The following is a 104,268-nucleotide window of genomic DNA, read 5'->3' on the forward strand; positions in this document are numbered from 1 at the left end:
GATATATTTATGTCTCGTACATTGAACGTATTAAATGATTTTTAAAACTCACAATTTAAGCTATAAGAACGTTCTTATTTTAATTTCATTGAAGCTATTACACCTTTTTAATAGAACTTTCCAAAGAAGGCGTGAAGATTTATAAGTGCCGTTTGGCGCGAAATTATGATTAGTGACCAGCCTTTCACAATTTCAAGACAGATATACTGTTGCAGAAATATATACAAATAAATTTAGAAGAGTGGCCCCAATATAGTAAAGGTGAGAGCGTTGGAAATACTTGCTGGTAACCCTGGTTCAATACCATCTGTAGGATTTTTCAAATAACTTTTTCAGCTCGATTTTACAGGGTTTTTTTTTCCAGAATCGGACGGAAGACCTCTCGTTGCTCGCAACGAGATCGTTTCTAGTTTAGGTACTTATTTAATACCATTCTGGGAATTTCAAACTCTTTAAGTAATTTTAAGACTGTAAATGTACTGAAAATAATTGTGTGAAATATTCACCAAAGTCTTTAACAGCGTTTATAATATTAATGATAGGAAGATATCCAATGTCATCACTCTTGTAGCAATACCCAAAGTATTGAAGGAATGATTTTAACACGTAAATTATATGAAACGATGAAAAGGTCCAAGTCCTAAATCACATTTTTAAATTCCGTATTTTGGTTTTTATTCATATAGATGAGAATAAAGCAAACATGATGCTAAACATGTTTATTTTGATATTGGAGATTGTTAGACGTTGCAGCAAGGGGTGGCCAAGCATAAAGAGCGACCCCAAATTTCATCAAGCAGCGGGTGCTCTCTGCTTTGTCTGTCCGAATTTTCTTTAGCAGAGAGCAACAGTTCTGCAGCTATAGGTAATGTACGTTGAGTATGGCCTTAAGTACAATGGTCAGTAAATTAATCTTTATCTAGGAAGCGAATTTCAGCAAAAAAAAGCTAGTAAGCATTCAGCAAATGAGTAGACAGTTTTCTTGAATTTTTTTAGCAGTAATTTAGAATACCAAATTTTAAAAGGTAAAATGATTTATACTTTTTGCATATATTTTTTAAATTTACAAATTAAATGTGCAAATCAGTACATCTGATATCAAATAATTACGGGTAAAAATTTTCTGATTAAAAACAAGAAAAGTTCAAGGGGATTTAATTTCGAGATTGAGTAAAGATACATCATACTATAGTATAAGAAATTGTGCACCATGGGAGTCTTCTATACCACCGAAAACAACGAAAGTTAACCGTTATTGACGACAAATGTGATTTCATAGTAGTATGTCGCCATAAGGAACACTTAAAGTCATGTTGATATTATTTTTTTTTCTTTCACACATTATTATGTTTCAATTGTGTGATTTAATTATTTTTAAATGATAGTTTACAACACTAGTTAAATATTCTTTAAATATTCATTTTTTAAAGTCAAAGGCTGTTGTTTGCTAACTTTCATTTCTGAGTTTTTTCATTTTTTAAAATAAAGAATGTCAGCTTATGAATCAGATGTGTTCATTTAGGTTATATTGACAGACAGACTAAAACCCTGCTTGCCCCTCAGTTTTCAAAAGCAATTTGTGTTGCCTTACAATAAAAGGACATGATTTTTACAATTTCTATCATGTAATATAATAAAGATATATACAGACAAAATCAAATATTATAATTATTGAAAAGATTTGCAATTTTCTCTGAATGTCTTGGATAAGAATTTTTTATGCATATATATTACTTACCGTCAATTAGTAATAAATATTACAAAAATCAGTAGTCTATGCTTTAATTCTGTATTTCGTACATCACGTGATTTTTTATAACACTTTATTGAGTTAACCATTTTCATACTTTCTAACATCTGTCTTGGTATTTTCGTACTAAAAATGAACTACATGTACATATCTGAATGATCCTCGATGATGGATTTTAAGACAAAGAAACCTTGGGTGTAGTAAACATTACAAAATGTTATGAGGTAATCGAGACGGCAATCAATAGTAAATTACAATTAACGTGCTTGATGACTCTATGTAAAATGAAACTTGACAACATTTTAGAAATTTAAAATAAAATTATTTTATTCATCCTTTGAAGAACTATAAAATTTTCCGGTTATCTATTTTTTAAATAATGCATGTAATTGTAAGATAACTTAACATTGACTGATATCCAATATTTTTAAACATGATTCATGAAATTACAAGTAAGATGTTTCATAATGACTCTGTATTTAGGCGGTTAATGTTAATGAAAAACTTAGCTCTGTCAGGCAAAATCAATATATATGCAATGCTTAATGAGTATCTGTAAGCATTGTTCACAAAATACCCAGATCCGCCATGAAAAAAATGAAGCCTGACGTTTGAAATGCTTGGGCTAATTGCCGCTGACGAAATTTGTGTATATAGGTCTAGACATCCTTTTTTAAGGTTTGGAAATTTAGGCCATCCTAGTTTGTTAATTTTGTATTTCATTTAAGTGGTTTGTCAAGAGCAAGGATGTTCGTAACGCATCACAACGCAAAAATGTTATTTACTGATGTATATTTTTTTCTTCCTTCTTGATATACGTCACCTTTTATAGATTTGGTCTAAAGAGGTGATATTTCTGATAGGTAAGATTTCCCCCTTTTTCATGAGATAAATTATGCATCTTTTAAAAAAAAATTATTGCATGACAGAAATGATTATCATTTTGTTAATTTGTCTTTTTTTGTTGGATATTGTACTTGTATCTGTAACTTTATAAATGGAAAAAAAAAGAATGATAAAAAAGGACTTCAGGCGTTAATAGTTTCAATCTGAAACCATCCCGTAAGTAGACAAAAGAATAGAGAAAGTTTTTTAAAGGCAGATTGAAATCTTGTTTTATTCTTTCATTCATTGATTCAATGGCAGTCATATAGCTTAGCAGGAATTATGGACAGTGATAAAAGAGGTGAAGGAGATCTTTTGAACATTTTTTTAATAGAATGCCTCTGACATTAATACAGACATAGTGATGGACGATATCATTTCCATGAGAAGTAAAACTCCAGGTTATTTTATCTAAAATTTTAAATGGATGAAATAATGAAAATCTTGGGTTTTAAAAGTGTGCTAATCAGCAACAACCCTACTTAAATGAAGAGATTCGCAGCATTTTTTTTTTTCAAATCAGTCATGGATATATATTCGCATAATTTCAGTGCTTTATCAAAAGCAATTAGAAAAAAACCCCACAGTGGAATGTGTTACTATTGAGGAAGGTTAAATCTTGCTTTTTTCGTTCCTGAATTTGCTATTTTGTAGCAACGTATAATTTCCTTCATTTGTATTCCCTTATTGTTTTTTTCCTAACCTATTTTTTTTTCTGCAAATAATAAACCTTGATTTCACACTGCATGTTGTTTTTTTTAATGCTCTCCGATTTTGTTGTCACTTATGTCCTATAATATAGTATTGGACTGGGAGTTATTATTATCTGAGGGCTTAGACTGCAAAAACAAAGGAAGACGTCACAGCAATATTTTAAGTCAAATTATCAGACTGTTTTCGGCCATAACGAGCCTCAATCTGTCTGAGAATTATCCATTAAGAACAATATTCGACAAATATTGTTACATCACAGAATGTTAATATACAATAACATTGCATGTGGACATAAGTACTAGTATTGCCGATATTTCTATTTTTCAACCTTCACATATGATGTCAGATACTGGCATAAATAAATGATTTACCCATTGACATTAATTTTATTCGGTAGTAACCGATATTTGCCCCCTAAATCAAACTTCGACGGAAAAATATTTTATTATGTTCTTATACAGAAGGATATATACTGACTTCAAAGCACTGAATATTTTCATAAGCAATGACGTCATATGTTTGAAATGACACATGAAAATGATTTAATTTTAAGATTTCAATGATTTCTACAGAAAAATGTATATATTACGTCAATATTTTGAGTAAAAATCACCAAGCACAGGTCTGATCAGGGTCAATATTTTGATATAATGTGTAGAATGATAATATCAATGAAATATGTAAATATTGTTCCTGAAGAAACTTGCGCTCTATTATTTTTAAAGCTAAAATTGTTGAAATATTGTCCATTTTCTTCTCTTTCTGAAAAAATTATAAACAATCGGAATAGTTTGTGATGTCATAAAAACAAAAATTTTCAATAATCTACTTCGAAACTTTAATATGTTCTGTTAATCTATATTTCTCATACAATTTATAGAATTCAAAACAATACAAAATAGGAACAGAGCAAACATGGACACTTTAAACATCGGAGGTTGGATCAGGTGCCATGGAGGAGTGAGCATCCCCTGCCGACCGGTCACACCCGCCGTGCGCTCCTTGTCCTGATCGGGAAATTACCGGATAGTCGGTCGTCAGTTCAGTGTATAGATAATGGACTAACAATTAGTATGTAAAACATCAGTCAGCAATTGGCTCAATGATAAATTGTTTTGCTGACAAGGTCATTGTTTCGACCATAGAACTTACGAAATGATGACTATACACGAACCTGGTGATATTCTTGTTTCATTAACTTGTCAAGAATTTACCTCGTTTAAGAAATTGTTCATACGTAGAGCATGATCTCGTGAATCGAATCAATTGAGATATATATACTTCGTATACAGGTGCTGAATGTACATTGCTGCATAAATAAGAGAGGTTGACGATAGAAAAGTTAGTCATCACGTTTATCATAGAGATTGGTGTTACATTACAAATAACGCGTTTTTAAGTATATAAATATATAATTTTTTTCTGACTTTGTAGTCAGACTTGATCTATTTTTCTCTGTGTATTAGTATTAATATTATCTCTCTTTCTCTCTCTCTGTTTGTTACAGGCTAAGAAGTGCCTCAATAATATTATCTTTGTTAATAAACATGGATCATAAAGGAGATAATATATTCATTCCGTAAAAATCCAAATGTAAACGTAAATCATTAAAATAAACTTCCTCATCTAAGTTTCCTTTGCAAGAATTAGCCTATGATTTAAAACAATATTCGCGCGAGTTTAATGTTACAATTTACATTCATGTTTCTTAAACATTATTTATAATCAATCTAATTAATATTAAAATCAGACTTAACATGTACAATGGGTCGCAGGATATTACAAGGATAAGAAATATCCTCCTGAGATAAATAAATATAGGGAAAACTTTAAAGTTAACATTGACCTCGTCTTTCTGAAAATTATACCAATGATGTGTCAAATTAAAAACAAAAAGAATGAAGTGCAATGTCAGCTTAGAAATAACTGTACACATTCATTTACCTAAGAATTATAAGTACTGGAAGTGAAATAACTTTCCTAAAACTTGTATATGCTTTCATAGTCACATGGTTTTCATAATTGATGGAAGATGAATTGAATTTTGATATCAAAATATCTTAAGGTTTTCGTTTTCTAGTCGAAGTTAATCAATTATGTATAATGCTATGCACAAAAATGCAAGATAAAAAAGGACTTAACACAATATTATATGTAAGTAACTTTAAAAAATTGTTTGATTGTTGACAGGTAAAATTCAAAATCTCCAGAAGAAGATGAGTGGTGGAGGTTTTGTGATATTTTATGTATTTCACGTATGCTATGGATACAGTGAGTACATTTAATAGTGCACTGGTGCTGATCAATATCTTTTGAATATGACGTAATTGTGTTAACTAAAATATATAAAGCATATGTGAGCGTGTATAACTGAATGACTTTATAAACAATCAAATGTTATGGATAATACTTTGAGGACGTACAGACAAACAGACAGACAAAACTGGACAGAACAAAATACTTCGTTGAGGGGGTTAATAAAACGAATAATGATAATGAACGACCTTGTTGCATGGTGCATTATTTTTTTGATTATTTTTTTCAGCAAAGAAACAAATACAATACACGAATATTTCAAAAAGTTTTGGTCGTAATTTCCAGAATTTAACGAACATATGAACAATTTAAAGTTTTTACTTTTTCTTCTCATAATTTAGTTATTTTTTTTACTCATAGAGCAACTTGTCGTTAAGGGAACAACAGGGGTCAGCCAAAGCTCTACGTTTGACAATTATTGACCATATAAGGCAATAGATGGATATCCCAATCTTCTCTCAATCAGTAGTAGATCCTGTTCACATACGGGAATAGGAAAATCAGTAGTGTGGCTACAAATAGATCTTCGAAAAAAGTACAAAATAAAATATATAAAATTCTGGTACCGAAATGATCGTAAGTATTTTTATTGTATTTAGTAATCCGTAAATTTAGCATTACGGGAGATTTCATAACATTCTAAGAATAGATCTTCGAAAGGTGTATAGTATAAAATACATAAAATTCTGGTACAGAAATGCTCGTAAGTATACAGATTGTATTAAGTAATCATATAAAAATTAAGCATAACAGTAAATTTCATAACATTCAATGTATAGAGTTAGTGTTCTATGATGATTAAAGGTCAACCCATAATTCAATGCTGTAGTCGGTAACTTTTTTGTAATTAGAAAAACTGTGCCGTTCGAAGAATTACATAAATTTCAAATCTTATAAAAAGAGTCCAATGCGATAATGTTCAAAGATTGTAAGGCAACAATTCGATGCCAAAAATATGCAAAGTATGACCTTTTGAACGGTAAGGGCTAGGACTTTCATGCTTCACACATGTAATTCTTGTAAGTAGACGCTTCATTGGATACCAAGACTTTTGACCCTTTGACCTTGGAGTTTGACTAACTTTTAAAATACAACCTTGACCATAATTTTTGAAGGGATAGGACTAAGGCTTTCATACTTCACATATTAAAACCTTGTGACAATCCCTGTCACTTAATATCAATGACCCTTTGACCTTGACGTTTGACCAATTTTTGCACAAAAACTCCAAACTTTTACTCTGGCCCTGATTTTTTAAGCGGTACATATAAGGAATTTCTTTTAAATATCAATTTTTTGTGAGAAGACCTTTCATTTTAAATAATCAATTTTGACCTTTTGATCTTGACCTTGGAAATTTCCGTACCTACAAAAAAAAAAAACTTTAACCTTGGCCATAACTTTTGAACGGTAAGGGCCAGTACTTTCATTCTTCCCATAAATAATCATTGACACAAGACCTTTCTTCAGAAACCAACAACTTTGACTCTTTGATCTTGACCCCGAAGATTGTCCTACCTTTAAAACGTTAACCTTGGTCATAACCTTTAAACAAGTGGTGCTTGAGTTTTATATTTCACATTTGTATTTCTTGTAAAAAGGTCTTACTTTAAGTAACAACATATTTGATCTGAATTTGAGAAAAGTTAACAGTGTAACCTTCGCTAGGTTCCCATACGGATGCATCAGTGTTTCACAAACACATCTTGTTTCTTAGCTTACAATCGTTTTGCCCATACAAAGAAGTGCATGTCATATGGTGATTTCTTTGCATTTTATTTTAAACTCTTACACTTGTTAATATTTTTTCAGGTTTTAATGAGCTTGAAAACACTATAAGATTACATGGCTACTCTCTACAATATTATGGCAAAAACAATATATGGCAAGAATGTTTCCATGACACTTCTCCCAGAAACCAAGCAATTCCCATGCCTTCTACAGTGGAATGTCATCAAAAGACTCAATATATTATGTTTTATACAAATACACCAAGTCCTCAGGATGGACTGGAAGTCTACTTGGAAATATGTGAAATTGAAGTGTATGGTAATCAAACAAATTTCTTTCAGCAAGGAAAAAAGATAAGAAAACATAAAGTCTTACGAAAACTTTCCACTTTTTTCTGTAGATATACGAACACAATTCTGTATATGAAAGTATGTTTTTATATAATCAATATTGGACTTAAAGTAAGACAATGCACATAGCATTTATACTTGTGATTGAGGGTTTTTTTAGGTATAAAAACCTATTTCTTATTATGCACGTTTTTTAAAAAGGTTGTGATCTGAATCAGTATGGAGAAAACTACACAAACTGTGTTATCCGCTGTGTGAATTGTGACATTGTGGATGGATGTGTTAAGTGTCAGTCTGGGTTCACAGGCAAGAAGTGTGAGGACTGCGAACCAGGCTTTTCAGGACAAAATTGTGGTATTTTGTTCTTTTAATTTATTTAATTACTAAAGAAAAAATGATGGATCCAAAAGGCCGTATGCAAAAGTGAAATTTATTTTTAATTTAAATTTTACATTTCTTCACTTACTAGCATACACTTTAAGGTGTCGTCAAAGGTCAACATGTCAAAAAATTAATTTTTACAATAGAATATACTTATAGAATTTATTTATACAATTATGTGAGCTATTATGCTAAAGCATTCAAAGTTTATAAATATATCATTGATTAACATGGTCACATGATAAGCAATACTTAGAAAAAATAATTATCTAGACAAATTCTTATTTAATAATGCATATATTTTTAATAATTCTGATTAATATTATGCTTTTAGTGAAAAGCAAAATTGCAGAAACAATAAACATTTATCAATGAAGGACAATTTGGACTTGCATATCCTCTGGAAAGTTGTCTGAAAGCGAAAGTACGTTGCAAATGGTGGAGTTTTTAGTGACTTGTCTTAATACATGTTATGCTTTCAATAAAAGCCTTTCAGATACCATTCATGTCAAACTTGCCCATCATTGATAAACATATAGCATTACTGCAATGATGGTTTTCACAAAAAAGGACAGAATTGAGAAGATGCATTTTACGTAAAATCTGCAGATTTTTTTATCCAATTTTTCTAAAAAAAAAAACAATATAGTTTCTATCTAGTAATCAATGATACACTTATAAACTGTGAAAGCTTTAACTTGATATCTCATAATTTTGGAGCTATTGTAAAAATATATTTTTAGACAAATTGACCTTTGACGTAACCTTAAAAATAATTCAAACGAACCAGAGATTTTTCATGGATGTTAGAAGTTGTTCTGGCATGAAATTCTTAGACTGTGATTATGGATAATTAAATTAGATAGTTTGAATCAAGTGATTGCAATTTTAGTCCTCTCGTTTTTCCAGCTCTGGCTCCAAATTCCAAATGAATTTGTTACATTAACCATTTTTGTCCTAAAACTTTGCATTATGATGAGATCATACAGACGTAGATTTCTTTTTGTAATGTGATTTATTTTAATAATTTGTTTAGTTTGATCATGTCAATGCTTTATTTTAGCTTGTGAGAATGGAACGTATGGTTTGGAATGTCTAAACCAATGTAGTGGACAATGTTTAGGGAACAAAACATGTAATCATGTAAACGGAAGCTGTATTAGAGGTTGCAAAAAGGGATATGAAGGAAACCGGTGTTTTAATGGTATGTGTAAGCCAAAAGTGTTTCAATGTTGATTATGATCTACATGTATTTACAAAATTAAGATAAAGCATCTGAAAACGTATATCATAATTATAGTTTTAATCATAAAGTATTGACTTGATCCGAATTTTAAAAAAAAAAGCTTTTCGAATATTTTCTGCTTTTCTTAAACCGAATTTTAATTTTCAGTGCCCTGTCCTGCGGGATGGTATGGTTATAATTGTTCCAGGTCGTGCAGTGTAAATTGTCTGGATTCAGGAAACTGTGACAAACTTACCGGAAGCTGCCCTAGCGGATGTGTGTCTGGATACAGGGGAGATAATTGTTCACAACGTAAGATAAATCAAATGATTCTCAAATGAAATCTTATAGAAAATGAAATACGTTACATAGACCATTCTTGTCCTGAAACAATGTTATTTTTATACGGAAAATTCAAAGATTATAATTTTTGTAGCCTGTGAGGATGGAAAATATGGATTTAAATGCCTATGGCAATGTAGTGGAAATTGTCTGGGGAATGAAACATGTGATAATGTAAATGGTAATTGTACCGAAGGCTGCAAAAAGGGATATGAAGGAAACCGGTGTTTTAATGGTATGTGTAAGCAACAGACGTCTCTAATAACAGATCCAATAGAAGTTTATTGAATAAAAGTGTTAACGCACACAAATGTCATTCTTTTGTAAACATTTTCCCATACAGATATAAATTAAATGATGAAGGGGAATCATGTTGTCATTAACAGCTTGTAAAATTGGAACGTATGGAGAAAACTGTAAATACAACTGCAGCGGCCATTGTTCTTTAGATGAGCCATGTGACAAATTTAATGGCTCATGTCCAGCCGGATGTGACGTCGGATGGTCAGGATTTACATGAACCTGTGAAAAACGTAAAGCATGCATTGTTTTTCATCACTTTATTTTTATTTATTAGGTATTAAACTGATCCGCATAAAAAGCTTTTTTGAATATTTATTGCTTTTCTTAAACTGAATTTGAATTTTCAGAGCCCTGTCTGGCGGGATGGTATGGTTATAATTGTTCCCAGTCTTGTAGTGCTAACTGTCTAGATTCAGGAGACTGTGACAAAGTTACCGGAAGCTGCCCTAGCGGATGTGTGTCTGGATACAGGGGAAATAATTGTTTTCAACGTAAGGAATTCATGTGACCATACCAATGATGACACTAAAAATGAATTTGTTACATTAACCATTTTTGTCCTAAAACTTTGCATTATGATGAGATCATACAGACGTAGATTTCTTTTTGTAATGTGATTTATTTTAATAATTTGTTTAGTTTGATCATGACAATGCTTTATTCTAGCTTGTGAGAATGGAAAGTATGGTTTGGAATGTCTAAACCAATGTAGTGGACAATGTTTAGGGAACAAAACATGTAATCATGTAAACGGAAGCTGTATTAGAGGTTGCAAAAAGGGATATGAAGGAAACCGGTGTTTTAATGGTATGTGTAAGCCAAAAGCGTTTTTAATAAAAGGTTTAACAGAAGTTCATTTAAAAAAAATGTAAATGCACCAAACTATCTTTTGAATTCTCCATGGCTACCAATGCGCTCCGTTATTAGCACACCTGTTTTTGTATTCATAAGAAACAGAATTTTGTGCAAAATCTTATGCGTGAAAAGATGAAAAAGCTGGTTGTGGTCTTTAACTCAAAATATAGATATATCGACGACGTACTGTCAATTAACAATGGTAATTTCCATTCCTATGTTGATACGATATATCCTTGGGAGCTTGAGATAAAAGATACCACAAAGTCTGAAACATCTGTTCACACTTGGATATTTTATTTGAAAAGGCGTTAATGGTAACCTAACAACCAAGCTCTATGATAAACGTAATGACTTGAACTTTCTATGGTCAACTTATGCAGCAATATACTTTCATTAAATGCATACGGAGTTTATATATCTCAGTTGATTCGATACATAAGAGCATGCTCGACGAAGGAACTATTTCTAAAACCATGTAATGATTAAGAAGCAAGTTGATGAAACAAGAATATCAGCAGTCTCGTTTAAAGTCATGATTTTGAAGTTCTATGGTCGATACAATTACAGCAAATACAATTTCATTGAGTCAGATGCTGTCTGACGTTTTTTATACGAATTGTTAGTTCATTATTTATACACTGAACTGACGACGGTTTTTTCATGATTATGACAAGGAGCACACGGCGGATGTGACCAGTCAGCAGGGGATGCTCACTCCTCCATGGCACTTGATCCCACCTCTGATGTTTTGGAGGTCCGTGTTTGCTCCGCTCCTGTTTTGTGGACTTTTGATCTTGAATATTGTTCGTTATTTCCATATGTTTTATTTCATAACAAGAAATTGTAAACTTTATCAGATGTTCTAATTTTTGCCACCATCGTTATAAATGTCTACAATTTGTATCACCTCATATGACATTTCTGTTCAACTTAACTCATATATATATTTTTAAAATTTTTTTTACCTGCACCTTCCTGAAATGTGCTTTATTTTTATGTGTTAAAAAATGAAATGTGTTATCTGTCCTTGCATTGCATATAACATGTTCAACTGACGATAAAAATAAACAGCTAGCTAAGTGCAACAGGACAAAAACGACATTTAAGTTTGAATATGAAGGGCTTAAACGTATTTCCGTCGACTTAATACACTGTATCATAGAAGATGACTTAGACAACTATTGAATTGTTTGTAATTATAGGTGATATTCTACTGTTTTATTTTAGTGTTTTGTCGAGAGTAAGGATGTTCGTAACGCATAACTTAAAACTGTTATTTACTGATGGATGAATTTTTCTTCCTCCTAAAAATATTTCACTTGGCTTATACATGGTCTGAAGACGGATTGCTCTCTGTAAGGTATTTTTTCTTATTTAAAAAAGTTATTATACATTAAATGTGTGGATAAATGAGAGCATTAAAAAAAATCTGACTTTGTTCAGACTGACTTTGTCTTTCTCTCTGAATTTGTATGAATATTATCTCTCGCTCTCTCTCTCTCTCTCTCTCTCTGGTTTGATTACGAAATCCTTTGTTAAGAAAAAAAATGAAACCGCTCCTTAATAATATTCTCTTTGTTGATAAACATGGATAAAAAATAAGATAGTATATTCACTCCATAACAATCCAAATGTAAAAGTAAATCAATAAAAACAATCTTCCATATCTAAGTTTACTTTATAGGATACACTTCGTAAAAATGCCATGATTTAAATTACTATTAGCGTGAGTTTAATGTTACAATTTTCATATATCTTAAACATTATTTAAAATAGATGCATTTACAATCAGACTTCCTAGATCCGCGCCGTAAGCACTCTGCGTAAAAGTGTATACGGCACGGACCTAAAAAAAGCTGATTTTAATTTGATAGTACTTAAAACCAACCAAAGACAATTTTTCTAGTTTGATTCAATTTCTAGTTTACAAATATTTATATAAGGAATAACTGTCTCATGTTTGTTTCATGATGTGATCAATTGATTGGCTCACGGGATAATTTGCATAAACATAATTGATTGATTGATTGATCATCGTTAGGAATCGAAAAATCTGACAGTTATTCCTTATATTTACATGCACATGAATTCCTCCAATTCATGTGCTACAAGCCCTGCTTCTGTTGAGCTATTTGTCCCGCCCTGCACATGATTTTCTAAACTGCTCCTATTGATGAACCAGTACATTTATGTAGAAATAAAGTACATTAACTCTTTGTAATTTTATCTCGAAAAAGATATTGGAAATGTAAATATATAATAATGAATGTGAAAGTCAAGCAATTATATCTTTTGTATCTTTAAATCAATCAAGTTAATCGTTTCAGCTTTAGTTTTCTAAATGACGAATTTGATTAATATGAAGAACATATCCTTTTGCTAACCAGGCCTGGGGCCATAAAACATAGAAGTTGATATTGTCCTTATATCTGAAAATTATACCAATGATATGTCAAAAGATCTCTTAAATAAACATGAGGCCCATGGACCACATCGCTCACCTGAGTAATTTTAGTGATGCCGTTCTTTACCAGATTTCTTCCTTTGTTATACATATTGTGGCTTCCCATACACCCCCCCCATGTCACGATTTTTACAACTTAGAATCTACACTACCCCAGAATGCTTCCACATAAGTTGCAGCTTTTCTGGTCAAGTGGCTCTCGAGAAGAAATGTTTTTTAAAAAGTTTTTTTCTGATATATTTCTATGTAAAACTTGGATTCCCTATTGTGGCCCCGCCCAACCCGGGGGGTCATGATGTGAACATTTTAGAATCTATACTACCCAAGGATGCTTTCACATAAGCTTCAGCTTTTCTGACCCAGTGGTTCTTGAGAAGAAGATTTTAAAAGTGTTTTCGTATATATTTCTATGTTAAACTTGGATTCCTTATTGTGGCCCTGCCCAATCCCAAGGGTCATGATGTGAACAGTTTAGAATCTACGCTACTCCAGGATGCTTCCACGTAAGTTTCACCTTTTCTGACCCAGTGGTTCTTGAGAAGAAGATTTTAAAAGTTTTTTTCTATATATTTCTATGTAAAACTTGGATTCTTCTTTGCAGCCCGCCGAACCCTCCGGGGAGGGGGGGGGGGGGGGTCATGATGTGAACAATTTAGAATCTACACTACCCCAGGATGCTTCCACAAAAATTTCAGCTTTTCTGGCAATGTGGTTCTTAAGAGGAAGGTTTTTAAATTTTTTACCTATACATTTTTATGTAAAATTTAATTCCCTAATGTGGCCTTGCCGAAATCCCGGGGGTCATGATTTTAACAATTTTGAATTTACACTATCCCAGAATGCTTCCACATAAGTGAAAGCTTTTTTTAAACTGTGATTCTTGCGGAGAAGAGTTTTTAATGACCACGCCCTATTTTTGTCTCTTCTTGATTATTTCTCCTTTTGAGGGGTCTTGTTCCTTCATTTGAACAATTTAAACTACCCTATACCTATGAATGCTTTGTACCAAGTTTGGTTAAAATTGACCCCTTGGGTCTTGAGGAGAAGTCAAAAATGCGAAAAATTAAGAGACAGACGGACAGCTAGACAGCTAGACGGACAGATGGACGGACGGACGACGGACAAAATTTGATCAGAACAGTTCACTTGAGCCTTCGGCTCAGGCGAGCTAAAAACTGAAAAAAAAAATTGTAATGTCATTTTGGAAATGCTTGCACACATTCATTTAAGGAATGTTTTTAAGTTTTGTGTGAGTTATTGGTGTGTGAATCATACAGACTTGTCACGTAGCCATATTTCATGAATCGCGCTAGCGCTTCATGAAAACATATGCCTACGTGCAAGTCTGTGTGATTCACACACCAATAATTCACACTAAACTGAAAAACATTCCTTATATTTAGATTTTACATGTTTGGAAGCAACTAAAATATGCTAAATATTTGAATTTCTCGCTGCGCTATATCGTTGCATTTTTACTAACGTCGCTGCAGCCTCATTGTGAAGTCACGTTAACGCACGTTTCTCCATGTATATTTCTACGCGTGAGTATACACGAAAATGATTTTCAAATCAATTTCAAAGTTGGCTTACTAGAAAAACACAGCGAATGTAAATATTTACATGTACCTTAGAATACTAAATGCTGAAAGTGGAATAACTTTTGTGAAACTTGTAAATGCTTTCATAGTCACATATTTCTTTTTATAATTGATGGAAGACGAATTAAGGTTATCGTTATAAAGTCGAAAATAAACCGATTTTGTATTTTCTTATACACAAAAAATAAAGATAAAAAAGACTGAAAACAATATTATGTTTAGATAATTAAAAACAATATGCTTGATTGTTGACAGGTATAGTTCAAATTCGCAAGAAAAAGATGAATGGTCCAGGTTTAGTGATATTTTTTTGAACTTGCGTCAATCCATGTATGCTATGGATACAGTAAGTGCATTTAATTGTATTGGTGGTGGTAAATACCTTTTGAATATGATGTACTAATGTCAACGAAAATATATAAAGTATATGTCTGCGTTTGTGTAACTGGATGACTTTACAAACAATCAAATGTTTTGAGAACATAAAGACAAACAGACAGACAGACGGAACAAAAACGAAATACTTCTATTAGCGGGTTATAAAAATAAAAAATGATAAAGAACGACATTGTTCCATGGTGCATTATTTTGTGATTTTTTTAACAAAGGGTCAAATAAAGAAGACGGATATTTCAAAAGTTCTTGGTTGTAATTTTCAAAATTTTACGAACATAGAAACAATTTTAAAATTGTACTTTTTCTTCTCATAATTGAGTTTTTTTTTACGCCTAGGACAACTTATCGTTAAGGGAATAACAAGGGCCGCCCAAAGCTCTACGTTTGACAATCTTGGACCATACAATGCAATAGATGGATATCCCAGTCGTCTGTCAATGAGTAGTGGATCATGTTCACATACGGGAATAAGACAATCAGTAGCGTGGCTACAATTAGATCTTCGAAAAGAGTACAATATAAAATACATAAAATTCTGGTACCGAAATGATCGTAAGTATTCATATTGTATTTAGTAATATATTAATTTAGCATTACAGTAGATATCATAACATTCAAAGTATAGCGTATAGCATCGGTGTTCTAGTAGGATCAAATCTCAGCCCAGAATTCAAAAACTATGCCGTTCGAAGAATTAAATAAATTTGAAAAGTTCAATACAATTCTGTTGAAAGAATGTAATGTAACAATTAGACACCAAAAATGTCAATTTTTTCGAAGATTTAAGGTTAGAGGGATTGCTAAAGTGATTGGTAGTTAAAATGGTAAAAGCACAATTGCTATCACCATGTTTCAATATTCGTTATAGACGATTCGGGTGTTACAACGCACTTTGAAAAATTACGCACTTTGGAAAAAATTTTCAAAGTGCGATAAATTTGGGACCCACTCAACGCACTTTGAAAAAACAAATTTTTTTTCAAAGTGCGTTGATATCGACCATATTAACGCACTTTGAAAAAAAAAATGTGTATGGTTTGGTCAATATTCTTGAAAATCTTAGGGTTGATACATTATAATAATTGAACCTGTTGGATAACTTTTCGGTGATAAGGTCACGTCAGGATGTGAAAGTGAGCAATTTGGATTTTTCCATACTTTGAAAATTCTTTCTCTCTTAAATGTTTACTGTTCTTAAAATTTTTTTCCAGTTTGCATGCATTTAATGTAAACTAAAATTTATTTTCAACGTCACTCCAGTTATGCAAATACATATACTTAGTATTTGGGTGTAGCATTCGCATCAGTACCCGGAGGGGGGGGGTTAGTCACACAAATGTTTCGCAAAGATATACTTAATTTAGGAATTAAAAATTGGGGCTTACCTTGAGGGGGTGTTCCACTTTCAATTTGCTACCTAAGTAAAAAAAAGTTGGTCTGAGGGACCTTCTACCGTATAAGTAGAATTTTTAGCGAGGATTTAATTTTGGCATTATTAGCGAGGGTGCTGACATCGCTAAAATTGAATATCGCTAAAAATTAATTGCATATTATTTGTAATAGCTACTTAAGTTAGCATTTTTAAATCACTAAAATTACTTCTCGCTAAAAATAAAATACCACGTTTTAGGTATAAATCGCTAAAGTTGCGTCTCGCTAAAATTTCCACTTATACGGTATATACTCATCATCTCCTTGTTCTCGATGAGGGTTAATCAATACATGTAAATTAAAACGTTTTCAAAAAGATATAATTATTACAAATTGATTCTCTCAATTACTAAACTCTAAGTCTAGAAATTTTGCTTTATACATATTTTTTTTCAAAGTGCGTTAAATGTCTACATGGTGAAAATGTTGATGTACACTGTGAACACACTTTGAAAAATTTTTTCAAAGTGCAGTGAGTGTGTCCCAAATTAAAGGCACTTTGAAAATTTTTTTTCAAAGTGCGTTGATTTTGTCCCAATGTTAACGCACTTTGAAAAAATTTTTCGAAGTGCGTACTTTTTTTAAAGTGCGTTGCCACATTCGGGGGCATCAAAGTCTTGGTATGTCTATCTCTCTGTTTATTTTGTCTGCTTTTCAGAGAGTCTGACACATATTTTTGTATTTTGATATTTGTTGCAAAAGGACAATTTCTTTTTTTCTGAATTTCAATATAATTGTCAATCTAAGAGTAACATTTAAAAACAATTCTACATAAATTCGCTTTATAATACGTTTATATGAGAAATAGATTTTAAACCGATTGTTCATGAAACGCCTCAGTCTATATTTACTTACAAACCATAAATAAATATTTACAGAGTGTCCAAAGCAGGACAAGTAAAATTAATTGAAGATAAGATGAGTTATTGCAAGAACTAAGAAATTAAATAAATAAAATGATAATACTATGCAGAAGTTTACAGGTCTTATGTTTTTTCTTTAGCTTACAATTTCATTTTGCCCATATAAATGAAATGCATGTCATATGGTGATCTCTTTGCATGTTATTTTAAACTTGTTTCGGGGACGTTAATATCTTTCAGGTCTCGATGAACTTCAAAACACTATACGATTACATGGCTACTTTCTACAATATTATGGCAAAAACAATAGATGGGAAGAATGTTACCATGACACTTCTCCCATAAACCAAACCATTCCCATGCCTTCTATAGTGGAATGTCCTCAAAAGACTCGATATATAAAGTTTTATAAAAATACACCGAGTCCTGAGGATGGACTGGAGGTCTACTTGGAAATGTGTGAAATTGAAGTGTATGGTAATAAAACAAGTCTTCCAGCAAGGAAAGAAAGATAAAAATAAATAAATCTTACGAAAACGTTTTACTTTTTTCAGTAAAGTTCCGTTTGTGATTCTACGTATGAGAGCATTTAATATAATCGACATTGTACTTAAATCAAAACAATGCACATACACTTTAGCACCCATACTTGTGATTGAGAGTTTTTTTTAAGGTATAAAAACCTATTTCTTATTATGCACGTTTTTTTTTTAAAAAAGGTTGTGATGTTAATCAGTATGGAGAAAATTGCACCGAGTGTGTAAGCCGCTGTGTAAATTGTGATATTGTGGATGGATGTGTTAGGTGTCAGTCAGGGTTCGCAGGCAAGAGATGTGAAGACTGCGAACCAGGTTTTTCAGGACAAAATTGTGGTATGTTTTAATTTAATTTATTTATTTACTAAAGTAAAAATAATAAATCATCTAATAGCCGTATGCAAAAGCGAAATTTATTTTCGATTTAATTTTTACAATTCTTCACTTACTAGTATAAGCATGAAAAACAATTCAAACGAACCAGCGATTTTTCTTGAATGTTACATGTAGATGTTGTTCTGGCATGAAATCTTAGATTTTTCCTACGGGTTTTAAAATTAGATAATTTGAATCATGTGATTGCAATTCTAGTCCTTAGGTGTTTCAATGTTGATTATTATCTCTTTACAATGTTAAGATAAAGCATCTTAAAATGTTTATCATAATTTGTATTTTCATTCATAAAATATTATACTGATCCGCATAAAAAAAGCTTTTTTGAATATTTTCTACTTTTCTTAAATCGAATTTTAATTTACAGAGCCCTGTCTGGCGGGATGGTATGGTTATAAATGTTCCCAGTCGTGTAGTGTTCACTGTCTGAATTCAGAAGTTTGCGACAAAGTAACCGGAAGCTGCCCTAGCGGATGTGTGTCTGGATACAGGGGAGATAATTGTTCACAACGTAAGGAATTCATGTGACCATACAAATGATGACACTAAAAATGAATTTGTTACATTAACCATTTTTTGTCCTAAAACTTTGCATTAAGATGAGATCATACAGATGTAGATTTATTTTTGTAATGTGATTTATTTTTAATAATTTTTTTTTAGTGTGCTCATGCCAATGCTTTATTTTAGCTTGTGAGAATGGAACGTATGGTTTGGAATGTCTAAACCAATGTAGTGGACAATGTTTAGGGAACAAAACATGTCATCATATAAACGGAAGCTGCATTAGAGGTTGCAAAAAGGGATATGAAGGAAACCGGTGTTTTAATGGTATGTGTGAGCCAAAGGCGTTTTTAATAAAAGGTTTAACAGAAGTTAATTACCAAAAAAATGTAAGTGCACCAAACAGAATTCACATATGTACATGTACGTAATTCTTTAGCAAACCTATTTTTTCTATACTAATAGAAATGATAAGGGGCATCATGTTTTCATTAATAGCTTGCAAAACTGGAACCTATGGAGAAGACTGTAAATATAATTGCAGCGGCCATTGTTATTTAGATGAGCCATGTGATAGATTTAATGGCTCGTGTCCAGCCGGATGTGACGTTGGATGGTCAGGATCAACGTGTGAAAATGGTATATAATTCATTAAATTTTGATCAACAGATTTTCTTCTATATAAAGATATGTAAAGCGGGAAAAGAATGCAAGATAACCTACAACAACAACAACAACAACAAACATTTTGCTACACTTTTTTTCAAAGAGTTATTTTGAAAACATGTATCAACCTTGTTTAATTGTTCTTTTTTACCCGGAAATTCACTTTCAGAATGTTTGCAAGGAAAATATGGATTCAAGTGCAACAATACTTGTAACACATGTAAAGATATGATTTGTAATAATTTCAATGGATTTTGTTTTGATGGTTGTGCTGATGGCTGGACGGGGGAACTTTGCAATGAGGGTTAGTAATAAATATCTTTATAAGATTATTTTTCATTTAATGCTGATTGTCCAGTTACGTTTACGTGAAGCTTCACTTGGTTTACTACGAAAGCCCAGAAGGCTCATTCGAGATTCAAGTTTCGAAATACGAGATTCGAAATACGAGATTCGAAATTCGAGTTTCGAGATTCAAAATCCAGATTAACTAATCAAATACGGGTTCAACATTTGATTACTTCCCTTTATTATGTTTTATCTATCAATAAATCGTTTAATATATTTATAACAAATGAGTCATTTGATTAAATTACAATACAAGAAAGAGTGTTACAGAATATATATTAGAAGGAAAGTTAAGTAATCATTTGATTTTTGATCAGCAAGATATACTTCAATTTATAGTATGACTTCTTAAATATTAAATAGAATACATATATCAGGAATATATATATTTTTGCATTGTCTACTGTATATAAAGGGTTGCTGACATAATAATACAGTTATAAATAGTGTCTAAAGATTAACAAAATCCCCACCCTTACCGGCAACACCTGCCAATTTTTTCCGACACTGAAAATGTTACTTTAAAACTTTGAAAGGCAATGTAGCCTTGATAAATAAAAACCGCGCTCGTTTTCCTAATAGAGGGAATACATTAAAATAAAGTTTTCAATTACTTATGTTCATCTAAGGCTTTGATTTCTTGAACTAATTAACAATTATATATATACAATACAGATTGCAAATATGAATTAGAATAAATGCAGCATTCATTTTATCTGATATCAAACAGTAGATTAGTCTAAATTAGCTGCAGAACTATAGCGTTATGGTTTTATATTTTAGTCTCTGACCATAGCGTTATGGTCAAAGACTAAAATATACTCGGTTTTTATTTATCAAGGCTACAAGGATTTTGTTAATCTTTAGACACTATTTATAACTTTATTATTATGTCAACAATCCTTTATATATAGTAGACAATGCAAAAATATATATATTCCTGATTATGTATTCTATTTAATATTTAAGAAGTCATAATATAAATTGAAGTATATATTGCTGATCAAAAATCAAATGATTACTTAACTTACTTTCTAATATATATAACACTCTTTCTTGCATTGTAATTTATTCAAATGACTCATTTGTTATAAATATATTAAACGATTTATTGATAGATTAAACATAATAAAGGGGAGTAATCAATGTTGAACCCGCATTTGATTGGTTAATCTGGATTTTGAATCTCGAAACTCGAATTTCGAATCTCGTATTTCGAAACTCGAATCTCGAATGAGCCTTTTGATTGGTTAATCTGGATCTTGAATTTCGAATCTCGTATTTCGAAACTTGAATCTCGAATGAGCCTTCTGGGCTTTCGTAGTTTACAGCGTGTCCCGTTAGTTTCTTCGGTCCTGACTGTTCAAGACGATGCGGGAAATGTGTAAATGAAACCTGTCACCATGTGAACGGATTGTGTCCAAGCAACTGTAATGAAGATTGGAAAGGAAGTAAATGTTTACAAGGTAAATGCTACATCACTTTTCCAGAGTGTTGTCTGTCGTGCAGGGTTGTATGGTTGTACTATAGTCGTGTAGTATTAATTGTCTGTATTGAGAGAATTGTGAGAAAGTAAATGGAATTCACCTCAGTGGATGTGTGTCTTGATACAGAAATTATCTTAAATTAAGAAATAAGATTTCTGTTTTGGAAGTTCATGGGCTATAATTTGATATTGGTAACGTGTTCAAATCCCATGACACCCGAAGTGCGTTATATTAGACTTGACTACGTACATATACCAATTTAATAAAATTTCCGAATGAAACTAAAATAATTTTATCTTCATATACATTTTTATTTTGTTTTTCTTGAGCTTTCGTAAATTCGAAGCAAATGTCCTAAAAAACGATCAGACACCACAAAATATAGTTCCTTAAATTTTTTAATTGAAAATAAAACATAGAACAGCATCTATGACTTCCGTTTTTGGAAGTTCTTGGGCTATAACTTGATATTGGTAACGTGTTCAAATCCCATGACACCCGAAGTGCGTTATATTAGACTTGACTACGTACATATACCAATTTAATAAAATTTCCGAATGAAACTAAAATAATTTTATCTTCATATACATTTTTATTTTGTTTTTCTTGAGCTTTCGTAAATTCGAAGCAAATGTCCTAAAAAACGATCAGACACCACAAAATATAGTTCCTTAAATTTTTTAATTGAAAATAAAACATAGAACAGCATCTATGACACAAAATCAGATGCAAATATTTAGTTTCCAGGAATTTATATTCAAGATAATATAGGTGTGAAGAAGGTTTTTCGTAATTTAAATACATTCAATTGACGTGGCGTAGTTCACATGCATGCTTTAATATGCTTAGCGCAAATAGAGGTTTATAGGGAAAACTAAATGTTTGCAGTATTTTTATTGATGTAATTTTTTCAGCTTTTTCAGATCTCACAGAGAACAAAACAATGATACCTCTTATAGTTGGAGTTTCGGGGATAGTCATCATTTTGGGATGTTCCATACTGGTCGTTGTTTTTATATCATTCAGGTATTATTTTGGTTTCGTTTAATGCCTCGCTTGTTTACATTATTGTTAGAAAATATCAAGTTAAAATATAATTTCAAATTGTCTTTCCATATGAAATATCCAGGGGATGCTTACTCCTCTGTTGCACCTGTTCCTGATTTCTCGTCCATTTGCATGAATACATTCTAGTATAAATAATTTCAGTTTCATCCATATCTTTTTTTTCATATATAAACATTATTTCATTAAATGTTAAAGAAGAAAATCCCGGACGAAACAAGAATCTGTGTACGATTCCATTCAAATAAGCCAAATGAAAGGTAATATATTTATATTTATATATATTATGTCCTTTATTGTCTCCATATAAATGAAAAATAAAGACAGATTTTGTGACAGCATTTTAATTATTACCATATAAATATTTGAGACAAATACCTTGAATTTGTAGATCTGGAGCATAGAATTAATATTTCGGTCAACATTTTCGAACTTATTATTTTCATGGCTTTATTAAAGATAAAAACGTACTCTTCTTTGTAATAAAACAGAAAATCACATTGTTCATTATTTATCCTTTATTTCAGATCAAGAAAATCCTTACGCTGGCCTGAATACGAAATAATCTGACAAAAATATTTATCAAATATAAATATTTGCTTTTAACTTTCTTTTCAAATCCTTTGTACATTTTATTTCATTTTGAAAGCAACTAAATTGTATCCTACGTCATCTCGACGCAGTATATGACAGAAGATTTGCGATTTAGATTGTAATTCAAAGATGTACGTTAAGTATGATAATGTTAATGCTTCATGATGTATATTTTTTTTAAATATCTGCTTACATCTTAAAAGAAGTAAATAATACAATAAGCAATAAGGGATGACTATGCGTTGTTTACTGGTTAAACAAACCTTTTTACCAATAAAAAATTCGAAAGATAGACTTAAATTACTGATGTTACTCTTGATTAATAGTTATAGTCAGAAGTCAGAAATAATATCACTTAAAATATGAAAACAAAATCAGGACTTTTTTGTACTCAAACAAAAAAAAAAAAAAAAAAAAAAAAGAAAAAAAAATACATGAAAAGCATTTTTGAAGAAATAATGCACTATTACATGTAATTAACTTGCACAGCTGTTATTTCTTTACCGTTTGTTTTTGAACAGCCAAAAAAAAAAATTAAATATTGTACCTATATATTCTTTTTCAAGATATTTAGGTAGTCCATTAAACTTCAATAAAATTTTAAACTCTTTAAGTAACTTTAAGACTTGATTATATATATAAAAAAAAACGTGGGCACGCCTAACTTTTTTCAACTTTCTTTTAATAAGATTTTCTTTGTCTGAATAGAAAAGTGTTGAGAAAATCTTATGTACTGAAAATAATACACTGTAGTGTGGAATTTTCAACAAAGAAGGGAAAATATTTAAAAGTTACAATAGCATTTATAATGTTAATGATAGGAAGATACTGAATGTCAGCACTCTTGTAGCAATGTCCAAAAGAATGAATGATTTTACAACGTAAGCTATATGAATGGATGAAATGGTCCATGTCCTGAAACGCGTTTTTAAATTCTATATGTTGTATTTTTCATAGAGAGGAAAATAAAACAAACATGATTTTACACGTTTTTTTTTGTTTATATTGGCGATTGTTGGTCGTGGCATAAGTAAAAGCAGCAAACTAAGGGTTGCCAAGCATTGAGAGCAACCCCAAATTGCTACAAGCGACAGCAGGATTGTATTTATTTCTTAATCTCAAATAAGTGAATGTTCCAATTTCTTCATGTATACGTTTAACAAATCTCAATATCCCATGAAAAAAAAACTGAGATAATAGACTGAGGTCAATTTTTTTTTAATTATCTGTGTGTTCATTGATCTTTAATACATTTCACCCAACAGACTGATCGATTGTACGTTTAAAGTCCTTCTCATATGGAGAAGCCACCTTTTGCCGGTGAGGAGCTGCAAATTTCGTCTTATACACGGCACTTATGGTTATATGCACTGAACAGTTAGTGATCATTTTCGTACCAGCACCTACTGTGACACGGAACCTTGGTTTATACGGTGTTATCCGAAGAACCGGTCTTCACGTCCCACAGTCTGATTCGAACCAGCGAATAAAGGATCAACTTCTTACTTCGCAACTCTAGAGCAGACGCTGTAACTGCTGTGCCACGCGGGCGACTTTTCAGCCTAGAGAAAAATTTGATTTGCGTTTAGATCAGTAACAATTGTGTAACATTTTTTGACATATTTAGAAAACAAATTACTTTCAATAATTTTCAAGTTTCAATAAGTAAAATTGTAAATAAAAGAATATTTATCTAATAAACAAATTTAAGCAAAAAAAATAATAATAATAAAACGAAACAAAAAAAAAAAAAAAAAAACTAGTTAGCATGCACCAAATGAACAGACAATTTGCTTGAACTGTTTTCAACTAAATGTCAAAAGGTAAAATTAATAATTTACTTTTTGCATATATATTGTAAAACAATTTTACTGGGTCTAAATTTTCTAGTCCAAAGAAAAAATAATTCAAGGGGATTTAATATCGAGATCGAAAAGAGATACGTCGAACTATAGTATAAGAAAATGTACGGTTATGGGGGTCTTCTATACCAGCCAAGACAATTGTTAAGCTCAACAGTCAGATGATTCGTTACAAATTGGGAAATATATATCAAAGTTATCACACCTAATATCTTAAAAGCGATTGCATAGTTTTGTACCAGAGCATGAGATGCTTGCGAAAGACATTGATCTTAATTTGTTGTTTCAAAAATATATCTCAAATCTTATGTGTGATTTATTATTTTTAATTGGTATAAAACTTTTTTCTTTTTAAATAAGGGATTTCAACTCATGGTGTGTTCACTTAAGTTTTGTTGACGGACAGACAAATATTCTTCATGCCTCCCAGCCTTCAAAAACGGGGAAACTACTAGCATATCACTTAAATTTATACAGCTGAGTTGTTCACAATCTGGCAATTATGGTCACCTTAAGGGTCAGGTAGTTTATACCGGTCTGCAAAATTAATATTTTTCTAAATTAAGTAAAAAACAAGTTCATCAAATCTTAGATTTGAGAGTCTTATTCGCACCAACGACCCATTAATGTTATTTTTATTATGTTTTATAAAAATCTGGTCCTTACACGGAGATTCGTCAGGCTTAGAGATTGGTATTATGGTGGATTATGTTCTACTAATTTCTTTTTATCTTGAATTGTTAGAGTACAGGGTACTACTGTGTCACGCAGTTACATATATAACGATTTCGGGGATTTTTTTTTGAGTAAAAAGCATTCTGGAAGTGTTGCATTAGCATTACTTGTCCCCTACCGGATTCCCCTTTTCTCTTTATGATATCATTTTTAATACCCTGTTCATGAGAACGTGCCTGCAAAATGAGGACATTTCGGTAATTGCTTGTTTATCATGTCTTGGAAATTAATAAGTTAATCTGTCTTACAAAGAGAGACGTCTATAAATATCATTATACGTACATAAATACATGGTTCGGTGAAAACAGCTCATTTTACATGGTTAGATAACAATTATATTTTTAAAAAATCAAACTTGAGCCATGGTTTTCACTTAGTCAGAATGCCCCCATACACACTTTAGTACAGACATAAACAGAGGAAGTCAAATATGATACGCATTAAAAAGACTTGCTATTTTTCTATGAGTGTCTGCATACCAATGTTTTTTAATGTTTATATATATTTTATGCTTTTTAATGCTTATATATATTTTACCATCAATTAGGAGTTAATATTACAAAAATTAGTAGCCTGTGCTTTTATTTGTCAATCCCGAATTTCTTGTAACGCTTAAACGGCGTTATTACGTTAACCATTTTAATTTCATACTTTCTTATATCTATTATGGTATTTTCGTACCAAAAAAAACTACAAATATGAATTATCCTTAGTAATGGATTTGAAGATGAAGAAACTTTTTGGGTGTGGTTTACTTAACTTTTCAAAATGTTATAAAATGCTTGAGAAGGCAATCAGTTGTTCAATCATACAAATTACAATCGACGTGCTTGATCTGATTCTCTCTTTGTAAAACGAAACTTGACAATACTTTTTAAAATTTGAAATGAAGTGAAATTATTCAGCTTTTAAAGAAATATAAGAATTCGTTCTTTCCATTTATTTATTTTTTTATATAATGCATGTAACTGTAAGATAACGTCAACTGATATCCAATATTTTTCAACATAATTAATGAAATTACACGTAGGATGTTTCAGATTGACTAAATATTCGGCAGTTAATGTTAATGAAAAACTTAGCTCTGTCAGGTAAAACCAAATATATGCATGTTAAATGATTGATCGTAAACAATGATGTTCACGAAATACCAAGATCCGCCAGAAAAAAAAAATAAAGCCTGACCTTTGAAATGCTTGAGGTAATATCCGTTTACAACATTTGTGTATAAAGGTCTAGACATTCTTTGTTAAGGTTTGTAAATCTAGGCCATCCTAATTTGTTAATTTTGTATTTCATTTAAGTGGTTTGTCAAGAGCAAGGATGTTCGTAACGCATGACAACGCAAAAGGTTGTTTACCGATGTATAAATTTTTCTTCCTCATTGATATACTTCACCTTAAATAGACTTGGTCTTAAGACGTATTATTTCTTATAGGTAAGATTTTCCTTTTTTTTCGTAAGATAAATTATGCATGTTAAAAAGAATTATTGCATAACAGATACGATTATCATTTTGTTGAATTATCTTTTTCAGCTGGACATTGTACTTGTATCCTTAACTTTAATAATGAAAAAAGAATTAAAAAATATTGTTGCTGTTAAATCGTCAAAACGAATAAGCACACTCACAATGTAAAGAAAATACCTCGATCAATCATGACTTTTTCATTTTAAGAAGATATTTAAAGCTTTTTCCTAGTATATATTCCTATGTAAAACATTGATCGTCCCTTGTGGTACCCCCTCTTTCCGGGGGTCATGATTTAAACACACTTGAATAATTACTAAGTTATGATATTTCCCCATAAGTTTCATATTTCCTGGCACAGTGGTTCTTAAGAAGAAATGAAAACATGCAACCAAAGTATTATTCTCAATAAGGCCGTTTTGCGGTCTACAATGACTTCAAAATTTCAGATAGTATTTTCCTCCATTTCCCCCCATACAAGTTGCATGAATTAATTGGCTTATGTTCCAGTTTAAGGTAGCTCTAAACACTGCACACTTAGGAGCTCCACTTTAAGGGTAGTTTCATGCAGTTAGAGTGATCTGTACTGAGATGTAAGATTTTAAAAATTGTAATTTACAGTAAATTACACGATTTGATATACATTATAATATTTTCAGCACTATGTTAGACCAAGAATAAGTTATTGAATAATCATTATTTACTTTAACGTTCCCAATGTAAGTAAACAGCAGTGATTTCTGCTAACAAATAGTCAATTGTCTTTGAACATTTTTCCTGTGCAAATAGGGCAGGTACAATTACCCTATGTTAAAATTGAATGAAAAAATCTTAATATGCACACCTTTAAATCATATAATATATTTTTCAAAGTAAAAACATTTCTGTTAGTGTTTAGAGCTTCCTTATTGATAAATATTGATTTGTTAATGATACAGTTGCATTTGATATGATATAAGGTCACAAAGTAAGATGCAATATGTCTGTACTAACATTAGAGTAATGGAAAAATCAAGATAACTCCTACCCATGTCATAACATCTTAAACCAACATCAAAAATGAGTATGTAAACGTCTTATAAACATGAAAAGTGAATACCGATTTATAAACTTGGTTAAAAGTGGCTATGATATATAGATAAAAAAAACTTCATGCTCTATTTTTAAAATATGTGCAAGAAAGCATATTAGGTTATGAAGAGTAAGTCGTTTTAGGTCAACTTTTGGTATGAGTCCAATTTTCTGTTGATTGACTAAGAATTTGTATAAGCCATGCATGTTTACTTAAAAATGTCAATTTTTAACTTAAAAAGCTAAAATCAAATGACTGAGGGCCCTGGATCTCATGATAGTACACTTGGAGAAGTCTCGTTGAAATGTCTGCTAAAGATTAAGAAAAAAACTTTTCAGAGGCTATAAGACGTGAATTTAAGTGTTGTATTAAAATTATTGATATTTATAAGGATAGATTACTTAGTCTATATATGCTACTTCTTTTTAATTCCTTTACTACATATATTCTTTGTATTTCCTTATGAGTACTGCATATATGTTATAGAAATTATAAAAACTATCTTTTTTGTATGGGGAACATGCATTTAGGGTTTTTCAACCAGATAAAAATTAGGGTTAAGTGTTACAATTTTTATTTTTCAATATGCATAGTTGCATTATTGACCAACGCCTAACGCGGTACGGACCTTTTTTTTAAAAGATAATATCCAAACGACCCATGCCATTTACTTATAATGCTAAACATTTAGGAATATGAACTGTCACTATCCGTATTAAACGCCTTTTTTTGACGATGTACCGGGAAAGAGACTGAATTTAACCCTCAGATTTCAAGAGTGCGAAAGGAGCATCAAACCTTAATGTCCATTTTCTACCTTGGATGTTGTAGAATTCTGTTACAATGTAGTCCATAGATAAACTAATACTTCTGATATGCATAGTGGAAGGAACTGTTAGAAAGCAACTCCATTTTTAATTTTTTTTTAATTTCACTAAGAGAAATGCAACCGCTATGAATTTTATGTATTGAGTATTTTACATGTTAAGGATAGTCAGCATGTACTTGGATTGATAGTTTTAAACTGTTAATTTTTTTTGTGCGAGTGTCGAATTAATTTTATTAATTACTACTTCATATTTATTTAAACAAATTCAAAATCCATTCAGTGCTTTCAACATTTGATACTTAGCTTTCATAGTTCAATAGAAACTTGCCTTACATAAATTGATATTTTTATGCGTAAAATAGGTACCGCATTTATAGAAATGATTTTTTTGCTGTTTTACGCAGAGTCAGCAAAATTTCAGCCATGTCTCGGTTAAAGAAATGATAAACAATTACAATAAAAACAAATTTGATATAATACTTTTAATCAAATGGTAGTTAAGCTTTTTTCAGAATCATACGGTGTGCACTTTTTAAAGATTTACATCCAAAGTATGCAGAATATCAATGCATCAAATTTCCTGTCATAAAACTACATCTTGAGCCTTAAATTAAAAAAAAAATCGTCGAATTTATTACTTAGGTCTGATGTGTTTCCGACATATTTTTTTAACTGACGGTCATTTGTGATCTCTAAATCACCTGACTTAGGTGATCGATGTTGAAAATTAAGCATCAAAATCATGAAAAAGAATGATTATAGTATTGTAAGCTATTTTTAAATTTTTTAAATCAGTGATGGATATAAATTCGAATAATTACAGTACTTTATCAAAAGAAATTAGAAAAGCCCCAATGAAATGTTTTACTGTTGGGGAAGGTTAAAACTCGCCTTTTTCCTTCCTGGATTTGCTGCTCTTTTGTAGAAACTTCTTCATTTGTATTCCCTGATTTTGTTTTTTTTTTTCTTTTCTTTTTTTTTTGCTTCTGCAAATATCAAACCTTGATTTCACACTACATGATGCTTTTTAAATGTTGGCAGATTTTGTTGTCACTTTCACTCAATACGAGTACATGTAACTTTTCTCAACATAGTCACCGTTTAAATCAAAGCATTTCTTATGTCGCTTGAAACAGTCATAAAAATGAGCAAAAAATGTTCAGGTTTCATTCGTTAAATAATTTTAGACAATGCCTGCAATCATCCGACCTCTGTCCACGTAAAAACGTCTTTATTTACAGAAATACGGCAAAGTCACGTTATGAAATTCATTTTTACAGCACAGCAAACTCGGAATTTTGGTTTTTATTTTCACGCATGTCATCCTGTAAATTGTTCCTTCTGTCCGAAAATATTATATGCCACTCAGGTACTAATGAACAGCTTCTTTAACTATGATTTCCCGATTGCTTTCAGAATGTATTGGTTTTTGTAGGTGTTTTTCCAATCTCTACGCAGAATTTTATCACTATTGACTGCTCCAACTATTCCGAAAACGTCCTTTTTTAACCATTCCGATCCTGTCTTGATATGTTTCAACTTTTGTTGCTCAGCAATTTTGAAACTTTGAACGTTAAAATTTTGCAGATTCAATGCGATAACTTCTGTCAACCTCAAAATGTAAAAGTCAGGCAGATTTCTGCAGAATTTTATAAAATACAAATGTAATTTATAAAAATAATGAATATTTTTTAATTAAAATTTTGCGGTACTCCGGGTCTCTATTCCAAGTTTTGTATGAAGCCATAATGATAATTATACATTTGAAATTGAATAAAATTTTACATTTTTTAATTCACATTAAATAAAGGATTAAAATATTTCTAATAATAAATATCAATGACAAGACTTTTATTTAATTTTTAGCCGGTCCAGGAACGTTACGGACAACCCTCGTACATTTAAGTACATAAGTTTCTACATTAAAAGAATTATACAATGCTTAGCCGTGAGCATTGAAAAGATTTCGCCCTTATTCAAGGGGATATGATTAAGATGAAAATTATTGAAAACATTAATATGTTCTTTGCAAAAAATCTTTTTTATTCAAACTTCAGGGTCCTATCTGCACAAGGAGAAAAAAAAAACTCATATCTAAGCTGAACTGAAGTACAATTAGTTTTTAAATCTATTTCATAAAGTAATACATTTTAAGGAAGTGCACATTTAGCTTCGTTTTGATCAAGTAAATTTGGAATGGCCACACTTTTGTTTCAATCGTTAAACTGTTTTGTTAATACTTTCGCAATATAGATATAAAAACTACAGGGTCGGTATAATTTGAGATAGAATTATATTGTTGTTTATTATCGTGTTTTCTGGTTACATTCCTTTGGTTATTTTTGTTTTCCCCAGACAAAAGCACATTTTTTAAAAATTGTAAACAAATATAACTTAACTAATATTATAAAACAATAAGGAAAACCTGGTATGAAAATATAAACATAATTATACCTTAAACTTAACTATTTTCAGGTTCAGCTTGATGATCCTAAGAAACAAGATGAGGGATCAACATTTTTTGATAACATTTATCGCTACCTCGATTCATGCCTGCTACGGATATAGTAAGTACATTAAATAGCACACGACTCATGCATGGAACTCGACTCCAAGGCAAGCTTGCATTAGCTTTTGTACCAAAAAAATTACACCAGAAATAATGACTTCATTACTACATGATTAGTTTTTTTGAAATGACTTATATACAATGATGCACTAAGGTATCACGTGGAAAAATATATTTTAAAATTAAACACCTTTATTTTGAAAAATGTATAATTCATGATTTTCCATTTTTAGAATTTTACGAAAGAAGTGGGCCTCAAATAAAATTTTAAGCACAGGGTTTCGTTGTTTAATTCATTTATTAAATCTTTTTTTTACTCCTAGGACAACTAGTTGATCCAGATACAACAAAAGCCATACAAAGTTCTACATTTGAACCTTATGGAGCAGACAGGACAATAGATGGGAAGCCATCTTTACTTTCAATTGGCAGTGGATCTTGTTCGCATACAGGACTGGCGCAGAAATCAGCATGGTTACAAATAAACCTCAAGAAAGTTTTCAATATAAAATACGTCAAATTTTGGTACCGTAATGACCGTAAGTATTTAGTTTCGATTGGCTCTCAGTATAAGAGCGTATGGATTTTAAGATTTTGGTACTGAAAAGACCTTATAATTTAGCACTTAAAGTATGACATTCATACCTTTCGCTATATATACATAATTGTACCATGAGTTACTCTTCAATAATGTTAGTTTCTTTTTGGTCAAGCTAGCTGCAGTGTGTCGTTCTCTATGTGTTACACAATTAAAAAAATATGATAAATCCACTTTTGTCAACAATGTTTCAAAATATGTGATTTATTTCAATTCATACGTTGTTTAAATAAGCTGATATTTCGATTTTTGTGCATTTTTAGTGATTTTAATCGCGCACTTAAGAAGCTATTTCAAATAAAACTAAATTGATATTCAATTTTAGCGATGAAATTTGTGGAGATAACGGACAAAATTCAAGCTGAAAGGTCCATTAAAAATTAAAAAAAAAATGGAGCAGAGCAAACACGGACCTCCAAAACATCAAAGGTGTGATCAGGTGCTATGGAGGAGAGAGAGCATCCCTTGCTTACTGGTCACACCCGCCGTGTGTTCCTTGTCATGATCATGAAATAACGGAAAAACCGAAGACAATTCAGGGTGTAAATAATGGAATTACAATAAGTATGAAAAACGCCAATCAGCGATCTTAGAACTCTCGTTAATAATGCTAAAATTAAATCCCTAAAATTCTTTTACGGTCTTCATAAATTTCAATATATTTCAACGCACGTCAAATTTTCCATGTGCGAGTGATTAAATCTGTACATATTAACTCTACGTAGTCTGCACACTTATGCAAGATAACTTGTGTTCTAAAATTAAGCACTGTACCATCTAGCGTTAACCTTTCTATAAACAGTTTCAAACCGTTGCAAATGTCTCAAATTGCAACAAAACTGCATGAATTCATATATATAGCGCATACTGTAAGTTAGCAATAGATAATCAAAATAAAATGTTACAGTGTTTCTCGAGATTACCCCTTAACGGACAATGGTTTAGAAAAACTTTTTATCAATGACTAAATAAGGGGATAAAGTTGATCATCTACTGGTACATGTGATTTTTGAAATTTGTCTCCTCAGTAAAATTTGAAATAGTTATCATTCTATGTTGGTTTAAAAAAAAACTATTACAAATGATAAAAAGAAATGTGAAGATAACAGTTCTGCAACCTATAAGCAAAACAAATACGTGCCATTTCATAATCCACCAGATTAACAATAAGTACGTTGAAAATTTAATGTAAAAATAAAGCCAAAACAATTTATATAAAAGATATCAATTATGTTTGACCTAACGACAGCGTTGCAATCAAATTTATTATGTTGACAATTTTATTTCGTAACATTTAACATGTAGATTTTTGAAAGCATTCATTTAAATCATCATTCTGGCAGTTGTCCGCCTTGAGTTTGAAATTCATTTCGAAGAATGGAATCACGTATAGAAACAAAGCACTAAATAATGAAGGAGTTAATTTTAAACTACAACATTATAAAGAAAATAAACTATAATAATTTAATTTTTTTTGTATTCTCAATTTTGTGTCAATTTTTATGTTAAAATTGGCTCAATTTCCTCCTGGACATTTAGAATATATTTACTATATTCGTATAATTCGTCGAAAGAATTCATAAAAATAATTAAATAGATATTTCAGAACAAACATAACACATTTCACTGCAAAAAACCAGCTTTGTGTGCAACCAGCATAGAAAAATAGGAATCTAAAATTACCAGTACTGTAGATATGGCAAGAGAGAAAAATTGATAATTTTCTTCTAAAAAAAACCTCCGCCACAAAATATAGTTCTTGGCTCAATCCTACTGGAATGAAATTCAATTGATGTGTTTGCAGTGAATATTGTTTGATTTGCATTGTAGAATCTAAATTCAATGTGAAAACTTAAAAATGATGCAGAATTTTAGAAATAAAGGTTCAAACCAAAATCGACTAAAAAGCACAGGTTTGAACTTCCTTTAACATGTTCCCTCTTTTTGCCCCTATAACTTTGCAGGGGTTGTTTTTTAACGACGAAAAATGACCCAAAGCCATAGAAAAAAAATTTGTAGAAAAAATACCTAGGGGTCGTTATTTTATATGTGTGACCTATAAAAAAAATTTAACCAGTTGAAAAATGACTCATTTTCCAACAGAGTGATACAAAATTTATAACAGGTGATTGAAGCCAAGATTTGAACCTAAATGCTTATTTTTTCTTTACGACCTTTTGACCAACATTGGACGAATGTGCATCTAAAATGCAATAAATCAGCATTAAAGTTACAAGCTAATTTCTATTTCAGCACATATTGAAAATCGCAAAATTTTTAACATTGGTTATAACTCATAATCTCTCTTAATGGCTGTCTTCCATTTTGTTTCATCGTTGGATGTTTGACTGGTTATAGACATTCATAGATAGCTAAATAAAAGACAAACAGGATGATCTACCTTTCCAATGGTAAATGTCTCGGAGAGTATTCAGCATGATTTTTCATGTATTTAGTTTTACAATTTAATGACTAAAGTTTTTAGGGAAATTATTAAAATTTGGATCAATTGTTCGGCCTTTGTTTTAATACTAAATTCCACAATCGTATACCTGCATTCATAAGGATCATGGCGGGTATGACGGGTCCAAAAGGGATGCATACTTTTTCTACGCATATGTGTTATATTTGTTGACAGGTTCATAAAAAGACCAATGCTGACTTTAAATGAGGTTGCTGAAACCCCTGTTACATCAAACAGGAGCCTGCCTAGATTATAAAAATTAATTTTGCACTCGGGTGTCGAAAAAGGTGAAATTATCCAGTTGTCAAACAATATAGTTGTTAGCTGGTCTTTACATATCGCCTATAGTCGTATATATCAGTAGAACGTTCCAAATACGAAACAGAAATGTCAATCATAAGAAGGAAAGAACATTTCTGTATGTCTGAAATATAAACAGTCGTATAATGTACATACAATTTAATTTTATTTATAAACAGTAGACATTGGGATTTTTTTCAAAGGTAATAAAGAAAAATTCCTGTAAAATGTACATTCAAGTCTATTAATATTTTCAAATTATCATTGAAGACAGAGCATTTAATTGACCTGCAAGGTTATTAATGTTCATTAAAAGTTTTGTAATTAAATTGTCTTCTTTACACAGTATAGTTAAAAAATCTCTTAATTAGGGGTAAAAATAAAACATAACATTCAGGAGTGGGATGGGTTGCCCCCCCCCCCCCCCTCTACTTTCATAAACGTAATTTTTTTTTCGTTTGAAAATGTTCATGGAAGTCTGGTTGCTCTAACTTTTTGATACAATAGAATAAAAGGAGCCCCCCTCCCCCTTCAATAAATTTTTTGATGGGTTCATAAAAAAATATTTTTATAGTAACTTGTCATGTTTGTTAAAATACGCCTGGCATTTACTAGGAATTTTTTTACATTCTCTTCGATTCTCTCACCGTGATTGGCTAACGCTAGCGCATTGTAAATAGCAAACTTGACATGTCTGCTTTTTCAGTATGTATAACGTAAAACGTTGATTCATTTGATAAAACAATCAGTGCTGTTTTTGCTGTTTTTCACCATCAAAAAACAATTTCTTCCCAAAAGAAACAATTCCTACTATTTTCTACTCCTCAAGATTCTGAATAATTGCATTGATCTTTAAAAAAAGCAATAATTGTATATAATGTAATGAGTTTAAAGAAAATCACCAGTTGATTCCCAATTTAGCTCAAGTGAGCATTCTGGCCCGAAGGTCCCCTTTTTTGTCCTCTACAAATTTCAACTTTGATCCACAAAGGGTCATTATTGTACGGGGGTTATTTTTCTTCACGTAGACTGGTCACGGTAGCCTAGTGGTGGAGCGTTCGCTTTGTGATCGGCAGGCCTGGGTTTGATTCTCGTTTGAGGCGCCGCGTCAAACCAAAGACGTAAACATAAGTTAATGACTGTTCCTTCGTCAATCGCTCGACATTAGAAGTGAAAGTCACAGGTCTTTTAGATATGGCCCCGTGTCATGGTAGGCGTTGGCACGATAAAGAACCCTGATCACTGCTCAATGGCTCTGAGTGCCGAGTAAATGTGTAAATTAGAAGTTCTTCACCGGCATACGGTGACGTCTCAATATGACTGAAAAATTCTCGAATGGGACGTTACACAATATAAAGTCAATCAATTTCTTCATGTGGAGTATGCTAATTTTTAAGGTGATGACACTTTTTCTAAGGGCAAAATGGTCACTTTTTAACGTTGAATAATGACCGGTAGTCATTTTTGGCCTAGAATAAAGACCGGGGGTCATTATTCTTTTGTGCCCATTATTCGTCTTTACACCGTCCGAGTAGGTCTGGTTTGCAAAAAATTGCTAGAAAACGCGTTAATTCGACGAATATACTGTAAGATTCAACCAGATTTGATCTTATTTCAAAGATTAACAGCTTCGGATATCTGAGAAAAGCCAGACTTAGGCGAGGATTTTTGCTATTAGTCAAAAATTGCCCTTAAGTGGAATCCGACATGGAGACTAGTTGTTATGTTTATAGCAAGCGCAGTGAGTGTCGGGAAGCAATGCTCGTCACAGCAAACTCTAAAGCAACGCCTGTGTGAAAAGAAAATTCGGACTATCAAACGATTTTTTTCATAATTTAAGAGGTTACTGTAATGTTTAAAACATCTTATACAGAATAATTTCTTATATTGTAGCTATGCTGTAAATTGAACACATCTTTCAGGTCTCAGTGAACTTGAAAACACCATACGGTTACATGGCTATATTCTACAATATTATAACAAAAAATGGATAACGTGTTACCAAGATAGTACTCCATCCAGTCAGCCAATATCCATGCCATCTATAGTGGAGTGTCATCACCAGACTCAATACATAGTGTTTTATACAAATACACCAAGTCCCTATGACAGAGGGTTTGTCTTTTTGGAGATATGTGAAGTCGAAGTGTATGGTAATGAAAACATTACACAAAGAAGAAAAGAAAAGAAATACATTTTTTAATCAACGTGAGCTTTTTTGATCGAAAATTTTCCACGTCTTTAGTTCTTGTTGTCATTGTAGTCATCGTGGTCCAAAACCACTGAGGCAATTTCAACCAATTACTGCACAGAGTATCTTTTGGTAAAGGGAATCCAAGTATGTTTAAAAGAAGGGACATGCCCTTTTTCTAGCGGAGATGATTATGAAATACTTTAAACTTAGTAGCATCATTGAAAAAATCTCAAGAAATATTGGGCCAAAAAATATCATACATATGAAGGAGTCTCTCGAGGTAGAGTAGATTCACATTTGTTCAAATCATGCCCCTAGGATCAGGGTGGTCTACAATGAATAGTTTCTTTCATAGTAAAACAGGATTAAAAATCTTTTCCAAAACAGCTGATTGTTCATATTTATATGGAAGTATACGTAATTAAGTAGTTCAAATTCAAATTTGTTCAAATTCTGCCCTCTGGCGATATGGACACTAAAGAAAAAAAACCTTATTAAAAATCTCCTTTCAAAAACAACAAGTCATAATTTATCCTTTTGGAAGCAGGAAATGAAGATTCAAATTTGTTCAAATCATGACACAAAGGCAGTTAGATTGTGTCACAAAAGGTGATCAAAATTTTGCAAAGGAATATATAGGACAATCTGTGCAAACCTTCTCAACACCATGAAAGCAGTTATTGGTCATATGGTAGCATTTAAGTTTGTTAAAATCCTGATCCCAATGAGTAGGGGAGGAAGCCAGAATTAGGATCCAAAGTTTTATGTTAGATTACATATGAAATATATAAAAAAATCTTTATAAAAACAGCTCAACCATGAAAGGCAAAATATTTAGTTTAGGATGTGCGGAATAAATTTTTTTCTAACCATGGCCTTTGGGGAGGTCTGGGCAACAATGGGCGATCGAAGTTTTAAATAGGAATATTTAAACAAAATCTTCTAAAGCACAGCAAAGCTTTAATTTGTCATAATTATGTGGAAGCATAATTGGAAAGTCGAGATTCAAATTTATTTGAATCATTTCCACAGGGGGTTCGGATGGGTCAACATAGAAAGGTCGAGGTTTTATATGGGGTTTAGAATATTTAATACATATTTTGTGCCAGCACCTACTGTGACAGGGGACGTCGATTTATACAGTCTAATCCAAAAGACTTGTCTCCACGTCCCGCAGTGGCTTCAAAACCGTAACAAAAGGATCAATTATCTATTCCACGACTCTGGAGCAGACGTTCAAACCACTGTTCCTAGCTGGTGAAGCAAAAACGTATTTAGATATTTTAAAAATCAATGTAGATCTCAGTATGAATAGAGCATGAGGGGGTATTTTAGACAACTTATATTTGATCTTGTAATTACCGAAGTGATGTTTTTCTAGCGATACAGTGTGTTCATGTAAACCATGCGCCTTTTGATCTTTAAAAATACTAGTAGTTTGCTGCTTAAATGATTAATTTTTTCAAAACAATAGTTATCCTTTCCCGAATTATAATTCTGATCAAGATAATTAACTTTGTATATTATCCTTTGATCTTATAGATATAATATATATTTGTCTCATTTTTGGTATTTATTTCGAAGGTTGTGAAAAAAATCAATACGGAGAAAACTGCACGGAATGCGGAGAGCGGTGTGTGGATTGTCATATTGTGGACGGATGTGTGAAGTGTCAATCTGGATTCACCGGCAGAAACTGTGAGGACTGTGAACTAGGCTATTCCGGACGAAATTGTAGTAAGGTTTTCCCTTTTATTCATTTGAGTAAAATATTATAAACGGTCCAAAAGCCGTTAGAAAAAGGGAAGTCGTTTTCAATTAATTTCATAATTCAATGTTTGTTTTGATATACTGGTATCTGCATTTAAAAAATCTCGGACAGATTTAAACACCTAATATTTACATGTATTTTGGATATGAAATGTTCTTTTAGATTAATTCTTTAGATGAATAAAAAGATCTTATGTTTTGCTTTATGTATTGGTAATTTTAATTTTTTAAAGTCAGAAATGGACTTTTGCAAGAAGCACTGACTTTGACAGTTGACGATTTACTTGGACATGCAAATCTGTATAGTACACGGAGTTACAGAATTGATAATAGATCAGAAACCTTTTTTTAATGGTCACAGTTATGTGTTAGGGGCACTTACTTGTGAAGGCCGGGAGTTGATGGTAGGGAGTTTGTCGTTTTCTTCAAGGAGAACTTATATGTATTTTGAAATAACCCGCTATTTTCGTTGAATTAGATGTTTAGCTAAATATATAATCGTAAAGTAGCACCCATACAATGCCGTAGTGTAAAAGTAACCCGTCAATTTCAAAAATCAGAGCTCTATTCAAAAGTCCAATAATGTCAAAAATGGTCTCAAAAATGTTCAAAATGTTTTTGAATTATTCGGGGAATGAAGTTGAAATCTTTATCTTCAGCATCCAGAGACTAATTGAAATACAAAACCAAAATATACCCATTTATACTTACTTTATAAAATAATGACATTTTTCATAAATATGAATATGATTTATATAATCAACATGACTCTAAGCATATACGTAAGACATGTATTTTATGACCTAAACTGTTTTGCATGCAGTATTAAGGACATACGCAACGTACCTTTTTATATATCTACTGATAATTTTTCAAGATATTTTTAATTTTCAGATAATAGCGCCATCAGATGTTCATAGGCAAAAAATCAGCATGCTTTACCAGGGGTTTAAAAATATATCAATTCTTGTATAATTCAAATAAAAATATATTAAAAATACTAAACATATATTCTACATTTACAGCGTAGGTGTTTTGTTGATCCAAACTTGTTTTAAAAGTTGTGCACAACAGTATATATAATTATACATGTATACACTAAAATGTAGCAAACAGTTCTTTTATGTATTGCAAGTCTGCAACGCAATTGAAAAAGACAATAAAATTGTCTTGCAATGATTTTTTTTTTTTATGTTTTCTTATCTTTTTTCTAACTGAAATGCAATTTTCAGAGCCCTGTCTGACGGGATGGTATGGTTATAATTGTTCCCAGTCGTGCAGTGTAAATTGTTTGGAGTCAGGAAACTGTGACAAAGTTACCGGAAGCTGTCTCAGTGGATGTGTGTCTGGATACAGGGGAGATAAGTGTTTACAGCGTAAGAAAATCACATGACTCTGAATCTTTTATATGAAGTATTTTTGACCTAAAACTTTGCTCTTTCAAGACGGAATATACTGAATCATACAAAAGTAGATTACATTTTGTTATTTAGTTAATTTTAATACATTTTTTCTTAGCATGTTTATATATGTTTATATGCTTTATTTCAGCTTGTGAGAATGGAACATATGGTTTGAAATGTCAAGAACAGTGTAGTGAGTATTGTTTAGGGAATGAAGTTTGTGATAATGTAAATGGAAGCTGTATTAGAGGCTGCGAAAAGGGATACGAAGGAAACCGGTGTTTTAATGGTTTGTATGAGCAATAGATATTTCTAATAATAGTTCCAATAAAAATTAGTCAAATAAAATTTGTTAACGCACATACATTTAAGTCATACTTTTGTAAACATTTTCCGATGCTAATATAGATTAAATGATAGGTGGGCATTATGTTTCATTGACAGCTTGTAAAATTGGAACGTATGGAGAAAACTGTAAATACAACTGCAGCGGCCATTGTTATTTAGATGAGCCATGTGACAGATTTAATGGCTCATGTCCAGCCGGATGTGACGTCGGATGGTCAGGATTTACCTGTGGAAAACGTATAGCATGCATTGTTTTAAGAAATAATCTTTAATTTATAGATTAATACAATAAATGTGTCAGGATCTTTGTGTAAAACGTGTACAACGCCATGTATTAATACATAATAAATTATTATGTATTAATTTTAATAATAAATGTACAGATACAGTTGCAAAATTGGAAATCAATTTAAGATTACAAATATACACTTTCTTACAACCTTTACTTACAACTTTGGTATTTTTAAAAAAAATTGTTAAAATGTTTCATACATTTGTTTTTAGAATGTCAGCAGGGTAGATATGGATTCCAGTGCAATAATTCATGTACCACATGTAAGGATATGACGTGTAATCATGTTAACGGGTCATGCTCTCTTGGTTGTATCGACGGCTGGACGGGTGCCTTATGTGCTGAAGGTGCGTACAGCAAAATAATTTTTATCAACGTGTGAGAAACGTCTGCGAGTTTCACTACATGTACATATGTTACTTCGCAAATATTAATCGAATTACTTATTTTGCTTTGCATCGTACAAGTGAAAATTTTAGCGAGACGCAAATTTAGTGATTTCTCCATAAAAATAGGATTTTTTTTCATCGATTTTAAAATGCTCACTAAAAAAAGCAGTTACAAATAAATTGCAATTAAAATTTAGTGATATTGAATTTTGGCAATCTCAGCACCCTCGTTTATAATGCCAAAATTAAACTCTCGCTAAAATTCTACTAATAGGTATTTGTTGACAATATGTCCTCAGTCGCGAAAATAAATCGTACTGATTTCAAACTGACGCCTCGGGAAAAAGAGATGACGCGAATAGTAGTTGGTTTATGTTAATAAATTGTACTTTCATAAAATGGTTTCATTCGATGCTGATCAGGAAATTAAATTTACGTAAAACTTCACTTTTGTCTACAGTGTGTCCCGGTGGTTTCTTCGGTCCTAACTGTTCTAGTCGATGTGGAAATTGTGAAAATGAAACCTGTCACCATGTGAACGGAATGTGTCCTGGCAACTGTAAAGAAGGATGGAAAGGAGAGAAATGTTTACAAGGTTCAATGCTCATCCGTGACTTAAGTCTTTTATGTCAATCATTCTGGAATATGAATTTTTTAGAATTAAAAGAAGAAAAACAGTCAGTAATAACTTTTACAAACTGTAAAATTTGGGAAAATATGACAGATTTTAATATATATTAGTTGAACTATTTTTTTTTCAGTAATAAGTTGTTGGTTCTGAAACGTAGTCATTTTTGTCTGTTAAAACTGAAGCTTGGCACTTATAAGTCGCTAACTGACCTGTTTTTCCTGCAGTGTCTGCCTTGATAACCGATGAGGACACCCCGGGTACCCCTCTCAGTATGCCTGTAGTGGCTGGTGCGGCTTTGGGTGTAATGGTGGCTCTAATACTTATAATTATTGTCATAGTGATCAGGTAACGATATGCACTGTGTAATTTACAAAGTCTCCTTCTCTTTTTACCCCTTACCTTTCGTTCAGTTATTTTGAAGTTAAATAACATAAATTTGGGAAAAGGAAACAAACAGTTGTTTTTTTTGTATTTGGGAAAATCTTAAATCATTTTTCCATTAGGAATGTGCTAAACGTATGTTCTGTATTTCATTTTTTTCTTAAGGGGTGCCATTGTTTAAAAAGAATGCACTTTTTGTATTACAAAAAAAATTAATTGTAATTTAGGGTTCGAAGGAGACATAAACCATTAACAAAACCTGAGAGTAAATGGCATCAAAAGTTAGAAGGTAAATTAGTAGTAAAGTTATTTTATCAAGCTCTACAATCTAGACCGATAATTTTCTATTTTTAAGTATAGGACCTTAAAACAAAACATAATCTTCCTTATTAATTGTCTCCTTGAGTATATCACGTAAATTATTTATCTTTTGAATACACTACATTATTTGCTTGACAAAGATTTCTTTTAAGCTGGCATGTTCTCATTTGATTCAGATCAGACAAATATGGACCCACTTGATAATAAAACAAGTCCCACAGGGATGAATGGACAGATTGATGGAGCGGATGAATCAACTTATTATAATATTGAGACAACAGAGACAACAAGAAAAACCCATGTGGACACTTCAATTAACATTCCGATTGCAAACTTAGCAAATGTTATTGCTTTGAAGATGAAAAAGGAGTGCAGTGATTTCAAAAAGGAGTATGGGGTAAAAAGAATGCACCTATTTTTTAAATTCTTTATTAGTATGCTTATTTTAAATAGTACTCTTCAATATTGTTCTAATAAATTGCTGTTTTGGCAGATTTTTAACGCAAAGTAAAGAAATATTAATTATTTTGGATGACGCTAGGCAATTCAACTATAAGGAAAGATTTTGCCATTCATTTTCCTCAAACAAGACCTTCTGCAATTTCCTCAGCAATACTTTTACCTTCATTTAAAATGTTTTATTACGTGTAGTTCTTTGGCCATACCTTCTGTATTTTATACATACATGAATATTTTAATGTTTTGTTTCAGGATATCCCGTATGGTGAAGAGACTCATATACCTTGTACAGTTGGAAAACTTCCAGAAAATAAGGCCAAAAATAGATTCAAGACAACATTTCCATGTATGTCACTCATGTGCAAAATTAAAGAAAATATATGTCTACATAGATTTTATATAACTTTAAGTTTGTCTTTTTGAGGAAGGGGAAAGCTTGGCTGAAATGTGACATTAAAGTCAAACAAGAAAAACATATAAATGGATGTTAAATATTGCTTCGACTCATATAATACTTTCTCTTCTTTTGTTTTCTGTTCACTGTTCAAATAAATTCAAATTTGATGTAATTAAAGTTGACTAAAGGGATATTGTAATTGTCCTACAGTTATTTTATAATTAATTAAAGACTTATTCCTCTCTACTGTCTAGCTGAGGCTGTTGACCTTTTATATTTCTGACCCAATGATATTTTGTAGAAAGACTCTCTTTTTTATCAATATCAAGTGGCACAAAGCAAATGAATTTGCCCTATAAAACATAATTTACTTACAAATGCTATAAATCCTTATAATTATGGTGCTGTTTTATTTCTGTCTTTGATATTTCTTTAACTGTTTGTACTTCCCTAGGTCTATGTGAAATAATTCAGTGTGCTTAAGTAACATTTCTTTTGATTCATTTTATACAGATGACCATTCTCGGATTGTCCTTGAAAATACAGAGAGTGACTATATCAATGCAAATTATATAAAGGTAAGTATTTTCACAACCTGACATCTTAATCTTTTTTAATTTAACTTGGATAGGAAATGAATTTCTATATATGAGTTCCCCAATCAAAGTTAAGCTATGTAAAACATACAAAAAACTGTAGACAAAACAAATTTCTGTTTGTTTGAAAGTTCATTCGAAAAATTCCACTCATATTATGATGTCAACACCTGTCGATGGAGGGCTGCTAATTTACACCTGTGCTTGGCACTTACGGTCTTTGAGCAGTGTGGTATTTTTTGTGATAGTACCTACTGCGAAAGGGGGCTTTAATATGGTCTCATTTGAAGGACTAGACTAAGTGTCACAATGCAGGTTCAAACCCACAATATAAGGATCATTACCCAACTCTTTACAGGCGATTTTAGATTAAAAAAATAAAAACAAAGTTAAAAATAATTTAAAATGGATATCTTTAGATAAAAATTAATTTTTTTTGTCAGAATATGAAAGAAGAAAGAGTATATATCGCATCACAAGGTAAATCAGAGTGTACAGTAAAGCCTTAATTGAAAATAAATGTTACAACAAATTTGGTACACAAAAAAATAAACAAGTAAATATAATTCAGAGGCACAATTTCTCTTAACTATGAATAGTTCAGTAATTGTCACTTTACTTCTCAATTCTTTATGTCCTTTCAATTTAGCAATGGCTCTTTATTTCAAACATATCACTTTACATTTTCAATGTGTCATAAGAAAAAATTATATAATTACATAAAGGTTTTTATTACCGGTATTTACTTTTGTTTTTGATAATTTTTAATTTTAATAATTGCTGATTATCACAAGATATGCGAAATATATAGAAGGAAAAAAATATTTAAAAAAAAAACAAAAAAAATCACGTGGATAAAATGCAGTAAGGAACCTTTTCTTTTATGAATGACTTTTCTTTTATGAAAGACTTAAATTCACATTATATTAATGAAACACTTTTACTAGGACCTAAACCTAACACTATGGCTGATCACTGGAAGATGGTTTGGCAAGAGAAAGTTTCCGTTATTGTTATGTTGACTAACCTTATAGAAGGAATGAAGGTAAGAAAATTGATTGATTGTATATTGTATGTTTTACGTCCCATTAGAGAATATTTCACCTTTATAGAGACGTCACCATATATCGGTGGAGGACTTCAAATTTTGACCTTTACTTGGCACTTACAGCCATTGATCAGTGAAGGATTTTTATCGTGCCAACGTCTGCCATGATAAGGGGCTTCGGTTTTTTAGGGTCTTATTTAAAGGACCCGCAACTTTTACTTCAAGGTGCCGAGAGCATGGCGAAGAAACATTTCCACCCATTTTTATCAACTTAGGTCTCTCGCGGCCGAAATTCGAACTCACGACCTTTCGCATACGGAGCGAGAGCTCTGCCGTGAGGGTAAAAACATGTGGGTCCATTCTCAGAAATACCTCTGGCTAACAGTTTCGTATCCTGTACATATATATACATGAAAGTAAATATGAAGATCTGGTTTCGTTATTCATATATGCCAAACATATACAGATAAAATTAATTTGTTTTGTCTTCTTACATTTTAATGTATACAAATATTCGACTCTTGAGACAATTTTAGTATATACCTTAACTTGAAAAAATAAATTTGTTTTTTAGATTACTTATTTTATTATATAAATTTGATACTAAAGCTTGAAAATGTTGAAGAGTTTAACTGATTTTATTTTTTCTTATTCCATTTTCATATATATTAAACTTTTTTTAAATGAGAAAATGTTCTCCAGACATGAGCACTCTTATTTTTATACCAAAATGCTCATAATATTGAAGAATAGTAAACATTTAATTTGATAAATGTCAAATCCTAATCTTTTTTAAACATGATCTACAGGATATTTCCATTGTTTCTTTTCCATTGTTTTCAGAAAAAATGCGAGAAGTATTGGCCTGATTTAGACATTGAAATGATGTCTGGAAAATTTAAACTTCAACTTTTACAGGAGAAAACATATGCATACTATGTCGTCAGAAGAATAAAAGTCACTAATTTAGAGGTAAATCTATATTAAGTTTTTTTCTCTTTCGCAATTAGCTTGCATTTTGTAAAACTAGTGTGAATCAAAATAGTATTTTTTCAAATATCATTGCTTACTCAAAATAATTAATGACACAGCTTGTTTCTCAAGTCTCTCCTTAATCTGTTACTTGATATATCTTTAAAACAAATAAGTGTAGGGGATGAAGCAGTGCTTCGTTACACCCATAACTTCTACGGATATAATGATCTTCCTGTTTGTTTCTAGAGGAGCAGAATTGAAATAAACTGATGATTCATTTCTTTAGATAACAGACTAAATGACACATTTTTAATCTAAAAACTGCGTATATAATATAAGTAAACTAGGTCATCATAAAGGACTATTAAGTGCCATGCATTGATTGAGAAATGTTTACTTATATTCGGGATTAATGAATTGGTCATTTTGAGGTATGATGAAAGATTTAAATTTTGCAGTGGTTTGCCATTCTCATTTTCCTTTCGACATATTTCAACAAAAGATTTTATTACTAAAAATTTATTCCTTTATCCCCCTTCTTAAATAAGGGTTATATACATTTTCACCTATCAGTTGGTGCATAGGTTGACCAATGTCTATGGAGATCAAAAGACCAATTGTTGTCTGCGAACAACATCTTCAGAAGGTTGGCTTCTCTTTTGTTCACTAGAAGTATGAAAAGGTTGCTGTCTGTCTTCAAAATACTTTTAAAAGCAGGTATCAAAGTAGCACTCTTATAGCTTCAAACAGTGGACCTATTGATTTTTAGGTTTTAGGGTCCAAAGTCAAGGACCAACTTTTCTGGAATGAGATATCTTATTTATCCTTTCCTTAAATACCAGTATATATTGATACCTATAGAAATTAGATGATCCTATTGCTTTTGAGGTCAAATGTCAATATCTGATAGAGTTCTCAATTGTTTTTTCTAATAAATACCATATGTTAAAAATACCTTTCAAAAATAAGAAATTATATTCGAAATGTTTTTTCTTATAATACTTTATTACTAAGTTATTGTCATAATAACGAGTTACATTATATCAACAGTTAAAATCAATTACTTCATGTATCGTGACCCAGTTTCATTTACATACTAGTGTACTGTCATAATAACGCTATTTTTATCAACAGTTAAAATCACCTACTTCCGTTATCGTGACCCAGTTTCACTACACCCAGTGGCCCGACCATGGCGTGCCTGATCCACTAAGTTTGGCAATCTTCCAAAAACATGTGAGGCGGATCCAAAACGAACATAAAAACAACCCACTTCTCGTTCACTGCAGGTTAATATATTCATAAGGCAAAAACGTAAGAGCTTTAAAGGATACAAATCAGGAACTGAATAAGGAACAGTCTTCCATCGTGTGCTTGTGGCGTCGTCTGTACTGTGCTCCCTTTTTTTAATATAGCTTCATTTTTAATCGCTTTTTTTATTTTTTAGAGAATGTAATGGTTTTTCTGTCCCTTACTCACATTGTTGCACTGTTAAAAAATAATATACAAGATTTATAACAGAATGTTGAAATATATAATAAATGAGGATGATTGAAATTGACATGGGAGGCCTGGTTAACATTTAATCTTTAACACTGCATTTATAAAATATAAAAAATTATATTTACAGATTTATTTCCACATATGAATATAAATATAAGGAATTACAGTCTAGCTTGTTGCTGTTTCATTTACATCATAGTCTCCAGCTATCATTGATGCCTTTGCATTCTCAACACGCGAAGACAGTGATTCCAAAAGTAACCTTGCATAAAGTGTTGGAGATTTTCTTTAATGTGTAACTGCTTTTTTATCATCAGTGCCGGGATAGGGAGGACTGGCACATTTATAGCACTGGATGCTCTGTATCAGCACGGCCTGGAGACGGGGTCTGTCAATGTACAGGGATACGTCAAAAAGATGAGGGAGGACAGAATGAGTATGGTCCAGAACTGTGTACGTATCCAATCAAGAATTTGGTATTATTTCATCAATAAACATATATATATATAATATATATATATTCTTTATATACTGAAATCTTTAACAATCTACATCGAAAAGTATAATCTTCATTCCAAGTCGTAGGTATCATTTAGTATGATAATAGGGAAAAAATTAGATGCTGTCGACAATCTTTTTTTTTTTTTTTTTTATCTATGATTAACTATACAAAGGTTGAAATTCTTGGTCAGTTTGATAACTTATAATATTCATACCTTTTTTGTGTATAACTAACGTAAAATGGAATGGAATAGTTCTGAAATTATTATTTTAAAACAGAATACATGTATATTGTTGAGTTTGTTGATTTTTTTTCTTAAGATATGTTTAAAGCTTTGATTTTAACAATTATTACTAAGTCTAGAGAATCATTTTAGGAGCAATACATAGAACTGTATAATGCTCTCCTGGAGTCATTTAAAGGTGAAAGTTACGTTATTTCCAAGGACGCCTTTTTGAATGACATCAGAAAAATAAGTAATGCAACAGAGTCCAATCCCAGCTGGATACAGTCACAATTTGAGGTGGGCAACTGAAAATACAGTTTGTAGATAATTTTATGATAAAATTAAGTGATAAAAATATTACGTATGGCAAAATCTGAACCAATTAAATTTTTGATCGACAAAAATAGATTAATTGTTTATACATCTAAAACTACTGCACTGAAAAGAATGCCTCAAAAGACATTATTTATGCTGATTGAAAATATGAAAAGTATTTATTTGTTGAATTTGAGTGAAATATTACACCTTATCTAAGTATTAAGGATATGGTTCTTTTGTTTTTAACTTGAAAGTGTTTACTAAATATTAACTGTGTCAATATTAAATTAATGTTTCTGAACTAATTTTAGAAGCTACAGACAATCAAGAAATCATACACTGATGATAATAAGAAAGAGGGGTCAAGACACAAGGAGCTCAATATGACAAGGAATATAATGCCAGGTAATTTCGGATTTTAAACTTAAAAGGTTTCTTTAAATGTAAATTACAAACGCACCTGGCGCTCTTATTAACATATTAACCTTTTATTTCACGAACTTATTATAGAAAAGGTTCTCAAATTGTTTGACTGATGCTTTCTATTACCAATCGATGGTGAAAATGTGCACAGAAATTTGAAAAAAATGACATATTTTCTGACTTTCCTTTGACATCTGAGTATCCTTTGATTGATTTACTAACATAACCTACAATGAAATTGTAAACAAAAGAAAACAAAACAAATTTAAATCTAGCAAAACATGATACATTGACGTTTTATTTTTTGTTCAGTTTTCCTTGATTGGGGAAGTAAACAGCTATTCTGATTAAACTTATTCGGACACATCAGCCGATAGTTTGTTTGACATTTTGATTTTTAAAATATCTATTATCCTGATTCTTTTGAAAATCATGTCCTTCTTTCAGTGGATAAATACCGGGCAATACTCACGTCAAATATATCGGGAAGAAGTAACTATTACAATGCAGTGTTTTTGTCAGTGAGTGGAAAATAAGCTGTTTACATCATTTTAAAAAAATCAATAATTACTTCGTTCATTATATTATATGATACTTTCATAACCATTGAAAAAACTCTTTAAGATTCTTATTTTTTCTTTAAATAAAATGTAATTTTTCAAGTTTATTTACATATAGCTTTTACACTTCTTTATCTTACTATAGACATTTACAACTTTATATATTGTTTTTCCATACTCTTTTATTAAAGACCTTTACGGATAAGGATGTACTAATTGCCGGCCAGTACCCCCTATCTGGTAATTCTATAGACCTGGTTCGTCTTCTGCTAGATCATGAGTCCAGCATTCTCGTCTATGTCAATCGTCTTTCAGATGTTCCATCGGTAAGATATAAACAAGAATTAAAAAAAAAACTTAGGAACTAGGAATTACTGGAGAGGAAGTTTTTCTCAGAATCTAATTATTTAACTGTGTTGTCACTAAATCTTAATTTTTTTAACAGACGCTTTGTTCATATAGATATTTGAAAAAAAACGGAAAAACAAAAACAGCAACTTTAATTTCGAATCATTTTGATATTTTTTTTTACTCATTAATACACATTTGATTAAAGATGAACATTTCTCATAAATAGGCACCGTCAGACAGATATATAAACCCTTTGATTTCGTTACACCCGATTGCATGGCCGATATGTAGTATTCCTACCGTGGTCTTAATTTTTTTTGCGTTTATTCTTTTTTATTACACACTTAGTAATAAATACAGGTTTTTTTGCAAATGCAATATCTAAATTTTTTGCGTTTTTTGGCTGATAATTATATCAGCCCTGAACATTTTCTGTAAATTGTAAAACAGAACTTGTGATTACACAATGTTATTTTAACTCTTTGAAAATAAGGTTAATCTTAATTTACAAATACATGTAATAGATTATTTTCAAATAACGGATCGAGTGCATTGAAATAGTAAAAACAAACCCAAATTGTATGAGACAATAGACCATGTACATGTAAGAAAAAAGTCCATGCATGATTAAAAAAAAATGCTGTATTTTAAAATTGTAATAAACATATTAATACATTCCCTTTTCCACATCACATCCTGTATCAGGTCTCAACCAATATCACGGCAATGTAAGATATGGTGCATTCTCTATTTATATGGGTTTTCTGTTTGTAAATTATGTATTGACTTGTATTTTTCATGAAACTGTTATCTTGTTTTGGAAATAATGCGTAAAATTTGATAATGTCGATGCAACCGAGATCTGATGCACTCGTTATATTAGGGAAATTGTAGTGTTAACGGAAGCTACTCCTTATGTAAGGGTTGTAGGGGAAAGCTGGGAAATATGGCGGACTATGCCTTTTTATGAGTAGTGTTTAGCTTTTGGAAGAAAAAATATTGGGACAAACATATACGTTATTTATCCGCATGAAAGGTGTTTGGAGATATTCTTCAGTTTGTACACGCTTAGCAAATAATGTAGTGCTTAAATAAAATCCCTTGCAATGCTTAAATCCAAAAGACAGAATCATTTTATGTTTTCTGAATGTAAAGGACCCAATACTAAAAATTTCATCTCAAAAATAATGTTTACGTATTTTGTATTTGAAAATACATTACTAACATTGTTGATTTTTTTTCATATATTTAAACTAAATCTCTTTTACAGTCTGATGAATGGTTCCCAGACAAGAAAAAAAATTTACACCCTTACGAGTTAATCAAGGAAAAGACTTCCAGTGTGTCTCAGACCATTCGAAAACACGATCTTAAAATTCGTCATTTAGATGTAAGCTTAAATGGCATTTTAAGATTAAACTTTGAATTGATTAATTGGATATATCTCTTCTCCGTGGAAAGCTTGCATTGAAATTATTCTCTTATATGCTCATTACTAGGATAATGCCTTGCATCCAATCAGTCTCTTTGAAATCTTGTCCTGGACAATTAAAGATACTTTGCCAACTGACGCCAATACCATGACTGACGTCATAAGAAATGTTCAAATGGAGGTTGCCAGTCAGTCTACTAAGACTCCCATCACTATTTTGTCCAAGTATGTATTTTTTATTCAAAACTGTAACAAACATGTACTGAGTTGCTCAAAGGTATAAAATTAGATAATGTCAAAACCTTGTTCATCTTGAACTTAATGTGTTAAAAGCAAAATGAGAGAATGCAATAGAGACGTTCAACAAATAATTACATGTACTGTAAAATGAGGGAAAGAAAGGTTTTAAATGCTGTATAATTTTCTTATATACTGTTGATTGACAAATAATCACGATGGTTTGATTTCGCTGTGTTCGCGATTTATAATTTTTCCGTGAAATTAAACCCATCGTAGTTGTTATTATTTGTTTTTAAATCGTTGAAATGCTTATATGAAATTTTGAATTAATTTTTTGCAGCGTGAAATTAAAACCATCGCAAATGGTACTTTTTGAGATGTCGTTAACTTTTACACCGTGGAATTAAAACGACTTACCGTATAACATATTGTCAATCCACATACCAAAGAGACAGTTTTAATAACCTTTACCAGTGTAATTTGTGCTTAAAGATTGTTTTTTTTTTTACATTTTGGTTTTTTCGTACCTGGAAATTCTATTATCTTTTTTTATATTTGTTTTTACCAAGTTTCTATTTGTATTTTTAAAATAAAGTTTAACTAAACCATTTCAGGGATGGAGCAACTGGTTGTGGGGTGTTTTGTTGCATTTATAATGCTGTGCAACAGCTTCAGCAGGATGATGAGGTCGATTTGTTCACGATCGTTAGACAGCTTCAGATACGGCGACCAGAAATGATCTCTACCGTGGTTAGTTCTCTAAAGATTCTCTTAATTTGAAAAGAAGATATCGGAAAATCTTTTTTATGCTCAGATCATTTAAAATCAAGTGCTTTTCTGATTTCTATTTTGTCTGTTGTCCCTGATAACATGTATATTTGTATGTTTGTTTCTTATATGCCATAGTACGCTTTAGAAAAAAAGACATTTAACCTACGGAAAGGCATTCTTATGTAGAATGTCTTTTGTTTACTCAGAATTACATATATATCCTAGTTTTACGGTAAACGTTGGAAGTTTAGCAAGGTAATAATTTCTACGAGGTATCAAGGTAATATTTGGGCATGCGCAATCAGTAAGATATTTTTGGTTCAACAATACTTTGTTTACAATAACCAATGTTTGAAAAAAAACCCACATCTTTTAAAACATTCACTCATTTTACTTTATAACTGTATATCTAAAATATATACATTAAACAAGTTGATAAAACAAGAATATCAACAATCTTGTTTAAAGTCATCATTTCGTAAGGTTTGTGGTCAATACAATGACCTTGTCAGCAAATGCAATTTATCATTGAGTCAAATGCTTACTTACGTTTTTCATATTTATTGTTAGTCCATTAACATACACTGAATTGACGACAGATTTTTCCGTTATTTCCCGATCTTGACAAGGAGCACACAGCAGGTGTGACCAGTCGACAGGAGATGATCACTTCTCCATGGCACCTGATCCCACCCCCAATGACTTTGAGGTCCGACTTGTATAGTTTTATGGACTTTTGATCTTGAATACTGTTCCTTATCGCCATATATTTCATCGTTATAGTTTGTTTCTTGAAGTCTTGCATGAATATGATAATAAATCAAAATTTTACGAAAAATATTGTCACGGAAGTTAATCGTTATGGAAGATGATTTCCTGCAATAAAAGTTAAAAATTTCGGCAATAATTGAAGTCGACCTTTGTTTTAGGATGTAAAACAAAAGTATACAGCATTTTGCTCCTAAAATACTAATTTTTTTTATATCTTTCATTTAATGAAAAAGCTTTCATAAATTTCAGTGAAGCAAGTTAAATATTTCAGAGACAACTGCTTTTTTTAAAAAAAAATCATTTTGCTATACTATTATATAGAATGTAATGTCCTAAAATAGCTGACTCGCAACACTTGAATCGATGATATAAGGTTCCATGATCATTTTTAGATTAGTTTTCATCTCCATTTTGTGCGTGAAATTTAAAAACAGGATATTTATGGACGTTCTTTGATTTTAGCGACATACTCTAACTCGCGGGAAAGATGATTCATGCATTTCTTTACGAGAAGTGGGTTGTTTTGTTTTCATTTTTTTAGCTCACCTGAGCCGAACGCTCAAATGAGCTTTTCTGATCAAAATTTGTCTGTTGTCTGTCGTCGTTGTTGTCGTTGTCGTTGTTGTCGTCATAAACTTTTCACATTTTCATCTTCTTCTCAAGAACCACTAGGCCAATTTCAACCAAACTTGGTACAAAGTATCCTTGGGTGAAGGGGATTCAAGTTTGTTCAAATAAAGGGCCAGACCCTTTTCCAAGGGTAGATAATTATGAATTAGAGAAAAATTAATGCCATTTTTAAAAAATCTTCTTCTCAAGAACCATTGGGCCAGGAAAGATGAAACTCATGTGGAATCATCCTCAGGTAGTGTAGATTCAAGTTTGTTCAAATCATGACCCCCGGGGGAAGGGTGGGGCCAAAATGGCCGATCAAAGTTTTACATAGGAATATATAGGAAAAATCTTTAAAAATCTTCTTCTCAATAACCACTGGGCCAGGAAAGATGAAACTCATGTGGAATCATCCTCAGGTAGTGTAGATTTAAGTTTGTTCAAATCATGACCCCCGGGGGTAGGGTGGGGCCAAAATGGCCGATCAAAGTTTTACATAGGAATATATAGGAAAAATCTTTAAAAATCTTCTTCTCAAGAACCACTGGGCCAGGAAAGATGAAACTCATGTGGAATCATCCTCAGGTAGTCTAGTGTAGATTCAAGTTTGTTCAAATCATGACCCCCGGAGGTAGGGTGGGGCCAAAATGGCCGATCAAAGTTTTACATCGGAATATATAGGGAAAATCTTTAAAAATATTCTTCTCAAGAACCTTTGGGTCAGGAAAGATGAAACTCATGTGGAATCATCCTCAGGTAGTGTAGATTCAAGATTGTTCAAATCATGACCCCCGGGGGAAGGGTGGGGCCAAAATGGCCGATCAAAGTTTTACATAGGAATATATAGGAAAAATCTTTAAAAATCTTCTTCTCAAGTACCACTGGGCCAGGAAAGCTGAAACTTATGTGGAATCATCCTTGGGTAGTGTAGATATTAAATTGTTCAAATCATGACCCCCCGGGGTAGGATGGGGCCAAAATGGCGGATCAAAGTTTTACATAGGAACATATAGGGAAACCCTTCTTCTCAAGTACCACTGGGCCAGGAAAGATAAAACTTATGTGGAATCATCCTCAGGTAGTGTAGATTCAAGTTTGTTCAAATCATGACCCCCCGGGGGTAGGATGGGGCCAAAATGGCGGATCAAAGTTTTACATAGGAACATATAGGGAAACCTTTTAGAATCTTCTTTTCAAGTACTTCAAAGCCAGGCTTCGTTATATTTATAGGGAATCATCATCAGGTAGTGTATGTTCAAGTTTGTTCAAATCATGACCCCCTGGAGGGTGTAAAATTCAAGCCCGCCCCCCCCCCCCCCCCAGTTTACTTTCAGTTCTGATCTGATCTGTCTTTTTTCCTAGCCAATTGCTCAGGTGAGCGATGTGGCCCCTGGGCCTCTTGTTTCAATATTAATTACAATCTATTTGGAACGCTTATATGGCTGAAAATTTCATTTTGAAATTCGTAAATGAATGAAGCAACGTTAAAATAAAGAGCAATACGTTTTCAACATTAAATTTTGTTCAGTTCGAAACTTTTACTGCAAATATCAGTGAATATTTACATTCACTGTGCTTTTCTACTATGCAAACTGTGGAATTAATTGGAAAACCATTTTCGTATACACTCTCGCGTAGAAAAATACACGGAGGAACGTGCGCTAAAGTGACGTCACAATGAGGCTACAACGACGTTAGTAAACATGCAACAATGTAGGGCAGCGAGTAATACAAACATTGAGTATATCTATTGTGCTTTAAGACATTTAAAATGTAAACATATGGAATGTGTTAAAGTTTTGTGTGAATCATTGGTGTGTAAATCCCACAGGACTTGCACGCATGCATATTTTTCATGAAATGCTTCACGAAATAAGCCTACATGACAAATCTGTGTGATTTACACACCAATAAATCACAGAAAACTTAAAAACATTCCTTAAATATTTACTAAACCGTATGCATTTGTAAAGTATTCCAGTTGAAATTGATATTTAAATTTGTAGCGAAGATATTACATCTGTAAATTTGTAAGCGTCATTAAGAATTATTAATATGGCATGTGTTTGGAGAATGGCTGATGAAACAAAGCTTCTTTTTCGTTTTTAGGAGGAATATCACTATTGCTTCAGAGATGTTTCGAATATCTTAACAGAGAATTCATCAGAAGTTTACAACAACACGGAATGTGTTTACGCAAATACATAGGTCTTCTACTTTTCCATCAAAGCGTGCAACATTCTACTTGCTTCTGTAAAAGAATGGACACAGACCATTATTCAATTTGGACGTGAAAAACCTAATTTTTTAAATAAGATTCATCATCTCTATTGACTGATAAAAAATACTTATTGTTTATCCCATTCTCAAAGTTTTTTGCACAAATATTATATCTGAAAGAGACTTATCAGATATTGATATTTCACCTTGATATTTTCTTGAGAGAATACTAGTTATTAAATCCAGTAAGAGTTAGTGCTCTTTGAAAAGATTTTTAATAAACGCCGGTCTATCATAAACCCAGGGAATGTCAGGTAATCTTTATGTGTGTGTATAAGTATGTTTTTGAAGTAGATATTCTAAATGATCATAAAAAACATCATGCAGTCTTCATTCATAGACATTATGAAAGGCAAAGATGAAAAAAATGTTATGTACATGTATGTATAGCATAAAAATTTATGGGGTTTTTTTTACAAATAGTCGTTCATGTGTAATCATCATCGAATTTCGAATGTGAGCAGGAAGTAGTCCCTGGCTAAAAACCATCAAACTATCCTTTTTTATTATATTATCACAATAAATCATGATCATTTGTTTCTTCAATCTTCAATTTTGCCGAATTATCGATGAACATATAATATATATTCCTTAATTTTCTTATTAAAGAATTGAAAAAAAAAGATTTTAAGGTAAATAATATAACCATACAATGAATATGCAAAGACAACAAAATTAGACAATTATATATATGTAAAATTAAAGAATACAAGTGAAAAATTATACAATATAGACTTAGCGTGTAAGAATGAAAATGGAGTATATAAAATGCATTGTATGAATGTAAATTATATAGTACAATCTGAAAATTACAAAATACAAAGAAGACCATAAATTACAGTATTAATGAAAAGATATGCAAGCAAAATAAAAAAATATATATATAGAATGTTAATGGAACATTGAACAATACAATGGAAATTGTATACATATCTTGTAGAAACAGAATATTGAAACGTTTGGCATACAATAAAACATGTAAAGCATACGTATTATAAAGATAACATTGCAGTGTATATTTACCGGAAACCAGATTTCTTCACGTTATAATCCAATTCAATTCAAAGTACCTAAAATCTTCCTGTTGCATTATTGTTTTTTATAGCGTTCAAAAAGATTTTCCTTGTTTCTAAAACAGCTCTCAGATTTGAGGGAAATATTGAGTATATTAAAGATCCCTTTGCTAAGGATGCGATCAAATCTGCCTTCAAAATGCATCAGAAAATGGATCATCTACTCGCTAAAGAGTATGACGATCCCGATGTAAAATGTTAAGCACGCACTAACTTTTCAACAAAGGTATGCGGTGTACCAATCTCTTGTTTTGGGAATAATAAAAATTTGTCTGAAGTTGGATTTTTCTGTGTTGAAAAGTAAAAAATAGTTATTTTAAATAAGGTAAGTACATTCGTTTTACACGCATGTAGTTGTCATAATAAAGTTCCAATCATTTCTAATTATTTATTCAAAAGTTAACTTTGTATTTTTTTTCAATAAGTACACATCTTTGCTGATCTATAATCTATACATTATATGTTGTCGCTTAAACAGAAAAAAATACAAACTATATAGATGCAGGAAAAAAACAAGAAAGAATTCCAAGTAAAAATGAACCTTCATTTCTTTTTACGGGAATGTGTACTTAATGCTGCATAGTGTGGTCGTTTTTGTTTCCACGAAGAAAAATTTAAAAGTCATAGGAATTTTAGTAAAGTTTATTTTTAGAATCTACATAATTATATACAATAGTTTAATTAAAAATCAAAATTAAAAATGGTGTTAAATATGTTTTTTTGGCGATATGGTACATTTGATACAATACAACGACGGATTTTTCTGTAATTTCCTGATCGTGACAAGGAGCACACGGCGGGTGTGACCGGTCAGCAGGGGATGCTTACTCCTCCATGGCACCTGATCTCACCTCTAATGTTTCGGAGGCCCGTGTTTGCTCTGCTTTTATTTTGTATTGTTTTATGGACTTTGAGATTGAATACTGTTCGTTATCTCCATATCCTTGTTGATATAACTATTTTGTACTGAATGACGTCTTAATCATAAACCATATCTTTTAAATTTTCCCTCCAATATTTTCATTCCAAATGATTCATGAGGCAAAATGTATTATTAATATATATTTACAAAGCATTAGAATTGTAACAAATACAAAAATTTTAAATTGTTTTGCGTAATCAATTAATTGAACCTTTTTGCACTCAAAAGATGCCATTTTTCTAGAATTTAAAATTTGACAAGCAAATAAGTTATTTTGAAGTCGTAAACTTTTACAGAATTTAAGCAGATTGATTAAATAATATTCAACAACATCAATTAAAATCTAACCATGTTTACATGGAATATTCTGATCGTCGGTCAAAACAAATAATTTGTACAATTGCAATAAAATCATCTCATTTTCCGCAATGGAATTTATCGAGATAGCGAATAGTATTCCAACTCAAAAGTCCATTAAACAATACAAAAATAGAAGCAGAGCAAACAAGGACCTCCAATCATCAGAGGTTGGATCGGGTGAAGATGCGGAGTGAGTATCCCCTTCCAATATTATTAATGATGTATTTTATGCTGATTGATTTTGAATCAGTTGTAGGATACTGTAGATTCTTTAAAAAGGGAAGCATTCATTATGGCATAATTTTGCGAGAAGCACCGCTGGCGAAATAAAATTATTCTCGTTTTTATGGTGCTGAAATCAATGTAAAATCTTTCGATTAACCGCCAACTCGCGAATTTTTGATCTCGCGATTTGACTTAAAGGCATTCGGCGATAAAATGCAGCGCGAAAAATCATAGACCAACAGTACTGTTGATACAAAGAATAATGCCAGGTTATTTTCAGTATTAAAATTAAAATCAGAGATCTTTTTAACTAAATTCACAAAGTGCTTTTCAGATATAGATGAGTTGATGATACGATTGAAATGATGTATAAATTATCTTAAAGTTGAGCAGCAATATCATATTTTTGATATATTTCCGACATCAGTATTGATTCAATCTTGAAGCTGTTATTCGTTTTTCTATGCAATATTACAAGTAATTAAAATGCCAATTATCACTTCAAATTTAAACCTGTTTATCGGATGATAGCAATTAGCCATTTGATTTGACTTTAAAAAGGCATTCGGCGATAATATGCAGCGCGAAAAATTATAGATCTACAGTACTGTTGATACAAAGACTAATGCCAGGTTATGTTCAGTATTAAAATTAAAATAAGAGATCTTTTTAACTAAATTCACAAAGTGCTTTTCAGATGTAGATGAATTGATGATACGATTGAAATGATGAATAAATTATCTTAAAGTTGAGCAGCAATATAATATTTCCGACATCAATATTGATTCAATCTTGAAGCTGTTATTCGTTTTTCTATGCAATAATACTAGTAATTAAAATGCCAATTATCACTTCAAATTTACATGTACACTTATCTATCGGATGATAGCAATTAGCCATTTGATTTATGAATAGCAATACATACACTGTACATTTGTGAGTCATTAAGTTGAAAAAATATGTGACTGTATGATAACGAAATTAGTTAGGTTCAAAAAGAGAATCTTACATATAATGTTTCCAGTACTTATAAGTGTACCTCATAGCTAATGACTGAATATTTTGATTCTCTAACATACAATTTGACAATAATGTACTTGCAGGTAAATTGTATTGTCTTTTAAAAAATAAATTTAACTTTAAATTTGTTATAAAGAAAATTGTTGATGAACAATCAGCATGCATCAGGATACATGAAGTGTATTTGAATTTATAAGGAACAACAACATCGTCATATTAAGAGAAATAATTATTATATAATAATTATATATTTGATATGATATATTTTTTTTATCATTATATAAAAAAAGATGTCACTATTTTCTGCTATCTTTTTATTGACTTGATAAACAGGTCTATAAATATCGTATCTCAAACTGTTTCCCTTAAACCAGAAAAGATTATCTTGTAATAGATTATTGAAAATAAGGAAGAACTGGAAATTGCTAGTGTTTCTTCCGACATCAGAGTAGTTTTCAAGAAAAAAAGAACATTTAAATTCTAAATTTATACTGAACAACAGGATGCAGTAAAAAATACTTGAAATAACTTTGAATATACGTGATACAATAGTATGCCTTGAAATACAAAGAATGTGCGCTGTATGAATTTAGGAAATATACTTTTAAGTTTTATATAATATAATACTTATTTGATTATTTGATGGAGAGACCCTTGAAGTGTGAAGTGAGCGTAACTAATTTCAATGAACACTTCAGGCTTAGCACATGCAAAATAGTCATCAGCATCTACCTGGTATCAGGATCAGCATTTAATAATTAGCATTTCATTCAGGGTCAGCATCAACTCCAAAAAAAAATCGATTCTTAAAAAGCATGTTCCGAGTGCGATCATTTTAAGGGATGCATGTTGTAGGCAGATATGTGTCAGGGATTTCAACAACTGAAGTAACAGTAAGCATTTCGTAAATTCTCTGGTAGTTAAAATGACTTTGTTTTCAAATAAAATCTATCATTTGGTCCTACTTTCGTTGTCATGTTTCATACCAATGGAAAGTTCCCTGTTTCTATAACGAGTTTGACTAAGGAATGTTCCGTCCTCCTTATCAATATATAGGGCTCACGGAGGGTGTATCTGGTCCACAGGGAGTGCCTTCTCCTCCTGGGTACCGGATCCCGGCCCCCTCGGGAATTTCAGGGGCCATGTTTTATGCCTTCTTCACATATTTGTATTGTTAGATATATATTTGTTGAATTGATCACTGATTTTTGCTTCAATATTTTCATGTCAGAAAATTTATGAATTAATTTCCAAAAACAAAATTCCTCTGAGAGCCCATGTATTGAAAAAGAGGCGTTGTGAATTCGTAATATCCTTGAACTTTGAAGGACCTAGGTGTTTTAGTATGTATAGTTGCTAGGAAATAAAATATAAGCCCACCCCTTGAAGAATAGAAAAACATGGATTATAATCTTCTAAAATGGTATCATTTGGCAAATTCTTTGGTGGAAAAAATAACAACGACTGTCGACTGTCGTATTTCATAATAATCCTTCATTTGTTTTCTTGTGCTTATTTTTTCTTTTCAGGAAAAAGAATCCAATAAAAAAAGATTGAACCAGGAACAGCATAAAACATTTCTTAACATCTGATGAAGACGGACTTTCTACTGTTACAGCGATGTCACTTATTACTTTGAGACTTTTATTAATCAGTATTAGTCTCTTCTTTCCTGAAACGTTTTGTTACCGTAAGTTCATTGTAACTTTTTACAATGGAATTTTACAATAGATTTAGTGCATGTTGATTTTTAATGATAATCTATTAAATGAAACACTTCACGCCTATATTCTGTACTATAAATGTAAGTTCAGAACAGCAAAAATTATCTTAAACATGTTATTTATTTTTATACGCTTGTCTGTACAATGTTTATTAATAATTATAATAATTTCTTTCGTGCTTTACTCGTTATGATCAAATATCGGTTCTTTACACACCAACTGCTCCAAGATCTACAATTCTAAATGTTCTTATATTGAAGGTCAGCTTGTATCAGATTTAACCGAGATTAGGCAGAGTTCTACATATGAGAACAATGTAGCCTCTCGAGCAATAGATGGAGGGTCAGGGTTCTCTATGTCCAGTGGATCCTGTTCTCATACAGGAGTAGGACAATCGGAAGCCTGGCTACGAATAGACCTGAAGAAAGTCTACTCAATCAATACTATAGAAATATTGTATCGAAATGATCGTAAGTAAAGTATTTCCTTTGGGTTATCATTTCTTGTGAAGGGAATGTGGGGTAACACGCTTTATGCTAGCATGCATATCTCTACAGCAAAGTTACATTTTTCTTAATACCTTATTCATTATAGTATCTATTTCATTTATTCCAAAGATATTTTGAAAATGAACTTAACGGAAATATTGTAATTTTTTCCAAAAGGCGGCAGTGATTTGGTGAACACCCAAAGATTACACGGTTATTCTCTGCAGTACTATGATAATGAATGGAAGGAATGTTATAGGGACAGTACGCCTGATAATGTCCCCATACCAATGCAGTCCACCGTACCCTGTCGCCAACACACTCAATATATAAGAATCTACACATACACACCGAGTCCAAACGATCAGTATGTCTTCCTGGAAATATGCGAAGTAAAAATATTAGGTAATGGAACCAAGTGTCCCAAAACTGATAAAATAAAAGCAACAATTGTATTTAGAACATAGGAACTCCGTTTCATATATGCATCTCCAAACTTGTAGAAATATATTTAACAGAAGGTATGTATTTTAATGATCTCTATAAGAAACAAATATATAGCTAGCTATATTTTCTATACATAAAAGGTTGTTTTTTATTATAATAATTCCAAGACTTCTTCAAAGCCTATACTAGTATTTCACTGTAAAGATCAAACTGTTTCACTTGAGTTCTTGAGTAAAGTTTCCAAGATAATCACAGATAAGTATGACAATTACAGTTTTAACGTATTTTGTCAGGCTGTTTTTCAAACTGAAACCTTGAGTTTAAAGGTTTCTTTAAAATATGAAATTGAAATATCATATCAAAATATCATTATAAGAAGGGAAGGATGCATTTCTGTCAATCATTCAAATCAAATGTAATGGCAGATTAAATCAATCACATTTATAGACCTTTCAGTGGTCATTATATGTTGACTGAAAGGTCATCTTCAGCCTTTAAAGATTTGCTCATTTGAAGAATTTTATCTTAATGGATATTTAGGAAAAAGATGTCAAGTACTTCAACTTATTTATTACAAGCTAATGAAAAACGGTTTCAACCTAACATTAATCTTATGAAAAGAAATCTTACTCTGATCTTGTATGTCAGACCGTCTTAAAAATGGTGTTGTAGGATGAAAAAGTTTTAGAATCGATTTAAAAAACTATTATTTTGAGTCGGTTCACTTTTTTCTCCAGACATTCAGATTAGGGTAAAGTTAATAAAGATTTTTAAAGATGTCTTGACTAAAGTCAATCTACTTTTTCACATTTCGATTAGAATAAATTTAATTACTCCAATTATTAAATTCTTTCAAGTTGTCATTTTAAGTTACATAGAGGGTCATAAATGTCTTCAGCACCACATGTATTAATGCTTCAGTAGCATGTTTATGAAGTTATGTAAGAATATCTTTTCATCATTTACAATATAAATGATATTCATTCTCATAACTTTGTTCTATTTACATTATAATTACCTATTCATTTTTATTATTGGTCCATTTAAAAAAAAAATCCTGGTAATTCTTCTGAAGATTCTTTAATGTGGCCTTTAACATGTATATTAATTTAAGACACGAAATTCGACGATTCTAAAATGTATTACATGTTTACAATAATTTATTCATTGCTTTGTTCAATGCATATGATTTTTTTATTGAAGAAACATTTTTCATACAGGTTGCGATGTACATCAATATGGAAAGAATTGTACTCACTGTTCACGCGGTTGTAATAAATGTGACATTGTCAATGGTTGTGTAAAGTGTAAACCAAGATTTTCCGGAGAAAATTGTGGTATGATAAATTCTAATCAATAAATTGTATATAAAGTGTAAATCCAGATTTGTTGGTAACAATTGCATATTTTTAAGCAGTATACTGATAATACGTAATATTGCGAGTACCTTGCTACCGCTCTTTTGCGGGAGAGTCGAGAAAGCTCTAGATTTTGGGGACACATGGCATTGTTTACAGTAGTAACAATCAAATGATTCGATCAATCTAATCCCGAAAGTACAATGTATTGCCAAGAATTGGACTCCAAATAATAGATTGTCAACTAAGGAAAGTTTAGAATATTTTATCTGCTTTAAAATGTGACGATTTTCAATGAAAATTTAATGAGAAAAGTCCCCTTAGTTAAAAATATCGTTAAAAATGTAACATTTTAATATTAGCTCGTCTCAAAAATTAATTAGGCTGGTTCAGCAATTCTTATGCAAGGTATTCCATCAGGTTTATTTTTTACTTATATATCCTTATAAACTCTACAATGACCGATCTTGCATTGTATTCAATAGCACATTTGTCCCCACCCAACAGACGTTTCCTACCTCCATCGTGAAAGAGTTCCGCTAAGTTGAGTTATCGCGATATCTAGTACATGTATTGAATGAAGAAGAATTGTTTAGAGGGACAGGCTAACCATTTCTGGGCTATTCCTTTATTTTCTTTGATTTATGTTTTGCAGAATCTTGCACAGCGAAGTGGTACAACGAAGACTGTTTTCAGAAATGCAGTGATAATTGCCCAAATGACGAAACTTGTAACGAAGTGAAGGGAAATTGTCCAGGAAGGTGCCTACCGGGATATAGAGGGGCCATTTGTGAACAAAGTAAAAGCAGTTTTAGGATGCATGAGGACATATTATATTTATTTCTAGATTTTTTATATCTCCCTTCCGGACATTTGTGTACAAATTAAAAGCAGTTTTGAGATGAATGATGACCTACTTTATTTATTTTTAGGTTTACGTCTTCCTTCGAAAAGCTGTTTTAGCTCATGATCATGTGAGCTTCTTCTGAACACCTTTTATCCATCATCTATCTTTTTATCTGCCTGTTTAGCTGGGGGGATTTTATTCGTATGAAAACGTCACATTATCAACTTCTTCTGAAGTATCACTTGACCAATTTAAAAACAGAGATTCAAAACTGAGTGTCCTTTAGTATAAGGAATTGTAAATTGTTTAAATGAATAGCCAAATCTTCTTTCATGAGAAAATAGTCCAGAAAATGCCAGATCGGGGTCATTAAAAATCCTTATAAAGGACCGCATGCACTGATATGGGTGACATCATGGGATCAAGGATTCTCAATGAAATGTATTCTGGTAAAATAGGGTTTTTCTTCTCGAAAATCATTTCAGTTGACAAAATATCTTCATCAATATTTCTTTTAATTAGAGTGCTCAGGTGGGATGTATGGATTCAAGTGCATGAACACGTGTGATACTTGTGTCAATATGTCATGTGATCATATTACTGGGTCATGTGACCATGGCTGTACCGAGGGATGGACTGGGGACCTTTGTGTGGAAGGTGAATAGTTTTTCTTTCTTGTTTTTCTCTTCATATGTTAACTTTTTAACAACAAGTAATACCAAAATCATTTCGTTTTTTTAATTTCAGAGTGCTCAAATGGCACTTACGGTTTTCAGTGTAAGAACACGTGTGATACATGCGTTAATATGTCATGTGATCATGTAAATGGGTCATGTGACGTAGGCTGTATAGACGGTTGGACTGGAGAAATGTGTGGAAAAGGTTAATTGATTTTGCCTTTCTTTTGCTTTCTTTTCTAGGAGCTATTTTTTAAGTATCGCGTACATTCTCGACACCTTTGAAAAAAAGCAACAAAACTAGCCCTTGTCTTATGATAATATTAATAATGTGTTTACTATATACATATGGAAATGATTAAAATTATGTATACACTATTTTTGGCATCCAGTATGTTTAATAACATGTAGCCATTCGATTGACATACACGTCGACATAATAATAAAGACATTTCAAACCCAAAATTAAAAATTTCAAACATGTTCAGTGCATTATGTCTATATTAATTATCGATAATAATTGTAGAACTCGGCAAATTCATCAATTTTCAGTTTGCCCTGAAGGTCATTACGGTCACAACTGTTCTGGACAATGCCAGAATTGTGAAAACGAGACTTGCAATCACGTGTCAGGGTCGTGCCAGGGATTATGTAAAGAAGGTTGGGGAGGAGACAAGTGTCAGGAAGGTAACGTTACGAAAGTAAAGCATCATCGCCATAATGAAGACTTGAAATGCAGTATCAAAATTCTGAGTAGTCAGAAATCATTTTAAATGATATAAATATACAAGCAAAGGTGAGGATTTTGATTAGAAATCGATATACTAATACATGTATGTGAGTAAAGCTGCATACTTGACATGCTTCAAAAAGATAAAAAATACTTGACTGATATAAAATCAAGTATAATTAATATTTTATGGTTTTCTTTGGCAAAATAAAGTTATATGTACAGATAACTAAGACATAAATAAAGTTATCTAATGCAAATCAAATTCTTTTTTGTTTTCTTCATCGATACTCTTTTTTAAAGTTTCCTTAAAGTTGACGTTTTCAATTTCGTTTTTTCAGCTCTTAAAACCTCTACAGTGATATTCCCTTTTATATATGTATTAAATGGAGCCTGTGGAAGTATACTGGTGGTTTATATAGTCATAATTATTGTCGTGGTAGTAAGGTAATGTATCTTACTTTTACGTATAGGTAACCTTAGCGTAAGTTTGATTGGATTGATAGTATTAATTTTTCTTTGGACAGAAGTGTTGGTTATATGTTTCAATTATTTTCATTTCAGAAATTTGTTTAGCTTTGGGGAATTTTTTTATAGTATTTCTTAATCAAAGTTTGATAATGTGAAATTGAGTGTTTGGCATTATAAATAATGATTCAATCGTGCTCAAAGGGACATTTACACCGCTTGAATTGATTATTTAAAAACCAAGTTTAATGTTTAATATTATTCTTTTCTTGTACAATTCTAATGATGAGCAAAAGTTTGAACACCATTTATTGATTTACAAACGAGATACAGAACTGAAAATCCTTCATAATGTAAACAAGATTCGTGTCTTGTTTTGGTTTACATATAGAAAATATCAAATTTGAAAATAAGATTCTGTCAGTACATCACTTGAAATCGCTAATCGCCGTCATACTATTGAAAAAGCTGCTTTGAATAAGCATATTTTACTATGTTTAAGCAATGTAAACAAAAACATGGCTCGAGCCTTGTTTACAAAACAAAGGTTTGGATTTTTTAATCTGTGTTGTATCTAAACAACCGAAATTCGTATTTTGATGATCATTAGAAATACCTTAGTTAAGTATTTATAAATATAAAAAATTTGAATTTTTTTTTAGCTGAAACTGTGTCTAGTGTTTTAACTGTGTTTAAGGCTAATGCAACTTTTATTACGTAAAAATACGTGTAATTATTTTGATACTCAGTAACTGAAGGGGGAAAGAAAAAATTTAAACTTGGAGAGATACATAAATATATATAAGATTTAAAAAAAAAATAATGTAATTATTTTGTTTATCATGTTTCCGATTTGTATATTTGTGCGTTTTCTGCTACAAATATTGTTCTACTTCACTGCCTTATTTTATTCAGAAAACGTCAACGAAAACGACCATGTAATTCCAAATTAAATTGTATACGTGAGTGTTTTCAGTTATTTATCGTTGCTTTTCCTTAAAAAATTGAAACGTTCTGAAAATGTTCTTTGTATGTTAATTAACATCAACTTCGAGAAATTTTTTACTCATATGGATACATCATCACTTGCTGGTGGTTTAAATTCTAATGCTTGGTATTTGTACTAAGGGCCATTGAGGAGTGAACTATCTTTTTCGTGACAACACCTACTGGACCTTGGTTTTCACATTCTCAATATATGACCAGTCTCCATATCCTTCAGTGCATTTTTACAAATATATTCATTGCTTGCGTAATCTATTTCGCTGTTTTTCTTTTCTGTTCAGGGTGTTCCTCAAAGTAAACTGATAAACAGGTATCGCATACGATATCAAAATTTATATTTTGGCTCTTTTTTATCTTTATTCAGAATATGGATAATATCATTAATTATCATTAATAACATTATATTGATAGGAAAAAACGATTAATATGAATGAGAAGTCAATTGGATAAAATAACTTTAGCTAAAGCACAACGAAGTACTATTGTTTCCGATGTTATTGAAATATTACATACTCAAATAATCAAATTAAAATGATCATCTCAGGACATATTTACTTCTATAAAGGTTAAGTGTTTATGTTTATTACACGAGAGAGCACTTAACTTATATATCCATAAACACTGTAAAAAAAAAAAAAACTAGTTAAAGTCACAAAGAAGATAAGTGGTTCATACAATCAATACCTTAAAAGTATAGTTTTACTAGGTATTGTGTATATGTACTAGATAAGATTAGTAAATCTAGAATTTACAAGTCACTTTCACTAGGTATCAGGGTATCTATACGAACCCTGCTCCACAACTCACAATCGTAACCAGTAAACTGAAAGATTAATAATCACGACAAGAAGAAGTTATGGTTTTAGCTTTATTGTGCCCTACAAATGTAATGTCATCAAAAAGTTTTGAAACTGGCTTAAATATTAGTTAGTTATATAAATTTGATAAATCAGGAAAGAATATGGCATGAAGAACCATTACCATTCTGCAAATAGGACGTCATGAATGTGACACATTTTTCTATTTTAAACAGGAAAAGCCTCAAGGCCCATTTCAAGGGTAATTTTCCTTTAGAAAATAGTGTACACAACCGTCGCCCACTTTATTTTTTTGATATTTTGTGGAAAAGTCAATAATAAAAAATCACATATCTCAAAATCTTTGTGGGCGATGCCTGTGGACATAGTTTTCTGAGAGAAAACTCTATTGAAAGTTGATGTCTTCTGCTACTTTTCAAGAAAATGGGGGAAAATACACATCTTTATGACATCACAATTAGCATTTAAAAATACATGTGAGAAACATATGCATGATTTGTTTGATTTTTCTTCATGGAATCAATTCCAATGATTCAGAAAGCACGTGTTAACATCTTTTACACCAGTTTCATTTTTAAGAAAATTACAGGGCAAGATTTAAATGGAAACCCCACCTGTTCTTGACAATGCACACTAGTTAAATTCACTAGGTTTTTCTTTCAATGAATAGAAATATTATTGTCTAAAACAAATAGAAACAAAACAAAATTATGATGTGATAGACCGCCCGCGTCAGATAGCTAATTGCCAAGCTGAAAATATTTTAAAAGTCAAACTTCATGCAAAAATTAAAGACTGGTAAAAATAATATTAGTACACAAAGAAAGGTCTTCCTACAAGAAATAAACATATTATACATACATGTGAATTATTTTAGCTTAACATTCATACTTTTGTCTAGTGTTCAAAAGTTAAGGCCAGGGTTTATTTCTTAAAAAGAAGGTCAAAATTTTGGTGTTTTAAAATAATCCTGCCACAAGGGATACACTCATAAAATTAGAAAGCCAACGTTATCAACCTTTCAAAATAATGCATGGTCAAGCTGAAAGTTTGCTAAAAATGGGTCAAACTCCAAGGTCCTAACAAAGGAAATATACCTGTGAAACATGAAAATTTCATCACCATTAGTACTGTAAATATGGACATGGTTAATTTTTTTATTTTCCAAAAGTAATTCAAACTTCAAGGTCAAGAGGTTATAAACCTTTATTGCTGCATTATTCAAGATCGAGAGGTCAAGTATGTAGGTACCCGAAGAAAGTCACAAGAAATATAAATGAAAAATTAAGGACGTAGATCAACCAATAGATTGATTGATTGTATGTTGTTTTTTACGCCTCCTTTGAGACGTTTTTGTATATATAGATACGTCACCATAGCCCAGTGAATGGCTTCTAAAAAACCTTTTCTTGGCACTCAAAGCAGTTCTACAGTGAGGGTTCTTTATCGAACCAACGCTTGTCGTGAATAGTTCTAGAATTTTTGGGCTTCTTTCGAAAGACCTGCAAGTTTAATTTCGAATCTACGATCGATTGGCGAGTAAACAATAGCTACCATTTTTTTAAATTGACTTATGTCAGTCAAATGTTAAAAGTTTTCAGTTTTCAAGGCATTAAGATGTATCAACATTGTGAATTGTAAAGCATTCTACATTCTTGTTTTTACCCCAAAAAATAAAAAAATAATTTTCAAGGATCTGTATCTGCTTCTTCGAATCGCCAAAATTTGAACTCAAGCCAGAATCCAAGGAAGCAAGCAGAAAATCGAAATCAAAATGACGTCATCGAGGAGCCAATGTATTGCAACATAGAGCTTCTGACTAAACATGACATGGACTCGTGCAGCTTGAAAAAACCACATCTTGACGAAGCCATTGTTTCAAAGAAGGTAAAAAATGTTACAACTTTCAAAAGCAAAATACCGTGAGGTTCAATGTTCTCAATGACTTAATATGAAGATTTCTGAAATTTATCATATTGTATTCTTTAACTTTTTTTTATTCTAAATGTTTAATAAATATATAATTAGTATACAAGTTTAATCGTGAATACCAAAGCTGCATATAAAATTTAAAAATCAAATATCAACAATTATCCATTATTTATCTTATTGTCCAACAAGGTTTGGGTAGATTTTTTTCCCAACAAAAATCGGCTGAATTGGTTTTTCAGTGAGAATGAATATGATGGTACATTGTAGATCTAGATATGTTGAAATATCAAGTTTTGTGCAAATTTGGAATATCCTTTCAGGTGTAAAATCTTACAATCTTAACAACATCAGTCAGGTTATGTTTAAAATGATGATTTTTTTTTCAGTCAATCCCTAGCGTAACAAAGGTCATGTCAAATGATACTCTGATATATGAAGATACGAATTCCAATAATGATGTTGACGCTGAGACTGCTTCGAGGAAGAAACCGTTGCGCGTCAAAGTACGTTTGAAATTTATAGCATTGGAAACTTTAATAGCATAGCAGAAGCATTTAATGATTATTTGTGTTGAACTGTTGATGTCAGTGAAGTGTTTGAACAGGCATTGTTTTTATTAGTTTATTACATAACTGAGTTGCCAAACTCGACAATGATAACAATGTAGAAAGTTGCTATCTCAATTGTTTGTATATTTTTTATCAAGATTTAACTAAACTGTATTATTATAATAATGTACTTGCCGAAAAGTGTTTGATATGGCTTATTATTGATTACTTATTAAATAATTTAATAATTAATTGCCAGTCAAGGAAAGAAACAAACTGCCTCGCTGTTAAAGAGGAGAGCTACCCTAAAAAGAACGGAAAGAGAAGACCGGGTTTGTACATGATCTATGCAATGTTTTGTTTTATTTAATTATTTACATAGTAATTTGTTCATGTATATTCAGTGTTTGCTTCATGTACTAATAATTTGTACATGATCTTTTCAATGTTTGTTTCATGTATAAGTAATTCTTAGTTTCATGTTTATCGTTCACCAAAGGCCTGTTATATTTTTGTATCAAGCATAACTGCAATGCATATCCTCTTTTAAAATACAAAAAAATGTTTCTTTTTCCATTTTCATACCTCTCGAAAGAAGATACTGGTAGGTAAAATGATGCTTTTTCGAGATATCTTAAAGACATCTGTAGTTAGAGAAACCTGACTGTAAAAATCTTGAAAGACGCACTGACACTGAAGTACAATGTAATTTCGGCGCTGAAAACAGAAATGCTTACGTTTCATCTATGAAATAAATTTGGATGTGGCATTCCTCTTTGTGATTATTTAAAGCCATGACTAGTAAAATACAACAGTTTTTAAATATAATTTAACCTGAATGTATGGAAAAATTCTCAAGTTCTAAAATTTTTTTTTCTATAGATCAGAAAATTCCCGTCTGCAACGTTTATTCAACGAGTCTAAAAGCCTGCCAACATCAAACTGTGGGCAAAACAGCGCAGCCACCGTGTAGGGAGGGCACAATTCAAAAAGCCTGCCCACAGCTGACAGGGGGCACAACATACCAACCGTGTAAGGAGGGCATGAGTCCAAAAGCCTGCCAACAGCGGACAGGGGGCACAAAAGTGAACCCACCGCTAAAGGAGGGCAAGAGTCCAAAGGCCTGTACACAGCGGACAGAGGGCAAAACAGCGAACCCACCGCTAAAAGAGGGCATGACTCCAAAAGCCTGCCCACAGCAAACAGGGGGCGAAAAAGCGTATCCACCGCTAAAGGAGGGCACATGCACAACGGCCTTCCAACAGCTGACAGGAGGCAAAACAGCGTTTCAAACGCTAAAGGAGGGTATGACTCCAAATGCCTGCCCTCAGCAAACAGGGGGCAAAACAGCGTATCCACCGCTAAAGGAGGACACGAGCCCAAAAGCCTACCAACAACAGTCGGATTGCTTAGAGGAGGCTATTTACCTGAATAATGAGCTGGAAACCTGTGACACTGGGGAGTCTTTGGTCTGGGACGGGGAGGAGACAATGTACTGGAACACAGGGGTCGCTTCTGACCGCAGTTCGGACTCCTCGGGCTACATTAAAATGACCTTATAGGTCCGCTGAATAGGACAAACGAGACAAAGAATGTTTGTGTGTTTTAATGTTAAAGAAAATATATATTAAAACTAATATGATGGTGTATGAACATATAGATTTGTTCAAAAGAATTGATGTACATGTATACGGTTTCGTGGACGTGGACATACATAACTGTTTGTTTTTACTTTTCATTGCTTCTGCGTATATAATTCATATCAAATACATGTATGTATATTCATCGACCTTTAAGAATTAAGTCATTCTAGATCTTTTTTTAATGTTTATCTGTATTTCTATACATGTACTTCTAAATTAATAAGTTTTGCAAATAAACACCGAAACGCTTGCAACAGAGTTCATGCTTTCTCTTCTAAGAATACAATAGGTATAATGTGATGTCCGTAATCTACATGTATATTCAGATTTCACTCTCATAGTAATTATCATTTTAATTAAAGTCTTCATTTTCAACTTTAATTTCGGTTAACAGCCTCGATATATCAAAAACGAGAGTAGGGTGGTGGTTTCGGTTTGCGGTCTAGGGTGGCGATTTATACATATGTGAACCAGTTAATTTTTGTTTCTTTTACGAAAAAATTCATGCGCTTGTAATTACGGAATTTTTCAGCAAATTAAAAGGGTGTATGATGTAAAACTGTAAGTACTATTTGAATTGAATTTATATCGTTCAATGCAAGAGATTGGAATTCTTGCACTAGGACTCGCTACAAGTAGTTTGTCATTAAGTATAGGTTACATCCCCTTCTGCTCGCTTGTATTTTATCATTTTTCTACATAACGCTTAATAAATTGTTTTCTTTGAGAAAATTAAGGGTAGACAGCTAATAATTATTAAATACGAGTTATTTCTCTTTTTTTTTCAAAATTTTTATTCACGTCTATTTCTGTAAAATATCTGTCTTCACATTATAAATGCATTCCCCGATAGTTTTCAACTTTTCATGCCTCCGCGCAATACAAATACATGTATTTGAAAACAAGAATTTCAATTTGATCACATTTTTTTAAATGTATCAAAAGTAAATTGCTATTTAAATCGAAAATTATATTTATTGCCAATAAGATTTTACATTTTCATTTCGTTGATAAAAATAATATTTATAAAAAAAATCTCATTGTGACGATTCAAAATTAGAATATTTTGAATCATCAGTGCTATGCGTCATTCTTCCAATCGAGGTAATACGATGCATAGGTGTCAGAACCGGAGAGGGTGGGGCTAGCAGGAGCCCCCCATCCCCCATTTTGGTAAAGATGGACATAAAGCCAGTGATGATTTGGGCGTACAATGTTTAGGTTTACCCCCCTGCCCCCCACTTCGACACGGACAGGGTGCAGTGTATTCAAAGAAGGGTTACCCGGTAAATGGTACAGTTTTGAAAAGGGAAAAGAATGACCATCAGCTCCACTCATTTAAAAGGTTTTTTGAATATAATTCACCGCCCTCTTTCAGGTGTAGTTAAGCCAACGAGGATCTGGAGCTGGGGTTTGCGATATACACCCTTCAAACAAAAAAAAAAGAGATTTATTTTTTGGACAAAAACAGCGGGACTGGAGGTCTAAATCAACCAGTGTCACTGAGACAGAACTTTACACAATCCTGTTTGAGTCTGTTATATTTTGCTTTTTCTCAGGAGTTTACGGGGATGAGGGTATTCCCCTTCATATAATTACCATGGTCACCTGTCGTTCAATAAAAACAAAGTGTTTCTAAAAAGGAAGGAAATTTACTGCCTGACTATCTAAGCTCATAAAACTTTTTTATGATAACGTTCAACAGGAAGGCATCATTGAAAACACGGGACTTCGAAATAAGATATCAATCTGTCCTCTTAGATTACATCGAGAATAAATGATAGTAATTTTTACAAATGTCAAACATTTCAAGATAAATGTAAGGTTGTTTTAGTTGATGCAATAATTGCTTCTTGCGAATTCTATTTATTTTTATAATAAATATTCGATCCTCTGCTTATTTTTTTTTACTTTGTCTATTCATTTAAGCTTTTATCAATATTAAATTTAAAATGTGTTTTATAAAAGTCAATGTTTTAAGATTTTAGAACTTTTTTGTCCCAATCCAAATCGAATATTTAAAAACAATTCTAATGTTCAACTACAGCATATATATCTTAAATGTGGATATTGAGAGAGAGAGAGTTAATAAAATGTCCTAAATCAATTTACTTCCCGATTCTTCAAAGCATTGCAATCTAACGGGATAATACCATGCCGTATTTTATATTCTGCCGAAATGGAGGGTCGCAACCAAGTTATGCAGTTACTGTCGTTATACATTTAGCATTTCAGCATGTGCTCACTTGTGTTTTATGTGGAACATGGCAGGCATATTAGCGGTAAGTGTTAATTGTTGCTGGATGCCGGTCGCCATGTCCTGTTTTAAGTTTGTGTCAAGATTTGCCCACTTTTCTTCATATTTTTGATTCAGTTTTATCCATTTTATGTCCTATCAGTATTTTGGTAATCAGTTAAACGCTAGTTGGGTAGACTTCAACGTTAATTGGTAAAGCTAAATAAGATTTATAATTACATTTATTGTTATCAGACTAGTCATATAATTAAAGTTAATTGTGTCTTCAGTAGTGCTGAACGTTGATGAATGTCTTGTAATCAGCTATATTCCGTTAAAGTACTACATGTACTAGACAAGCGCGTTATCTTTCTCGTATCGATTAGCCTGTTCACAGTCGTGCACGCTTGTGTGTACATGATCCTAAACGAAAGGGGCTTACTCGCGCCCTTATAAATAAAATGCAGAGAGTGAAAACCCAATAAAGTCCACTAAAACACTTAAAAAATTATAATTATATATTAAACTTGTAAATCTAATCGTCACACCTCTATCCAAGTACATAAGTATCATTTTGTGTATATGCATATAGAAAACAGAAAGTGCGTCAAAATGACTTGTTCTATTTCCGTAAACATTAAAAAGCAAATACTTGAAGTTTCTACATACACATATAAAATTAATGTATGTAATGCACAATCCAATGCTTGCGCGGGGGTGGATGGTAATCTTTTTTCCCATATTTAGCCAAATAAGCATTATTAATCTTCCCGACAGCCTTCTTTTGGGTCTTCCAAATCAATTGCGTTGCATATACGCTCTTTAACGCGCAGTCCTTTATTATTGTTACATGTATTTGAGGGTCAGGGTGAAAATTCATCATCATTTTTAATTTAACATGAACTGGATAATTATAAGTGTCAATTCCTTTTTCTTCTATGTATTTTTAGTATACCGTACAACTTTAAATTTCTTCATTCTTCACAATACATGTAATTGTAATAGACAGATGTAATCATACGATAATGGAAGTAATTGTATACGCTCATAACCTGTAGAGGACTGGAAAGTTATCATCAAGCAACCAGCAATTGGTGCAATTATATAATATATTGCACAGAGGTCATAATATCTGCAACATATAGGATAGAGGTGTCGCCACCTACCGGACTTTTCAAAACAAAGGACAGTCTAAACCAATCAAATAACAGCAACTCTTGCATTTCTGAATTTATTAACCGTACGCTGATTTTTCAACCAAAACAAATAAAAGGTTAAATTTCATACGATGATGGTTAAATCTAGGTATAAAATCATATAACAAATTTTGATAATTTGCTGTCAATAAATTATTCAGTTTAAAGCTTAGTTCAAGATCCTTTCCTGTACATGTACCATACTTATGTGTTAAAAGTATAAAATTTTTGAAAACATATTTTTGAAAAAATCATTTTTAAATTACTCATTATTTCATTTAATGATACGATAGCGGTGTTTTTCTTTGAAGTTTGCTGTTCTGAACGATACCACAGTGGATGGAGCTTCTTTCCGTTCTGTATATATTAGCCTTGTATACTGCTGTATTAGTCAACTATTCTGTATAGATGCAGCACTATCCAAAAGCACGTACAAATATTTAATGCTGATTTTTTTCCTATTATAAATTTTGGAGAAATATTTTACTATAGCAATGTATAATGTCAAAATTCCTCAATCACTTTTAAAAAAAAATATTTCACACAGAATCTACGCAGTACAGTTAAGGTGCGCAATGGAAATATCGGCTAAATTTCGTATTTAAAAATGTATTCGTAATCGGGATGGCGATTATTTTTAGTGCATTATTTATATCGAATAATTGTAATTATGATTAATAAACATATCGAGGACAAAGCGTGATGCGGCAGTCACACGATTTTAGTACATTGACTGGAAGTTTTGATGTTACATATAGATATCACTAGTGCAAGGGCATAACCAAGTTAAATTTCCAAGTTTAGTATATAAATATTTTCAAAAAGCACCTAAAAAGTGTGCGATCCTGTCTAAATTCTGCAATTTCATTGTTAAAATTATACTTGCTATATTTTTTGCTGGTCAGCGGCATGAAATATTGATATAATTAAATTGTTTTTAAGATTTCATCAGGATCGCAGCACTTTTCAGATACCTTATTAGTTCTATTGTTGAAATGTAAAATCTTACTTTGATCCATAGAGTGTATGCCCTTGCACTAGATCGATTTATTAAGACGCCCCACATTACCCTCCGATGTACTTGCATACAAATATACGGCAGTGTCAATTAAATACGTAATGTACAGAAAATATATTAATAAAATACGAAGAAGACTTAAATTCAAGTTATTTCCCAAGAATATCTGTAAATAATATTTTATTTAATTAGAGAAAATTTTGTTGAGAAAATATTAATCTGTCTCTCACTGCATACAAACTACGTCACGTTGTAAGAAATGTGACAAGTGTTTGCGATCAGTGACTTGTTTATAAATGTGGGATTTAACTAACGACAAAACAATACGCTGTAGTAAGTTTTTATGTAGTTTGATGATCTGTTTAAATTAGCAGATAAACTCATTTTGTGGTATTTTAAAGAAATGTATGACGTATATTGTGTATGACACAAATTAGGCTCCGCCTCCTTTTTGTAACCTTAACTGTGCTGCGTACACGTTATATTTCGATCCAACCGAAAAACGAAAATTCAAAGCTATGGAAAAATCCTATTTTGGATAAATTCCTGAAAACCTGTTTGCTTTCCCTGCTTTTATTGTGTCCCATTAAAAAAGTAAAGTCAACGGTACATTTATTTACTTTTTCCTGATGTTTGACAATGCAGTACATTCAAGTATGAAATGGAATTCATCAGCAACATGTTTTGCATTACAAAGTGTACATAATCTTTCATTTAATGGTATACATACCCATCTTCCCAGCTCAGCTGGTAGACGGTGATTAGTAGTATGGATTTGACAAGTATTTTTCTAAATTTTAATGGTAAAATATTTAAAATAATTTTCATACTCAAAATTTGTTTTAAAAATTTTATACAAAGTGTCTTTAGAAGAACTATTAATATAAGAATGCCATTTTTGTATAAATTGATCTTGTAATCTTTGTTTAACAAGAGAAGTAACCCAGTCTTGATTAGGATTATAATAAAACTGTTCATTCCAAATATGAGATAGACCACATGAGTCAAAAATACGATGAACACAGTCAATCCAAGGATTCTTACCAATCTCATATTGTGAGTTGGCAATTAAATATTGATATATTAATGTACATGAAATTTTCTTATCTGTGCTGTTCAGTAACTTTCACCAGTATGAGACTATTCTTGAATAAATGAGAACAGATAGTGGGAAACGTCCTTTTTCACCATAAACCATATAATTCGGGGTACAGAATATGTTTCAAAAATTTTAAATGAACACGTTCAATAATATCTAGGTTTCCAAAGCCCCAGATTTCACAGCCATAAAGTAACACTGGTAAAACCATTTTATCGAACAAATCAAGTTGACATATTCTACAGGGAGGGTAAATTGTCTTATTTTTCTGATAACACCATACATTGCTTTTTGGGCTTGGTCACAGAGATGTTTCTTGGCTATTTAAAAAGAGCCAGATCTTGAGAAAATGATACCAAGATATTTAAATTCTTTGACAATTTCGAGACTCTTGTTATTATAGTAAAATACTCTTTTGTTTAGGGGACCTTTTGAAAAAAAAATTATATTTTAGTTTTCTCAATATTTACTTGTAATTTCCACTCTGAGCAGTAGCTTTCAAATTCAAATCAAAGTGGCGGACATCCAATTTTTTAATTTTCTCAGAGTGTTGTTAAGATGGGAAAAAGAAGTGTGAATATCTCACTGAGTGTAATACAACTATAAAATGGATGAAAGAATACTAACATTATTAATTTAATTCAGAAAATTTAGTGATTTCTACACTTAATTCGAATTTTCTCTGATTTATTTGTCTATTGTTTCTATATTCTGCTTTGTTCAAAATTATACATTTGCAGATCTGTATCCATACACTGTAGATCGGTATTTCTTTCCCTTCGCAATTCACTATTTTACAACTGAATGATGATGCATCTGTAAGTTATAATTTAAATTTCGGAAAAATCGCTGCAATGGTCCATTGTTAAATTCGGAGAAAACAACCAAAAGCATCCATCCCATCTCATTGGACTTAGTAATGTGAGGCTACCACTACGATATCTGCCTACCTTTATATCAAGTACTACCTGGCATTGTGCTCACTTTGCATGCATATAAAAAGAATGGGAAGCTTAATTTCTAATTTCCTAATGTTCGATGCACATACGTGGACACTGTGTATTTGTAACGCAACTGAAAGACGATTTATTTTGTGAGTTTTTTTTCAGTTAATTTTACTTCTCCTCAACCTTCTATTGATATTTGCTACAATAAGTGAATTATATTAAATATATTTTTCTGAAGCTCGGGAAAAGGCAGAGTTTTTGCCGAAACAATTTAAAAGGAATACTTGCAGGCTTTAGATATGTTCCACTCGCATTCTACAGGTGTCAATTTCTGGAAAGAATGAACAATGACACATTGATATACAAAATTCTGAATGGTATGAGTATGAGAACAGCAAGAGCTGCAAGATGGTACTCAAGAGCAGTACCAGAGCACTGCTTGGAGAACTACAGACTGCTTCTTCACTTAGGACAGAATTGTTTTACCAATATCATTCTCGCAAATCACTCAATCTTCAACCATCTATTCACCCCTTCCCCTTTCTCCCTCTCACATACATAGCGAGCAGTAACAATGTTTTTCATAATGGATGATTGGAGGAGACAGGGTAATATGTTTTTCCCAAGGTATAGCAAAGTTAAAAGGAAGAGAAATTTCTCTTGGTGTCCCTTTGTTCTGAGCGTTGCTGATTATATTAAGAAGTCCATTTAATGACCAACCAAAAAAAAAAATAATACTTAAAAAGTTTCATTTTTTTTTCTAGAAATAGTTAAAACAAACTCGACGTAGGAGTTTCGAAATGTTTTCCTCATATTTGATCGCGTTGCAAAGGTCTGAACTCCTGTCCACCTAAAATCACTCCTGAATCGCAGCTATTAACAACTCGCACTTCCACTTTGAACAACATCCCTCAGCACACCAACAAATATAGCTGAGGCCAAAATAAAAAAAAAAATACTCTTGTTTCCTGTCACCCGACCTACCCTACATTTTACCCTCCGACCCTAAAAGTTTTTATTACATTTTCATTTTTTGGGTAACTATTTTTCTAAAATACTAAAGTCGACCAACAATATTTACAGAACTAATACATCACAAGTGTATAGGATACCTTTACTTTATAAATCTGTATTTAAAAACTTGCTCTGTAAACTGTTAACATATCATTTTCTTGTTATCACATGCTATATGTTCTGCATTCATTGAGTTTTGAAAATGAATTTTTTTCTCAAAATAAAATTTTTCCCTACCTACCCAAATTCTTTTGGTCAGGAAGGGCAGAAAATAAGGGTATATTTTCTTTTGGCCTAAAGAAAATTTTGCCCGACTTCATTGAACCCTTTGTATAGCTTTTGAAATTAGCACGTGTAAGAACTTTGTATTTCCCCCAAACATTCCCTATTTCGGCTTTAGATGCTATATGTTTCAGTCAGTCTTCGGAATTATGTTTTTTTTTCAATAGGTCAAGGAACAACACATTTATCTTCAAATGTTAAAGGACTTTTGTTTTCCAAAACCTTATGCAAAATTTGGGGGGGGGGGGTCTCTGATAAGACGTACATGTAGCTTTCTCTTTTGTGACGATATAGATCTGTTGTCTTTTTAGGTAGAAAGGTCATTCCATTAGCAAGGAAATTTTCAAACTTTATCATCTGGAATCACACTGTGTGCATTTTTTGGGTGAGAAAAGTTGTATAATTGTGCTCGTTCGTAATTTGTCGGTTGACAAGATATTGCTTGAAACAAAAGTGTAACAGACGGACAGAATTATAAGACGAACGGGCAGACCGAAATTAATATCCAGAACTTTCAGGGGGGGGGGGGGGGGGAGGGAGTCGGCGCAAAAAAGGAAGTTTAGTGAATTGTGTTTTTGACATAATTTAAGATATATGAGAGCAAGTTCATATTAGCATGCCATCATAGGACCTATGCCCCCCCCCCTCCTCCAATCCCTGGAATATATATAAATCCGGGTCCAAAGATATTTTTTGGCTTTCTTTCATTAATAACATTTACAATTTACAACATACAAAATTGATATCTACAGTTAAAAAGTTAGAGGTGATTTAAGATACTACGCGCATGATTTTGTTTTAATAAAAAGTGAATTCTACGTACTTTTTGGATCGTTCATATGAAATACATTAATAAAATATTTACTAGACGGTTAATTTATGAAAGAAGACAAATATGAATATCTTGAGACCCGGTATATATGTATATTGGAGGTGGTTATTGGGAGGTTATCTGGTCTACAAGCACTTGTGACACATACTTTTGAAGGATGCCATGACAACTAAGTGACAACTACGTTTTTCACACTTTTAAAAGTCCCGTATCTTTTTGTCAGTATTCTGGAATCAATCTTCTTTTTTTTCTTTTACAACAAGATGGTGAATATATATTTTTCCTTACAAATAAAGCAAGTTATAATTTCGGTTGTTTTTATATGTATATTGGACCTTCGGTCAAAATAACTCTGTGTCTGGTCAAAAGTATAAAGTGCATCTTCTAATTTTATATTTTGACGATTAATGCATGGTTAACAAACAATGCATAGTGGAGCATAACTTTAAGACAAAGAAAAGAACTTTACTAAGAAAAATGCACCACCCTACATAAATGCATATTTTCAGCCTTTTTTATAATCCACATATACATGTAAAAACAGATATAATCATGTTCACACGTTGGTATATAGGAACGGGTTGAGGGGTTGGGGATAAGTCCCCCTAATGAAGTCGATAAACAAACAATGTAATATCATAGAAAACTTAGCTATTGTATACTTGTGCCCTCTCAATAAAAAGAATCTTTCATTTTGGCTTCCCAAGGAATTGTTTGGTAGTGACTCGAAACTAAAAAAGTTTGGTTGTGCCCCCTCCCCCCGCAACTGAAATTGCTTGCTTCATGCCTGTTAGATATATAAAATAAAAGCAGCCCAAGATAATTTTGTTAAGATCGCCATTTAATACATCATTTAAGAAGACACTTTCTACCATGAATGCTCGTTTATTTCTTTGAAGTGATATTTTAATAAATTTTAAAAAAGTATCTCTCTCTCTCTCTCTCTCTCTCTCTCTCTAAATCTCAATGCAAGACACTTTATAAAGCGCACTACCTATTTACTTGATTGCACGGATTTATTTTTTTTCAGGCTGTAAAAAGTAACCTTTCCACATATGAACATGGAGCATACTACGAGTAGTTTGTAAACGTTTAATCACTGACGCATGATAAACGAGTTTCCTAATCCGTCTAAAGTATTACTAGTATGGTGTATTTTCTTCTATTTGTTCGCTTTTTTGAGAACATTGTGAGTGATTACAATAAATTTGACATGAGCAATTTTCAGTTACAAAGTGGTTAAAACACTATCCGTTCTATTTTACACATATACTTATTTCTTCCGATTTTAAACTTTTAAATGGTTGAAATCACTGGTCCCGAGAAAACTATCAAGATACGGGAAGTTAGGGCGAGTTACGTTCGTTCGTAAGATGTCGGTGTTTCTCTAATGTCGCATTTCAATAACACAATAAAACAAGTAGAGCTTTTTAAAAAAGCTTCCCGTCTTTAGCAACAATCTTAAACTGTAAACTGATCTACACCTATCAGGCCGTATAATTCTTTTGAATTTCTTGATTTTGTATTTCTACAATAGCTTTTTACTGGCATTAGCCCTACCACGGTTGTCGCTCGGTCATCTCCGTAAACTTTGACTCGCCGAGAGCTTTCGGCAAACCTCGGCTGATTCCATTTCCTTCTTCAAACAAGAAAGGATAACACCAAAAATTCTTAAACAATTATCCTCCTCTATTTGTAAACCACTAGCGAAACTTTTTAATAAGTCATTTGAATTAAAACAATTACCTAATGTGTGGAAGCAAGCTAATATTACCCCAGTTTTTAAGGGTAAAGGTAGTCCTGAGTTAGTTAATAACTACAGGCCGATTTCACTAACTAGTGCTGTTTGCAAAATAATGGAAAAAATTATTTTTAAATATTTGTACAATTTTATATTAGAAAACAATATCTTAACAAAATACCAGTCTGGATTCCAACCTAATGACTCAACTGTCAACCAATTAGTGGAAATTTATAATACAATTATATCTAATTTAGATAAAGGCAAAGACGTCAGATTCATTTTTTGTGATATTTCAAAGGCTTTTGATAGAGTTTGGCATAAAGGTTTACTTTTTAAATTAAAATCTTATGGAATTCAAGGTACATTACTAAAATGGATAGAAAATTACTTAGATGATAGAGTTCAAAGAGTGGCTGTAAATGGTTTCTTTTCAAATTTTAAACCTATATCAGCTGGTGTTCCTCAAGGTTCTGTTCTAGGTCCTTTCTTATTCCTCCTGTATATTAATGACATAACTGAAAACTTAGTTAATAATACCAGGCTATTTGCAGATGATACATCACTGTTTATAGTGGTAGATAATGATTAATGCAGCGGCAATCTCACTGACATCTGACTTAGATAAAATTAATAAATGGGCCTTAACATGGGGTGTGGATTTTAATCCAAGCAAAACCTGTAATGTAAATTTTACAAGAAGCTCAAATAACCATCCCCCAGTCCATTTTGGCTGTAATGGTAGCATTATTAGTGAATCTAGGTCACACTGCCATCTTGGACTTCTTTTTCAAAGTGATGCCAAATGGTCATCTCATATAAATAATTTATACGAAAAAGCTTGTTCTCGACTAAATCTTTTAAGAATGTTGAAACATCTACTAGATAGAAGTGCGTTGGTAAAAGTCTATTTTGCTTTTATTCGACCCATCTTAGAATATGGTAGCATTGTTTGGGATAATTGCTCACAAGAACTTTCAAATCTTTTAGAAAATATTCAAGTAGAAGCTGCCCGAATAATAACAGGACTCAGGAAAAATTCATCTAGAAATGCTTTGTATTTAGAATTGGGTTGGGAACCATTAAATAAGAGAAGGGAAAGACAAAAACTCTTGTTGTTCTACAAAACTGTTTATGGTATATCCCCTCTTTATTTACAAGAAATGGTCACACCTTTTATGCCACCAAATCATGGTTATAATCTTAGAAATACATGTATTGATAATTTTAATTTTGTCGTACCTCAAGCAAGGACAGTCTCATATTTCAACAGTTTTCTGCCTTCTACAATAAGATTATGGAACAATTTACCACTTGAAACAAAATGTATTGAATCTTATTCATGTTTTAAAAATGCCTTAAAGAAACCTGCTACAGATAGAATAAAGGATGTCAAAATCTTTCATTATGGAAATCGCAAAGAAAACATTACTCATTGTCAATTAAGAAATGAATCTAGTAATTTAAATGCTCACTTGTATAATCAATACCTAAGTGAAATAGCCTCTTGTACTAAGTGTGGATATACGAACGAGGATAACTATCATTTTTTCTTCAGATGTCCAGCCTATTATAATCAGAGAATGATACTTTTTGAAAATCTTAAGAGTGTAATAGAACTAGAAACAATGTCTCCTGAACAAATTTTGAAAATTTTGCTAATTGGTGATAGGCAACTACCTTATAAAGTTAACTGTTCAATTTTTGAAGCAGTCCAACAGTACATCAAGTCTTCAAAAAGATTTTAAAGTATTTTGTAATTAAGTAAAAAATAAATCCAGATATTTCTTATTTTTTCTATTTATTCCAAGTCTCAGCATTTCCATTTTCATGTGTATGTTGTATTTTCCTTGGTAATTTATCCTTGCACTTTATTATTTTTCTCTTTATTCAGTGTTGTTACTATTTCCTTTTACTTTGTATTTTCTTAAATATTAGTTTTTTGCACCTTACTTATTCTGTTTTGCTGTTTTGTTTGCACTTCTTTCTTCTTATTATTATAATTTTTTTCATTATTTTTTTATTATCATTTTCTTTTTGTCATTATATTGTATAGCTAATATGCATAAGCTTAGTAATAATTCATCTGTATAATTTAATTTAATATATTATCGGGTATTTTTTTCCCCACCTTTAGTCAACAAAAGAATTTAATGTAACTTATAAGGAATATTTTCATCATTGTAATTCATTGTCATTTCTTAACATTTGTAACCTTGACCTTGGAGAGGACTTATATAGGCCATGCCTGATGTCCAATCCAATTATGTAAGCTTAATTTACATAATAAAATAATGTTTAAATTAAAAAAAAAAAAAAAAAAAAGAAAGGGGAAAAGAATAATAACAAATTGTAAAGCCTGCAAGCAATAAAAATCAAATTTTATTTATAATGAAGTTAAAGAGATCTTTTTATTTTTTGCTGTACAAAAAATCATGTTATTAGGAATTAATTACTGCTGATTTTGTTGTTCGTTTTGTCATTTTTTTTTTAAGATTGAAAATCTTGCAAAATTGTTAAGTCGTACGAAAATTAGATCATCAGAAAGTTATCTCCCTTGCCTTGAACAGCATTTCAACCAATGAAATAATTGAAAATTTTCTCATCATGCATTTTCTACCAATCACAAAAGAGAGGAAGTGCATAGTCCGAAGACTGTAAAAAACTTCAACTATACAATACAGTCTTCCAAGGAAGACGGTAATTACGTGACATCAAAGCCCATCGAACTGTCATTATCGCCTGTATGTGAATATAATTAAACTGAGATTTTAAGACCCCTGAAATAAACTAGGATCAATCTCCATTTACAGCCAGGGTAAACCGTTCTTCTAATCAATTTAGACTGACTTTAATTCAGTTATATCTACCCCATTGTCAAAACTAATCTGACTGAAATTTAAGTTGTCCGTGGAAATATATATACTGCAGATGCATACTCACCGCCAAGGCATCATCTAGGAACTCTGGCGGAAGTTTGGATGCTGCACAGGTATAAAGTGGGCGGTGCTTTTTTTTCTTGATTAATCTTTTTTGATAAATATTTCTTGATAATTCATTCATTTAATATTATATATTTAATCATTTTTTTTTAATAATTATTTATTTTATCTTTAAAGTGTTTTATTTGCTTAAATTATCAGAGTGTTTTTTTCTCTAATGCATGTTTTCTTTTGTGTTTCCTTTTTCTTTAATTTTAAATTAAAAGAAAATATGAAAGTTATATACTCGATTCTCATTATATCGCGGGTTTCATTGTATCGCGGTATATCCCAAAAAATCGGATACATAGCCTATATTCTTTTTGTTGATGGACAATCTGTATGTTGTCTGAATGTTTACTTTTTTGATGATTAAGAAGTATGGAACATCTGTTTGAAAAAAAAATATATATGCAAATAAAACGTAATTTTACAGATTTCCACTCCCGTTTTTATTATATTTAGACCATTGAATTTATAACCAAGTAAAAAATATAATAAAGTTCATCCTTCAAAAGTCTTTAGTTTGTACAATTGTTTATTTTTTTTCACTTAGAATTACATTCTAAATTCAAAAATAAAAATTGAGGTCCATGTCATCTACAAGTTTCCATGTTTACCCATGCCGCGATACAATGGGACTCTTTAATTGGCATAAATGATTTCGAGACGGTAGAGAATCATGTGAAGACGATTTGCGAGTCGGTTGCCCGAAACTTGTTACCACTGAAAATAACGTTCATCGCGTGAGGGAAATCTTAAACTCGGATAGACGGATTACATTAACACAGTTGAGTGAAGATCTTTCTATATGATCTCGTATGGATCCGTACACAGCATTGTACACAACGACTTGAAAATGTCCCGGGTGTGTGCAAGATGGGTGCCAAGACTCTTAAAAGATTTTGAAAAAGTCAGAAGAGTCGAAGAATCAAAAAAGTTTCTGCGCCGATTTCGCATTGATCAACAAAACTTCTTAGACCGAATTATCACGGTAGACGAAACGTGGATATCCAATTTTGACCCGGAAAGTAAACAAATGTCAATGCAGTGGATTTGGTCTAATTCACCCCCTCCCAAAAAGAGTCTGTCAATCCTGTGGAAAGCACATGTTTATAATATTTTTTGACTCACGTGGGGTTATTTTAAGTCACGTTGTGCCTAAAGGAAGATCAGTAAATGCAAAATATTACTCAAAGGTTAGATATAATTTTTATTGCATAAAAAGAAAGAAATATGAAGTACTTTACGCCTAACTTTTATAAAATCCACACATATAAACCCAATAAAAGTAATAAGTAATACAATAAATTGAAATATTGATTATGCAATTATAAAAAAGCGATTGTTGAAATATTTGAACATTATCAGTCATTTTGTTTTAAAATATTAACGCGCAACTGCACTGTTGATTTTATATTTCTGGGTTTTATCAAAGGATTTAGTTAATGCCCTTAGGAAAAAAAAGGCCTGATTTTTACTTAAATCGGGAAAACATTCTTCTGCATCATGACAATGCTCCATCCCACACTTCAGCAGAGACTGTACTCACAATCAACCTACAGCTAGGAGCCGAAATTCTGCCCCACCCACTGTACTCACCAGACCTCGCACCTTGCGACTTTGCGCTCTTCCCAAGACTGAAAAGCGATATACGAGGGAGAAAATTTCATGACATTAGAGAGCTGAAGTCAGTAGTAAACCAGAAACTAGCATCTTATCAACAGGAGTGGTATCATTCCATATTTCACTCCTGGGTACATCGCCATGAAAAGTGTATTGCTGCAGGTGGAGAGTACTTTGAAAAGTCATGACGCGATGACGTTACAGGACGTCAAAATACTGAACCGGCAACAGCGCCGGGTTACCATACCTTGTGTTATTCATTCTACGATAAAATTATGGTTTTGCAGAGTACACAGTTGAAATTTTCAGAGTACACAGTTGAAATTTTCAGAATAACTTCAACTTTTGTTAATTCAATTCGACAATAAATTTTATTAACCCAGCTAGCATAGTATTTTTTTTTTATAGCGCCAGTCCACGAACTTTTTGATAACCCCTCGTATGTGCATTTTGATTCAAAGAAACGAATAATTATACATTTGTAAAAAATGGAGAGAAGATCCAGAGACCATGAAAAATGAACTTTTCCCCCAAAAAAATCCAACTGTTTCACTGCAGTGCTTTTTTTGTCCTTTTAAAATCCATTGTATGTGTAGCGGTTATAGCTCAGTAAGATGGGCTACCTGTTCAGTGCACAAAAAATGAAAAGTTTTTGGTTCGAGCCTTGCATGGGGCGTTAATTATTTTTTTTTACTGCAAACAATCAAGTAATTTGTCGGTTTCATTTTATGTACTGATGTATTAAAATTTAGAATTATATAAATTTTGGTTCAGTTTGGTCCTAGAGTATGGAAGGGAATTACCGCCAAAAGTCTATGTATCTTGCTTTTATTCTTATTCTGACTACTTCTTTATGCTTTGTTATTATTGTAATTATATGTCACTTTATTTTTTTCATATTCGTCTTTATTACATTTCACTTTGACTTTTATCCTTCTTCATTTTGCCCTTACTTCTATGTTGCTTTATTCTTGTAAATTCATTTTACTTTCTTTTAAATTGAAACAGTTTCTTAAATGATTATCTCTATTACGAACGTGAATTCAATCACACAAAGAATGAAGCATATTCAATGAAGACGAATACAAGTTGTCAAAATTTAGTGCCGCATTATAACGCTAGGTGGCAGGGGTGTTCGCTACGAGTGTTGGTAAAACTAGGTAAGCAAACCCGGGCCGGGGTTATTCGAGATTTTTCAATTTTCTGCCTTAATACTTTATCAATCGAACTTCTGAAGGCCGAATCCAATCAATTGATCCAATGATGGAAACTCCATATTTATTTTCTCTGGGCACACAGGAATAACGGCCTCTTTTTTTCAGACATAGCTTTATATAATTTACTGAATATGTTCATTGAAGGGCCGACCCACTTTTTGTAAGGGTAAGGGTCAAATAATGTTAATGTAGTATAGTAGGGAAAAATTTAAATTTGATACTATAGAAGAAGTTGAATCTAACCCAAAACCCACCCCCGCCCCCGAAATAGGATTTCAATGGCGTCGGACAAAGTGAAAGTTGGGGCCCGGGGGGGGGGGGGCAAAGTGTAAGAAATATTTTTTAGACCTTCCAAAAAAAACTTGACAAGCTAAAAAAAAAAGAAATGTCCACTTTCCATACACAAAAATCCTATTTCGTGGTGGGGGGTGGGGGGGGTTGAACTTCAGTGCCAATTTTTTTTTTTCAAAACACCACCACTTTCCCCATTTTAAACCTATACTGCATCGTGTCCATGGAAAGGGGGGGGGGCTAAACGTTCAATGTCTACACTAAGTCTATCTTTCGAAAGAAAAGTGGGGGCTAATCCCCCCCTCCCCGGTTCCGACGCCTATGTATTTTCAAGTTTGGACAATTTCCTTTTTTTTTTTTGCTTGTCAAGTTTTCAGCCAGGTAGCTTGAATTTTCAAAAACGATGCTACATCACTGTTCTCTCGCCTGAAAAATATAACTCTACTAAAGTTATTTGTTGGATGATTGAATTCCAGTTTAATTGACATAAAAATGTTAGATATTTTAATACTAGTAAGTTACCCCTTATAAATTGAGTTGTTTTACAGGACCTTCCACTGAACTGAACTTTATTTCACGACAAATAGTAACTGCTCATGCGTGTGATTCTAGGGACGGGGCTTTGCAAAGGAGTGAGGAGCGTTATGGGTAGGCGAAGTCGGAACCAGGCTACACCCCAGGCATACTAGAAACTCCCTGGTCTTCTTTTCTGCTATAATATTTTATATTGAAATAGTACTTTTCAATAAAGAAAAGAAATATCTTTAGTACGCACCGTATTTTACATCAGCCAGGAGAGCTAAAAAATCTTAATAACGTGAAAATTCTATTTGGTGGTGGTGAAGGGGGGGGGGGGGGGGTTTCGTCAACTTTTTTCAGTACCAAATATTGCTCACTAAGTTCATGACTTTTAAAACATAAATTGACTATTAGTGCTGCAACAAAAAGTGTAAGGGATGGGGGCAACAAGCCTTTCGCTGAACTTTGCCAGTAGTAAAAAGTCTGTTACGTTTAGGAAAATGTTTCGTGGCCACCCTCCCCTCTACCGGTGCAGGCGCGTATCCAGAAATTTTTTCTAGGGGGCGGGGGGGGGGGGGGGGGTCCACCCCTGTAAAAAAAAAAAAACAATCCCAGAAATTTCTTGACAAGCAAAAAAAAAAAACAAACAAACAAAAAAACCTAAACTCGCCCAAACGTGAAAATCTTATTTCGTTGGGGGTTGGGTGGGGGTGGGGGGTTGTAGTCTATGACTTCTATTGCCTCAAATCCTTCACTTTTCATTCCCATTTCACACATATTCATGTTTACCGGGGGGGGGGGAGGGGGGGGGGTTCCAAGGTAATTTTTTTCTTGCTTTAGTATAATTATACATTTCTTAACCTTGTAAATTCCAGGGGGGGGGGGTCCTGACCCCCGACCCCCTCTAGATCCGCGCATGCGGTGATACTTACCCCATAGGAGGTCGTACAGACGGAAGTCAGTATATATATATATATTGAGACTTGGGGTTGTGATTGTACATTGTATAACGTCCCTTTAAATTGGAGATGGAGAAGCCACCTCTTGCCGGTGGAGAGCTGCAAATTTGTCCTATACCCGGCACTTATAGCCATTGAGCAGTGAGGGATCTTTTTTCGGGCCAGCACCTACTGCGATACGGGACCTCGGATAATACGGTCTAGATCTCATCCGAAGGACCGAACTCCACGTCCCATAGTGGGACTATGATTCGAACCCACGACGTATTGATTGACTCCTAACTACTGTGTTTCGTGACTCTAGAGCAGACGCCGTAACCATAGTGCCACGCGGGCGACTGCACCCTTGGGGTGGGGGTGGGATGGGGGGCTGCATCCAGGGGGGGGGGGAGGAAGTCATTATCCATTTGTACTCGTGAAGATTATCTATGTTTAACTAAATGATTAAAATGATTTAATTATTAACCACTATTAAAATGATATCATTTAAACATTTATTCATGTAGGACGGATAACTTTTCTTCAAAAACTGAAAACGTTAGGATATAAACATTGTTTTACGATTTAAAAAAAAACTATTCGAGGGAGGGGTTGCTATGAAGGGGGACGAATTGCTATATACAGCGAGATTTCCCACGGAAGACTAGCTATATATTGAAACTTCCCCGGGGGAAGTCTCACTGTATAGTCTTTCGAAGGACGCATCACTATGTAGTCAGTCTTCCAGGGGAAATATTACCATCCTCCGAGGGAATGGCATTATCGGGTACATACCTGAACTTATAACAAACATCATTTGAAAATTCAAGTTCGATTGATAAAGTATTAAGGCAGAAAATTGAAAAATCTCGAATAACCCCGGCCCGGGTTTGTTTACCTAGTTTTACCAACACTCGTAGCGAACACCCCTGCCACCTAGCGTTATAATGCGGTACTAAATTTTGACAACTTGTATTCGTCTTCATTGAATATGCGTCATTCTTTGTGTGATTGAATTCACGTTCGTAATAGAGATAATCATTTAAGAAACTGTATCAATTTAAAAGAAAGTAAAATGAATTTACAAGAATAAAGCAACATAGAAGTAAGGGCAAAATGAAGAAGGATAAAAGTCAAAGTGAAATGTAATAAAGACGAATATGAAAACAATAAAGTTACATATAATTACAATAATAACAAAGCATACAGAAGTAGTCAGAATAAGAATAAAAGCAAGATACATAGACTTTTGGCGGTAATTCCCTTCCATACTAGAGAGAAGTCAATTCCAATCTTCTATTCTGTGATGTACATGTACACTTACATGTATCTTCTATTCCTTTAATTTTATAGGTGTTTATTTCTCTGTGAAACATTACTATGTTATTGTACCTCCTAGGGAAAACGGTCATAAATGTTACAATCTGACAAGGTATTTCAAACTAAACGAAATAAATCCTATGGTTGTGTTTGTAAAATCTGACCTGCTATGTTCAGCCAACCAAATCATGGACATTTCAACCATAAAGGTTTCGTACAAATGATTCCTGCAGATCACACGCCAAATACGCCCATCTTCTTTTTCTTTGAATCAAATAGGTAATGCGATGTATATTTGTTACTGTGTTGCTTATAATGCACCACAAACATCTTTGTTATACTGTTGAAAGTTTGAATTCTTTCCAGTTTTTAGGAGAAAACACTTGTGTGAGTTCATCTACATTTTGAGCATGCGCACTTCTTATATCCCATATTAAGTTTTATTTCAACAATTACGTGTATGATACATATACAATCTGATTCTCACTTTACTATTGCAGGTTCGATATGAAGAAGTCAAATTTCATCCTTGCATTTGCTATATCTTTCGGAATAGGAATGCTTTACTTTTACATGAACAAATCCTCAACGGAAAACACATATATAAACATCAACTCTCTATGGCAGCCATCGCCTATGGCTTTCAATTCTTCCACCCAAAACACAAAAGAGTCAGCATTTGATCCTACTGACGCTAAAAAGTACGAGAAATATTTAACAAAATACACACCTGGGTATGACAAAAATTGCGTATTGACTTTACCAAATAAATATATTGGAGAAGGGGATTTCCCGCTTAAAATTCCTGGTGACAATGAAATGAATTCACTTTCTCACGATGTCATTTCCTGTTTGTATCATCGTTACGTCACGACCATTCAAACATTTTGTGCATTCAAGGATCGCGCAGGCGAAGTGAAACGAAATGGTTGGTATATATGCGCTGATCCTGCTTATGTGCCAAAACAAAACTGCTTAGTTTTTCTCTCTAACAAAGCTTTCCCAGAGAGTACGTTTTCAGCCGACATGACTTCGCGGTATAAGTGTCAGGTCCACTCGACACCATTTTCATCAACAGAAACATTAAAATCATCGATGGAGAAAACAATGACAGCCGGCAGAGTAGTAGATATACTCACGTTGTCGCTGAACAGGACTTCGGATCTTGTGTTCATCAAAACCATGATCAAGGACAAATCTATTCAGAAGGTCAAACAGCTCTTACTGGAGTTACATTTTGATCCGAAAGTTACAAAAACTGAAGAATACGTTCAAATATTAAAACACCTAAGAATGATACACAATGAAGGCTTAAGGATCACGTGGTTTGATCGGTTGATACATTGTGCTACTAACAGATATAATAAGTGTTATGCGATATATTTCGTCCAGCCTAACTTAAGAGATAAAACTAAAGGCCCGACCGTTGTGAATTTTCCTACTGTTAAAGCAATACAGCGTATGAAGAGTGACGCCATTGGTAATTTGTTTTTTAAGTATATCGAGACCACCCAGTTTTTCTGTCAGCATATACTGAGAATCGGGAGGATCACGGACGGGGGCTGGGATGTGTGTCACGATAGAATGATGACGTATAAAGACCCCTGTTTAGTGTATTCATTCGGAGTGTTTACGGATTTATCATTTGATGACGAAATAGCAGCTACCTACAATTGTAAGGTGCACGCTTTCGATCCGACAACGCCATTCGGAACTCATCAGCACGCACCTCGGGTTTGGTTCCATCGGTTAGGGATAGGAACCAAGTATTCAAAATTTAGCAATGGATTCGTAGCACCACTTCAGAAAATCCGTGCTGACTTGCATCATCAATCTTCTTCTATCGCTGTGTTCAAAGCTGATGTTGAAGGTGCAGAGTGGTCAAGTGTACCTCATATGATTGATACAAACCAACTGAATGACGTGTCACAGTTATTTTTAGAATTCCATGGTTGGGGAGATTCACCCCATGAACTGATTGTCTTGAAAAAGCTTCACGATGCGGGGTTCCGTATTTTCTGGTACCATATTAATCCTGCCTGTACTTTCAACAAGAATCTACCCCGCCGATCAAAATGTCAAGAAGTATATTTTATTAATACTAAATTCCAGCCATAATAGAGAATGAATGTTGAGTAAGAGTTAATGGAATTGTTCATCATATTTTCTTTTGCCTTACCCATATCACTGTTATTGGTAAAAAAAAAAACTATAGAAAATTCTCATTAATTACAGTATTTATTATGTAGTATATAGGAAAAAGGCCACATACATGTGATTGCATTTTTTAATTTAAAATGTTATTAAAAGATAAACAAAACTAGAGGTACTGTGAGCAATGAGCTCACTAAATGATACCCCCCGCCTCCCATATGAATATAATGGCAGTGTCCATGTTTTTTGAAAAAAAAATATATATCAGATCAAAAAGTAAAATAGGAGGTGCACAATGGCAATATGTAATAAAGATTCTGTGAAAGTTTCATTAAATTTCCTTCAGTGGTATGGGAGGAGTTGCGGATAAGAGATGGGTATCCCAAAGCGTAACAGACGGACGGACGGACGGACGGCTGGACGTACAGACGGACGGAAATACTGATTACTATATACCCTCCCGCTTTTCAAGCGGGGGGTATAACTACAAGCTTTATTAATCAGACAGTATATAATCGCCATGTTGACACTATTTATTTTTCACAACTGGTACTTAATAAAAATACAGTATAATCTGAGAACATCAAACTTCAGAGTGTTACTGTAGCAATAATATGTTTACGTCTGCTGGGAAAAAAAGATATACATTGGAAATATTTTCCTGAAAAGTTTCATTTTTAATTTTGCAATGTGAAATTTATTCTTGAATACCTATTCGGGTAAACACTATGCCAATTCCTAAAACATAATAAACCTTTCATAACATTTTTCAAATATAATATACTTGTAGGCGATCATATTGTTCAAGTTTCGTAAACAAAGCAATAAGAAATCATCAATGCTATAGAAGTGTAAACAGTACATTCAGTATTCAGATTTTATAAAAAATTTTGTAAATATTAATACGTTTTTTTCTGTCACTTTTCTCGTCTGATATTGATTTATTTTTAGTGCTTCACTTGGTTGTGAGAACGAGATAAAATATATTATCTGTAAATCAATGCTTTGGAAACCTGTGTATATCTTTAATGTCTTGGTCATGTTTGTGCACATGATGATACATTGTAGGACAAATAATACATGGACATGAATGAATAGCAAGAGACAGCAAAACTGAAAAATTAGATGGTTTTCTAAATAATGCGGATTTATATGTTTGTTTGTTTTTTGTTACATGTATATCATGTATATATAGGGTTTATCATTTTTTGTGTTTAATATTTTCATTTACTTTTTTTACGGATGTAGATCGAAATCCTTATTTTTTTTTTCAGTTGTAATGTATTTTGTATAAGGTAACATGTTCTATGTTTGAAATATATATTTTTATACCCCCCGCTTGAAAAGCGGGAGGGTATATAGTAATCGTTAATTCCGTTCGTCCGTCCGTCTGTACGTCCGTCCGTCCGTCCGTCTGTTACGCTTTAGGGTACCCATCTCTTATCCGCAACTCCTCTTATACCACTGAGTGAAATTTAATGAAACTTTCACAGAATCTTTATTACATATTGCCATTGTGCACCTCCTATTTTACTTTTTGATCTGACACATATTTTGTGTTTCCCGGCCATGGCAAAACATGGACTTTGTCATCAGTTATAACCATATGGGAGGCGGGGGTATCCTTTAGTGAGCTCATTGCTCACAGTACCTCTAGTTTATAAGTAAATTCAAGAAACCTGCCTTTTCACATGACCAATTATTTTTAGCTCACCTGAGCCGAAGGAAGCATTCCCATGAAGCAGAATTTATACCTAAACTTCTAGATGAGAAGGTAACACTTGCTATGGCCTTCAATCCGATATTTCGATACATTCATGACATTTATATCGGATCTCTAATGATTTGCAGTTGAATATGATGTTTATCCAACGAGTTGTGTGTTTGTTATTCCAGAGCCTTGGCGAGGGCATAAAGTCACACAACAAGTTGCATAAAAATCATATCCAAGTACAAATAATGGGAGATTCTTTTTATCTCATGTTTTTTACATCATTACCAATGTTTTTCTCTGTTTTTCATGGTGGCATATTTCTGTCCCATACATGCATGACAAATTATGTTAACATGCGACATAATTATGTAGACATGTAACATATTTATGTCAACATGCAAGTTAATTATGTTGACATGCCAGTTACCAAAATTATAAGAAAATTTAAGTTAAATATGGTTAATTTTACTTACTAACGCCTGTATCTGACATTGTAGTTGCAAGATGCAACATTATTATGTAGACATGCGACTTATTTATGTTAACATGCATGATAATTATGCCAGCATGCAAGATAATTACGTTAACATGCAAGATATGTATACTGATATGCAACTTATCATCTTGCATGTTGACATAAGGAAGTCGCATGTTCACATAAATAAGTTGCATGTCAACATAATTAACTTGCACGTTGACATAAATATCTTGCATTTCCACATAATTAACTCACAGGTTGACATAGAGTCTACATAAATATCTTGCATGTCTACATAAATATCACGCATTTTAACATAAGTAAACCACATCTTGTCATAATTATGTTGCATCTTGCATCTACGATGTCAGATACAAGCTTACGTAAGTGACTTTAACCATTTTAAAATCAGATTCTCTTACAAGATTTGTAACTTGCATGTCAACATAATTATCTTGAATGTCTTGCATATTGACATAATTTTCTTGCATGTTAACATAATTAATCTTGCATGTAGGGGCAGAAATATGCCACCATAGTTTTTATATTTAAAACTTCACTCCATTTTACTTAATCAATACAACAAAGAAACCATTGTGACGTCACAACTGGGATATCAAAAAATATCCAGTGAGTCATATCCATCATATCCAAGGGATAAAGGGGGTAAACATGGGATAAAATCAAATAACAACATGGTAACTTTCAGTAGAATGTCAACTTAATATATCCCAGTGAACTTGAAAAGAAGGATACCACAGGGTCTGACACATCTGTTTCATATTTAGATATTTTACAAAGAAAAACATGTATAGTTACATTACCAAAAGCCCTTACACTGTACCTTTGTAGCAAATTACTATTACCCTTATCACCAGCATATTGGGATCATGTCTCTCATTTGATTCGATACGCAACAGCATGGTCTACGTAGGAACGGTTTTTAAAACGAGGCAAGTTAATTGACAAAGAAGTTGATGAAACAAATTCAAGAGCCTCCTTTGAATCAAGCCATCATTCTAATATATTAAAAAATCAAATGCTAAAAACAGATTCAGGCAAACAAATAGGTGAGTTACGAAAACAACACTTGTAAAATACATACCGGGTAGACAGAAAAACGCGTTTTTAAAGGTTTTTAGAATTTCTTATAGGACTTCCATTAGTTTACTTGTACTAATATTTTATTCCGACATTAGCATACATGTATATACAGAGGTAAACACTTGCTGGGGCCTTCAACTCTACATTAAGATACATCGGTGATGTATTCTCTATTAACATTAATTAATTTCATTCGTTTGTCAGTTCGATATATATTAAAACGAACTTGAAAAGACACCATAGATTCTGCCATATCTGTTTCATATTTCGATTTCAAACGGACTATACAAGATAAGGCCAAACTAACAACTACGTAAATTGTATGACAAACGATATGATTTCAAATTTCCATGGTCAACTTTCCTATTTTTTGTATTAAAATCCCGTTCTCACCTTTATACCGTAAATCTGGATTTCCAAGAACATGCTCTTCGATCAGCGTTTTAATCAAGCAAGCTTACTGAAAAATAAGTTTAGATGTTACAGGGGTTTCTCCAACTTCATTTCAATTCATCTTTTAGTTCTATGGCCGTTGTGACGCCAGAATGAATTTTTGTTATAACCAATAAAAATTATAAAAAATATTTCTAATATAACGTGTATGTTGAATTTTCTTTTAGCCACGCCTCTTATATTATTTTGTAAGCTTTCATGCATTGTAGACATTGATATTTCTAAGATTCACCATATCTATTTTTCTTCTTTCAACTCCCAATTAAAAAAATTGGGAAAATCCAACGCACCTTTCAACGCCAATGTTGAATTCTGAAACCTACACCCAGACAGTGAGTTTTATGATCAAATAAAGCTTTAATGAATCATATGGGATACATATATGACAAAAGAACCGTCATGATATTTGACATGCACTGGTCGTTGTTAATGGATTGTAGTGAAATACTGTACAATGTCACATTTGTTCCAATTCACATGTTATGACACTTAATTTTTTAAAATCACTCTTTGCTTATCAAACTTGTTTTTCAATTTACATGTTCTGACACTTAAGATAATGAAGAATCAACATTGTTTGTAGGGGAACGATGTTCCTGGTTTTCGTGGGTCACCCTTACCTATGAATTGATATCCCCGCGTATGTTTTTTTTTTGTTAACATATCATAGTATTCATTGTACACGAGTAACCCACGAAATAACATCTCCACATACAGATCAGATTTTGCTTACCAACAAACATTGACCCCAACTAATGTAAATGACTCTAAAGTATTGAATGCTTAAATTCTCTCAACTTTTAGCAGTTTCCATGATAGACCATTTATTAGCTTCATAATACATGTAAATAAACGGACAGGAAAAAATATGAAACCAGAAGAGGATGTGTAAATGATAACATCCATCATGTGAACTCCTAAAAATATCTAACAATTAATTAATTAAGGGATTCCTTCAACAAAGTCCCTGTATTCTCATTTCTGTAGCTGTTTGTATGTTGTTGTACGGTTTTTGTCTGAGAGATTGTTGGTATGAGTATAGAGCAGCCTGAAGGTTCCCTGTCATCTGTTGACAGATCCCCAGAATTTGCCAAGATATATGTCTGTGATATTCAGGTATAAGCTGTCCCAGATCATAGTAAACTAGGGTTTGTAGATCATCTAGAACTGTCTGTACTCTCATTGTGTCTACATGTCTGTAGCACAAAATCTCTAACATATATAGCATTATAAAGGGTGGGACATATAATCCAGGATCATATTTCTGTAGACAAGACTGTTGTTCAGGTATCAGTTCACTGATGTAATGGATTTGATTGTCAAGTCTGACATTCCCTGCTACAGCTTGTCTCATCTTTGTAGACAAGGACTGTCCCCCTACAGCCTCAGAATACCTCTCTTTATCTACATTTTCCCTAAATACATATATAAGATGAGGCTGTGCTAACTTGACCTTGATCATCTCTAATATAGATAAAGCTTCCATGTATCTAAGTGTCTTGTAGTAATACATGGCTATGTACAGCATGTCTGTGATACAACCAAACTTGGCTGCTAATTTCAGCATGTGACAGGACATTTTGTCAGCTCTATAACTCAGTTTGTTGTCAAATGTGTACGTTTCCATGTGTAATATAAAAGCAGTGTACTGAAGGACCCTAGCGGAAATGTTCTGTAACGTAATGACTTGATATTGTGTCAAGAGGGGTGAACCTATTATTTGTTCTATTGTATGTAGATATCTAATGTATCTTTGTATGTCCGATTTTTTCTCTATTGTTCCATCACGTAGTGTTTCACCAAATAGATATCTATCAAACTCAGCCTCAGAAATCAGAGTATGATCATCTGTACAGATGGAGTTTCTGGGGTTATGTAGGACATCTATAAAAGACCTAATGGAGGGACTATGTAGCAGGAATGCTAAACCCTTCTCATACAACTCAGACAGTCTTATAAATAATTGATGTCGTTTGACGCCATGAATTTTACCCAGAAACATGTTGTTGCTTGGAATGAAAAAGTTAGGACAGACCCCCTCATACACCCATTTGAAGATGAGTTTAAAACAGACCCAGAAACCCCCCAAGAGATTTTGTGGACACCAGTGAGGCACTGTATTTTGTTGAATCACCCAGAAAACTGCCGTCTTCATGTGATAGGAACACAGTAATTTATCATTTTCACCTATTCCATTGTTAATTATTTCTTTTAAGAACAATTTAAGTAAGCCGTAAGTTAAGAATTGACAGTGATTCATTATATGCACAAGTTTTTGTTCAGCCAGAGAAAAAGAAATTCTCCATTCATGATCTTCATGATTTCCTAGCTTATTTCCAATTGCTACAAAGTGACATCCATTTTTCACTATGTCATCAACAACATGAGGCTGGGGCCATGAGTGACATCTGTGTATCCATGAAAAGGCAGGTGGAGGCCAAAAGTCACAAACAAAACAGTGGGCATTATCAAATTCTTGTGTTCCAATTGTGCTATTAGCACAAGGTCCATGTTGAGTGGTGTTAGTTAATTCAGAACACTTGGTCTGTCTGTAGTAAGAACTAGAAACATAATACCTGTTATTCATTCTAACACAGGCTCTCTGGACGTCTCTGTTCATGCTTGTTGACAGTAAATATAACAAAGTAAATCCTGTTGGACTATCAGAACAGTCACAGAGGATCAGTGTTTGTCTCTGTGTGTTGTAATACTGAGACTGAGATAATTCCCAGATCACGCGGTGATTATTTGGCCAGTACATGAAGTCTACATCAGATTCTATCAATCGGAACCCTTCTCCGTAACTTCCACTTAACATCATACTATCCTCATCACTTGTTGATACTTGATTTTCCACTTTCTCCCAGATGTCCACCACATCTCTCCTCATGGCTGTCTGTTGTGAGGTCCCCACGTTATAACAACACAGTCCCACAAACACCGACTCTGATATGCTTTGCATGGCTTTAGTACTGAGAATGATTAAGTGGAAATTATATTTTTGTATAATTAATGTTTTACTTTTGAAAATCTAATATATCATTATCATCAATAATAAGCTTAATATTTAATTATTAAATGTTTCATTCAAAAAATGTTTACAGTGTATATATTTCCTCTTAATCAATAAAGAATTTTCATATTCCCAAATCAAAAAATAAAAAAAATAACTTCAACTAATTATCATTATTTTTTTAAATAGTTAAATGCATAACTGAAAGTGTCATATTGAATTAATCATGTTAATTTTTTTGTATAGGACATTTCTAGTACAGTGGTGTAAAAAGTTAAAACCAATTTTACTGTCAACAAATAACACTGAATCAGATGATTTAGGAATTGTTTTAGAGTTATTAATTCTTGTCATTAAAACTTACGTTTGTGAGCTTCTAATAGAGTTCAATTTCAGTGGCGCATATTCCTTTCTGCTAATGTGTAGGCTAGTGTGAATTCAAACGTAACCTGGGGTAAGAATTGTGGTAGACAAGGAGGTTCCTTTCGATAGATATTGGGGGGTCAAGCTCAGACATCGACCATTTTAATATGACAAGTGAAAATAATATTGTAGACGTAACTACAGTTTAGTTATATCATGCTTAGAAAATGGAAACTTCCTTACTGAACCAAATTCGAGCAAAACGTTAAATTTCCTACTCACCAAATATAATTCAAGTTATCAATTTCATTTCCTGCACGTATTATGGACTCCTGTTGCTTTCGATGAAATTTTCTGATACAGACTAAATATTGATAATTAACACTTGAACTTTGTCTTAAAAATGCCAAGCTAATTAAAGGGAATAGTTTTGCCACGGGGACGTTTTAGTCGCCTGTCAGTTGAGTGCCGAAACGACACTCGTATGTCGCATCGGTGTAAAAAATGAATGATATCAAATAAAGTAATGTTTATTTCCTTAAAAATGATTTATTTATTTATTATTCATGATTATATGAAAGGTGCTCTCAAAATGACGAGAATTGTGTGCGTTTTATGACGTCACTATATGTAAGTATTACGTATTATGGAGAGAACAATCATGGGCATTTATGCCTGCTGCTAAATCTAATCCAATGAATGAAATATATTTTAAACTTAATATTACGTAAAAGTTCTATTCATCCATGTTTGGACATCGATATGTGCATTATTTGACAAATATTAAAGTAAATAACATTGCCTGTCCATGCGATAACTCATTTATGAAAGAGATATCGGCTTATGCATGAGATAATGGACAAAAAGTTTCAATCTTTATAAATCAAAGCAAACAATGTTGAATCTAGTAACGTATTCTTCAAAAATTTGAAAATAAAATAACATGAAGGCCTATAGGATTTTTCCTGCAAACAAGTTGAGTTTTGTGATGAAAATGAGATAAGTAAACTGTTTAAGTAAATCTGTTTGGGGGAGGGGGCTAATTTATACTGAACTGCATCAAGGCAGGGGGATGGGCAGTAAAAACGTTTTGTATATAAAAAAAAAGTGGAAGGCAGGCCCCCGATGCTATGTGCCTGCCATGGGGTTAGTATTGCCTGATGTTTTAAATCTTGGTATCCTGAAATCTGTTATCAAGCTGAAAGGATCAAGATCTTAAATTTTCATGCATATGCTTAATGGCAAAAAAAAAGGAATAGCGAGGTGATGTTTTCAATCTATTAGGAGATGATCGGCCATTACGCGAGAAAAAGCAAAATAAATAAATAGATAAATAAAATAATAAAAATAATAAAAATAACATGGTTTGCAAACCATAAAATATGTCGTAGATGTTGCTGTAGTGTAAAATAACAAGTTTAAATTATGTATTATAAAAAATCATGACGTAAAAACTGATTCAAATGCCTAATTCTGATGCTGAAAGTTCTAAAATACTTGCTTCCTATAAGACACTTTTGAATTCCAAATACCAGGATAATCATTATATATACTAAGAACTACAATAAAGAATGAAGATACCTTAGAAGAGTTATTGCCCTTGGCAACATTTTTAAAAGATTGAATCACTGATTACATTAAAAAAAATATATACATCTTTTGAATTATTTGATTTAAGGACAGATGATATAAACAAATTTTTTCTTTGAAAAAGATTTAATATCATGTCACAAGTTTTGAGAAGTGGGTAATTCTAAGATTATTTTCTCCTAAAAACTGGGAAATGAAATAGACTAGGAAAATATAAGTAATATTTCAATAAAAAAAACAAATATAGACAAATCATAATCAGTAAAGGTTTACAGGTGAAAACAAATTTCAGAATATGTTACCTTGGTGCTAAAAGTATACTTTAAACTTTAGAAAACCGGTGTGACCGGTCGGCAGGGGATGCTCACACCTCAATGGCACCCGATCCCACCTCTGATGTTTCGGAGGTCCGTGTTTGCTCTGCTCTTATTTTGTATATTGTTTAATGGACTTTGAGATTGAATACTGTTCGTTATCTCCATATCCTTCTCTATTGAGTATAAATACCAGTTTTCAAAAACCTATGACATCATTAGAGGATGGAAATACCTTAAGTTCTATGGTCGTTGTAATGAACTTACTAGCACATATAACCTCTTGTTGAGTCGTTTTCTGGCTGACCTGTTTCGTACTCATTGTTAAGCTTGTGTATTAATTCTGAGTTTGACACCGGAAAGTTTCATCTTCCTGGTCATTAATATTTATAGGGCTGATGGCGAGTATGACCGGTAACTAATTATAAGGGATGTATTCTCCTTCTGGACACCTGTTTCCACCTCTGGTATTTACAGGGGTCTGTGGTTATGCCCTCTTCACAGGTTTCCTGTTTTTATAGTTTTTATAGATTTATATTAAGATCGATCACTGTTCTGTGTATTAATCCCTTTTTAAGTTTTTAATATAGTGGATTTTTTTCATGGCACTTGATCCCACCTCTGATGTTTTAGAGATCCGCGTGTTTGCCCTGCTCCTATTTTGTATTTTTTGTGGACTTGGTATTGAATACTGTTCGTTATCTTATTATCCTTCATTCATTAAAAAGCTTACAATTGCAATTAATTTTTATCCTTAAATTCACATATGTTCATTTCCGATACTGAAATTTAAAAAGTTGCATCGTTACATATTATTTCTAAAATTTACATATTTGAACCCAAATAAAAAAAAGCACCCAAATGTACGAAAGTGTAATAGTTCCATGTAAATATAATATATTTTTAATGTATTTCGTGTTGTCAGGGTTGGTTCAATCTAAAATTTTATAAACAATACGTTTTTAGCACATGGAATCATTTTTTAAAGGTTTGGATGTGGGTCAATGACGCCAAGATAGATTTTTTTTTATAACCAATAAAAATGATAGAAATATTTCAATACAACTTGTGTGTTAAATTTTCTCTTGGCCAAGCCTCTTATATTTTCGTTAAAGCTTTCACGCATTATAGACATTTCGAAGATTCACCATATTTATTATTCTAAATTTATATTTTGAAAGAAAAATTTGAAATTCTTCTTTGAACACAAAATGTCAAAAAATAACATAGACATTGGAAAAATCCAA

General features: G+C 32.2%; 5 protein-coding genes and 1 long non-coding RNA gene across 21 annotated transcripts; 4 read left to right on the forward strand and 2 right to left on the reverse strand.

Moving 5' to 3' along the window:
- The first annotated feature begins 5,496 nt into the window (after positions 1–5,496).
- LOC134228814 (receptor-type tyrosine-protein phosphatase epsilon-like) lies at positions 5,497–56,835 on the forward strand. Of its 15 annotated transcripts, XM_062710508.1 has the most exons (28): positions 27,020–27,238; positions 31,648–31,739; positions 32,065–32,280; positions 37,026–37,256; positions 38,882–39,034; positions 40,300–40,443; positions 40,619–40,759; positions 40,915–41,055; positions 41,323–41,457; positions 41,960–42,094; positions 42,355–42,475; positions 42,739–42,800; positions 43,009–43,229; positions 43,544–43,637; positions 44,202–44,266; positions 44,728–44,764; positions 45,232–45,329; positions 46,176–46,304; positions 47,442–47,596; positions 48,128–48,263; positions 48,689–48,835; positions 49,168–49,261; positions 49,727–49,800; positions 50,031–50,165; positions 51,461–51,580; positions 51,690–51,847; positions 52,477–52,612; positions 56,126–56,835. In XM_062710508.1, exons 2-28 carry the CDS (start codon positions 31,658–31,660, stop codon positions 56,222–56,224), a joined length of 3,459 nt encoding a protein of 1,152 aa, XP_062566492.1. In that variant the 5' UTR covers positions 27,020–27,238; positions 31,648–31,657; the 3' UTR covers positions 56,225–56,835. The 15 variants fall into 15 exon arrangements, with proteins under 15 accessions (XP_062566493.1, XP_062566494.1, XP_062566504.1 ...); XM_062710509.1 differs by lacking the exons at positions 27,020–27,238; positions 31,648–31,739; positions 32,065–32,280; ... (1 more) ...; positions 38,882–39,034; positions 40,300–40,443 and adding exons at positions 5,497–5,620; positions 15,653–15,868; positions 17,851–18,087; positions 18,330–18,482; positions 18,907–19,050; XM_062710510.1 differs by lacking the exons at positions 27,020–27,238; positions 31,648–31,739; positions 32,065–32,280; positions 37,026–37,256; positions 38,882–39,034 and adding exons at positions 5,497–5,620; positions 15,653–15,868; positions 17,851–18,087; positions 18,330–18,482.
- LOC134228818 (uncharacterized) lies at positions 23,195–23,991 on the reverse strand. The gene is made up of 2 exons (XR_009984077.1): positions 23,822–23,991; positions 23,195–23,230 (listed from the first exon to the last, which is right to left on the reverse strand). It is a non-coding gene; the product is annotated as an uncharacterized LOC134228818 (long non-coding RNA).
- Positions 56,836–61,462: 4,627 nt separating the features above from the next.
- On the forward strand, positions 61,463–67,260 carry LOC134228803 (multiple epidermal growth factor-like domains protein 11). 2 transcript variants are annotated; one of them, XM_062710497.1, is made up of 9 exons: positions 61,463–61,586; positions 61,881–62,090; positions 62,286–62,513; positions 63,776–63,892; positions 64,569–64,712; positions 65,283–65,417; positions 65,508–65,642; positions 65,964–66,124; positions 66,509–67,260. In XM_062710497.1, exons 1-9 carry the CDS (start codon positions 61,517–61,519, stop codon positions 66,527–66,529), a joined length of 1,221 nt encoding a protein of 406 aa, XP_062566481.1. In that variant the 5' UTR covers positions 61,463–61,516; the 3' UTR covers positions 66,530–67,260. The 2 variants fall into 2 exon arrangements, with proteins under 2 accessions (XP_062566481.1, XP_062566480.1); XM_062710496.1 differs by having other exon boundaries at positions 65,990–66,124.
- A 3,711-nt stretch (positions 67,261–70,971) lies between these two features.
- On the forward strand, positions 70,972–72,500 carry LOC134228807 (uncharacterized). The gene is made up of 3 exons (XM_062710500.1): positions 70,972–70,984; positions 71,097–71,270; positions 71,821–72,500. Exons 1-3 carry the CDS (start codon positions 70,972–70,974, stop codon positions 72,498–72,500), a joined length of 867 nt encoding a protein of 288 aa, XP_062566484.1.
- A 2,225-nt stretch (positions 72,501–74,725) lies between these two features.
- On the forward strand, positions 74,726–95,165 carry LOC134228819 (uncharacterized). The gene is made up of 3 exons (XM_062710525.1): positions 74,726–74,863; positions 92,339–94,164; positions 94,484–95,165. Exon 2 carries the CDS (start codon positions 92,346–92,348, stop codon positions 93,954–93,956), a length of 1,611 nt encoding a protein of 536 aa, XP_062566509.1. The 5' UTR covers positions 74,726–74,863; positions 92,339–92,345; the 3' UTR covers positions 93,957–94,164; positions 94,484–95,165.
- Positions 95,166–98,696: 3,531 nt separating this feature from the next.
- Positions 98,697–100,703, reverse strand: LOC134228808 (uncharacterized). Its single transcript, XM_062710502.1, has one exon. It carries the CDS (start codon positions 100,701–100,703, stop codon positions 98,697–98,699), a length of 2,007 nt encoding a protein of 668 aa, XP_062566486.1.
- Positions 100,704–104,268: the final 3,565 nt, after the last annotated feature.

The sequence above is a fragment of the Saccostrea cucullata genome, unplaced genomic scaffold, assembly GCF_032062105.1.
Source record: "Saccostrea cucullata isolate Sc308-1 unplaced genomic scaffold, CSIRO_AGI_Scuc_v1 ctg566, whole genome shotgun sequence".
NCBI classification, from domain to species: domain Eukaryota; kingdom Metazoa; phylum Mollusca; class Bivalvia; order Ostreida; family Ostreidae; genus Saccostrea; species Saccostrea cuccullata.

Bases quoted from the DNA above. Each gene is read 5' to 3' on its own strand.
- LOC134228814 (XM_062710508.1), top strand. From the start codon at position 31,658: ATGATCCTAAGAAACAAGATGAGGGATCAACATTTTTTGATAACATTT. The intron at 41,056-41,322 runs GTATAGCATGCA...ATTTGTTTTTAG, and splicing joins AGGATTTACCTGTGGAAAAC to AATGTCAGCAGGGTAGATAT. The intron at 49,262-49,726 runs GTAATTTCGGAT...TCCTTCTTTCAG, and splicing joins GACAAGGAATATAATGCCAG to TGGATAAATACCGGGCAATA.
- LOC134228803 (XM_062710496.1), top strand. From the start codon at position 61,517: ATGTCACTTATTACTTTGAGACTTTTATTAATCAGTATTAGTCTCTTC. The intron at 64,713-65,282 runs GTAAAAGCAGTT...TCTTTTAATTAG, and splicing joins AGGGGCCATTTGTGAACAAA to AGTGCTCAGGTGGGATGTAT. The intron at 65,643-65,989 runs GTTAATTGATTT...ATCAATTTTCAG, and splicing joins TGGAGAAATGTGTGGAAAAG to TTTGCCCTGAAGGTCATTAC.
- LOC134228807 (XM_062710500.1), top strand. The intron at 71,271-71,820 runs GTTTGTACATGA...TTTTTTCTATAG, and splicing joins GAACGGAAAGAGAAGACCGG to ATCAGAAAATTCCCGTCTGC.
- LOC134228819 (XM_062710525.1), top strand. From the start codon at position 92,346: ATGAAGAAGTCAAATTTCATCCTTGCATTTGCTATATCTTTCGGAATA.
- LOC134228808 (XM_062710502.1), bottom strand. From the start codon at position 100,703: ATGCAAAGCATATCAGAGTCGGTGTTTGTGGGACTGTGTTGTTATAAC.